Genomic DNA, 144,179 nt, shown 5'->3' with positions numbered 1-144,179 from the left:
ACATCAGTGTGAGGGAAAGTGAAGGTATTGTGTTATTTACTCTATTTCAATCTGAATATTTTATGAAAAAAGAAACTTAAATTGGTTCTTTGGAGTTTGTGAAACACAATTGCTGATTTCATTATAGAGGGGACTATACACCACATATTGCTCCTTACTATACTTACTATATCTTTGTTTTTCTCATTATGTATTTGCGCCCCATGTGGAGGAGTATGCCTTTTAACCCCCTATATGCCACTCTGCCTTCAGAAATGCTCTGCGGGGATCTGGATCTTAGTCTCATAGTCAGACCTCATTTGAGGCAACATAGATTATAAAACGAGGGGTAATTTTTAATAAATCTATTTAAACTATTTATATAATTAAAGCTATATAAAAATATGGAGTTTGCAGTTGCATGTAAATTATCACTTCCTAATTTTAGTTTTAACTATCATGATATAACATAATGGATGTAGGACAGTTTTTGCAGAATTTTTTTCCCCGAAGCAGGGGGGGGGGCAGCATTTCACACTTCGCCCCAGGCAGCACAATGTCTTGGGCCGGCCCTGAATATAACAATTGAATATAAAAGTGCATTTTACATTTAATTAATTATTTAGTGAACTGGACTAACTATATTAGTAAAAACTCGAAAATACTTGAAAAGCCTTTCTTCCAAGTCTTTTAGGGTAGTCAGTATATTACCCCCATCTAGTGGTGAATATTGCTAATTTGGTGAATATTTGTCCTTTCAATGAACAGTTAAATTTATATTTGCCTTACTGTTATTTGTTTAGTTGTTAAGTATTGTAAACAGCTTTTCTTCTAATTACAGCTTAAATATAATGCAAATAAATGCAACTGGTTAACTCATATAGGATTACACAATACATATTACCATAATACTTGTTCAACTCATGGTTATGTTAAATTTAAATAATTGCATATGAGATTACCATTCATGGTGTTGAAGACATTGCTGCATTTCAACATTGTTGTGTATTTTTGTTTAAATGAGCCATCTAGCCACTTTATTTTAAAAACAATATTGCAAACTCAAAATTTAATGAACAGACCACTTGAATATACTTCTGATATAATGCATCCAATGTTGCCCACACTTACAGGCTAACCAACCTGTTTCAAGATTTCTTTCTACAAGCATTAGGGATTCTTAAATTATCCTTTGCAAGAACAAAACATATGAAAGGACAGGATAATACTGCGCTATGCTTTTTTTCCTGCACATTTTCCTGCCTTAGTAATAAAAGGTGGGTGTCAACCATGGGCGTAGGAACCCCTAAAAATCTGGGGGGGAAAGCTTTTTTACTGGTAGGGTATACCTGACCATTTCACCAACAGGGACTTTTATGACATTGCATTCTAAATACATAGACATTAATATGTAGTTGGTCCCCCTTTGCAGCTATAACGGCTTCCACTCGTCTGGGAACGACTTCCACAAGATTTTGGCGTGTTTCTGTGGGGAATTTTTGCAAACCATGCCTTTATGGACCTTGTTTTGTACACTGGGGCACAGTCATGATGGAATAGAAAAGGACCTTCCCCAAAACTGTTCTCACAAAGTTAAAAGCATAGTGTTGTCTAAAATGTCTTGGTATATCACCTTCAGCTCATAAAATGTTCTACTAGATGAATGGGAGAGAATTCCCACAGAAACTCACAAAAAAAGAAAAATCTTACAACCACAGATGGACCCCACTGGACACGGCCACAGAGACTACTATGATGTACTGAAGGAACAATCTAAGACTCCTAACACGTCATGCACACAGGAACATATCCACACGCTTAAACACTTGAATAACATACACACACATGCACACACTAACATACACACACACAATGGGTTAAACATGTGTTACAGGGAATCATTATCTTCCCTTTAAGTATGACATGGCTGCTCATACACACATATGCACTGCTCTTACGCATGCCTGCCCACAAAAACACACATATACGCTGCAATTGCCTGCAGATACACACTTGCCAGTACTCACACAAATGCACTACCCTTATACACGCCTGCCCAAACATACATAAACTGCTCACACACACACGCCTCCCCATAAATATACACTGCCCTTGCACATACTTACACAGACGTATACACTATAAGACAAATACACTCCTTATATACACACATATACACTGCCCATACAGATGTACACGTATACAATGCCCATACAGACGTACATGTATACACTGCCCATACAGACGTACACGTATACACTGCCCATACAGACGTACACGTATACACTGCCCATACAGACGTACACGTATACACTGCCCATACAGACGTACACGTATGCACTGCCCATACAGACGTACACGTATGCACTGCCCATACAGACGTACACATATACACTGCCCATACAGACGTACACATATACACCGCCCATACAGACGTACACATATACACTGCCCATACAGACGTACACATATACACTGCCCATACACGCGTATGCACATACATGCACATATACACAGCTGCCCTATACACAAACACATATGCCTGCCCAAGTACCCATACACATGCCTCACCATATGTATATCCATTTACTCACAGAGTCCATTGCACACCATTCCAAATATTCCAAGCCCGGCGCTAGTAACCAGCAGTTTCCATACAAAACACTTTCAAAAAGATGGTCAGCACTCCAGGTCTTTAAATTGACAATTTCATTTTATTCAAAGTCAAGTCGACGTTTCAGTCATTACTGACTTTCATCAGGACATACCATATGTATATGCACACACAAATCTACCATCAGACCCCCCACCTTCGTTCTCCACATCAGACCCCCCCAAACCTTTGTTCTCCACATCAGACCCCCCCAAACCTTTGTTCTCCACATCAGACCCCCCTCCACAACCTTTGTTCTCCACATCAGACCCCCCACCCGTTTTCCACATCATACCCCCCCACCCACCTTCGTTTTCCACATCATAGCCCCCCACCCACCCACCTTCGTTTTCCACATCATACCCCTCCACCCACCCACCTTCGTTTTCCACATCATACCCAAGACACCCAAACCTTCCCACCCACCCACCTTCATTTTCCACATCATACCCACCCACCTTCGTTTTCCACATCATAACCCCCCACCCACCTTCGTTTTCCACATAATACCCCCCCACCCACCTACCTACCTACCTACCCACCTGACCCACCTTCGTTTTCCACATCATACCCCCCCACCTTCGTTTTCCACATCATACCCCCCACCTTCGTTTTCCACATCTCTTACCTTTCTCTTCCTCCTTTCTGCTTTCTCTTCCTCCTTTATGCTTTCGCTTCCTCCTTTCTGATTTCTCTTCTAACTTTCCTTTTTGCCGCTCACAGTCTGTGCAGTGCGGCTGCGCACAGCTGTTTATGCTGAGCGCCAGGGCTGGATATAAATGTCATATCCCATCGCCCCGGCGCTCAGTTACAGACAGCACGCTGGTGAGTGTGACCTTAATGCAGCTGCAGCCTGCAGGACTGGTTGGGGAGATCACGGATTTCCCTAACCAGTCCTGCAGGCTGCAGCTGCTGATCGGGCAGCTGTGAGTGCACTCGACTCACGTACAGCCCTGGGGGGGATTTCTATATTATCGGTCCCCCCCTTATGATTTCCTGGGGGGGATTCGTCCCCCCCATCCCCCCCGGTTCCTACGCTCGTGGTGTCAAACATTAGTAGTGGCTAAAAAATATAAAAATCTTTATTTTCTGACTTGGTCAGTAACTCACTGCCTAAAGTTGAAAAAAGTGAAATTTTTTTCACCATATTTTACTTTTGTGTACCTATATAATATATATATACGTCCCTTGATAGAACTTATACTTAGTTTGACACTCTGTACTGATGACTTATGCTAATCTTTGGAGTAATTAGGTTTGATTCAGTGCCAGAGACGGGTAATTGAATAACAGCCCGTACACAAACCGTGATTTTATTTGTGGGTTAATAAATATGAGCCAATATTTTTTAATTGCAATCTATACAAAAATTTCTGTTCAGTAATTGTGATCGATGTATCTCTGGCATTGAACTGATAGAACAGGGAGACCAGTGGGATGTGCCGGGTAAGTTGCAGCATTGGGGTTTTAAAAGTCTGTACGAGCGACTCTGTTGGTCGCTCATACAGACTTTTAAAACCGCAACGCTGCAACTTACCCGGCACATCCCACTGGTCTCCCTGTTCTATCAGTTTAATGTCCGTACGAGCGACCAATAAAGTCGTTCGTACGGACATTTAACTGATATCAATTGGTTGATGCCAGAGGAGGTCCCTGTAGGCGACCAATGGGCTCATTCGCACTGCCCTGTAACCTGTGACGGCGAACCTGCGGATTTCCACTTCCGTGAACTGCCGCGATGCCAAGGTAAGTTAGAAGGGGGGGAGAGTGGTAGACGAAGACGAAGATGATCACGAAGATCTTCGTGGTGTGTGTCTTCGTCTTTGCCTACTTTTTACCGCCGCTGTCTTCTCTTCGGGGTGTCTTCGGAACGAACATGAAAATGCACTCTTCGTGTTCGTTTTCATGTTTGCCCGAAGACGAATGCACAAGTCTAGTTATCACTGCACACAAAGCAACAACAATTCTTGAAGAGCAATGGAAAAATTTTGTTAAATGGACTCTTCTAATTATAATTCTGGTTGTACAATCTGGTTGTACAATCCATACAGGGAGACAATGTCAGGCAATTACTCTTGGGTAATGATTTAGAACAAAGTATACTCTATCTTTAATTGTGATATGAATTTGATAGTGGCTCATAAGCTAAAAGCTGTATCCATTCCAATTAATTGCACAGCAACACGTGCAATGTAATACAAACAGACAGGGTGGCTGTTTTGCAGCTAACATAGTTAGGTACAAAGGAATTTAAATAGCTATGGTTTACATAATGTGTCAATGGGGAAAATCTTTTTTTTATAAAGTCAAAGAATGGCATCACCATTCCTTGGTTTATCTTGGCCTGGATTAACCTGCCAGGTAAGAAAAACTTTCAATTCTTCTGTCTACGACATGCAACATGAAGTCAGGAGAAGAGGTACATAAGCGGTTACTTTGCTTGGGCAGAGAAATACAGGGTGAGAACTTCTAGTGCTGTGAAGTATTTGCCCTTTCACGCAGGGGCGGGCTGGGCCGGGGGGCGATTGCGGCGGCAACAAAAAAAGAAATCTCTGTGTCTGCATGTGTTCACAAGTTCAGCTCCCCAGTTTCACCTCTGTCCCCAATCAGCCTCTCCCAGTGTCACCTCTGTCCCCTTTCAGCCCCTCATGTCATTGCTGTTCCCATTCAGCTCCCCAGTGTCACCTCTGTCCCCAATCAGCCCCTCCCAGTGTCACCTCCGTCCCCTTTCAGCCCCCCATGTCACCTCTGTCCCCAATCAGCCCCTCCCAGTGTCACCTCTGTCCCCTTTCAGCCCCTCATGTCATTGCTGTTCCCATTCAGCTCCCCAGTGTCACCTCTGTCCCCAATCAGACCCTCCCAGTGTCACCTCTGTCCCCAATCAGACCCTCCCATGTCACTGCTGCCCCCATTCAGCTCTTCAGTGTCACCTCTGTCCCCTTTCAGCCCCCATGTCACCTCTGTTCCATTCAGCTCCCCAGTGTCACCTTTGTCCCCAATCAGCCCCTCCCAGTGTCACTTCTGTCCCCAATCAGACCCTCCCAGTGTCACCTCTGTCCCCATTCAGCCCCCATGTCATTGCTGCCCCCATTCAGCTCTTCAGTGTCAGGTCTGCCCCCAATCAGCCCACTTTAAGGTATGATCCTGGTAGGGTACTCATATTAGCCTTTACAATTTCCCTGCTTCTGTGTACTATACTTCCCATAATCCTCAGCCAGTATCATGGGGGACATTTAACTGGCTGAGTATCAGGGGGCATTAGGTTTTGCTTTTTTTTTAACCATCCTTTGTTGCTATTAAATGTACGTATGTTAAACCACATTTGAATCATATTTGTATTTTTATAATCAATATGCGTTAGAAAATCAGGAAAAGATGGGCTGATTCGGTGGCACAATGGGTCACTTGACTTGACTTGCCCCCCAGGCCTTAAGCTGCCAGCCCTCTCCTGCTTTCACAATTTCTTTTATCTTTGCATAATTGTCACAAGGAAATGTTTCAAATCATCAAATTAATTTTCATATTAGACAAAGATAACAGAGCAAACACAAAATGCAGGTTTTTAAAAAAAAACAAAAAACTATCCATCCCTCCCTAATAGTTACTGTATCAATTTCTCTAGACAAGCCCATGCATGATTACTGCCAAACGAGTTGAATCTAAACATCAATTGAGTAGAACCTGTTTTTTCAAAGTTTAGTAGTCTAAAAGGTCTCAAAAAGCAGCACATGATGCTGTGATTTACCACAGTGACAGCTATTATCTACATATGGAGAAAACTTGGAACAGTGGTGAAGCTTCTCAGGACTGACCAAAATTCTTCCAAGAATGCATTGATGAATTATGTAGGAGGTAACAAAAGAACCCAGACTAACATGTAATGAACCTCGGGCCTCAGTTGTCTCAGTTGAGGTTGAAAGACATGGCTGCCATTACATCTGAGGTAATGCTAACACAGCATTCTACAATAAGAACATCACACCAACAATCAAACACAGTGGTGGTAGTGTGATGGTCTGGGGCTGCTTTGCTGCTTCATGACCTGGGCGACTTGGTACTTCTGAGTGCTCAAAATAAATAAAGTGAAAGTTTTGGAGTGGCCTAGTCAAAGTCCTGGGAATGGGCCGTATGAGCAGTTTATTATCTTTCAAATTGCACATTTTAATCACCAAATTAATTATGCCTTTTCTGGACAATCAAACTGTTTTGAGTACTTTAAAATAATTGCTTACCCTTTTCAGGTCAAGCTGAAATGTTCATTTTCAAAAAAACATTACCATATCTTAATTCAACAATTATCTTTCTCATTTTTGGACATACTTTAGGACCTGTAACTACCAACCATAAAGTAAAAATTTGGAGTATTCCCTAAACGTAACAATTTACTATCAGGTTTTTTATGCTAAACATGTTCATATGTAAATGTCAGCCATCAGGCAAAGCTAATAGTGGAGCAATATAAAATATTGCAAGCATTCTCTCAGTCTCAATAACTGTCAGATCTTTAAGTTATAGGCAGCCCCGTCCTAGAGGTATGTTCGGGAAGGAGTTGGTGGAGTTGTGGGGGCCCAGCCTCCTTCCTCTTTTGATTGAGAGGAGAGAGGTCGGGTCTGGCACCAGTACCAGGTGTACTCCTCTGATGGTGGCCCTTGATGAGATAGATGGTTTAACCAAGTTAAGTCTTTATCCTATTGACACATGGGTTCTACAGAAACATAAGAGTGTCACGTTAACCAGACAAGATATACATATTACTGAGCACAACAGTGAACAAGACAAGGAATAAACATAACTAGACAAGATATACATAACACAGGGCACAACAGGGAACAAGACAGGACACCCCGCTGCCGGGGATACAGGACAGGACACCCCGCTGCCGGGGATACAGGACAGGCTGACACACATAAATACAGAAACTAGCCTAGGACTGTATGATAACTATTGGAGATTCCGTCACATCTTATGGCCATAGTATGCTTAGCCCACCACTACGCCAAAGTACTCCAATGACGGTGGGTCCTAACGCTAATCCCTGCTGACAGTGGTACGAAACAAACCAAACATGTAAACCAAACACATAGCACTGAGACATACCTTTAGACTGGAGACTGAGACAAACAGAACAAACGGGTGGGACACACTTTATAAAGGAAACAGAGCTGAAGCAAAGAGCAGAACTAGAAGCCAGGAATGAAAGATCAGAACTGAGCATACGAAATCCAGGAATGGATTAAAGCAAAACAGAAAAACTGAAGCAAGATCGATATGCAGCTCCGCAGCCTGGGTAAAACGTGACAAAGAGTACTGTCTGACATAAACAGGCGAATATTCGCGGAATACGAAGATTTTTGTCCCCCCGAAGACGGGTCTAATATAAATGTATTGTTTAAAAATGTTTTGCAGTATAATAGGCAGTGGCGTCGGCAGGGGGGGGCAAGAGGGGGCCATGGCCCCCCCTACATTATGCTGTGCCCCCCAGTGTGCCCCCCCAATTGACCCGGCTCACCGCCGGGAAATCGGGACATTTCCCGGTGTGCCGGCACATTCAGTTGAAATTGCAGCCGATGCGGCTGACAGTTTCAAAGCGGCTGTAAAACCGAAGCGGTTTTACAGCCGCTTTGAAACTGTCAGCCGCCGGCCGCTTAATGGCTTGCCGGCATGCCGATCATTGAGGCTCTTCGTCCCGCCCCTTTGAAGATGCTCAAGGGGCGGGCACTTACGGAACAGATGCTGTGACAGGGAGCACGCGGTAGAAGAGCAAGAGAGCAGCGGTGTTGAGGCGGAAAAATGAAGACCTTCAAAAAAGTAATTATTTAATTAAAAAAAATATTTGATAAGCAGAAGGGTCTTCAAATGTAATGTGTTATTAGAAGTAAGTACACCAGATCTCACTGGAGGAGGCACATTAATAAGGCGGGGGCTGCCTTGGGAAAATTAAATACAAAAAGATGGTGGCTGGCAGGCTGGGGACATAATTACCCATCAGGGGGGGGTTAATACACATTTGTATGGGGGCCATTATAATAACCATTACAAGGGGTTGGTGCATCAATACACAAGGGAGGGGGGCAGGCTGGGGGCATCAAATAAATCAATACACAAGGGAGGGGGGCTGGCTGGGGGCATCAAATAAATCAATACACAATGGAGGGGGGCTGGCGGGTGGCATCAAATAAATCAATACACAAGGGAGGGAGGCTGGCTGGGGGCATCAAATAAATCAATACACAAGGGAGGGAGGCTGGCTGGGGGCATCAAATAAATCAATACACAAGGGAGGGGGGCTGGCTGGGGGCATCAAATAAATCAATACACAAGGGAGGGGGGCTGGCTGGGGGCACCAAATAAATCAATACACAAGGGAGGGAGGCTGGCTGGGGGCATCAAATAAATCAATACACAAGGGAGGGGGGCTGGCTGGGGGCATCAAATAAATCAATACACAAGGGTGTATAGCAAAAATGCACAAAGGAGGGTGGCTGGGGGGGCACAAATACACAAGGGGCAATACACACAAACAATAGAGCAATGTGGAAAGCATTTTTATACTAGTAGTAGTAGTTTATAATTAATAATATTAGTAGGTTATCCCATCCTGATGTCCATGTGGCAGCAGAGCCTGTCCTGGTGTATGTGTTTGGGTGTCAGTGTGGCAAAGCCTGTCCTGATATGAGTTTGGTCATCTGTTTCCTGGCACTTTACTTGCTGTAGAGGGTTAAATAGAACTTTGTAATTTTTATTTATCCAGATTTTGTGGTCACTTCAGAGGACAAAACTTTCTAGGCCTAGAAATCAGAGGAAAAGTAAAGGTTTTGTGTTATTTCAATCTGAATATATTATTAAAAGTTAGATGTTGGTTCAGAGTTTGTGAAACTCAATTCTTGATTACAGTATACAGGACGCTATTCCCCTTTGGTTTCACAGGCCTTCACAGACCAAGTGGTACTCAGCTTAGTTATATGCAGCTGTATGCATTGTGTTATCTGTGATGAGGTGTTCATTTGGTGACGCAGCGCTAAGATGGTTGTGATGCATTAATGGCTAAAAGTTTTGTTGAAGTTTCCATTGTGTCTAATCTCCTTAATTTATTTGGGCCTTTTAACTTTTTTGATTTCTGGGATTTTCATAATGTGATAAAAAAGAATGATTTATAGTTGTTTGGATGTCAAATAGTGTGTCAAATTCTGTTGATCTGTATCTGCTATGTTTCCATACATTATTTATGTATACCTGCAAATACAGGTTTTTTTTTTTTATCTCATTCAGTTGCGTGTGCTGTTTCCATGTGTTGTTTATTTGATCTATACCTGAACTACAGGGTGTAAGTAAAAGAGCGGTATGGTTTAGTGAGTGAGGGGACAAAGGGACTCTGGGGATGATTACAGGGGAGAGGACCTCTCAATGTCACGGTGCAGTCAGAAGGAGGGAACACTGCACTGACTCTCACTGTCTTCCCCTGATCTGCAGTCAGTGTGGCAAATATATTGGCAGCAGGGTCTAATATTAATATATATTGGCTGCAGGGGCTCATATTAATATATATCGGAAGCTGGGACTAATATTTATATATATCGGCAGCAGGGGCTAATATTAATATATATTGGCTGCAGGGGCTAATATTTATATATATTGGCTGCAGGGACTAATAATATATATTGGCAGTAGGGGCTAATATTAATTTATGTTGGCAGCAGGGTATAATTTCTATGTATATCGGCAGCAGGGTATAATATAAGTATGTATCCGCCACAGGGACTAATATTAATATATATCCGCAGCAGGGGTTAATATTAATATATATCGGAAGCAGGGTGTAATATTTCTATATATCTGCAGCAGGGTCTAATATTTATATATATTGTCACCAGGGGCTAATATTAAAGAATGAAAAAGAACTGTCACTTTAGCTGTTATTTTGAAATCATATTTTAATCACAGTCTTTACTTCAAAGAGATAAGTGCATATTATGTAGTTAAAAATGCACGTCTAACGTGTGTGTGTATATATATATATATATATATATATATATATATATAGTGTATATGTACCGTTTTATAATTGGCCCCCCTACTTTGGTCCCTGGCCCCCCATGTGCCCCCCCTAAATATGAAAGCTGGAGACGCCACTGATAATAGGTAAATATGCGGCCCTATCAGATGGCCAGTCTGGGTCTGATGGGAAATCTAAAAACACGGTTAATGTGACTAAAATAGCTAGAAGAAGACAAGCAGGGTTACTGTGTGAGCTGAGATAATTCATCAAAAAAGGCACTTATAAGGACCAAATCCTGTCTTCACAGGTTGAGGCCCAGCCATGGTCAGACCTGGATCAAACATACACTGGCTCACCTTGCTATAGAAATAGCACAGATCATTCAAATCTAGGAATCTAGGTTGAAATGTACATTGTGTTAATGGTTTTACATTTGACTGTTTACCACGATTAGTCCCTCATTATTAGTCCTAGGTCTTTATTTATTTAAATTAAACTTGCTACCAAATTTCTAAAAGTACATGGGAGTTATAGTATGTTTGATATGTGTTGCTCTAACATAGCTCAAGTATATCAAAATAAAGCTTATGATTTAAATACTAGTATTTTTGGAATAAGGAAAGTGTAGAAAAAATAAAGTATTGTCATATGTAATTTAGGGTATTTCTAGAGTACTTTTTAGGAGTTTACAGTGTGTTTACCAGTGATAATTCTGTCTGTGATCATATGTAATATTCAATATTCATTTATTGCTGATATTATCATGGCTAGTACTAAGTGTACAGTGTACATTAATTTTTTTGCTAGAGCACGGTAATTGATTCAAGTAACATATTATGATCATAGTTTACCTCTAGAGGGCAGAAAAACCTTAAAAAAATTGTGGTTCTGTTACACAAAACCTTATAACTAAAATCTTAGGAAGCAAATTATTAGGTTCTAGATCCACAAATCAATGATTCAAAAAGATTCATACTGCATTAGAAGCAATCTGCTTTATACATATATCATAGGGTTGTTAAATAATGCATAATGGATAAGACCATAATTTCCAGTCAAGATAGTTTTACCATTCCTCATTTTATTTTAACATGGAAGGCATTGGTAGAGCTACTAAGTGTGGAAGCTGAATGTTATTATGTTTTATTATAAGTTATGCTTACAAATATGAAGTTAAAGTGTGAAAAAATACATATTTGTAAAATAACAGTGTCTAACATTTTCTTTCAATTGTTATAAAATGCAGATTATTTAACAGTTTTATTTAATGTTACAATGTAGAAATAAATATAGCTAATTTCCTTACTATAATTGCATGGTAATTAATCATTATAGCAAAGTCTGACAGCTTCCCTATGGAACTAGGTTGTAGAATGAAAGTGAACTCTGGGAGAAAGAGGAGGGGTAAAAATGGGAGCCTTCAGCCAAACAAAGCAAATAAAGAAAAATAAATTACTTTTATTATATGGAAAAAAAGGATGCATTATCTAAAAGACTTGTGCATTCAGATTTGTATGAAATGCAAATTTAACAACATTTGCTGATTTCTTTAATTAGTACGAATCTCTGAAGACAAGGGCAGACCCCCCCCATGAAACGGATGAAAACAAAGGAAAAAGCTACACATTTTCATCAGAAGTTCTCAAGCTCTTTCATTTCCACTCTCCCATGCTCTCTAAATGTCTCCCTACCTTCTCTGCCGACCACTTCTGCTTCCGTGACTCACAGCTCCACTTCTGTGTCTCACATCTTCTTGTTCTTCTCTCTCTTCTTTCTTCATCCACATCTCTATGGACAAAACTTCCCAGGGAAAACTGTGATTGAAGGGCCTGGGTAGAGGACGTCACCGATAGCTCTGCCATTTTGACCTAAGATAACCCTGTGTAAACTTCCCCCAAAATGGAGGAGCTTCTGGTGCCGTCTTCTCCCCTTGATTGGAGCACTGAATGAAAGTCAGAGAGAGTGAGTGAGAGTAAATGTGGGTGTGGAACAATAAATTAATTCCCAAACTCAAAATGACCTTCGATTTTTGTCAACAACGAATGGACAGTAAACTGAATCCGTTGTTCGAATCAATTGTATCTAATCAATTGGGCATTTTTGTTGTACAGACATATGTAAACATTGAACCCACACAACAAGTAGCCATCTGTTACAATCTGATGCAATTATTAATACCATTTTCTTTTGCATTTTTTTTTAAAGTTGGAGTGGCTCGTTTCCTCAAGCAAAACTGATAACGTAAAGCCTTTGTTGATTGTTGCTAGGTTTTAAACCAGAAGAATGCATTGGATTAACTTTATTCATCACTATCTGTGGGATTTAGACCTTTTGCAGTAGGTGGACATTCTTAATATAGCCATATTTTAGTGATGCTTATACTGTTAACCTCCTCCATCCAACCAGGGGATGGAGTAAGAGAGGTGTTATTGTGGGTCCATTCCCATCTTAAAGGGCTAATTCAGCATCAACACCCCCCCCCCGGCGCAATAAGCGGAGAATGGGACTCAATACCCCTGAATTTTTTTTTGAATATTCAATCCCCCTTATACCACTAGGTACAGGGTGGGGGCAAGGGGAAGTGTGCATATGGTCTGTAGGTTTTTGTTATTTATTTTACCCCAACATAGGTGGGCTCTATACCCCCATGGTTATTGTTTTAGTACCTCCCCACTCAATCATACAAATGGTAGTAGATAAACTTTTGTCTCATTTATAAGCTTTCTTTTTCATTTATTTTCTAGATAAATCAGTACATACAAAATGTAATTAGTAAATACAAAACATACAAATTATGTGTGGGTAGGTAGGATATTTGCTTAAACTTAAAATAAAACCATTAACCAAAGCCGTACAAACTGAATCTTAATAAATGACATTTAAATAACCAAATTGGCCAAATATTCTGTATTTTTTCATATGCCTTTCCTGTATTAGCAATGACATGGGTCACAAATTCAAACAAAATGATATATCTTATAACTCTAACAATGTAAGGGGTGTTACTAGTTGTTTCCAGTGTTGAGTAAATTGCTTTATCAGTTTTTAGTATTTAGAAGGTACATCATCTTTAAATACTCACTACTTATATTTTGGGGAAGTCTCACTATAAATGGTTTATGGAACCAAAACCTCCACACAATAACCAACAAAATTGGGAAATATTTGGCATCATTTTATTCCTACATTTCTAAATGATATAGACATCTGAAATTTTTGGCCAATTTGCATAAAGCCATGGAACAATGATACCCTCTAAATAAGTAACTCTAATTAGTAACTTTTAAATGATCTAGAGACTTTTATCATTAAAGCCATGGACCAAGTCCTTTTCCTTTAGAGGAGTACATTGTTTTTCCATGTAATAAAATTTTGGTGGTTTATCCGCTGAGTGAATTATAGCAGATGGTAATTGTTTTACTTCCACAAAGAGCTACTGAGCATAACTGTTCAATTGGATAAAACAGTTCCCCACTGTCTTTTAACAGCTCTGACTAAAAGCAAAGACAATGGTGAAATATTTATAAAAAATCATTCATGAGATTTTTCCATTAGTTACACAAATGACAAATTAAAATCTGTCAAATTAATGTTTAATATGCGCTATATCCATAATTTTTTGGCGTTTCAAGGAAATGCATGGAATAAACAGTTCTAATGCTCTGGTCGGTGCAACACAACACAACACAATAATGAGCATCTGCAAGTCTTGTAGTGAGTTTGCTTATCAGGAGCTGGTAACATAGCAGAAAGGTTAGACATTATTTTGATTAGAACCCAGAGTAGCCCTGCTATGGCATATGAATAAATATATGAATTTTCCATATCTCGCTAGGAACATGCCGTACAAAGCTATGCCACTTGTGCCAGCTTGAGGCCTGTCAATATTGTAGGAGGTCATGTAAGCCCATAGCCCTCCTAAAGACTGGCAAGCCTTTTCCATTACTTTAATATAGTGGGAGATATACATTTGAAACCCTTGAAGTATATGAGAGGGGATTTTGGTGGGCCAGCTCAAAATAATACAGTAATTAGACATGTGCAAATAGACCAAAAATGATTCAAGTCAATTATTAATTTCGATTTTGGTCCATTCATTTTCGGACAACAAATTTCCTGCCCTTTTAGTTTGGCTTTTTCCATTTGGAAACAAAATTTGGAGTCACTCACCCTCACTCAGACTGTCTCCCTACCTTCTCTTTTGTGTCCCTGTATAATTTTCCAGAGCTCTACTTTTTCTCTTGCCTCTTCTTGTTCTGTCTCCCTTTTTCTGTCTTGTTTCTTCATCCACTTCTCCCCAGTATCAACTCCTTTATCAAGGTTTGTCTGCAAAGGGCAGAGCCTCTGGGTGCACCCTCTCCCCTCATTGGAGGTATGGAGGAGAGGCTATCCCTGTGGTGTGTGCTGTTGCTCTGCTCTTTTGTGGAAGTACGCCAAAACCCATAATATTAAAGAGGGATTTGTGGGAAAGAGAGGTGCAGAAATGCTTCTCTGGGAGGCTTAGTTAATGTGCTGATACCAGAGAGAAGCAAATAAAGAAAGAAGATAGAGGAACAAGAAGAGGCAAGAGAAGATAGGGAGATATTGAAAGAGAACATGAGAGAGTGAATGAGAGTATGAGAGCAACTAAATGCAAATGAAAATTCAGAGATTTCTGCTTTGTTTTTATAATCCTCTAAGTATTTGTAATCAAAATGACAGTAACATTCTTGTGCATCAAATAGTCAGGTGTAAATTTTATGACTTTGGGGGATATTTTATGTGCCTAAAGAAATGCTAGTTACCCTATTAATATAAATAAATACTCAAGGAAATAGGTGCAAAAACTAAAAACTAAATACATAGTTCATGATCTCTGTCAATATCTGCTACAAAACTGATGATCATTTTGTTGGTGTACTGTTGTTTTACCACCCCATAAATCGGCACAGTGATTATTTCAGCTTTGTACAATATGTTACCTTTATTTAGCCCTGCCTTGTGTATTCTAGACATGGTCTGAAATGTACATGTCTATTTCATTAAATAATCTTGCCAACACTCTGCACATCCTATTAAATTTGTAGTAGCCACTTTTGTAGCTGTAATAGTAATCAGTATTCCAGGTTTAGTCACTGAGTTCAATTGAGGTGGCTTTATCCAAATATCAAAACACTGGTGTTGGCCATGTTGCTGTCGTTATAAATGATACACGTATCCTTAATGTATGCTCTGAGGTCAGGGTTCTTGTACTTAGCTTAAGAAATTTACTATTTGGTATGAGACAGTGGGGGGGAAAAGTGCGGCCTATATTCGAGCCAATATGGTATATACACTGTGTATATTAGACTTGTGAATTTGAAATCATGCAAATTTACATTTTAACAAAATTTGCCGATTTCATTACTTGCACGAAAACAAGAAGGGACCCTCGATGAAACAAATTAAAACAAGGCAGATAGCTCCAAATTTTTGTTTGCATTTTGTTGCTTTCATTGCTCTCAAGAAGGCCATAATGCTGCAGACAGATTTGAGGAGAAAGAGAAGAGTTTCTGCACCTCTCTTTCTCTGCTAAGCCACCTGCAATATCCAGCCTTCTTGGAGTACTTCCACAAAAGGAGGAGCCAAAGCACGCACCAAAAAGATATGTGTGTGCAGAAGCTTTTGCATACGTGCCTGGATAACGGAGGTGATACCAGGAAGAAGTGGATGACGAAAGAAGACAGAACAGAAAGAGGAGCTATGGAAAAGAAAACAGCGGAGAAGGTAGAGAGACATTGAGACACAGCTTCCGAGAGAGTAAATGAGAGTGTGAGAAAGCATAAGAGGGTGAGTGAGGGCACGAGAGCATGAGTGAGGATGAATAAGTGTAATTTCCGAATAGGAAAAGTCCTCTGAATTTTGTCTGAATCTGAAAGGGCAAGAAACAAAAAAACATAATCTGATGTTGTTCCTGGAATCTGTTGGAGCCACTTTCCCAGGTTAGGAGTCACAGCTGGTACTTCTCCAGCTTCTCATAATACTTCTTCCTGATGTGCCTGTCCCTTGGCACGGCTACATCTATGACCACAGCTGTCTTTCAGTCCTGCACTACCACCATAATGTCGGGGTGATTCTCTGTCTGGATTTGGAAGTCCCATAGAATCATAGCCATGCTAGTCTCTACAACCTTCTGTGGAATCTCCCATTTGGACTTGGGAGGGTTTAGCCCATACTCTGTGCAGATGTTCATCTACACAATTCTAGCTACTTGATTGTGCCGTTCAGTATACGTTGTTCCTGCAAGCATCTTACACCCCACCACTATGTGTTTGACTTTCTCTGAAGCCCGGTGTGTGTGTTTGGTTTGTCTGTGTTGCAGAGCCTGTCCTGGTGTGTGTATTTGGGTGTCAGTGTGGCAGAGCCTGTCCTGGTGTGTGTGTTTGGGTGTTGGTGTGGCAGAGCCTGTCCTGGTGTGTGTGTTTGGGTGTCAGTGTGGCAGAGCCTGTCCTGGTGTGTGTGTGTTTGGTCATCTGTTTCCTGGCACTGTACTTACAGTAGGAACTATTTCATTTTTACGTATTCAGAGATAAAATGCCCTCCTGAATTTGTAGTGACTTCAGGGGACAAAACTTTCAAGGCCCAGAAATCATTTTGTGGAAAAGTTACAGTATTGTGTTATTTATAATATTTATTTCAAGGATTAGTCGCACTAAATTGTGGCTTTAGGGTTCCCATGTTGAATGACCAAGTATTATGTTAGTCCAATGACATTGGTATGATTTAACGGTGGAAATTATTAATGCCCCCCCCCCCCGTGGTATCTAATGTGCTCCCCTGTATATTGTTTCTATAGTCGTCACTGACTTCTGGCAAGACTTGCCTACTAGTAACAGTGTTGGATCAGGGCCACACCTGACCTTGATCCACCCCTGATTTTATAGTCTATTTTAACCACAGTACAAGACGTTCAAAGAATTGTTTGACATACTTCATCTGCAGTGGCGTCGGCAGGGGGGGGGCAGAGGGGGCCATGGCCCCCCTACATCATGCTGTGCCCCCCGGGGGGCCCCCCCAATTGAAACGCCGTCTTTTTATTTTTTTTAATAGACCCGGAGGAGAGAGTGAGAGGCGCCGAGCGGTTGCTGAGGAATAAGTTCTCAGCAACCGTTCGGCGCCTCTCACTCTTCTCCGCGACCGCGAGGCCTCTTCCTGGTTCGCAGTGCCGGCATTTCAAGCCGAGCGCCGGTATATGTCTTCATATCCGGCGCCCAGCAGTGAAGCCGGCAGAACCAGGGATACAGAGACCTCGCGATCTCACCGCTGGACAAGCCCAAGGTAAGTGAACTTCAAAGGGGGGGGTTAGAAAGTTAGGAGGGGGTTAGAGAGTCAGAAGAGATAGATAGGAAGTGAGAAGGGGTAGATAAGGATAGATTGGGAGGGAGAGGGGGTAGATAGGATAGATTGGGAGGGAGAGGGGGGTAGATGGGATAGATTGGGAGGGAGAGGGGGTAGATTGGGAGGGAGATGGGGGTGGATGGGATACATTGGGAGAGAGAGGGGATAGTTAGGATTGATTGGGAGGGAGAGGGGGGTAGATAGGATAGATTGGGAGGGAGAGGGGGGTACATAGGATAGATTGGGAGGCAGATGTGGTAGATAGAGAGGCAGATGTGGTAGATAGGGAGGGAGAGGGGGTAGATAGGATAGATTGGGAGGGAGAGGGGGTAGATAGGATAGATTGGGAGGGAGAGGGGGTAGATAGGATAGATTGGGAGGGAGAGGTCTTTATGGGACAAAAACGGCGTACGTTCAGCTGTTTGGGGACAAAGTTGACATAATGTGTAACTTAGGTGCTGGTCAGGTTCTATGTGGGCAGTGTGGACACCAGGGCTGGCTTTGGGGTGTGTGACCAGTGATCTATGCCTGTAATTTAGGGGGTTTTATCTATACCTTTAATGCAGAGTTTATATGTAATTTCCAATTGATTTATATCTGCAAAGCTGGGTTTTGTGTCATTCTGTTCATCTGTATCGGCTATATTTCCATACATTATTAATGTTTACCTGCAAATATAGGATTTGCATGTCTTATTCAGTTGATCAATACCTGGAGTGCTGTTTCCATGTGTTGATTATTTGATCTAAACCTTCAGTGCTGAGTGTACATGTGATTTCCAGTTGATCTATACCTGCAATGCTGGGTTTGTGTGTTCTGTTGGTTTATACCAGCAATGCTATGTTTCCATACATTATTTATGTATACCTGCAAATACAAGTTTTTTTTTAATCTCATTCAGTTGCATGTGCTGTTTCCATGTGTTGTTTATTTGATCTATACCTGAACTACAGGGTGTAAGTAAAAGAGCGCTATGGTTTAGTGAATGAGGGGACAAAGGGACACTGGGTGCAGTCAGAAGGAGGGAACACTGCACTGACTCTCACTGTCTTCCCCTGATCTGCAGTCAGTGTGGCAAATATATTGGCAGCAGGGACTAATGTTTATATATATCGGCAGCAGGGGCTAATATTAATATATATTGGCTGCAGGGCCTATTATCAATAAATATTGGCTGCAGGGGCTAATATTTATATATATTGGCTGCAGGGACTAATACTATATATCGGCAGTAGGGGCTAATATTAATATATGTTGGCAGCAGGGTATAATTTCTATGTATATTGGCAGCAGGGTATAATATAAGTATGTATCCGCAGCAGGGGCTAATATTAATATATATCCGCAGCAGGGATTAATATTAATATATATCGGAAGCAGGGTGTAATATTTCTATATATCTGCAGCAGGGTCTAATATTTATATATATTTTCAGCAGGGGCTAATATTAAAGAATGAAAAATAACTGTCACTTTAGCTGTTATTTTGAAATCATATTTTAATCACAGTCTTTACTTCAAAGAGATAAGTGCATATTATGTAGTTAAAAATGCACGTCTAACGTGTGTGTGTGTATATATATATATACATATATATATATATAGTGTATATGTACCGTTTTATAATTGGCCCCCCTACTTTGGTCCCTGGCCCCCCATGTGCCCCCCCTAAATATGAAACCTGGAGACGCCACTGTTCATCTGTTCATTTACAAAGTCTAGATTTTCAGTGAAATAAATTTTAAATCAGTGTGACTAAACCTCCAATAAAATATATATTTTAAATATATAATATGATAACACAATGCTTATTTATGACTAGTTGGCAGTTTACATAAATCTTTTATTCAATCTTTCTAAATATACTACATATTTTTAGAAGTTCATCTCAGTTTTTTCTAGGATACATGAGTTTTAAATATGCAAAAAGCTTTTTCCCAAAGAGTAAACTTCAGACATTCAACAGACTGTGATTATTTGCATGCATTTTAAAGCTGTCATATGGCAGTGATTGTGCCTATGGCAAGGTGATAAAGGACAATAGTTATGTGCATGAACAAAGATTTGGGAAAACAAAGAAAAATAAAGAATATTATTATCAAGCATTAAGATATTATTGCTTCACTTATACAGCCCTGTTTATGATATATTTCCCCATTTCACTACTGATTTAAAATTATTATACAGCCCCTAATTAACACGTTTAAACAAACAGAAATAAATGTGTGGTCAGAAAGAATTGAAAATTCTATTGTGTATCTATGGTTTCCTTAGTATATAACTTTTTCATTGGCATGTTTGTCGTGGCTCTACAAAGTTCTGTTTCTCACTATTGTCACAGTTGTCACCTTGATCAGAAACTTGGGAAAATATTACAGATTTAAATTTAGATTCTCAGACCTCTAAATTATTAGTATATTTTCAATTTCTTTAATTTACTACCTTCAATCCAAGAACAAATATTATCCTTTGTCCAGAACAACACTGCAATAACAAACATTCTGAAGTGAGAAACAGGTAAAAAAAATGTCCTCACATATTACATCACTAGCATACCACTTCTGTTCAAATGATCTGTCCTTCCAAGTGATCCAACTAGCTTACAGTGAAGATATTAAATGTTGCAATTCTGCCTGCCCTCCCCTGATTATCACAGTGTTGGCTCGCCGTATGCATGACAATAATCTTCCTCCTATATCACAAAGGCACCAGTATCCGTGGAGTCACAGGAGCTGACTGGGCCCTCTAGAGTGGTGACCCCTGCGACTGTGGTTGTTATGGCACTATCTTCGCTTCTTGGTCTTCTCCCAGCTCTCTAAGCTGCTACCGGCTCTTCTGCAACAGGAGTTTGGGATGGGGTGCATAGAGCTCCCCCCTGTTGTGTAAGTACACAGAAGTGGCCCCTCTAAAGCAGGGGAGAGCCAAGAGTGGTGGAGAGACACGAGAAGGAGAGCAACAAGAAGAGGAGCTGCAGAGAAGGAGATGGAAAAGTGGAGATTCAAAAGTGGTTGTCAGGTATGGTAGGGAGACATTGAGACAGAGAAGAGAGAGAGTAAGAGAGTGTGAATGAGAGTGAGTAACAATTAATTTTGTTTCTGAATCAAAAAATCCCACCAAATTTCATACAAACCAATAGGGCAAGAAACTGTGTTGTCCAAAAAATAATAAAAGAGCACATAAATGAAACTGTTAGATAGCTGGCTGTGCCATACATGTTAAATTTATGATTTGAAGACGACTATGTTGAGTCTTAAAAATTAAGGTGATGGGCAAAGACAATACAAAATTAACTGGCTAACTCACATTATACATTTTACTTTTTCTTTTCAACATTTAATTAACTACAGGTCATATTACTTCATGAGGGGTTAGGGCAAATTATACAATTTTCATGAAAGTTCTGAAGTCAGCATTTGTTCAACACTAAGAAAGAAAAAAACATCTGAATATAGCTGACTAAATATAACTGACTAGTATTTGCATATAAATTTGTGCACCCATGTCGTAGAACCTTTCGGTCTAATTACTTTAATTGATCACACTGCATGACAATAGATATGAATTTAAACATGACCATATGGGGCTTTGGTAAACTGCAGTAGTCTTACAAACATTAGGATAAAAAACAAGTTGTAAACTGGAATAATAATAAAGGAAAAGGCTTCTGTGGTCCCCAAGTAACTTCTACTGGGAAGATGTTTTACACATCCACCACTCTCTCATTAAAGCAAATCTCTACATTAAGTAAAACTTTATCACATTAAACAAAAGTAGAAATCTCAGGAGCAGCATAATTATTATGCAAATTGTAATTAACCATTTCAGTGTCTGTAAGGAAAGCTGTGCATTAATTTACCTGTACAATCAGTCAAGGATTAGATTATAATTTAGAGCAGCTTCTATTGCAGGCACTGCATGTGTGCACTACACACTCTTCCCTTTCTTGTGCGTTTTTTCCTATGCAGCAGAACACTGTCTCACATACTGGCTCCCCGCTATCTGGCAGAATGGTCTCTGCATCTGCCAAGAAATCAGTGAATAAAAGAAAACGGAGAAGGTAAGTAGGCAGGGGAGGCACTACCTCTACCCTCTACCTCTACCCTCTAAATGCCACTGTGCCCCATGATATGCCTTTTGACCCCCTTTGTGCCACTCTGCCTCCAGAATTGCCTTATACCCGTATATGCCACTCTGGCATTTAGGGGGTTAAAAGGCATATTATGAGGCGCAGTGGCATATAGGGAGGTATAAGGCATTTCAGGAGGCAGAGTGGCGTATAGAGGGTTAAAAGGCATTTCTGGAGGCAAAGTGGCATTAAGTGGGTTAAAAGGCATTTCACAGAAATGCCTTATGTCCCCCATTTAACACTCCCTCACCCTCCCTCCTCCAAACTTACCGGAGCTTCTGAGTCCCCGGGCAGCGTGTAGAGCTCTACGCGATTCGCGTACACAACTTCCACTGCAGCCGGGAGGAGGTGCGGCTAGCAGCGGGGGTTGTCTGCGTCCATCGCGCAGACTTTCCCCGACTTTCAGAGATCAGAGTTCCCCTCACCGGGGCTGCCGGGGAGCTGTGACAGCCGGGGAAGGTCGGCGCCATGGACGCAGACAACCCCCGCTGCTAGCCGCACCTCCTCCCAGTTGCAGCAGAAGTTGTGTACGCGAATCACGCAGAGCTCTACATGCTGCCCGGACTAAGCACCAGGGACTCAGAAGTACCGGTAAGTGTGTGTGTGGGGGTGCTTAGTCCGGGCAGCGTGTAGAGCTCTACGCGAATCGCGCAGAGCTCTACACGCTGCCCGTACTAAGCACCGGGGACTCAGAAGTACCGGTAAGTGGGGGGGGGGACAGGAGGATCCAGGTCCCCTGCATCGCTGCGGGGGATCTGGATCTTAGTCTCATAGTCAGACCTAGTTGAGGTCTGATTATAAGACGACCCCCCCCGATTATATTGCTCTGGAAAGAACCTCGTCTTATAATCGAGCAAATACGGTAATATCTGGTGTTATAAACTTGAATACATTCATTCAAATTTTTTAGATTTTCAATTTCATCTCAATAAAACATATATATACACACACATACATACATACATGGCAGGCCTGATTCAGTGAGATTGTTTTTGTAACAAATCTGCATCTAAAAAATATTATTTTCCATTTAATGATACTAAATGTGTCTAAATAGATTGTGCAGCTCCTCAATCCAGACTATACCCACTAAAAACATGCTCACAGAAGCATATAGGAAATTAATTTGAAAAGTGATTTAATGGGCTCTTCTTTTTACTGACTCTAAAAACCTTTTTTATTCACCCACTGTCAGACACCAGCAAGTGTCTGTGTTAGCAAGGTAGAAGGAGCCCAGAATGCAGGACTACCGGAGGATATGAGGAACAGTCCAGAATAATAGTGGAGATAGGGCACGAGTAAATAAATCAGGTTCAGGAAGCAGACAAAAAGCGTAGTCAGGTCACAGGCAATGGTCAGGCAACAGATAGGGACAATCAGGATACAAATAGGGAAAGTAGCACAGTACTGGGAATGCTGTGTAGGGCACAGAGCGTCTCAGAATATCTGAGCGCCAACATAAGGGAACTTGGAGGTTTTATAGAGGTCTCAGACGTGACGTCTGACGTCACGTCTAGATCTCCACCCTCCGTTCCGCCCCCAACCACATCTTTCCTGAGAGACGGCACCAGAGGTGCCGCCCCTCCGGGGGAATACTCTACCCCCACTCCTCCCCCTCCCTCCTGCACACAGACAGCAGGAGGAGAAGGAATCAGAGCGGCGTGCTGAAGCGCCGCCCCCTTCATGGGGACCTGGACCGCGTCGCCAACGCGCTCCCCAGCTCCCCGCATGGACGTGGGGAGTGAAGAACACGCTGCCCAAGCTGGTGCCAGGGACCAGGAGCCTGCCACGAGCTGACGCGGTCTACCCCGGGAGGTACGTCCCGGACCTCGGACAGCGCGTACTGTACGCCGGACTGTACGTGCCTGACACCCACAGGCAGTGAGACCACAAATCAGCCAGACATTGTAAAGCTAAAGATAGTTGGTATAATGTCCTTTTCCAGGGGGTCTCAAATACCTGTTCCTCTGAGGCCAAGTTGCACAGAGTGGTTGTCTCAGACTCAGATAACCGCTCTGAGCAACTTGGCTTGGGAGGAACAGGAATTTGAGTCCCCCTGGCAAAGGGCAGGGCAAGGTACACCTCAGAGCAACTTGGCCCAGGGAGACCAATGGCTCCTCGGTGTCAGAAGGTAAAGATCTGTAAAAGCCACTCTATTGGTCACTGGCAGGGGGGTCCTCTGGCATCAACCAATGAAGGGCAGCTGACGTTCATTGTTTGATGCCAGAGGAGCTTCCCGTCAGCGGCCAATAGAGTACATTTTATGGACCTTTAACTCCTGGGAATCCGTAGGATCACACCAGGAGTTAAAGGTCCTTGTGGGTGAAAGGACTACGATGAGGGAAGACTGTGGAAAGTTGCCTTATCATGTGAGTAAAAGCAGCCACCTGGGATCAGCACTGGGCACAGTACTTTCCCACAATTTATTCTTTATTCAAGAAAGCCCCAGGCGAGAGCATGGAGCAAGAAGGGCGCATGACTGAGGGGACGACAGGCAGCCCTCTCCCCCTCCCGTTTTCCTGTTTTTAGTAAATTTGCTGAGTCAGCTATGGGGGCCGGCGGGCAATGTTGATTGACGGCCCTGAGCTGACGATTGATAGGTGTGCATCACCTTACTGTGCTTAGGGGTGGGGGTCACTATATATATATGGGAGCCCACCCCGTTTAGGTCACTTTTTCGATTGACCAGAAAAGCTTTCCCTCCCTCCCACCCCTCTCTTTTTTCTGTTTCTTGGCGGTTGGTTATCAAGCTGGCATAGCGCAAGGGTTAACCACCTTAGGTGTGGTTTGACCCGTGGTGCACAGGCCCTCAGCCTAAGTGCAGGACACTCCTTGGGCTTGTGCCTTGGTGAATCCTAGCCGTGACAATGGCTGCCGTGCAGGGGACGCCGGTGGTCTCTACGTTTTTACGGTTTTACGCCTGTGCCAGCCGGTTCGGTTGTTTACAATTTAGGGTTACGATTTGTAGCCTTTATATTTGGTTTACAATTGTTAGTTTTAAGGCTTGCACGTGTCATAGTAAGTCGGGTGGTGCGGCACGTGCATTGCTATATTATATACTATGTTATATGTGTTTACAAATAAAGTTCATTTTACTATGAATAAAGTTATTTATATCTGTGTCACGGTGTGGAAGGCGTAAAGCGGACTGCACCGTGGCCTTATTTTTCCATAGTTGACTATAATAAAGCATTATATTATTTACTTTGTGTTTGTGTATTTATTGTGGGAAGGGGGGTAAAGAGGGCGTCGCATTGGCGCTACCTCAGTCATGTAAAAATGAAATCTTCAGAAGAAAGAATAAAATGACAAATATTATTTGCTTAGCAAACTAATCAACGTTAATTATCTTATTGCCTAATAAATGTTTTGTGTAAGGGGACCTTTAAGAAATATACCTAGTGGTAAAGGACCACCTGCAAAATAGCAAATCTAGTCATGGATTTTTGGTGTACTAAATTTAATGTGAAAAAAAAGAGTCTTGCAGTATATAGATTCCATAAGCAGCCCTAGGAGGAGTTTGTCAACATAGCCTTTGTACAGATTAAGAAAACTTCATAGTAAATGAAACTTAATTTAATTCCTGATAAAGAAAATCAAAAACTGTCAGTGTGCTTGGTAAAATATACAAGGTTTATACAGAGAGTGAATTATTAGAAAACACTCTATGCAGACAGCTTTTGTTTAGTAGACACATTGTTCTCGAAAACAAAAATCTGCTGAACATGGAATTTCTAAAAGAGTAAATTGTGTTCATTTGTTCAAGAAATTATGAGATTCTTAACTGGTTGCTGTCTGGAATTTATAAAAAAAACTAACAAGCTGAAATCTGTTTTGTTAACACAAAAATGTGTAGTTCATACTGAAATTATACATCTCTAAATAACACATCTCTAAATGAGCATCAAAAACTACTGACATTTTATTCAACAATGCTGTTTAGGATGAGTTTTAGAAACACACAATTTAACAGCAGATAAGGACAATTTAGCCAATATAGTCTGCCAATTTTTTGGAGACATTTTTTGGGGGGGAGTGGTAGCTAGTGAGAAAGGGGGTAGTAATAATATTAAAATAAACAAAGAGTGAGAATGAGTGAGCGAATTAATGAATTAATGTTTAGATGAATTGTGTGAGAGAGAGAATTAATGAATTTTTGAGAATGCATTAATGAATATGTGTAAATGATTTGTGTGAATGAGTGAGAGAATAAATGATGTGAATGAAAGTGTTTGTGGGTATCATAGATGTATAATTGATTTGTAGAAAGGCAAAGATGGCACAAGCAGGGTGTTTTAGTCTTGGGGACCAAGATGGCACAGGCAGGGTGTTTATGGGACAAAGATGGCATAGGATGGGCTGTTTGGGGAAAAAGTTGACTCATGCTGTGCTGTTTGGGGACAAAGCTGGTAAGTCCTATGAGTATAATTTTGGTGCTGTCAGGTTCTATGTGGGCCCTTTATGGTGTGTAACCTGTGATCTATGCCTGTAATGTAGAGGGTTTTATCTATACTTCTGATGCTGAGTTTTTATGTGAATTCCAATTGATCTATGCCTGTAAAGCTTAGTTTCTGTGTTATTCTGTTGATTTATATCTGCAATGCTATGTTTCCATACACTATTTATGTATACCTGCCAATACAGGGTTTGTATGTCTTATTCAGGTGATCAATACCTGCAATGCTGTTTCCATGTGTTGTTAATTTGATCTGTACCTTCAGTGCTGAGTTAACATGTGATTTATAGTTGATCTATACCTGCAATGTTGCATTTTTGTGTTATTCTCTTGATCTATAACTGCTATGCTATACATACATTATTATTGTATACCTGCAAATACAGGATCTGTATGTCTGATTCTGTTTATTTGATCTATACCTTCAATTCTGAGTTCACGTGTGAATTTAAATTGATCTATACATGCAAAGCTGGGTTTACGTATTAATGTGTTGATTTATACCTGCTATGGTTCCATATATTATTTATGTATACCTGCAAATAAATGGTTTGTATGTCTTATTCAGTTGATCTATACATGCAAGTGCTTTTTTAGTTGTTGTTTACTTGAACTACTCTGGGGATGATTACGGGTGGTCACCCTAGTGGTACGCAACCAGGATAGTAGTGACTTAAGGCTACCTGCTTAAAATGACTTCACTCTTCTCCATGAACTTGGCTTCCCGGTAAAAAAAGCCATAGCCGAGAGAGTGTGCCCAGAGGCATAGCCATTTTTTTGGAAATTCACAGGGAGGTTAGAATATTGAAGACAGATTTGTGGGGAAAATGCACCAAGAGGCCAGAAAAGTGCAGATAGATTCAGGAAGAAAGACATGTAGAAATGGTTCTCTTTCTCCACGAATCTGTCGTCAATATGCTAACATCCCTGTGAATTTCCAAAAAAGGGCTAAGCCTCTGGGCACAGACTTTAAGGTAACACAGTTCATTATTAAAATCTACAGGCATGTTGTGCTTATTTGCATATAAACATGTGGCAGGATCAGCATTATTTAATCAATTTCTGTTCTTGATATTCTCACACATTTAAAAGGGGATTAAAAAGAGATTTTCTGGAATATACACAAATCCAAGATTCACCCAGCTGTCTCACATGTGCAGACAGAGCATGCAACCCCTAGTTCCAAACACATCAAAGAGGTGCCATGGCAACACAATCCCAGAGCAATACAGTTTTATTGTAAGGTATAAATCAACTGCAACAGCCCCACTTGAGCACCTGATCATAAGTGAAATTATTACCCTTCTCCTCACCCCACCTTTACAAAAGCTACCCGAAGTAAATAATTTAAGAATCAATTTAAACAATAGGACAGATACAAATAATTATAGAGGAAAAAACTAAAGTGAGTTGTAATACACATACTGTAATTATTTTAATCTAAATATGATTACATGTGTTTATTTAATTTCTAGAAATTTAAAATGCATGGTTTGGGAAAAGTGGCTGCTTTAAAGTGTCTCAATAACCAGAAAGAAAACCCATGGTTTTCATCTAATCTGCTCACAGTTGGAATTTGCCAGATTTTAATGAATTTCCATCTGACTGCCCCAAGAGTATAGAAAACTAATTTCTATCTATGATTAAAAGAAGAAAAATAATCATCTCAATATACTGTATGAGAACTTGCTGAAATGTGAAATGCAGCCATTTCATATAAAAATGTATGTGGGATTTTGTAAGATCAGCACTATCAATTGGAAGAACACTGCTGTTTTTAAAGCATTATTAACATGGCACAGAATTTGACTCCTAAGTATTAGGATCGTCGAGTGGTGGTATAACCCCCCACCACCATCACCCCACCCCCTGGTCTCAAAGGTGTTAGTGATTTTTAAGTGATTAGTTCAAATAAGCAGTAATATTTTTTGGGCATAATGATCAGAAATCTATCACTATTAGTAAACCATACAAAGATAAAAATATTAGTGACTCAAAGAGTATAAAATGATGATATAATGATGGTACAATTATTAAAAAAAAAAAATTAAGGTGCCTCTAACTACATAAACACAATTTTTTACACTTAGGTTTATAATTTAATAAGCTTTGTGCAATGACTGGTTTAATATATTGTTTTTTTTCTCTACATATTTATAGTGCTTATTAAATGTATTTTGACAATTACCGTATTTGCTCAATTATAAGACGACCCTGATTATAAAATGACTCCCCAAATCTGAATATTAATTTAGGAAAAAAAGAGAAAGCCTGAATATGCCTTTTAATCCCTTAATGACAAAGCCCGTATATGTACGGGCTCAAAATGCATTGTTTTCAATGGGTTTAGGGACCGCCCATTGTCCTTAAGGGGTTAACCCTCTAAATGCCACTTTGCCCCTTGATATACCTTTTAACCCTATATGCCACTGTGCCCCATGATATGCCTTTTGACCCCCTATGTGCCACTCTGCCTCCAGAAATGCCTTATACCCCTATATGTCACTCTGGCATTAAGGGGGTTAAAAGGCATATTATGGGGCAGAGTGGCATATAGGGAGGTTTAAGGCATTTCAGGAGGCAGAGTGGCGTATAGAGAGTTAAAAATTCATTTCTGGGGCAGAGTGGCATTAAGGGGGTTAAAAGGTATTTCATAGAACACTCTGCCTCCAAAAATGCCTTATGCCCCCCATTTAACACTACCTCCCCCTCCCTCCCTCCCTCCCTCCTCCAAACTTACTGGTGCTTCTGACTCCCCTGTCATGTAGCCGGGCCAGCGTGTAGATGTCTATGCGATTCGCGTAGACAACTTACGCTGCAGCCGGAAGCACGTGTGGCTAGCAGCGGGGGTTGTCTGCGTCCATCGCGCAGACCTTCCCCGACTGTCAGAGAGAATTCACCGGCACCTTTCCGGTGCGGGGAACTCTGATCTCTGACAGCCTGTAAAGACTCAAACCTTTATAAGGCATTGGTCAGATCTTAAATTCAGAGGCCTGGTCCCATGCATATTTAAATTCCCTTATTGAATTAGCGTCTATCACTTTTGATGTGAGGCTGTTTTAAATATCTAGTCTCAATAAAGTACACACTGATTATTATATTCATTGAGATTGTGTATTTCTCATGGAGCTGTTGCAGCATGTACAGTTTGGAAGTGCAGATAGGAACTTTCACTTTTAGCTGGTGAGTTGGCAGACAATTCTGAAAAGGAAAGCCACAGTCCATAAAGCCACCTAGCTTTACAATAGGCACAACACATTCCAGTAAGTAGAGTTCTCATGGCATCAGCCAAACTCAGATTCATCTATTAGACTTCCAGATAGAGAAGCATGATTCATCACTCTAAAGAACATGTTTCCACTGCTCCAGAGTCCTGTGGCGCTGCACTTTACATCACCTTAGCTGATGGTTGTAGCAGTAGAATCATGTGAAGGATGGGAGTAGGGAAGCTAAGCAGAGTACAGGAGAAACATCGCAAGCAAGGGGGACAGAGCAAGGAGCAGGGAGACCAAACAAAAATATAACCAGACAAGACATACATGGTACAGGGCACAACAGGAAACAAGACAAGGAATACTCAAGATCTGACATGAACAGGACAGGACACCCCTCTATCGGGGATTCAGGACAGGACACCCCTCTACCGGGGATACAGGTTATATCACAGACTGACACACATAAATATAGGAACTAGCCTAGGACTGTATGATAACTATTGGAGATTCCGTCACATCTTATGGCCATAGCCCACCACTACACCAAAGTACTCCAATGACGGTAGTCCTAACGCTAAACCCTGCTTACAGAGGTACTAAGCAAAGCAAACGTGAAATCTAAACACACAACAATGAGACATACCTTTAGACTGCAGACTGAGACAAACATAACATGTGGGGCACACCTTATAAAGGAAACAAAGCTGAAGCAAAGAGCAGAACTAGAAGCAAGGAATGGAAGATCAGAACAGAGTGGTGCAAGAGTGTTTACCTAAGGTATCATGATCTTGATCCTCCCTGAGTACCTGCCAATGGGGAGGTCTCAAATGACTTTTAGGATTGTTTTTAAAGTACTCAAACAATAATATTCTTTACCTTACACGATTTGGGATACAGATACTGCCATGATAATCACCACCACCGCCAACGGGGAGGTCTCAAATTACTTTTAGGATTGTTTTTAAAGTACTCAAACAATAATATTCTTTACCTTACACGATTTAGGATACAGATACTGCCATGATAATCACCACCACTGCAAATTATCAAATGATTTAGGATTGGCAGATTAAAACAGGTTTTGAAAGGTTAGGTAATTAACCAACGATAATTAATATGGAAAATAATTAATACCGTATTGGCTCGATTATAGGCCGCACCCTAAAATGTTAGGTGCTTTTTTAAAGAAAAATTTAGATTTTTAGTAAAAAAACAACTTTGTGGAATAGATATGCTGCCACTCTGCTCCCCCAGATATGCTGCCACTCTGCCCCCCGAGATATCCTGTCACTCTGCCCCCCCAAGATATGCTGCCACTCTGCCCCCCTGAGATATGCTGCCACTCTGTCCGCCCCCGATATATGCTGCTACTCTGCCCCCCCCGAGATATGCTGCCACTCTGCCCCTTAGATATGTCCCCCCCTAGACTTACCAATGCAGACTCCCGGGTGTCTAGTGGGGCCGGCGAGGGACATCTGCGCGATACGCGTAGACAACTTCTGGGGCTGGCACTTCCGGCGTGGGAGGTGCCAGCAAGGGCGATTGTTAAAGCGCATTGTGCAGACGTTCACTGGCTTCGGCGATGCGAGCGTAAACAGCCTCCGCTGCTGGCACGATGTGCTTTAACAATCTCCCTTTCTGGCACTCCCCCCATGAGAAGTCCCAGCAAGGGATATTGTTAAAGTACATTGAGCAGACGTGCCGGCAGCGAAGGTTTTTTACGCGCATCACCGCAGCTGGTGAACGTCTGCGCACTGTTGAAAGTGCTGGCAGGGGAGGCTGTCTCAGCGTCTTGGAGAGTAGGATGCAGGTCCCCTGCAACGCTGCGGGGAATCTGTATCCTAACCCTGCTGCCTGCCCGGCACCCGGAACTGCATGTCCCAGGCATCGGGCGATACGAATTGCACAATCCTGTGCTAAACCCCAATTATAGGCCGCACCCCCACTTTAAAGAAGTGCGGCCTATATTCGGGCAAATACGATATATATAGGGCTATCTCAATCCTTCACTCTTGAGAAACTTGGTAGTGTTGGCCCTTAATAAATTAAATTATAACTCTCCTGCCACTCCCTTTAGCAAATAAACCCCAAACTTTTAAATTATCCGTTTAACCATTATACTGATACATAATTAGGCACAAATGAAGTTAAAGCCAAGCTTTAGCTAAATTACCTTTGCTAAGTTACCTTAGCTGTGCTTTCTGTAGAATATCATATTGTGAACTCTATATGTCCAGAAGTAATTATTTTGCAAATTCAACCAAGCTGTATATCTGATTTATTATTTTTACAAGCCTTTCACAGTTGCCAGTTTGCTTCCTTCCCTTTACTTACACAGCAGAATTAATGAAGGATATTGGAATGTACTATACACACAGTAGTGTGAAAATCTGCCTACACACTGAATAATACATGAAAGGATAAAAGTATACCAGAGTGTTAAGAAATAAATATCACAACTAGGCACTCAGTCAATTCAGCGGTTTTCTTTTTTAAAGAGGTGTTCTGATATTAGTACTGTATAAATACATATACAGATCATTTTAAGCTTTTATCTTTCATTTTTTTTAAAAACAAAACAAAACTATTTTAACCTTTAGATTCCATGAATGTATTGGTTTGTCTTAGTCTGTCATAACATTTGAAAGTACTGTATGTACTGTATGAGGAGCAGCATAAATTATTGGCACTATATAAATGATAAAAAAAAAGATACAAATAAAATCCATAATGCAATCACTTGACAATGCTATGAAACATAATGTAAATGAATACATTGTGCATGTGTATCTATTCTAAAAGGAGAAACATGGTCCTTAGAGTTAGAGAATTAAATTCATTTAAACTACCTATAGCCTATTATTTCTGTTTTTGTTCAGTGTAATGATTTGACAACATATGGATTAAATGTAATGAATTTAATTACTAAATAGGGAAGAATGGTGATAACAAAACAGAAAGAGACGATCATGCAAATCATGTAAATTATGACAACATAGTCAAGTAAAGATGGCTTCCCACATGGTATACAAATGCAGTGGTTCTGAACAGGAACCACCATTATATAGGTCTAATATGTTCTGAATTGTAAACTGAAGCGCATGGAAAAATACCTGAGTCCTTTAACTTTCTGACAATTGTGTTTCCCTTTGTTCAGACAAAATTCAGAGGGCTTTTTTCCACTTGGAGACTTAATTCACCCTTACTCACGCTTTCTCACACTCATTCGCTCTCTCATGCTCTCTGACATTGTGTCATACTCTCTTACACTGTGTCATGCTCTCATTCACTCTCTTCTACCTTATCTGCCGACTGGTTCTGTGTCCCAGTCTCTTTATTTCACCTCTTGTCTGTCCTTGGTCTTCTGTTTCCTTTCTTTAGCCACTTCTCCCCAGTATCAGCTTCCAAAAAAAGGGCTGTGAATCTGTATACATTATTCTAGCCTCAGATCCCTGTACAATGGAACTTTAATGCATCAACAAAAAAACACAAACAAAATGAAAATAGACCCTTTTCAACAATTAGCATCCTATCTATAGTCAGGCAGCCACTTCCCCTTCAAAAAAGCACCAACAATTTCACCTTGTATATAAACTAGTAAATGGTATTTCCTGAAAGGTAAAATAGAGCACAGGCCAGCCCTATTTTCCTGCACTCCACCCCAACCATTGTTTAATTGTACATGCTGAAAGCTCCCCCAGTATTACACTGGCGCACAATATGAGGAATAAACTTTGTCATATGTAGCTTCCTTCAATCACACATCTATCTATAAACCCCTGCTTTCTGTCACATATAGAGACATAGAATATTTTGGCAGATAAAAACCATTTGGTCCATCTAGTCTGTCCAATTTCTGGATACTTTCCTTAGTCACTGGCCTTATGTTATATCTGGGATAGTCTTACACCGTATTAACCTCTACCGTTTCTTCTAGAAGGCTATTCTATGCAACACTACCCCTCAGTAAAGTAATATTTTCTGAGAAATCCCCCTTTTTGGTCTCTTCACCACAGCCTCATATGATCCCCCATCTTTACCCCTTGGCTGTTGTCACTGAACTTTTCTTATCCTTCATGTTGGTTATGTATCAAGAAGAGACACTGGCAGCTTGCGTGGATAAAACAGCAAAAACTTAGAACACATCAGGTACTTGAAACAGCAGCCAGCACAGGCTTCTTTCCTGTAAGTGTACCAAAAACCTTGGTTCCCTTGGTGGAGGGAATCAGCATGCTGAGGCGAGACAGGTGAACCAAGTGGCTGCTACTGGAGCTGGGATTTGACCTGGCACACTGCTGCCATTCAGAGCCTACAAGTAAGTAGGCCTGTAATGAGATCTAGTGCACTTGAGTCGCCACAGCCTGTTGTTTCAGGGCTCTCTGAGGACATCAGCGGTCTGGGCAGTATCTTCTGCACATGCTAGGCAGGAAGACATCGAAACAGCAGCAGCAGTTTTAGCTGACCTGTCAGGACCTGTGGCTGGCCGGAAGAGTGTGGTTTAGTCAGAGAAGAGTGGCCACAAATGTCTAATTCTTCCTGTCTCTTTTCTGTCAACCAGTCATTTTGAAACAGAGGTGGGTGGTATAAGGGTCCAAGACAGCAGGAATGAAATGCCTAATTATTTTTCTTGGGTGTTCCCTGGGCAGTGTCGAGGTAACAATCCTTTTCCATATTTTGGGCTGATGATGAGTATTGGTTGGGGGTTTCCACCTGAGCCACAGTTGTTCCCTGTTGTCCCGTCAGTGACAAGTGCCATGGCAGGGCAGATAGTTTTCCCAAGCACATATGATCTAAATGTGATGTAAGCACTACTCAGGCTATGGGCCCTTCAGTCAGTGTAGAACTAACTGCTCCAGCTTCTAGAGTTTGAAATCAAACAGTGGCTTTGACAGGAGTAGGGGATGCCGCTTTGGGGGAGGTTTATGTTTGCTTCGAGGGCCCTCTTAGTGCTCATTTGAAATCTGAAGTGAAATAAAACATATAGAAAAGGGAGAATGTTGAGGTTTTTTCCCTACTCCTCTTGGAGTGTTCTCATTTGTATAGTGGGTCCAAAACAGAAAAATGGAAGAAAAGGAGGAGCAGAAGTGCAGATATTGTTTGATATTTAGAACATTCTCCAATTGGTTGTTGGTATTTGCAATATTAGCTAGTATGTTAGGGAAAAACACCCAGAACATTGGTTCTGTGAATGGGGACCAAGTTGGCTACATTATGATTAGCAATTTAGCCGCAAATTTGATTGGCAGTTGAGCCGCAAATTTGTTGGGATCCTGTGGATATAGCTTTATGGCTTAGGGCAACAGCTTGGCAAAAAGCTAATACTTCGTCCTTTCAGGTAGGCTTGGGTGCTGGTGCATCCTCTTCTGCCAATGTTATCAGTTCAACGAGCATTAATGTAGATGGATCCCCAATTGTAAGTTTTGCCACAAATGTTTAGCGTGTAACGGTTCCAATGGGGGTTCGCGCCTTGCATTGTTAGCCCCGCCTGCCCGCTCGCTCCAGTCACTGGGGAGGGCGGGCAGACTAAGGGCTGGGAGGTGGGTGTGTTGGCTGGGATCAAATCACCCGGTGCTTTAAATGTAACCTAGGTTCTGGCAGCAATTGAGAAAATAGGGTCTTTCTTCTATCGCATGTGCGCTGCAGCAGTGCAATAGAAGAAAGAACTATGAACAGGCTGCCTGTTCATAGCTCTTTCTTGTACAGGGGACATCAGGGGACAGGAGGTTTCATATTTACTATATGTTTATTATAATATAGTGTATACATTATACATTTATTATTTCTATTTAATTTATATTTTGCGCTTGGGGGTTCACGTGTGCATGTGCTCCTGTGTGCTCCTAGGAGCCTCCACTGGTTGCTTGTATTCCTTGGATACGAATGGGTACATTTTTCACATACAATTCTCTCACAGTGGCGTCTACAGCTTTCATATTTGGGGGGGCATGGGGGACAGGGACCAAAGTAGGGGGGGCAATTATAAAATGCTACATATACACTATATATATATATGTATGTGTATGTATTGTAACAAGGTGCGGGGTGTTGTCGTGGAAGGGGTATACATTCCCCCTCGATTTTGCAGGGTTTTATACGACATATAGGGCAGGCTGGTGCTCCACCCCGCAGTTTACATGCACCTGGACTGACACGGGTTCCAGGCCGGGAGTTTAAGCTGACTCCAATGCACTGGTCAGCTGCAGGTAATTAGCTGCACTGACTGCAATATAACCTGACCTGTTGGACAGAGCGAGAGAGAGAGTTTGTTTGGAAGCAGCAGAGCTTGCTATGCACAAAAGAGACCATCAAAGAGGTTGGTGGGATTATGTTTTGTTTTAGTTTAGACCCTTAGTAGTGAGGGAGTTATATGTTAGTAAGCGCTCAGACGAGCTAGGCTTTTGTTTGTAGGGAATTTGTGTTCTATGTAATCCTGTAAATAACTTCATACGTGGACTACAAATAAATCGTGGGTGATTACCTAACTGAGATGTGGCGTTAATACCCTAGAGGACCGTGCAGTTTGGTACCCTGTGTGGGTGCAGGATCACAATATATATATTATACATATATATATATATATATATATATATGTGTATGTATATATATATATATTAGCCCCTGCTGCCAATATATATTAATATTAGCCCCTGTTGCCTACCCTGCTGAGTGTTACTCAGTGCTCGTTTTTAAGTCCACCGCTAGAGGTTGCCCGCCCCCGTGCATGGCGTCGGTGTGCGTTCCCCGCCTTTTCCACTCAGGAAGGAATAAGGAGAGGTGGGGGCACGTGTGCGTGTTCTCTAAGTTTGTTGCGAGAGCAGGCATTGTAGCAGCAGCGGAAATGGCGGTAAAAGTGGCGGCAGGGGAGCTGGTACCCGCAGTCAGCGGGTACTCCGGTGAGTTGCTGCGCTGTGGGTTTCGTCATGGACCCTGACAGATACACACAAACACTTTTACAGTCACTCACCAATTCACACTTTCATTCACACAATTCATTCACACAAATTATTTTCTCATATTCATTAATGCATTCTCACAAATTCATTAATTCTCTCACTCATTCACCAAATTCATCCATACTTTTACCCATTCACACAATTCAAGCCACCGTCTACCCTCTCCCTCCTTTGTAGTTCACTTACCGTATTTCCCTATGTATAAGACGCACCTTTTTTTGAAAAATTTGAGGTCTAAAAACTAGGTGCGTCTTATACAGTGGTTGTAGATTGCAGTTACTACTTCCCAGTCCCACCCTGCAGTCACACTGACAATTGGTCCCGCCCCTTTCTGACTCACTGTCGATTGGCTCCGCCCCTTTTCTTATAGCATCCACATGGTTCAGAAACTCATCTAACAATAAGTAAAAAATTAGATTTGGGCTGCTGAAAGTTAGGGGAGGTGGGTTAATTAAGGGCAGTTATGGTTGATGGGGTCTTAATTTAGGGGCAGTTAATGGATGGGCATGATGAGGATGATGAGTATGAATTTTATGATAAATAAAACTTGCGTTCAATAACTATGTAATACATTTTTTTTCAAATTTCGGGCCCCAAAATTAAGCTGTGTCTTATACATGGGAGCGTCTTATACATGGGGAAATACGGTACTTTGCAGACGTCTTGCGATGGAAGCGCGAGGCCTCTGTCTTGGTCACAGTGCGTACTGCTGAGCGCCGGATTATGACGTCATATTCCGGCACTCAGCATGAAATGGTGGCACCGTGCCAAAGACAAAGGCCTTGCGGAGGAGGTTGAGGGGCACTGAGCGGTTGCTGAAAACTTGGCGCCCCTCTCTCTCCTCCGCATCAATCACGGCGACAAAAAAAAAAAAGGGGGGGCACACGGTGGGCACATCCTGATGTAGGGGGGCCATTGCCCCCCTCCCGACGCCATTGTTCTCTCTTTAAGAACTTTTATCTAAAATACAAAACATTTTTTAATACATTTTAGAAAGTCGAACTAAACACCATGTAAATGTACATGGGCAGATGCAGAATGCTATGGCCAATTTAACCTTTCCCATGGTAACACACATCCTAAAATACAGCCACAACACAACTAGAAATATATTCTTTTTAAATCATGTATTTTTACTCTTTACTTCATTGTCAATTGTGGAAGCTATTCTCAGGTGTTTTTAATAAGGCTTCTTCATATACTGGGCTTTCTCATTCAAAAGTGTTGACTAGTTTAAAATTACTGGATTTGAGGCTTGGCTCTGATATCCAGAACCCTTGACATTTGCTTATGGCTGACCATTTGTATTATTGTAATACCTTTTGGATATTTATTTTATTTGCAATTTGAGTGCTCACGTATTCTGATTTTTTTGTTATGCCCCCTGTTTCTGTGACTGACCTCTGTTGATATAGCTATATATATATATATATATATATATATATATATATATATATATATATATATATATATATATATATATATATATATATATATATATATATATATAGATATTGACTAACTTGGACTCCTATCTTATTCCTATTATCGGTAGCTCCTATTACTAATACAGCATCCCAATATATTTTATTGCCCGTCTTAAGCACAAGTACTTATATTGGGTGTAACATACACAAATTAATCCCTTAAGGACATAATACGATTTTCTTGACATTATATAAATAGCCACCTAATCTCTCCTTCTATTTTCTGTTATAATTGCTGAATATTATTAAAATGTATGAGTAATATTATACACTTCAATGTAATTGAAATATTTATGCACATAATGTTTTTGCATATTCATTCACATGGGTTGGGAAAAAATGTTCCCTAGATTTACACATTTTGAGGAATCTTTGGCAATCAGTCTAAGAGATGAAATCACATCTTAAGCTGATGCAGCTATAATGTGTGTTGCCTGCAGCCTCAAGACTTCACAGTTCACAAGCTGTGCTGTTTCCTTTTGTCTTGACCCTGTTGAAAGTGCTGATGGGCTTGTAACAAAGTCATTTGTATTGAAATAGACTACAAAAGCTGCAGGGAAAGGAAACTCTGTCATGGCTGCCCTGGGGGACCCACTTTACAAAAATCTCATTAGTTAAGTAGAGGGAAATAGCAGTAGCATTTATTAGGATATATTGGTTCCTATGCAACTAAATATAACAATTAAATACCATTATGTTAAGCTGTCAAATGTGTTGGATGAGAATTGTCTCTTATACATACAGCTTTCCACAATTAAAACATTTAAACCAATGTGTTTGGCTCCTTGCTATTGGATAATTAAAATTTTTAATCCAAATGGTTTCAGTACAGTGTGGATATTGTTCCTATAGTAGTAAATATTCCTTAATTGTTAGACTTATGCATCCGCACCAACCAATTGCCCATGTGGTCGCTTGTACGGACCTTTAACTCCTGGAGCCGAGAGACCAGTGGGCTCCCCAGACCGAGTTTCGGCACCAGGATTTAAAAAATCTGTACCAGCGACTCTATTGGTTGCCAGCAGGGGGCTCCTCTGCCATCAACAGATGAAGTGCAGGTGCACTTCATTGGTTGATGGCAGAGGAGGCCCCTGCTGGCGACCAATAGTGTTGCTTGTACGGACCTTTAACCCCTTAAGGACCGGGCTCATTTTTTCTTTTTGTACCCTGTGGGACCGAGGCTGTTTTAATACTTTTGTGGTGCTTGTGTTCAGCTGTAATTTTCTCCTCACCCATTTAGTGTACCCACATAAGTTATATATTGTTTTTTTCAGGACAAGATGGGCTAAATACCATTATTTTGATCATATCATCTTATTTATTATAAAAAAAATAAAAAAAAATGGTTAAAAATTAAAAAAAAAACACATTTTATGACTTTTATTTGAAAAATCTTTAACTCACCTAAAAAAGCAAGTAAAAAAACTAGCTAAATAGATTCTACTACTTGTCCTGAGTTTAGAAATACCCATTTTTTTTGTAAGTTATAGGGCAATAAGTACAAGCAGCGTTTTATGATTTCCAAACCTTTTTTAACAAATCTGGTCAGTCTGCCTCCATCTCCTCTTTGGAACATCTTTGAAGCCGGTTAACTCAATTTAACCCATTCAAACCATATATTTTTGAAAACTAGACACCCCAGGGTATTTCAAATGCTGTTATTTTAACCCTTTCCATGCAACAGTTATACAACCACACTTTGTCAAACTTTGTAATAGTATTTTTTTTCATTTTTTTTTCACACAAATTGTACTTTAGTTATAGATATACAGGTTCTGGTATATGTCACTGTCAAACAACACCCTAATGTGTGGTCAGGAACATCTCCTGAGTACAGCGATACCCTACATGCATGGGTTTGTTAGATTGTTTGGCTGGTAAAAGGCTACTTTTGAGGCAACACAGGCTTTTAGCATCTGGTCATTCTGCCTCCATCTCCTCTTTGGAATATCTTTGAATCCGGTTAACTCAATTTAACCCTGTCAAACCATATATTTCTGAAAACTAGACACCCCAGGGTATTCCAAATGCTGTTATTTTAACCCTTTCAATGCACCAATTATACAACTACACCTTATCAAACTTTGTAATAGTAATTTTTTTTATTTTTTTTCACACAAATTGTACTTTAGTTATAGATATACAGGTGCTGGTATATGACATGCATGGGTTTGTCGTGTTGTTTGAGATTTAAAATGCCACATTTGGGAAGTGCGCTTTTTTTCTCCATTTTGGTCAGTCTGTACCTATGCCCTATCTTTGAGCTCGGCCACTCTAATTTACCCCATCAGCCATTTTTTTTTTATATTAGACACCCCTTGGGTATTTGAAGTGCTTTTATTTTAACTCTTTGTTGAGATTTTTGAGAAATTTTAGCACTTGCTCAAAATAATAAACTTAATTTTTTTATTTTATTTTTTTAATACTTTTTTAAAATATTTTTTTACACATTTTGCTGGTACTGGATGGTTCCTCTAGTGACATCACTGCATAATTATTTTTAAATGTTAGCACATTTTTTTTTATTATTTTTTGAATATTTTACTAATCACATTGTGATTAGAAAGCTGGGCTCCATTGACTTGCATGGTTAAATGCAGTACCTGTATTCAACCTGCAAGTGGAGCCAGAGTTCTCTAGAGGGTCTGGAGACCATCAAGCGAACTTTTAAAACTTGATTGTTTTTTTTACAGGGCGGCCGCCATCTTGCTGATGGTGAAGATCACCGGCAGCGGCGGCTGTCACCGCTCTCCAGAGCGGTCACAGTCCATCCTGTGTCGAGACATTCCAGCGACACCATTTAAGTTTAGGAGGTGATCGTTGATCGCCTCCTAAACACTAAACACTTTTTAAAACACATTTTAATACAATGTATGGCGGCTGCTGACGCCCCGGGGAGGGGCCAGACATGGCCCCCGATGCCGATCTTGGCGTTACTGAATGCCTCGACATTGAGGCATTACAGTAACGCCGTTTAAGCGAAGAAAGTGATCGTTGATCACTTTCTAAGCTTATTTAATTTTTTGACGGTTCAGGGCCGTCAAAGGTCATTAAGTGACCGTTTTTCCGTGACGGTCCTGAACCGGCAAAGGTCGTTAAGGAGTTAAAATCCTGGCGCCAAAGCTGCTACATAGAGAGTACCGCATTAACCCCGTATTAACCTCTTCTTAAAAAAATGGCAAAAAACGAACACGAACAATGTACATGAATATTTATCCAAATCGAACACAGGAACGGGCAAATATTCTTCGTGTTCCTTTTTTTTTTTCTACACGAAGATGAACATGATGACGTTGAACATGAAGAGTTGGCTGGCGCCCAAGTCTATTAATTACGGTCATAAGCCATTAAGAAAATATTGCCTGTGTTTTTAAAATGTGCAGTTGCTGTATTTTCAGTAGTTTAGGGTACATACATCATTGTATGTAATATAGTGTTGGAGGCAAGCTTGGATAAATATAAATAAGGGCTCTTTTAATATTTAAATTTTACATATTGCTGACCAGTCCAGATAAAATGTTGCCCTACAGTATGTGGGCTGTCTAGACTCATGGAAGAGAACCAATTAGTCAGTTATACATCCCACATACTGCAGGGCAGCATTTTATCTGGGCTGGTCAGCAATATATAAAAAGTATGTGTCCTGGAAAACATTGCCGATGAGATCACCCAGCTGTACATAAACCATAGCAAATACAGAACATACCGTGTTCTCCCAAATATAGGCCATACCCGATTATAGGCAGCAACCCTAAAGTTTGATGTTAATTTAAAGAAAATGTAATTAAAAAAAAAAAATGTTACTTTTGGAGGAACCGGGCAGGGGCTGTCCTTGTGACTCAGCTCTTTTTAGTACCCTTAGTACCCTAAGAAGCCACAATATTGCAGACAAATGGGGGAGCAGGTCTGCCGAGAAGCTCTGCCCTTTTGCAGAAGTGTGATGAGCGGAAGACAGAAGAAAGAAGGCAGAACAAGAAGATATAACAGAAGCAGAACCACATGAAAGGAGACAATGGCACTGGTCTATGGTCCAAGGTAGGAGGACATTGAAAATATCTAAACCTGAAATATAGGCCCGCACCCTTAATTTAAAGATTTATATCAGGGAGAAAGTGCAGCTTATACAGTATTTTTTAATACACAAAGCAAACAAACTTTTTTTTAATAATAATACTGCACAAAGACATATCTCTTCAATTTGACCCTAAAGATTCTTAGTCATGGATGTGACATATATGATTTGTGTAGAATATCTGAGGACAGTGTGGGGAGAGAAGTTATTTTTTTAAGCGAACTAGTGTGTGCTCTTATATGTTTTTTATGTCATGTCCAGCACTTTATTTTTCCGTTTACTGATATTTTTTTTTCCTTTAGTATATTCAAGTACTGTATATGCAACTTATATAATGCATGTATGTTATTGACTTTTATATATTAATATACTATTTACTGTAGTACACCTGTCGTTTTATTTTTCAGATATGTTAATCTGTAGCTTAATGAGCTTTTAATACCCACAACATAAGATAAACATGGAGATAATTAAGTAAATTATTATATATAACAGGGAAAAGAATACAACCTGGTATTTTTGTTTTTGTAGTGCTGAGACAGCATACTTTTACATTTGGAAAAAAATGCTTTGCAAAGGTTGTGCCTCTTTGGATTTATCAGTATCAGCATGTGGCAGTGTTTGGGCTTCCAGCTAGAAAATTCAAATGGAATTTTACAGTACTTGCTTTGGGGCTTTAGTGTAAAACTGCTCTCTTAGCAGCTTCAAAGTCTTCAGAAACTCGGTCACTGAATCTTTATCTTTTGTCACACCAGTGTACAATCTGAAACCAGACTTGTTGACTTATCACTTTTAATTTATTTTTTCTTGATTGTCAGGACTCGATCCTGACAAAACAATTCTCAAAAAGCTGATGAAAGTATTAAAGCATAATAATTCGATTTAGTATTAGCATGGCTCACTGTATACAGTACTAATTCTGCATCATTAAAGGATTTTAAATGTGTACCTATATTTTTAGTGTTATCCTCATACCTGGAAAGATTTGACCCTGACTCAATTTCTTAGGATAACACATTCTGGACTACCAACTGGTGCCTTTGCTCCCAGTTTGTTATGGTTTATTTCCCTGCTTGAACTCAAGGAAATAATAATAACAAGTCTAGGTTTCCACTAGGACCCGTATGAAACCCATTTGATTAAATTTAGAGACTCACTCCAGAAACTTTATGATGGGTTATAAAAGGGTTAGTATTTCAGGAGTCTCAGGGTCATCTTATTTAGAAACTTCCCAGGTATGGTTAGCCTGGAAAGAATAGAAAAATTATCATCATACTTGTGCTAGGTTCTAAAATATTATTCACTAGATGCAACATACATCCATAACTGTATTAATTTAATTATTACAATTTATGAATAGAGTGCTAGCAGCTCTGTAGCGCAATTACAATGAGAGGAGAATACAAATGATGAATAACTTAAACAAACTTGACAAATTGGATGAAAAAGAGGTGAGGGCATTGCTTGATGATATTCTAATCATAAATATTCAATTACAAAAGTTTACTCTTCCAGTGATTAGATATTGTCTTTATGTGAAAAAACATCAAGTAATAGTAATTTATGGCAGTTTGTCATTATGAAATAGATCTTGTTTTGCATTACCTGAAACGTCCAATCATTAAAATGTCTGGTCGGGCAAGGTTTTAAATTAGGTAATTTAGAATTTCCGTTTTTTGTTACTGTGTGAGGAGTAAGGGCGTTTTCTACGGAAAAAAAGAAATAACTGAACCAGTTTATACCTATTACCATGACAGGTAACAGACTAATTCAAGATTCTATTTAAATATATTAAATGTAAGATGTATGGAATATTGGTCTTTTGGTGAAGTAGCAGACACAGATAAGGCATGCTAAAGTCATTAGTTAGGAAAAAGTCTGAAGAACACACATCTGAGGTCCCAAAACCTTATCTAAAGCTACATATTTTTATGTTGGCTCCATAAAAGGTATCTGCTTTGACTGAAGGCGCCATATTCAATCACCAGTTATAGATTGTGCCCTAGCACTTTAAGGCAATCAGTTGATAAATTACGTACTGTGTATCCAGCAGACAGCACATGCTAAACTATTTTGCCACACAAGCATAGATATTCCCAGGTTGCACAATGGCCAATCCAGGTCTGTTTGTGATAGATTTATCTCTGACGTTGAATGCATTTTATGTCTGATTGCATGGACTTGTATAGTCATCTACTCAAAATGTCAATGCATTTGCAACTTGAAGACTTTAAGAAGCAGACTTTTGTATGGATTGGTGTTTGTGTTTCTGCTTGGGATGTGGGTATCAGGTTGAGAGTTTGTCCCTAAGAGACTGTTTTGATGAGCCCTCTTATGTATGTGCTTTAACAGATCTGCTGGAGCTATGTACAGCTCAGCCAAATAAAGGATAAAACAAAGAGAATGTGATATCTTCTTGTGGATTTATGTGTGAAGAACAGTTAATCCTGTCTCCAAAGCTGCCAATGACAAGTCTTCCCTGGGGAGAAATAGTGAAAGCAAAGAAAGGACAGCATCTTATTACTTTACATGTTGTGTGTATACAGGGCTTTAGTACAAAGAGATGACATTATAATTAAGTATACACCAAAATAAAGTCATGTTATATTGCTTGATTTGATAAAATGGTTAATGAATGCAGCAATGTGCAAGTAAAGTTCACAATGGGCACATGTTAAGTTTTCAATACTCATTGGGTTTGCACAATAGAGTGTAAGCTCACAAGAGCAAGACCCTCTTCTTCTGTACCAGTATGTTTTAATGTGTTAAAGCAATTGTCAGTTTTAATATTATTAATTTAATGTCATTTTTACTCTCCCACTGTTGTAATAGCATTACAGAATAACTCTAATGTAATAAATGATTTTAGAAGTTTAGAGGTTCTTTCAGTCCAGGAAAACATGTCCCGTGAGTTGTGAAACAGAACAGGGAAAAAAATAGTTATCCATATTATGCCAAACAATACACTGAAATAAAATTTTAAAGAAAATAGATCAAACTATAGAACTATTTCATACTGGTAACAGGCTCATAATGTTTGGAAGCAAATGTTCCCAATAATAAACATTTGCCATCAAAGTGCCTGGTTAATTGATAAATGTGTAGTGAAAAAAAGGCAAATAAGATTGAAAGGTAGAAGTGAGCTCAACAAAATTAAATTTGAAGTTTATATGTGTGTATTGTTTTCAAATGCATCTGTTCTACCACCCAAACTGTTGATATTCAGAAACAGTGTTTCTTCACATATTGTATTTCTATCATGTGACAAGATAAACAAAGAAAAATACAGAAACTAGGAAGAAACTAGAAATATTTTCTTCCTATTGGTTAGAAGGATCTAACATTTGTAATAACATTTTTCACAATTTTACAATACAGGAAGCATTACCATAAAGAATCATTCTGCAAAGACACTGGATATGAAAGTGAATATTGTTGAAGCTGGTGCAGAACTGTTGGGTAGGATACGTGTAGGTAAACAGATTAAGGATGTGGAAATTGTAGGCAGAAAGAAAACAAAAGAATTAACATAAATAGATAAGATAATCATATTAATTGAGACTATTATTAAATGGAGTGTTAAGATCATTTACCTTAATGGCTCCTTGGTGGTCTATTAATTTAAAGTCTGTAATAGGTATTTGACTAATTCCTAGGCAGCAAAGTCTCCAGTAACTTCCAGTTATTTAGTAAGCGATTTCCAGTGCCGTTTACAGGGCTCCTCACTTATTACCCCTGAAGCAAGTTTATTTCCTTGTTAGGGTATTTGAACCCTTTGCAAGGTACTCAGATGTGTGACTACCCTACCTGCTTTTTAGCCTTGCACCTGCTACTTTTCCATGCTCATTATCTTTTCTTGGTTCCTGCCAGCCTGCCTGAACCTAACTGACCCTTATGTTTCCTTTGACCTGGTTTATGTTTCGCACCCAGTTAACCGTACTCTGGTATTAGTGGCTCCTGACCTTGTCTTTGACCCTGCTCTTTGCTTAATTTTAGTTTGTTTTGTTAGAGTCCCTCCATGTTTTCAGACACACATACAAATTTTTAAAATTGGCAAATTTTGTTAAACTTTTAATTTATACAAATCCAAATGCACAAGTCTAGTAACTAAATATATATCATGGAAAAAATGATCAGGCAGTAGCTCAATATTAGGGGAATAACAATAATATATTGCTGGTCAGTTACTAAAATATGCCCATGCAGCCGATGCAGGCTATTAGGGTTACCTTTAAGCTTTGAGTCCCTGATCAGCATAATCACAACATAAATATTTGAAGATTTGTTTTGTAAGCGTCAAATTTGGACAAGAATAGTTTTTTACGTTTTGCTTATTGACTGGTAAGAGTTGAATGGCGAGTATTGAATTCAATGAGGATTCCAAGTTTTAACACTTGTGAGTTTCTGCGTGTGTGCTGTGAGCTTAGCATGAGCAAAAATAATCTTTAGTACATTAGGCACAAATCATTTTCAGACTATCATTTTGTTATGATGATCATATACAGTCTTTCTTGCTGTAATATGTCTTTTGTAAGTGCACTGGAATGTTGTGTTGGTAATATACCAATACAATTTGCATGCTTCCGTTTAAAAAAAAATTTTTTAAAAAATGCCCTTTTCAATGACATGATTACCCAGCATTTTTACAGTTTGAGAATTTAAACTGTTTTTGTTAATACCAGTCTTATAAATAACACAGTGAAAACTAGAATGCTCTTGGTAAACCTTCTGTTGTCCTACTCCCTATTTCCCTTTTAAATGAATAATGATTAGTCAGCATTTTTACAGTTTGAGAAGTTAAACTGTTTTTGTTATACTAGTCTCATAAATAAAACACTGATAACTAATATGCTGTTGGTGATATCCCTGTTTTCAGGTGGTCTTCTATTTTCCTACTTAGCAAAATCTCTAACTATATGTTATGTAACCTCACAGGATTGTTACCTACTTAAAGAAATAGGCAATGTATAAGTGTTTGACTCCATACGCAAAAGAACTGCACCAACAACCTATTCAACAGGATTCAACAAAATAAATTCAGATACATTTTTCATTTCATTTTTTTACAACAAATTTTGTTTCCTGACCTTTTTGGTTTGGAAGAAATTAGAGTTTTTTTCATTTCAAGTCCCTGCAACCTTCAGGAATCACATTTCAACTGGATTTACTTCAAGATGCAGAATTGTATCACTTAGGATGAGATCCTGACTAGATTTTTCACTACAGAACAAAAAAGTAGCAAACCAAAGGGTAGAGACATCCGGCAGCATGTCATTGTATTGAATTTCAACCTAAAATATTCAACTTATTGAAATTGATCCCTGTGAGCCAGGAAAGTGATAGAGCAACAGCAGCAGTAGGGCAATAGACAGGCAATGACAGAAAGACAAATCCAACCACATCCTCTAGATTGTAAGTTTGTAAGCAGGGCTGTCTTTACCTAATGTATTGGTTTCTCTTAGACTTTCAATTCAAGTTTTGTTATTCCCTGAGAATAAATGTATTGTAAGAAGTGCTGTGGAAGTTGTTGGCGCTATATAAATAAAAGATAACAATAGCATATGAAACTGAATTACTCCCAAAATTGGCCTATTTTTGTGAATAGATCCCCTAGGGAAAGAAAGGTGATAAAGCAACAGCCACAGTAGCCCAATGGACAGTCACTAGCAGAATGACACATCCAGCCACATGGCATATGGAACTGAATTTTCACAATTTTTATGAACTGAACAGCATAGCAGCAGTAGCGCAATGGACAGGTAGTTGCATGAAAGATGGAGGGGGGGGAGATAGTGGAATGGAGGAAGGCATAAAAAGAAGAAAAGGATATAGAGAAAAAAGCAAGATACATTGAGAAAGAGAAAAAATAGGGTAGAAAGAGGGAAATAAAAAAGAGGGAGAGAAAAAAGACTGCAAAAGAAAAAAGGGCACCTTACTTGTTATCTAGATCCCTTGTTAAGATGTTCTGAGGCAATTGTATTTCTGCCTCTTTTCTCTAGAGTTAGGGCTTCTGGCAGTATGAGTCCAAAAAATAAGACTTAATTGACTGTTGGATGACATCCTAGAAAATGTAAGAGGAGTATATTGACTTTCCTGGATGACATCCAAGAAAATCTAGGACAAGTTCCAAGGGATTATGTTAAGAAATAGAAGGGTGAGGTGAGTTTGTAATGGCACCACATCTGACAAATAAGGAAAGGAATGGATAACTAATATTTGGATGTTTGTTTTCTGGGGGGTCTTTCCCCATTTTTTGAGATTTGTACAAATGCACAAATTAGGTAAGATTTGTTAAGTGATGTTAATACAAATCTGAACTCTATTCTGTATTTTATTTGCAATATCATGGAATAATTTTTTTTTACTAACCCAAAAGGATTCTTTTACATTGTCAACTAATGAAAATTAACAACACCACTTACTTATCCTATAACTATATCAAGGTAATTTTAACATTTGTTTGTCCCATGTTTTGTTAATGCTTTCATGACCAGGATTATTCACACAATGAATCCCCATTTTCATGTTTTGTGTACCCACATAAATCATATTTAGTTTGTTCAAGGGAAGATAGGGCTTTTTTCCATACCATTTTTTACGCCTAGCAATTTTATTTAGGCTTTTTCCATCACTGTGGTCAATGGTATATTTTTTCTTTTGTTCTCCATTTGATACCCAGTGCAGCTGTTAAAATAGTAATATAGCTGATACAGCCATGCATTTCTCATCAGCAAACATGGAGGTCATCTTGATAGAATCTCTGCAGTCTCTACTTATCTTGTTGGTGATTTCAGAATCAGTCATAAATGATAGTTGAGACGTTACTGCTTTGATTAAATAACCCAGCCAAGCACCATTACTGACTGACTTTGACAGCAAATAGGAACCATTTAGCTTAATAACCCAGCACATTATTCCCGCTTTGAAGATTCAAACATTAATTGGACAGTTTAATATTCAGGATAGCCATGTGTCTATCCCATGCATGTTTAAATGTCCTTAATGTATTAGAATCTAACTCATCTGCCAGGCGACCCTTACACATATCTACCACTTTCTCTGCAAAAAAAATTTCCTTACAACACATCTCTAGTCTTAGATTATGACGCCTTGTTTTAACATTTCGCCTATTTTGAAATAAAGTCCCTCCTGTACTTTGTTAAAACACTTTTGTATTTAAATAATTCTATAACTCTCTCTCTCTTCCGAGCTATACATATTGATAATCTTTATTCTTTCCCGATTATTTTTATTCCCAGACAAAGCCAATAGTTCTGTAACGTACCTCCTCTGGGTCCCCCGCTCGGCAGCCACAACCACTGCGAAGAAGAGGGAGACCCCCCACCTCTGCCCAGCAGCCGCAGCCGCCACGAAGAAGGGGGAGACCCCCCGCCTCTGCACAGCAGCGGCAGCCGCCCCGAAGGCGAGGAAGTGACGTAACGGCACTTTGAATATTTGGTGAGAAAACTCTAATTAGAGCCAAAACTCCTGTGCCTATTTAAGAGTCTCTGAAACACTCAGTCTTTGCCTTCTGATGGTCGTGCCTATCCCGGTAGTGCCTATTCCTCAGTACGCGTTCCGTTTGCTCTCCTGTTGCTTACCTGGCTTGTTCCTGTTTACTCTGTCTTCTGGTATCCTGACTTCGGCTTATCCCACGACGTTCCTGTTCTCCGGTATCCTGACCTCAGCTTCCATTTCGACGTTCCTGATCTCTGGCTCCCTGACCTCGGCTTCCTGGACTATCCCTTACCAGTCCTACCTGACTTCGATGTCTCCTTCCTACGCTGTGTCGTGACAAGTTCTTGGTTAAACATGCACCATTACTTTTTTCTACTTACATTTTTAATGTATCTTAAGAACTTGACAATCAGTTAACTATGTTAACTGTGAGGATGAATATATCTATACTGAAAAAATTCACATTTAAGCAATCCTATGTGAGGTAAATTCATTTTATAGTAAAGCTGTAGAGCACAGCTAGTTACAACTAGCCTTGTGGGCTTATACAGCCTTTTGTTAAGTGACACAGAGAAATCAGTTTTGAAATATATTTTGATACAATTTTTCAAGCAGATACATTTCTCATTTGCACATTAATACTGTGTTGTAACATTTCTTCTACTTGATTTCTATTAAACATTAAGTTTTACATACTTTAGTTCATTTCAGATGTAATTTGGGATATAATTCCTACCTTGTTTTCTGGTAAATCCACAGGAAGTAGCACCTAGTGATTTGTCAACTATTTTAACATTCAAACCCATTGCAATTTATGAGTCTTTTGTGAGGGACAGTGTCAAATGTCCTACCGAAGTTTAGATATGTGATATCTACTGCTCCACTTTGATCTATTATATCAATTAGGTTCATTTGATAAGATCTCCTTACAAAAACCCCATGTTTTTTCTGATGTTTCAATACAATCCAAATATTTTATGTTTCCATTAATTAATGACCAACAAAAGACTTACTGGTCTGTAGTTGGCTGAGTCCTCCCTGCTACCTTCTTTGTGAAGTGGTACTGCAATTGCCAACGGCCCACTTTAACTAACTACTCCTGCCAACAGTGGTTACATTTTTACTAGAACCTGCCAAAGTTGCTTTAATAAGTGTTGATTTATCTGTTTTTACTTTGTAGAGTTTATAACTTTTTCCTCTGTAAGCATGCAAGTTTTCAATATCTTTTTTTTAAACTGAGGTCCTTCCTAAACAAAAGTATCTCTTGAGGCAGTCAGATAAAAAGTTACTCTCCTTTACATAACTCCCTTCTTTGTATTTGGATTCATTATTTATACTTTTCTCCTCTAATTTATATACCTCAAAATGTTTTATAACTTTTTTTGATTAACCAGGCAACTTAAGGCAGCAGAACATTACATTAAAATTGTCAGTAAGGCTTAAACAATAAGGAAACCACTGTGATGCACAAATGGCACATATATGAAAGGAGGAGAAGGTAGGATTTAGTAACTATAACTGATTCAGAATTAAAAAGATAAAAGAGAAAGCTACGCTTAAAGAGGCAAAATGTATTATTAGATGCGGCAAAGCACATTGTAATGTTCTGCTGCCTTTAGTAGAACATCTAAAGTAAATACAATTAATAATTACATTTCTCCCAGACTCCATTTAAAGAGGTCCCAGCCTTCAAAGACTCACTTATTGACATCTTAGCTATTTCCTCAGCTAGCAAATGATGAAGCTCCTATGCTTGTCCAGGGAACCTATATGACCAACTGTTTTATTTTCGAAAGTTACCCAAATTGTCTCTGTTCTCCTACTTAGCATGTATCAGATTAACATTTAAGCTATTTCTGACATAAAGAACAACTCTCCCTACATTCTCTAATCGTCCTATATAAAATGTACCCTGTAATAACACTATCCCAGTCATTTTTATTATACCTGCTCAATGCTGCAAATGTAAGCATATTATTTTGTAACCGTCAGGCACTTATTCAGACACTAAATCTACTGGGTTTTTTTCACCTATGTCACAGATATACCTTGTGTATAATCATCCATGTAATGGTGTGGAGTACATGTAGGCTTAGCCCCTCTCATAGTTAAAATACAATACATTTTTATACAGTTGCTTATTACAGCAAATAGTGTTGGCACCATTTCTATAAATTCAAATCTATAATTCACAGTATTGTACCATCCTGTGTCCCATAACTCTTCTGAAAAAGATACAGTGGATGCAACTTGATGCAGATCCTTACCTAGTGCACAAAAAATAGTCCCTAAGTGGCCTATTACATTTAACATTCCATTCTGTGTGGGCTCCTTAATTTTTAAAATGCATGTTTTGTGAGCTGTAGCACCAGGAAGTCACCTGACATGGCAATCCCCTTGACCTTCCTCTAAATCACACTCCTGATTAAGGATGAGTAAAGTGGTACAGACCCAGCGTCTTTGGGGTATCTTGATCATTAGCTAGATAGTGTATTGTGTCTCCCATGAGGGCCAGACTGTCTATGATCCCTGTGGGAATTACATAAATGTGCTAACAACCATGTGAATATTTCTAGTGTGAATATATTACTTATATTAATGAAAAGAAGATATGTTCAGAAATTTAATTGTGGGGGAGGACAAATGTAATAAAATCACGTTTATTTGGAGAGGAAAAAAACCTAATAAATCTTTATTATAAAAAAATCTATCTATTTTGGTAGACCAAATATAGAGGATTATTATAAGGCCAATTTAGTAAGTCATCCAGTACTACTGAATAGAGAAATCGGCAAAATAGAAGGATGGTATCAATTTGAAGCTAAAATAAGCTGACAGAAAGATTTCTCAAATATCTTATGGCTAAACCATAATAAAAATCAAATGAGAGTTTTGCTAATCTTGCAACATATTTTAGAGTCTTGGAATAAGTTTAAAAATGAAATTGGTGGGGAAAATATAATATAAAAGCAAATTATTATGCTTTCTATTCAAGATATTAATTTAACTAATTGGATAAATAATGGCATGTTACACATATATAATCTCTTTGATGGTGAATCAATTAAATCTTTGAGGCTCTGCAATTAGAGCTTGGACTAAATTCAAAAGAAATTTTCAATTATATAAGAGTTAAGGATTATCTAAATGAGAACTTTATTAAGAACAACGTTAAAAATATTTATAAATTATGTATTAAATAAACAAAAAATCTAACAGAGACACATTGTAAATAATCAACCTCATATATCCATGTACAGTTTCACCAGCTATATGTAAATGGAATAGAGAACTGAACTTGGAGATAAAGATAGAAGATTGCCTACATTTAATAGAGACTTATTACAAGGTATTAAACAGATGATATTTGCAGTAGTACTTACGACAGTTGCCAAAATATATCCTCATAGTTTGAATATTTGTTGGAGATGATGCATATTTCAAGGGACATATCTACATTTTTGGTGGCATTGTAAAAAGCTAAGATCAGTATATGCCTATAGGTTTTCTATATAGTAAAATAATGAACTATCCGTGAAGTAGAAGATACACCTATATCAATATTTTTATTATTATTAAATATATTTTTCACACGAAAATTTGGTAAATATTATTCACATTATACGAAGTACCTTGATAAATATCTCCATACTATGACATACTATCATTAACCTAAATATTAAAACTCAATTTATTTACCAATGGAAAATGGAAAAAATAAGATCTTCACAATGAGGACTGGAAAAGAGAAAACAAATTACTTGGAATTATTGGATACAACTAAATATTCTAAAATTAATATATATTTTTTTCTTACAATCATATATCTTTTTATTTTTAGTATATCTTTTTTGAAGCAATCTGAAATTAATTTGTAACAATCAAATGCCACAATCTTATCTAACTGTATATATTTGTGTACATGTATTTGTATTTATTTGCAAATATGTTGGGGTAGAGAACTGTAAATCCAGCCAGGAGTATCTTATATATGTTTATTTTATATTTTTTATTGTGTTGCGCTAAGAACTGTAATCGATACAGTGACCACAATCACAATTTAATTTTCTTTTGAAATATGTTTGATTTTTGCTTATAGGTTATTCTTTTATTATAAACTGAAATGGTCAAATATTTTGGCTGACTTAAAATAAAGTATATGAAATTCAAATTAAAAAAAAAAAAAGATCTTTTATAATCTTCCAATGATGGTCAGCAAAAAAAACATAAAATCCAAAAAAAGTGACACAACATAACATAGCACAACCTTTGTATATATATATATATATATATATATATATATATATATATATATATAATAGTAAAAGGATATAAAAAAAAAACACTCAGAAAATAGAGCAACGTATGCTCATATAAAATGTGCAGCAAGGGTTAATAGGATGGAACACTCCTACAGGTTGCAGATGCAAGAGTTGAGGCACATCAAGTAAAATCAATGTATTTACTATTCCAAATGAAAATATAATAACAAAATAGATGCTAACAGAATGGAATGTTGAACATACCTTTCAGAAAGTTACATAAAGTCTTGCAGTCTGTCCTGGTGTTCTCATTCGACCTCACTCCAAACTTAAAGGGGGGTAGCATCAAAGTGAATGTTTTGTTGCCGGAGCATCATTGGAAGTTTATAGAAAATCTCCTTTGCTTTTTCATGGAAAAAATCTTATTTTAATTAATATAGGTATAATATTTTATTTTGTGCACAATCACTGGTTGGTGGTATGTGGTGTTCTATTATTGCTTACCCTATATTGTTTTTGTCAAATAATGTGAGTTAACTGTTTTTAGGTTTGTTGCATTTTTACTATACAGTTGTCACGTACCGGGCAGGGAGATCCTCTGGTTCTCCTGGCCGGCATCCGCAGCCGCCGAGAGGTAGGGGGAGACCCCCCGCTTCGGCCCGGCAGCCGCAGCTGCCGCGAAGAAGAGGGAGACCCCTCGCTTCGGATCAGCAGCAGCAGCCGCCGCGAAGAAGGGGGAGACCCCCCGCCTCAGCACGGCAGCCACAGCCGCTACTGGGGAGAGGACTCCCTGCCTCCACACAGCAGCCGCAACCGCTGCAAAGAAGGGGGAGACCTCCCGCCTCTGCACAACAGACGCAGCCGCTGCAAAGAAGAGGTAGACCCCCCCGCCTCTGCACAGCAGAGGCAGCCACTGCCACGGCAAGGAAGACCTACCTCCTTCACGCTACGTTCCAAGCAGCTTCAGGACAGGTCCTGTTCTGGTGTCCGGACACGTTCTTCTTCACGCCACCTAGTGGCGCCTGCAGATACTACATCGACCTATATGGGGAGATTACGAAATCGCCAAACACAAGATGGCCGCGCAGGAAGTGACGTAACGGCACTTTGAATATTTGGCGGGAAATCTCCAATTAGTGCCTAAACTCCTGTGCCTATTTAAGAGACTTCCTGACTCAGAACGCGTTCCTGTTGTTTACCTGTTATTTGACCTCGGCTTATTCCACGACTATCCTGCTCTCCGGTATCCTGACCTCGGCTATTCCCACGACTATCCTGCTCTCTGGTATCCTGACCTCGGCTATTCCCACGACGTTCCTGCTCTCCGGTATCCTGACCGCTGCTCTCTGGACCATCCTTTGCCAGTCCTACCTGACTTCGGTGTCTCCTTGTACGCTGTGTCGTGACAACAGTGCTTCTTTTTTTCTTTGATTAAATACACTACTGATGTATCATCCTCACATTTAATGTATTTGTTATTGTCAACTTCTTGAGATAAATTAAATATTAGGATAGAAAAAGTTCTGGTGCATGTTTCACCAACAGCTCTTGGCTTTATCAGGACATAAACGTTATCAGGAAAGACTAAGGAGTCTTTATATTTATAGCTTGGAGGAAAGAAGAAAAAGTGGGAATGAGAGAGACAAAATTAAATACATAAAATTATTTAATAAAGCATAAAAAGGGATGTTAAAACGTACAAGGAGAAATGTTAGAACAAGAGGTAATAATCTAAAAACAGAAGGTCAGAGGCTTCAATGTAATCTAAGAAAGTTTTACTAAGATTTTGGTAGTTAAGTGGAACAACCTTCCAACTGAAATGGTAGAGGCTATTTCAGCAAGGACATTTTAACATGCATAAAATAAGCATAAAACTATTCTGAATCTAAGGTCTGAGTCTTTACATCAAGCTGAATGGCTCTTATCTGAGGTTTCCATCTTCTTGTACAGGTCAAGCAGGTACAAGCCAAAGAGCTCCCATAGAATTGCACTTAGTTTGTTTGGAAGACCCTCACTGCCCAGTGTTCTACCCTGAACAATTTGGTGACTCTACTGACTCATACTGTGTCAAGAGGGATCAATTGTGTTGGATATATCTGACAGCGGCTTATGACCAGCTGACAAATCTATGTCCTCGGAAGAGTAAAGATCTCTGTAGTAGTCGATGATCCCCTTACTGTTTTGTTCCTGCTCCTGTGTTACCACACCATGGCCAGATACTAACTAGCCTAGCTAACAGCTAAATAATTTGTATTCATGCAAGGCTACACACACTAGTTAACAATCAAATACCAACACCTGGTGCGCATTTCTTTTTATGAAAAAAAAGTACTTGTGCACGATATGCCTTCACAAGATTAGGTCATTAACCATTGATCAGAATATTTATTCGGGTAAATGCTGTTAAAAATAAATATTGTAAAATAAAATCTGTAAACGCAATCAGATCATTTATAAGTGAGAAGCTTAGGGCACCGACATTCATCAGTGGATCTGATCAATACTCGATGACCTAAAATGTCACTAATGAGTATTTAGATAGTAATCAGACTCCCTGATGGGAGGGGTCATCTTCTGCAGAGTGCAACCCACGGCAACTAATCTGGAAGCACCTTTGGGTTTCAGGTCACTGCTGTTGAAGGTTTTTTTTATATCTTTCAACGTTGAAAAATTGATAAATTGTGCTTATACCGGAGGTGCTGCACTTGGAAAAATGCTGTCCAGCTACATATTACATCCTGTGGCTGTTTGGAACAATTATTTTAGGATGATGCCCATGGGGGGGCCAGCATGGGCTATAGTGGGTCCTGACTGTTGTGCAGAGGAGGGGTAGGCTTTTTTGGTGGGAAATTTGGGGGTGGAGTTGGGGGTAGATTATTTAAGTGGCTGTTTCCCCGGGCTAAGGAACCATTCTTGTAGTCAGCTTACCTGGTTGCGTGCCCCACCCTCCCTCCATTTATATTTGTATTCTGGTTTGGGGTTTGTGTTGTTTTGTCACAGTCTGTGGGGTAGCAGCTTGCCAGGTATCAAGGGGGTTAATGTGGTGGTAAGTGAATTGTTGGTAACAACTGGTGGGAGGTTCTTGGCTGTCAGTGCTGGGAACCTCAGGTCAGGGTGGGGGCATCCGGGAATGTCCCTTCCTTAAGTGGTATTTGGTTATGGTACCTGGATTACTTGGCAAGCTTGGTGTGTTTATTGTATATATTTAGATGTTTGTGTTTTGAATCATTGTCCTTGTCAACACACCTATGTTTATTGTTTTGGGTTTTGGCATGATAATGACTCTAATAAATACACTTGGCTGTAGCCTTTTCTTATCCATATTCAATGGTGTGTGGTGTCATTATTGGGGTTAATGGGGGGTTAAGCCTAGCCCGGAAAATCGAGGCTTCAACAGTCATGTGATAGCCACACTCCATGAAATAACACTGTGCTGATTAGGTAATTTAAAATGTAAATGTTAGGAGTCATGTATTTCTCATAGAAACACAATGTTTTCCTACAGGACAGAGTGGGAATATAAATTGTGTTTGTATGTTAGCGTGTATCTGGGTATGTATGTTAGTGTCTGCCTGGGTATGCATGTTCGTATCTGCCTAGGTATGTTAGTTAGTGTCTATTTGGGTATATATGCTAGTGTATGCATGTGTGTCTGATTAGGTATCTAAGTGTGTGTCTGTGTGGGTATGTTAGTGTGTGTCCATGAATATTAGCATTTATACATCCAAATTGTGCTCCCCAAAATGCTGTAACTCCAGTATCCAGGAACAGCATACACCACCAGGAAAAGAAGGGTATGTTAGTGTGTCAACATGTGTCTTTGTTTGAGTATGTCAGGGTGTGTCTGGCTGTGTTTGTTTAAGTATATGGGTATGTTTGTGTGGGTGTCTGGGCAGATATGTTAGTGTGAGTTTGCATATGTGTTAGTGTTAAGTGTCTGTGTGTGCTAGTGACATCAACAAGGCATTTACGTCCACAAAACTGCTGCCCACTGGATATTTTCTCTTTTTTAAACCATTCTCTGTGAACTGTAGAGATGGTTGTGCGTAAAAATCCCAGTAGATCAGCAGTTTTCTGAAATACTCCCCTTTCTTCCCCATTCTGATGCTTGGTTTGAACTTCAGCAAGTTGTCTTGACGACATTTTCCTGCTTAAATGCATTTAATTGCTACCATGTGATTGGCTGGTTAGCCGTTTGTGTTAACAAGCAATTGAACAGGTGTACCTATTAAAGTGGCCAGTGAGTGTATATAACTGCTGAGACACAAAATATGGTTAATAACAGCCATTGCATTTATTCTAATAATACTAATAAATAATATTACATACAGTAAGAGGACCTTGCCAGAGAAAAGCTCCTATGTAGCGATGTACTACAATGAATATTTTCATTGTTTACAGCACCATGTGAGGGCAACACCATGCCCCATTGATTATTAGTCTCTAACCTGTGCCGTTCACACCTCCACATAGCAGATGTCATCTTCTTCTTAAACTGGTGCATCTTTCAAGATGGCTGCTAAAGTTTTTTATGCTTCTGTCACAGAACCTTTTATTGTTTATTGGACCTAATTTGTTTGCTGCCTGCCTTCAACTGTTGTTTGTGACTCAGTTTATTTTGTTTGCCACCAGCCCCATAATTCAGATTTGTTTTGATTACTCTTCTGCTTACCAGACCTGCATTCCTGGTTTTGGTCCAAGGGTTTTATCTGTTGTAAAACCAGTAGTGTTACACTCAGCCATCCATCCTGGCTTTGTTTTGTCACCATGAGAGACCATAAATAATTGTCATGATACAGCATTTGTCTAAACCAATCCACCACATAGAAGAGGTAGAAATTACCCTTTTATGTGTACAGTTACACATGCAGTCCACACATGGTACTTACACAGCACTCATACAGTATACAAGCTTTATACACACACAGAACACATATACACACAGTACACACACATACATAGTGCCTATGTGAAGCTGCTGTGAAGAGCATCACTCTTTTACAATACACTCGATTGGTTGCACTGTGATCCGTTGCTCTTGTTTGGGTGATTTACAGTGCTGTCTGCTCACTCACCATGTTGAGACAGATGAAGAATCTCCATTGCCTGAGTGCGAGGGAGGTCTGTGCTGCAGACTTCTGCACTAATACTTCCTCCATTGTCCCCCTGCTGCTTGGTTCTGAGGTACAACGTCATGCCTGGTACTCTCGAACCTGGTTGGCAGGCTTCTAGTGGAGACGTCTGTAAAGGACCCAAGGGATAACTAATATGGAGCCTTTAGTAGCCCCGAGCTACTGCCATTTTTTCCCCAACGTTAAAGATAGTCCTGCAGACACAGCCAGATTTAAGAGCCTACTAATTCTTAAAATACACATTCAAAATTATTAAAAAGGGTTTAATCAATGTTGCCTGAACCATAGCCAAGGGCGAAAGAGTCCAAGACAAGGGCTACTAACATTGCTGTTATGCAAAAAATACAAAAATTTATTTTTTTCAAAATAAAAAAAAAATTCTGACAAATCACTAAAAATTTATTAAAAATGTTTCAAATAAAAACTGTCCAAAATACCTTTTTATTTAATGAAAGGATATAAAAATATGTAAAAATGTTGTTGAAAACCTTGGGGAAATTGAACCTGCCAAGGACTATGAAATATTGCACCAGCTGCAAACAATTGTGACTAAACGCCTTGTGGGTGTTCATGAATTGTTCATTGTTATTAATTGCTACCTGTGCTAGTGAATGAAATGAATTAGTAAAAAGTCTTTCTTCTTTTAATCCTATATTGCACAGATCAAGTATTGTAATGAGTATAACAGATTATGTGAAATATAGCCGTATTACATAATACCTGCATAATACATTAAGTACAAATATTCTGCATGGATAAATGCTATATGAGTTTTGCACTGGTTTCTAAAAGATCTTTTGCTTGTTCCAGTGCCATTTCTGACACAAATGAAGACTAATGAATGAACCAATTAAAAAAATGTGTTCCTTTCTACCAGTCTCAGTGACATATCTTTTCTTCCCTTTTCCTTATAAAACTGATGACAAAATGCCTGTAGGTCAGTTTTTTGACTTTACCAAGTCATTATGGCAAAAAGATAAATTGGTGTATGAATTTCATGTGGCTGTGAAATTCTGTTTACAATGACCCTCATTTTGTATATTTGTCTTCATTTTGGATTGTGTTGTATTCTTGTACATTACTTTTCATGTCAAAAAATTTACTTTTTAAAAGCTAACATTTTATTAAAAAAATAACACATAAACATTTGATATTACCATACACTAATATGCAAACAAAATTCAACTTGTTTCTGTTGATTCGCATATAAAATGCACACATTTAATCTGTCCATTCTTTGTGCATTTTATGTTATTCAGAAATACATGATTTTCTCATGGTTATGTAAATGTGAGAAGAACATTTCAGAGATGATGCCTGTGTTTTATTACCTTTATTAAAAGTTCTTTTCACTCCCAATGCAGATTGTAAAATAAAATTAATGGCTGTCTAATCAAGAATAACCATTTCATGACAAGGACATTTCCCCACATTTCTTTCTTTTTTAACCATATGTTTGTTTATGTGTAATTCCCTTTACTTTGAGTTTAGTGTTCCTATATATATATTGTTTTACAATTTCACTTTTCTCATTTAACTTTTTTTTTAGTCTTCCATTCACAGGTTAGGTGTCACTGCTAGAAAACACCCTAATGTACAAGTATATTAATAATCCCGCCCATTGACATCAGCGAGAACAACCCTGACATCAGCAGGACCACCTACTCTCGTCAGCGGGACCATCCATTGATGTCATTGGGCAGTCCTGGCTGCGTACCATAAGGGTAGGCTCCGGGTATCCGCCCAAAGGTTCGCAGGTAGGATTGTAATCAGTACCCTTTATGAAATAATAGTTACATCTTTGAGGTCCATATATTTATTTTTTCATTTTTACTTTAGTAAAAAAAAAATTAAAATAGATATTTTTTCTCTTTTTTTGTTGAGGTGGGGCAGAGTTTCTTCCTCTCTCCTCACTACAATTTAGTGATCATTTTGTATATTTGTCTTCATTTTTGGATTGTGTTGTTAGCATTGACATAACTGGCAGAAAATGCCTAAATTGGATTAACGAAATTGGATTAACGAAAGCATTCAGCATTTTTGAACAATAAGTGGACCTTTCCAGTCTCCCAGGTACCAACAAATAATGCTCTTGGCATTGTGAAATTGGAGAGGCTACAATGTATTATAGCTTTTCATTAAACAGTAAACATGTATAAAATACAGGGTAAATCTCAGGGAAACAAAATCAGCCTAAAACCACCAAGCAGTCCAAACTTTTGCTTTTTCAAGTATGATATTTGGACATAATGAGAGTTGTTGACTCTTTCTACTGGGATTATTTCTTTGTTGTAAAATACCCTACTATAATATGTCTTTTGATATCAAAGCAGTGGAATGTATACAATCAGTTTTCCCCTCAAAACACTGAATGTGCTAGCTCACACTGGGAGTGCATTCCAATTGTAATCGTTAGAAAAAAATAACAATGAGTTCTGTTGATTCTCACTGTATAAAAATATGTTTCAAAGATGCAGTAAGAGCCATTAAAGTATCCTCCTAGCCATAGTCATTCTGAATCATGAGATAGAATCATGAGACAACTACTCAGATAAACTACTCAGATAAGGTTATCTTGCTGGTAATATGATTATATTCAATATTATTTTCTATTTATTTTTTTACTATTCTCAAACTCCCACTGCCTTTCTCCAATTCATGGAGGAGCGAGACTTGCAAAGACATAGCCTTTTTCAGTTTTCAAATAACCCGTTATGTGGTTGGCTCTAGGAAACTCCGAATCTAATTTTTGGACAAAGTGATTTGTCCTTCTTTGTTCCTGCAAAAATATTTTACCCTTCCTCATGTTTCTTTTGTGTATCTTCTCCAAAGACACACTCTCGAAATCTAAACCAGTCTTACGTATATACAACTTGTTTACTGGATTCATTACTTTGTAGGTTAAATGCTATAATGAATTCAATTAACAGAGAAGAAAAGCATTACTCTCCATAGGATTCAAGCTAAATTTACTGGTCTAATAAGTCTGTGAGACTCGGTAGATCAATGATAATTTAATTCAATTATGAATCAGCAGAATTGCTTTTAGTGGATGACCAAGCTGTACATTGTCCAATAAATGTACCAAAGAGAGAGGCAAATTGATTGGTTGAGAAGATATTTCCCATATGTCCTAAATGGTTAAAGATCAACTGTTTTTTTATTTGTGCAGTGACAATTTTTTTTCTATAATGTTAATAGGTCAGATATCTAATTTATGTAAAGGAACAATAATAACATCCATATATAGTATATAAGTATTTTATTCACTAGCCATTAAGGTCTGAACTCTGCTAGACAGGCTGTGGTGTGGCGCTTATCAAAGGTGGGAATACAGAATGCAAGAGAACTTAAAATAATGACATACAGTTTCTTTGTTAGATATGTATGATTATATTTTCCTAATTAACATTTCTTTAAAATGCATACATATTCAATTATATAACAGAATCACAAAACCTATCAAAACACAAACTTCTTGATATCAGAGAAACCCTGATATCAATAACATTGCTATTTATTTCAATAACTGTTTATGTTGCCAAAATAATCTATGTACTGTATTTTATTGGATGGTCTATAGTTTATCAGTCATAATGCTTAGGAAAATCTAGTTTACTCAGTTTCCTTATCTATGGAGCATGGATGCACTGGGGTGCTTTTTCTGAGGTTTTATAAAACATCAGTAATGTTATTCTATGAAAGCAAGAAACACCAGATATTCAAATAAATATTTTTATGGAAATAATTTGGGAAAACAGAAATCATTGTTTTTTCTGTTTTATTTGGTACCAAATTTTTCATAATCAGGTTTCATCTGATGCTTCCAAAATAGTATACATCTTACCACTCTCCAAAAACCACTAAAATGCCTTTCGCTTGCAACAATTAGAATGTACAACTCAAATAATTTCTATGGTATCTAATTGGACCTGAAATATTTCATAATATATGTTTTGTATAAATGTGACGGAATTGTAAGGTTTGAAAATAGAGCAGTTTTCTACTTCAAGAGAAGCAATATTCCTTAGAGCACTCTATTTATATGAGATTTCTGAAATAATATTACTGTATGTTTGACACACACAGATGATTAGTCAACCATCTGTTCTCCCGACAACCTAGATACATAAAAAGCATTGGAGTGTTTTCACTCTTTTCATAGAGAGGTGTATGCATTGCAATGTAATTTATTACAGACAGCATGGATGCTTGAAGGGTTAAAGCTGGAGTCATTGTTGAACCAACTGCTAATTTTAGATATGGACCGTAAATCCAGAAGTGATTTTATTATAACAACACATATGCTGTGTTGACTGGATTCTGTGCTTTTATTATACTGTGCAGATCAAATCTGTGTAATGGAAACATATAATAAACTTCTTTGCTGTAATATCATGAGAGACAAGCTTTTGGCTTAGGACTATTCCAAGCAACACATTACGCATAGTATATATTTTGCTCGGCTAGATGCTGATTTCGTTTAGGATATAGAAATGAGACTAGATTTAAATAGAGCGTAAAGAAATGTTTCAGAAAATATTATGTGAAAAATCTGCAGAATCATAAATCCAAATAAATTATATCTGAAATACAATGTGTTTGTTAATTAGATGTATGTAATTTAACAGAATTTCCTCTGTTTCTTGTGTCATAAAATAAAATCAATTCATAGTGATATGTTTTACTTCTAGAAAATACAAGCAATCCATGCTTCAGAAATTAAAATAGCCAAAGGCTTGTTTCATAACAGGAGTTTGTTGAAAGTGTGGATTAACCACTTTCAGTTCTGGGGATTGGGCACTTTTTTTTTTGTTTTACTATAATTATATATAAATATCCCTGATTTTATTCCTGCAAATCATTAACTCCATTAACCCTCCACTGAACTATCTAAAACATGTCAAAATGGTTATGGAGACGGTGGCATAAATGCCTACATCTTCCATCTACCAATGCCTCTAGTTATACAGCCCAGCACCCGCTTGTTTTTTTCCAATGCTTTATTGCATTGTCTGATTACTTTCAACTGCTCAGAATTAATTACTCCCAAGACTCTCTCTTCTGTTATCACTAACAGAACAGTGTCCCCATTCTGCCTTGGGATTTCTATGTCCCAAGTGCATTAGTTGACATTCATCATTCAACATTAGGCTGCAGCTGCCACACTCTAGATCATTTGTTTAATTTACTTAAATCACTTGCCATTTGGTTTGTTTCAACGGTGTGAGTCTACCCTGTTGAAGACCTTTGGATTATCTGCAAAAAAATACTAAAAACTATAGGTCCCAATACTGATCCTAGGGTACCATTGCCTTATCCATTCAACTATTTTAACATCCAAACACTGAAATTTATTTACTTTATTTATTTTCTTCTATGAGGGACAGTGTCAAGTGCCTTACTGTATTACTATTACTATTAGTAATAGTAATAGTGTTTCACTAGATGATAAAATCTTCAAATAAAAAAAATATATTTAAAAATATAAATATTAGAATACCCTTAGACAAGGATTTGCTTTGATCCACTGTAGTTCACTGCTCCTTGTGATGCCAGCATTGACACTGCATTAAGGGACCACCCACATGAATGATGTAGCGTCCAATTTTCTCCCCCCTAAATAACACTTCTTTATTTAACACTTTTATTAAATGTCAGCTCTGGATACATTTTTTTGTCCACGGTGCGGACCACATATTACAACAGCACCGCAAAACTCAACAAATTTTATTAATGTTTAATATAAATTGTTAACCTTAACCATTTATTTGCCAAACACATTTTGACACAGTATATAAACAGCTTTAATACCATTCTTTTTACAGTCACACTAACAATTATAACCAAGTAAGTTACCGTATGGGCGCATCCACCTATATCCCTGCTGGAACTGCTGCCGTCCCCTAGCACAGCAGCTACACAACCATACGATTCACAGGGGTGAATGCTCCTGGAGTGTCCTGCACTTACAACTTGTGCACCACGAGTAACCATATCTATAGATGGTTAACTCCTGCACCGTACCAGCCTCTAACCTGAGCACCAGGCTGATGCAGAACTTAAGGTAAGGGACGGGCAGGAAAATTTTCTTTTACAGATTAATTACCCCTGCCCCACTTGCCCCTTTATATACCCCCTCAGTGAGGCTAAGTTACCCCCTCCCATATCCGGCCTTGCTCGTGCTATGGGGTATTAACTCTTTCCTTGACTAAATTTTGCCTAGTCATACCTTAACCCATTATTCCAAACACTCTAGGGGGTACCTTGTCCTGCACTTCATTCATGGGGGCCCTCCATCCTATTCTTTCCCTCCAGGGCTGTACTTGAGAGTTTTGGCATTGACACTTTATACACTTTATACACCTAGAGCCAGCAATGATAGAATATAATTGTACATCATAAGGTCATGTAGGGGGTTAAACAGAAAATAATGTGAATACATGTAAACAATGTAAATGGTATTTTTTTTAAACCCTGAGGTCAGTGGTTCCACTGTGAAGAAAAAACAAAAAAGTTATTAGTGCCAAACGTGTCTTCCGGGCATAAGGCCTACAGGAGGGACAGATCTTCTTGGTCTCTCCCACCAAGAGTTGGGACCACTGGGGCAATTGATAGAGGAGGGGGGGCGCTCAAAAGAGCTACCTAACTCCCCTACTCACCAGAAAAAAATGACCTTTTAAGGGAACCCGGCTCCACCTTGGCTTTTTGCTGTCTTCGTCAAAATCCTTGCTTCTGTCCTCTTTATTGAAATTAAAATATTCAAAAATACAAAAAAACATGTGCAATCATTGAAATAAACTATAAACAAAGTGCTGGTGTTTTTGCGTGACATGCCTGGAACGTCACTGGTCATTAAGTTGTTAAACAAACACGGGAAAGACAAAGCTACACTAAACTTCAATTACTAATTAAGGCAGCCTTGGAGACATGTAGTTGTAATAGAAAAGTAGAGTCAAGTTGATACCTTTATTGGCTAACTACGTAGGTTTGGATTGCAAGCTTTTAAGATCTCTCAGGTCTCTTCCTCAGGCATATTATACCACATAGGTGGAAGGACAGCATGACAAGGTTAGCCAGCCAACTGCAGGACATTACTATTTTCAGGAGTGGTGGGCTTGAGGAAGCAAGAGAGGTCATCGGATCACAGGATCACAAGGCGGTATAAAGTGCAAGAGAGAAGATTCAGACTGAGTACATTGACGGCAGGTAACACTTACTCACCAGTGAACATGTCTGGGATTGAAGAGGTTCTGGCGAAGCCACCATAGGGTGGCTTCTAGTTACAGGGGTAGGTAATCAACCACGCAACCAATGTAACCTAAGGGTTGAGGCCCAAGGATCTAATGAGATAAAACCATTTGCAGCATCCAAATGGTTAATTAATTCCAAAATACAAAGCCAAAAAGGTCAAGGAAGCCAGAAGTTCACGTTATCCAGGAGAACAAGCACAGTTTGATATACGGAAAGGTCAAAGTAGAAAAACATCAGGAAGACCTGCTAACAGCTAAGCATAGCAGAGTCTTTTATTTCTGAATTTGGTACCATCTGATGACATCACTCCTCCACATTCAGGCCTTCTGAGAACCTGGCATCAGCTGTGCAAGGAAACTGGGCCGCATTACCATGGTAATTGTATTCCACTGCCGGAGAGGGGGAAGAAATGCAGGGGAAGGACAGACTGCAGCGGTGAGTATGACAGGCACAATGTCCTTTCAGAGACTGTGAGGCAGTCACGCTTGGAGAAAGGTCTTAAGATCCTGCTGGTTCACACTCAGGGTAATAACCTAAATCTGGTGTAGGCTGATTAAGGATATTAAACCTGATTTGCTAAGGTTATCGTAGTGCTTTCAGGGTTTGGTCATACTCTGCTTCAGCATATTAATGGTTAGGGACCTTTTGTAAAAGCTGTTACAGTGTCATGTAAGCCTGTAAGTGTCATGAAAGCCTCATTTTATCACATAATCTGTATTACCTTGTCCCAGAAAGCTTTAATCCCATGGCAAAACCACCAAATGTGGAGTTAACTGCCCACATTCTACCTGGCATCTACAACATGTCTCAGGCACTTGCTACAAAAGGTGGTAGCTCAGCTGGCATCTGTATCACCTTAAGAGGTACTTGGAAGAGACCTCCTGCATTTTACTGTACACATATGTCCAGTAATGAATATGCGTCATAGCCTTACACCATTGATCCTCACCGGGAGCCATATCCAGATCCCTCTCTCACTTAATAAAATATGGTAGGGAAAGGAACTGATCCTCTAACAATAGCGTATGAAGCAATGATAACAAATAAGGGGTTTCTGTTTCCGTCGAGCACCTCTCCTCAAACCCTTGTGGAATACTGTCACGCCTCCTAGACTGGACACAAAATGCTCTTTTTGATGATAACCCAAACCAAGTGAGGCCCAAATTGTCTCTGATCTTCCTAATTAAGGGGAGATACAGTGAAGGAATGGAAGTGTGCCTAATCTCAGCTTGTTACCTGTATAAAAGACACCTGTCCACAGAAGCAAGAATTAATGTGTGGATGAATTGTGTGAATGGGTGAGAGAATGAATGAATTAATGTGTATATGAATTGTGTGAATGAGTGAGAGAATGAATACATTAATGTATGGATGAATTGTGTGAATAAGTGAGATAATGAATGAATGTGTATATGAATTGCTTGAATGATTTGTTAGAATGCATTAATGAATATGTGTAAATGATTTGTGTGAATGAGTGAGAGAATAAATTATTGTGTGAATGAAAGTGTGAATTAGTGAGTGACTGTATAAGTGTTTGTGTGTATCAAAGATATATAACTGATTTGTGGAAAGGGACAAAGATGGCACAAGGAGGGCTGTTTGGGGACAAAGATGTGTTACGCTGGGCTGTTTGAGGACAAAGATGTCTTATGGTGGGCTGTTTGGGGACAGAGATGGCTCACACTGGGGTGTTTGGGGACAAAGATGGCAAGTTCTATGTGTTGGTCAGGTTCTATGTGGGCAATGTGGATGCCAGGGCTGGCCTTTGGGCTGTGCAACCTGTGATCTATTCCTGTAATTTAAGAGGTTTTAACTATACAGTTAATGTTGCGTTTAAATGTGATTTCAAGTTGATCTATACCTGCAAAGCTGGGTTTATGTGTTATTCTGTTGATCTATACTGCTATGCTATGATTCCATACGTTATGTATACATGCAAATATAGGGTTTGTATATCTTCAGTTGATCTTTACATGCAAGTGCTGTTTACATGTGTTGTTTATTTGATCTGTACCTGAACTACAGGGAGTAAGTAAAAAAGAGCTGTGGTTTACTGAATGAGTGGACAAAGGGACTCTGGGCATGATTACAGGGGAGAGGACCTCTCAATGTCATGGTAGGGTCAGAAGGAGGAAAGACTGTACTGACTCTCACAGTCTTCTCCTAATCTGCAGTCAGTGTGACAATTTTTTTTTTTCCGTGAGGAATCGAAGGGAGTGATTGCATGCTAGGGAGCATGGAGGGGTGCCCAAGGGAATGCTTGCCTAGAGTCAATTTTTCAATATAAAACATATATAAAGGATCTAATATTCATAAAAATTGTCAGCAGGGTCTATTATATATATATATATATATATATATATATATATATTGTCAACAGGGTCTAATATTTATATATATGAGCAGCAGAGTCTAATATTAATATATATTGGCAGCAGGGTCTAATAGTAAAGAATGAAAAATAACTGCCAGTTCAGCTGTTTTATTTATCATTATAAAATCAAATTTAAATTACGGTCTTTACATCAAAGAGATAAGTACATATTAAGAAGTTAAAAATGCATGTGTAACGCAGATATATATATATATATATATATATATATATATATATATATATATATATATATATGTATTGTATATGTAGCGTTTTATAATTTCCCCCCGCCTTTTTATTCCCTGTCCCCCTATGTGCCCCCTAAATATGAAAGCTGGAGATACCAATGATAAAGGATAGAGAGGATAATGGACACCCTTGCCTAGTTTGGTTCAACAGGTGGACTCGACCTGAGAACTAACGGTTGATTCTGATGTAAGTCATAGGATCATCATAGAGTGCTGTCACCCAACCCCCGGACAACAGGGCCAAAGCCCAAACTCTGCAGAACTTCAAATAGGTATGCCCATACAACCCTGTCGAACACCTTCTCCGGACTCCAGATGGGAGGGAGTTTTTTTGTCTTTTTACCCTTTTTATGTATCACTGAAATATGAGCAGTCTTTGCTCAACATAAGCAGAGTTCATCAGTGCACCCTACTATATCAATGAATTTCTTATAATATTGAACTGTGAAGCCATCAGGACCGGGACACTTCCCTTCTGGCATGGGCATGGTGTGCTGCGGAACTCCCCAAGGGAAAAAAGGCTCTGCAAGAGCAGCCACAGCCTTCGGAGGGAGTTGTGACAGATCCCGGTTTTCCACATAAAAGCCTTGTGGGTTGGGCAGTCAGCGTTTGGAGGGACATAATAAAGAGTTTGGTAATACTGTTAAAGGCATTCTGCAATAGTTTCCATAGTATGGTGCAGTTTATTATTGGAATCTCTAATCCTGGGAATTAAATTCTGCATCCATCTCTCTCTCTAAGGGCCTTGGCCAGAAGTTTGCCAGGTTAGTTCTCCAGCATGTAAAATGATTGTTGAATTCTATTAATTGGCCTTTTTAAGTTAGCATTGATGAGTTAAGCCAATCTGAACCATAATACGGTAAATCTCTGGAAGACAGTGTGGATTTATGCAAGGTTTCTAAGATTGTTATTTGAGCTACCAGCTTGGCTATATCAGCACTTAATTGTTGTTTAATTCTAGCTCCCAATTGGATCAAATGCCCTCTAATTATCACCTTGTGCACTTGCGGACCTGGAGATCTCGAGCCAATCATTTTCCCTAAAAAAGTTATGGAGATGACATGCCAGATCAGTGACGTGAGCAGTGGTATGCAAGAGATGCTCATTCAGCTTCCAAGCCCAGAGACCCCTAGGTGCTGAGAGGATATCCAAGTCCATAATACCAATATTTGTTTCCCGCAGCATTAGTAAATAATGAAGATGGTATCTATTCTTGTGTATCTATCTTGAACATTTGAATTAAACAAATAATCCCTGGACCATGGTTGTTTGAGAGAGAGAGAGCGTGAAGCATGCATGGAGAGCATGTTTCACTTTATCTGTTTTTTGAGTATGGGATATAGGAGCAGCAATCCACCCTGGGTCTAGTACCATGTAAAACTCAACACACATAACTGTAAATCCCTCCTGAGAGTCATCCAATTTTGAAGTATGAAGGTTGGTCTATTTCATGCATAGAGAGTAACAAGTGTGATCTTAACCTGACCTTTCGTACCCTTCAGAAATAAAGCTCTACCCTCAGCGCCCCACCAAACATCAGTCACAATTATAGGGACAGAATTTTCTACCAGAATTGCCACCCATTTAGTCTTTGAGGAGGGGGAGCAGGAGAGAAAATTTTTACCATGGAAATTGGGTTCTTTACCACTTTTATGGGAAATGGGTTTTCTGAATTAAAGCGACCTTACTGCCAAATGACCTTAGGTCCTGGAACAATTTAAACTGCTGTTCTGGTTTATTAGGACCTCTTACCTTCAGGGAGGTGAACTTCAGTAAAAAAGGAAAGGTCTTACCCTAGATCAGTAACAATAGTTAAATTATTATGCCACTTTAAACTCATTGAAGAGGAACTGTAATCCCTCGAAAGGCTGAAAAAACATATGATAATCCATATGAAATGCAGCCGGATTAGTCAAAAGGGCGGACTGACACCGAATGTTGAGTTTATGAATCTGCAAAAAAGTCAAGGATCACAGCACAGTCCTAACGAGGAAAGGGGTACTTGGCTCTCTGGGGTTTGTTACAGCCGTTATAAATGACAGGTAACTCCGACAAGCAAAAACCTACTACAACCCAACCACATCCTCAAATAAGAACTGCAATTCCATAACATAATGCCATAAAAAATATTGACAGTAAATTAGAGCATAAATGTACACTTTATAAAGCAGAGAATCAAATTCTCATCATTTAACTTTTATGAGAGTACAAGAGAATTAAATTATTGATTGTTAGAAATTTACATTGTTATTTTTATTTTAGCATTTAATAATAATTTTAATTTGTAAACAAAAATGGCATATAACATTCATTTATCAGGCACAGTATAAATAAAAGCAAATTAAACAAATTCAGGTTTTAACTGGTACTGTCAGAAAAAAGTATATGTTATGGTTTGTTGAAACCTTAAGAGACAGAAGGGATTGAGCCAATGTAAGATTAAGGTGTAGAAAAATTGTAAATTAAGTTTTGCTACATCAATATTTTCAGTGCATTCTTTTGATAAAAGATAAACTACTTTTCCATTTCAGTACGTCGAAACAAAATGTTCAATGTCTTTTTAACTGATTGTCTGTCTGCATGTAGTAAATGTGATTACTTCACTTAGCATTTAAATAATAAGCTACATGAACAGTTCATTAAAATGTTTCTAGAACGCAAATATTTTCTTATAAATGGATAAATACTTCTCAATATGCTTATCAATGCTGTTATTTAAAAAATAAAAGTCAATTATTTCATATAGTAGATTTACTAAAATAGTAATGTCATAATATCGTTTGCATACATTTCTCTAGGTTTCTAAATTAACTTTTTTGTACATTTTTTATGGTATTGTAAAGAATCCTGACCAATACCACAATATTGATTAAATATTTAATTTTAAATAGTAACTTTTGATTTTACATTTTATTTTGTATTTGAAAAAAATGCAGCTTTTGTAAAAACCCATTACACAGGCAAAACTCTACACAAAAACACATTTTTCAAAAATAATCATAGCATGGGTAATCGAGAATGTCAAACAGTCCAGTAGACACCTGATTCAATTACAGATTTGGTACATTTCCATTTTGCTTAGACTATTATACATAAATCTCTTTGTGTATCATCTGGCTTTTTAAATTGATAATGTAAGATGGTACATCGAATGATGAAAATAGATTAGGCCTTAAAGTGTGTTTTTAAAATGAAAAATTACATCTTAAGTGTACAAATAATATTTTCTGAATATACTATTCACTATTCTTCATTTTTTGCATCGATAAGTACTTTTCCCAACAACAGAAACAAATTGTTTAGTGGGAAGTAGCACAGTCTTTTGTGACCTGATTAGAACTAGTACTGTATTGGCTTTATGCAATATTTTAGTAAATATAGTATGAGTATGACCAAAATCAATCCAGACTAACTTTTTGTTCCTAATAACAAATTACATTTCCTGAACTCGTTTAAAACAAAATTTGGTGCAAGATTTTCACTGTGTGAGGTACTCACATTTCAACAATGTTTACTTCAAGCAGCAGCAGCAGTTTAGGGATTAGAGACCCAGACTGTCCGGATTTTGAATTGCAGAAACATCACCAGCAACATCAGCATTATGGGACAGCATTTCAACAAAATGACATCAATTATAGAACCTGAACCCATAGAGTAAGTAAGAGAGCGGCAACAACAGGACAGGAGAACCACTTGTAGAAAGACACATTGGACCATTTTTATAAATTGTGGTGCAAGGAATTGGGAATTGGACTTTAGGTTGGTGCTGCTGCCACAAGTTTCTATTTCCTTCTTCAGCATCTCTCCTTCACTGAGGATGAGACTTTCGGGCTTCATCTCATGCACTCTATCGACAAGCATGTCCCTCCAAGTTTTCAAATTATAATTTTTAATAGCCAACTTGCCCTTGGGTCACAGAGGGTGGCCAGTATTCAGGGGCATAAAAACCACAGGGCCCTGGTGCAAAAATTGCCCTGTGACCCCCCCAACCTCACTGAGCAACATAAGCAACATTTGCTACAGTACCACCTTTGCCATAAACGACTTGTGACTGCCACCTTTGCCCCAAAGAAGAGTGCCTTTCCTCCATCTTATCTGTACTGTCCTAACACCCAAACAACCTGTCTGTGTCATCTTTCTCCCAGCTTGTCAGTGCCTCCAAACAGTTTATCTGTGACATCTTTGCCCTCATAAAGGCAGGTATGTGCCATTACTGCCCCCAAACAACTTTTCTTTGCCTTCTTTGCCCCTTGTCACCCATTCCAACATACACTCACACATATGTAACACATTTACACAAATTACACACCCTTACTCACACTTACTAACACACACATTCATTTCAACACACATTCCATCTCACCCCACGTACACATCCATGCTCACACACAATTAAACATCCATGCTCACGCACACAATTACACATCCATGCTCACATACATACATAAATACATATACAAACATACATATACAAACATACATAAATATATAGCTTGCTTGCCCTCGCTTACCTCTCACCTCTCCTGCAACTTGCTGTGTGGCTGCTTGCTTTTACTGTGTGGTCACGTGACATAATGTGACCCCGATACATTCCTGTCTCCTTGTGCCATTTTAATTGGTCCTAAGGGCCCTTTTTAAACAATTATGAACCGGTACAAGGAGTTAAGTAATTCTGAAAGAAAAAATATTTTAAAAAAAGAAATTATAATTATTAGTAATGTCTACATTTCTATCCATATAATGGACATGTCACAGTGGGAATTCTTGGTCAGTCTGGATGGGCTCTTATAACACTGCAGTTCCAGGTCTAAGACTATTTATAATAATTGAGTTTGTATTGCTAAGTGTTGTAGGACTCATGGCGTGAGCGTGGAAGAGGATATTTCTTCTAAAGATGAAAAAAAAGTAAATACTGTTTTTCTTTTTGACTGAATATTTTTAAACTGTCTGACCTGATTTCCCCTGCACATATTTTAATAAGCTATAACCAATCTTTTCCTGTCTAACCCTTCACCTCTCCTCTTGCTCATCTAAGCATCAAGGTCTAGACTGGTCAGTGGCATCTAGCTGTCATTGCTTTTTGACAGAGGTCTCAAAATTCACTTTTCCACTAATTGGCTAGATAGTAAGAATATCCATGTTACAGTATGGCAACCAGTTCATTATGAGTGTACAAAAATGTTCAAGAAAAATATTCCTAAATTATTGCCTGTTAGTGACATTGTTAAGCACACTTGCTCAGCGATGCCCATAAACCATGTCTTTCCTGCACTCTTTACATTGTTTTTCTGCTATTTAATAATCAACTACATATATATGTATTTGGTCATTCTGGGCAATACTACTGGATAACAATTTCTGATTGTAATTGCTGTTTAGATAAAAAAATGTTTTTAATTGTTGAGGATAAACAAATCTATAATAATCAGTGGCGTCTCCAGCTTTGATATTTAGGGTGGGCACATGGGGGGCCAGGGACCAAAGTAGGGGGGCCAATTATAAAACGGTACATATAATATATATATATATATATATATATATATATGCGTTAGGCGTGCATTTTTAACTACATCATATGTACTTATCTCTTTGAAGTGATTGAAATATGATTTATATTTGAAATGTATATGAAATATATGCTGCAGATATATAGAAATATTACACCCTGCTTCCGATATATCTTAATATTAGCCCCTGCTGCGGATATATATTAATATTAGCTCCTGCTGCCGATATATACTTATATTATACCCTGTTGCCGATATATATTAATATTAGACCCTGCTGCCTATATATATAAATATTAAACCCTGCTGCCAATATATATAAATATTAGCCCCTGCTGCCAAAACATATATAAATATTTGCCCCTGCTGCCATTATATATATAAATATTTTCCTCTGCTGCCAATATATATATATATATATAAATATTAGACCCTGTTGCCAATATATTTTATAGTAAATAAAATAGGACCCAAGCATTTCCTTGGGCCCGCTCAATGCTCCCTTGCATGCAATCACACCAAGAAAAATATATTTGCCACACTGACTGCAGATCAGGGGAAGACAGTGAGAGTCAGTCCTTCTGACTGCACCGTGACATTGAGAGGTCCTCAGTGTAATCATCCCTTTGTCCCCTCATTCACTAAACCATACCGCTCTTTTACTTACACCCTGTAGTTCAGGTATAGATCAAATAAACAACACATGTAAACAGCACGTGCATGTATAGATCAACTGAATAAGAAATACAAACCCTGTATTTGCAGGTATACATAAATAATGTATGGAAGCATAGCATAGCAGATACAGATCAACAGAATAACACAAACCCAGCTTTGCAGGTACAGATCAACTGGAAATCACATAACAACTAAGCATTAACGGTATAGATAAAACCCCCTAAATTACAGGCATAGCTCACAGGATGCAGCTCACCAGCCCTGGTGCCCACACTGCCCACATAGAACCCGGCCAGCACCAAGATAACATTAACAAATTACAGTCGAGAGTGAGCCAACTTTGTCCCCAAACAGCCCAGCGTGAGCCAATTTTGTCCCCAAACAGCCTGCCCTGACACCGGTACAGGCTCTGCAACACCGACACCCAAACACACACCAGGACAGGCTCTGCCACACCTACCCCCAAACACACACACACCAGGACAGGCTCTGCCACACTGACACCCACATCCAAAATGCTTTCCACACTGGTTTGCTGTTTGTTTGTTTTCCCCCTTGTGTATTGATGCCCCAGCCAGCCCCCCTTTGGTTTTAATGTATCCCCCCCACCCTTGGGTATTGCCTCATGTGGATTTGTGCCCCAGCCAGCCCCCTTTGTGCATTATGCCCCAACACCCTTGTGTATTGATTTATGTGATGTCCCCAGCCAGCCTCCCTCCCTTGTGTATTGATGCCCCCCTTTGCATTGTTAATAACTGACCCATGTATATTGAACCCAGCCACCCACCTCCCACCTTTGTGTATTGATTTATGTGGTGCCCCAACCACCCTGTTGTGTACTTATACCCCCTAGCCACCCCCATTTTGTATTTAATTGTTGTCCCAATGCAGTCCCCCCCTTTGAATATGGCTCCCCTTCCTCCTATTACCCCAACTTTTTAATTTTTTTAATGCTTACGTTTTTGCTGCCATCCTTCATTGCTGCTGTCCTCCAACGTGCTCTTCTACCTGTCACGAGGAATTGTTCCGTGTGACTCCGCCCCCTTGAGCGGCCCATCACATTGACAATGTGACGTGCCGCTCAAGGGGGAGGAGTCACACGGAACAGGACACTGTGCGGCACTGTGCAGGCCGGCACACCGAGATGCCATTGCAGCCGATGTGACTGTAACTCTTGAAGAGGCGGTTAAACACGCTGGCCGCCTTAAAATCATTAAGCGGCCAGCGTGTCTAACCGCCCCTTCAAGAGTTACAGTCACATCGGCTGCAATGGCATCTTGGTGTGCCGGCCAGTTCGGCCGGCCCACCGCGGATGCTGCAGGCATTAAAGACGGCCATGAGGCTCCGCGCCTATAACAAAAACAAAAAGGACGGTGTTTCAATTGAGGGGGCACACGGGGGGCACAGCATGCTGTAGGGGGGGCCATGGCCCCCTCTGGCCCCCCCTGCTGACGCCACTGATAATAATAGATTTGAGGATAAATCTATAGTAATAGATTTTTATTTTGCCTAGCTCTGTTTAGCCCATTAACATCAAGAATTGAGATTACATTGTTATATTTGATGTTTATATATTAAAAATAATAATTGCTTACCAGTATGCAACAGTATAAGTCTGTAGCTCTATACTATACATATTGATATATTGATGTACCGAGTGATTTTTGCTATCAAATGTATTTTTTACTGGTTACTAGAAAGCTAGAATAAGCTTTACTAAGTTTGTTCTTAGTACTTAGATTTTTATCTTGAATAGTTTGAATTTTCTTCACGTTCATCAGTAATACAAATGTCCCAAAAACATTTTATTGAAATATTACAGTGTTCCCTTACCTTAAAAACATAAAAAATATTTATAAACATCCTAAAGTTTCAAAATCTGACTATTAAACATTATCTGATACACAATAGACGTGCACTATGAGCAACAAATCGTTTCGGACAAGATTTGTGTTTCGGCTTAGACGAAATTCGGGGGGATTTTTTTTTTTTAATCGGAATGAGATCTGGGTACCGTTCCCAAAGGAGGTCTCTGACACCTTCTGGACTCACATTTTCATTATAAAAAGCTTTCCCCAGAGTTAGGACGTCAAAGAGGTGCAGCAGCAGCAGTAGTAGTAGGGTACTGGGCCGGCAGACACTGGCAAATGATAGGCACATGCAGCCTCGTGTATAAAGACTGATTTTCCACCCAAATATTATAATTTTTTTCTTTTAAAAAAAGGTTCCCCTAGGGTAAGGATGGTCAAAGAGATGCAGCAGCAGCAGTAGTTGAGCACTGGGCCTGGGCAGGCAGACCCTGGCACATACAGGCCCGTGGAGCAGGATTGAATTTTCCCAATATTACATATTATACATATTATATTGTCACCAATATTTATTTATCAATGAAGAATAATAGATGATATGATAGGTTTGGCTAGTAGCATAAATCGCCAAGTTAAAATGGCATCAGCACATTTATATGTCTAATGCTTGTCCCTTCCCCTTGTAAATGCTGATTGGCCAGAGTGAAAAAAGTAAGGGTAAAACTCCCACTGGATGATGGACCCATTAATCACAGCCATTACCACCAATTAGAGCCCCCTCACTTGTTTTTTGGGCTACTTCTACCTATCAGTTATTGATATGTACCCTCCTATACCCAGTCATTTCAGCTTTACTTCATCAAGTGCCAAAACAGCTTGTCATGGCACCAAAATGGCTTGTAATGGTGGCATCTACACATGGCGATAAATGGACAAATTATATCAGAACGTTTGCAGTTAGTTTTTGTCATTTCATCGGATATTGTCTTCATTTTCGTTGATTTGTAGGAATGCACAAAACAGGCAATTTTCGTTAAAAATGAAGTTTAGAGGAAATCAATGCACAAGTCTTATACACAGTATATATATGCATAAGATATATTATAGAGTTAAACGTACATTTTCAATGGTTCAGTTCTTTACCAGATATCCAAAACTATATGAAAATAGTGTTTTTCACTTCACAACTTCATTACTTTTGATTTTTAGTTGTGTTATAAATAATGAAACAGTACATCATCTTTTAAATATTAAGATCTTTGCTCACAACCTTAAATTATACTAGTCAGTACAATCATTTGCATTTCATTCATCATGTAGGAATAATTTAGTGTTCTATATGTTTAAAAAAAACTGAAATTTGAAATGATTCAAGTGTATTAGACAATTCAAAAGAGAATTTCTCATGAAAACAGTTTTGCCTTGGGGCTTATTTAATAAACACACTAGATATTACACTGTGCAGCTAGTTAAAAGTGACTAAATATGAAGGATTTGAGAAATGATTACCAACTTCTAGCAGCAAGTAGACAAAATCTGTTTACCCCTCAAATACACTGACTGTTGTCCGTTTGTGAGAGAAGGTATTTCTCTTCCAAGTTTCCATAAGGTCAATATAGGTTACAAATGTATAAATAAATTGTATACATGACAAATTTAAAAAAATTGAACAAATTATACAAAAATGTCAACTTTATAAAAAAAAATTCACTTTGTTTTTATTGATTTCTGAGGCAAATTCCATTACATTTTAGGAAGCTGTAATGCACATATTTCCTTCAGTCTCATAAATTATATCTGATTTGGTATCTATGATAGAGAAATACTTTTAGTAACATTAATATAGAAGAAACAATTAACTAATTACCTTGCATGAACTAAATATTAGATGCCCTTTTCCCATACTTTAAAATGTAGAAACAATAAATGTGGAGGGGGGAATTTGGGAACAAGGTAAGAGGATCTAAGAAACATGTTCCATGCTTTAGAATCAATGGGGAACTATCCCAGTCATTTGAGGTCTTGACTGGGACATTCCAGGGTTGCCCACCATCTCCTGTCTCCGGCCCACGCATCCTGTCCCTTGATTGGAGGATCTGGGGAGAGGGTATTCTCAGAGGCTCCACCCCTTTTTCTCATCATAACCGTCTGTGAACTTCAGAGGGCATATCCTCTCTCCTGACCCTGTAATTGGGGCAGAGGATATGCCCCGGAAACCCTCCCATTTTGCACAAGTTCACCAGAAGGCCATGTCCCTGTCCATTGTTCCATTGAGAAAGAGTGTAAAAGAGCATGAATGAGAGAGTGTGTGAACAAGAGGGAAATAACCAATGAAATTTAAACTTAAATTCAGAGCTCTTTGATTTATTTTGGTTTGTTTTGTTGAGGGTGTCTCCTCGTTTTCAGGGATTTGTATGAATTGCTGAAGTATGCAAATTTTATTAAAACTGCAATTCATACAAATCCAAATGCACAAGTCTATTATGGTGGTTATTTGGTTCTGATGGGATGATCATCTATCCAGCCTGGTTAGAATTTCACCGTAGAATTTTTCCTCCTTACTTATTCTTAGCAAATTTGTATAGAGACATATGTCAGATATGTCTTTCATTAATGTACTATAATTTATTTTCCTTTGTTTAGTACTGCCTTTATTTTGTCAAAAGCTGAATAAAATTTAGATTTACAAAAAAGAAGACATGTTCCAATTATTTTTTATATACATACTTTCTTTGATACATTTCATATTTTATTTTGCAGTCACTATGCCTAATTATTTTCTCTGGCTTGCATGTAGTTATTCATGCTTGATATTTTGCCACATCATCAGTCATTGTCATTCTCTTTCCTCCTGTCAAAATTACCCTTGAGTTGAGAAAAATTCCCATTCAAGGCTGCACTTTAAGAAGTAAATCCACATTTAATAGTTTGTGTATCATCTCCAAGAGCTTACAAAGTACAGAGAAACTTTTTAGTTTTCTCTGTTTTATTTGTTTTATTAAATGGTATAAAAACTGCATTCTCTGTTATTCTAGTTAATTTATTTCCAGTTATAATCATATACTATTAATTAGAGATTAATACAGGTCATTCATGAGGATCTGATACTTGGCTCACCAAAAATTCATAAAGTAAATGGGATTTGCTCAAATCTCTCAAATCTTTCTGCCATACCTACAGCTATCCCCTTTCTAGTACTTGCTCCTCTACCTTACTACTATTGGTGTGCTTAGGGCTCACTTCAGGGGCCTCCATTCATCTCTGTCTAAGCCTCTCCTCTTGGACAACTAGTCTCTTATACTCGATTCTAGTACAACCCCTATGCCAATGGCACACAAATATACCTTTCCTGACGACTAACCTCCCCTTCTTACAATTACACTGTCTCTCTGAAATTGCATCTAGGACGGCTTCCCACTATCTGAACCATAAGGTCTCCAAGCCTAAGCTTCTGTGTATATGTCTTCTCATCTATTGATAATTCATTCATTATGTCTCCATTAGACTCAAGAACAATTGACATTTTTTTTGTCCCATTAGTTTTTGGACAATGAATTTCATTTTGGTTCAGATGAAATTTGGAGGGCTTTCTTTGGAAATACAATTTGTTGCTTTTTACTCATGTATATTTCCTTATTTCCTAGCTTTCCTTATGTATATTTGTATGCATGTGAACATTGTGTATGTTATCATGGATGTCTATGTATATGTGAGCATGAATGTCTATGTATATGTGAGCATGAATGTCTATGCATTAGTGTAGTTGATCATTAATGTCTATGAATAAGTGTATGTGAGCATGAATGTGTATGTGAAAGCATTTGTATGTATGAGCATGAATGTGTAAGTGTTTATGTGTTACCAGATGTGTGAACATAGATGTGTATGTGTAGGTATGTGAACATGTATGTGTAAATCGTGTGAGAGGGAGTGTTTAAAATGAGTGTGAATTGGTATAATAGTGAGAGGGACCCCGGGGCAATTTTTGCACTGAGGCTCTGTGGTTGATAGTTATGTCCCTGGGCCCAAAATCAAGGGAGTGGGAGGTCTGTTTAGACAGACCTCTGGATAACACTCACTTGTGATGAGCGCAGGCATCTAATGCTGTGTGCAGGGATTTAATGTCATATCCTGACACATACACCTGGCACTGAAGTCTCGATCACTGCTGGACCATAAGGCTATTCCTTAAAGAAGATAGAGAAGTAAGACAAAGAAGGCAAATAGGAAGCAAAGTAGACAAAGACACAAGACAAAAAGGTGGAGGAATAGAAAGCAGAACTGCAGAAGAGGACACAGAGACACAGGGAATGGAAGGAAACATTGTGAGAGTGTTAGAAAGCATGTGTGGGATATCTGTTATCTGTTATCTTTTTTAATACTACAAATACTAAAAAAGATATGAGGGAGGGGCTTAACAAGGAAGAGACATGGTCATGATAGGCTGTGGCTAAGGAAGGGAAATCACCGCGGGGGTCCATGACCTTTTGTTGCCTGGGACCCTGTATGTCTCAATCCTGATGCCTGCCTTTTTGACATCTGGAACCATGTACTACTCTTGCATTTTGACCTTCTATCCCAAGGACTTCACTAGCCAGCCCATTATATGACTTCCCCATCTCCGCTTCTTTGTTTCTCTGCTGCTCCAAATCTGATTTTGCTCCTCCTTCTCTGCTGCTCTCCCTTCACTTCTCTGTCTGCATTAATTTCTTCTCCTGCAACAGGGCTGATCCTCCCTGCATGCCACAGGAACACCTCTCCAATCAGTTTGCTGTGATATTCTGGGTAAGTTTTAGTGGATGTTGGGTATGAACCAAAAGGATGCATTTGTGAGAAAAATGTTCTCAATACAAACAAGCTTATTTCGACCAGTTTAGATTTAAAGATAAGAACTCTTTCAGAAAGCGGAATTAGACAAAGTTTGATTGAAAGTAAGCCGATACAATCAGTACCAACACTTTCAAATATGACTCACTCATATTTAATGGTTCATATTAACAGAAAAAAAACTATTAAACATAAATACAATAATACAAAAATACATCTTTTTTTATTGTGTTTGACATTGTTAGAGTTATGCAGGCATCACATTCTCACTTGAATTCATTGTCACCAAACAAGCATCCATATCTTTCAGCAAGGGATGACCAATTCCTGATATAACATTTAATAGATTATGTACTTTTTTTATCTACCTCCTAAGTTGATGGCACATTTAAAATGTATGGGTCATTTTAAATGTTTCTTTCATCAGTGTCTTGGCATTCTGTTGTTGAGTTTCCTAGTAATCATCCTTACACCCTTGTGCTTGGAAGAACAGTCAACTATTATGAAAGATTTTTGCTTTTTTCCTGTAACACCTTGTTTCTATAGAAACATTCTAATGTTTACACAAAAAAGTCATTTTAGAGAGGATATGATATTGTTATATAAATATATACAGGGATAATTTCAGCTGCTCTTTGATGACCTGTTTATAATAGGACTGTGCAAAGAAGAAGCGATCCATTCAGACTTAAATCTAAAAATAAAGACATGGAATTCACTACCTAAATATGGGCAAAGAAAATAAGGTGACATAATTGGTTGTAAGGACAGCATTAGTTATAGCTTGTTGATCCAGTGAAAAATCAAATGTGGAGTCAAGAAGGATTTTTCCCCTTTTTGAAGCATTTAATATGGGTTTTTTTGCTTTCTTCTGGATCCACAGTAGGGTAGGACATGATCTGTTTGTGTCTTTTTTTTAACCTAAACTACTCTGCTATTTACTAGCATAATAAGACTTGCTTGATAATGTTATTTTTATAAATTCTTTTTTTTTACTTTTTAAAATTACAGAAGAAGTTATGGATATTAGATTAATAGGGACAGAACGTTGATCCAGGGATTTATTCTGATTGCCATATTTGGAGTCGGGAAGGAATTTTCCCCCTGGTATGGGGCAATTGGCATCTGCTTCATAAGGGTTTTTTGCCTTCCTCTGGATCAACACAGTAGGGACACAATATGTATATAGGTTGAACTTGATGGACTTTGGTCTTTTTTCAACCTTATGAACTATGTTACTATGTTACTATAAAGAAAAAAAGTATAAATATGTATTTCTTTTAATATTGCTACTTGCCATGTAACAATTAAGATTGTGCCATCAGAGCATTAAGAAGGTTAAAATTCAAGTCCTGAATTTCAAACAACATAAAACAGCCATATAACAAATCATCTGACTTTTCTAATTACATATCTTTTATTATAGGCATTGTAATGATCACTTTAAGAAGTTCCAATATTTGACACAATTAGCATCCCGCAGTGAGTCGTGTGTTAGGTATTTAGCTACTGGCAAGCATCACCACATTTAGGCAGATGTCATTGCTTAATTGTTTCTGTTAATATATTCTGAATTCAAACAATCATCCTCCCCTATACAATAATGCCTTTCATGTTCATTATCACTCTGTAACTAGAACATGTTGTTAACAGAATATACTTTAGTAATATTGCTATTTCTCCTTATTTATTATGATAGAATAATTGTACATATCATTGATGAAATAATTATATTTTCCCAACTCTAGTGCCCTGCCAATCTTAAATCTTACACTGAATCAAACCCCAAATCAGTCAAATAAATTATGTATGAAAAAAATACCCCACAAATACCGTATTTGCTCGATTATAAGACAAGGTTTTTTTCAGCGCAAATGCTCTGAAAAATACCCCTCGTCTTATAATCGGGGTCGTCTTATAATCAGACCTCAAATAGGTCTGACTATGAGACGACTAAGATCCAGATCCCCCGCAGCTGCAGGGGACCTGGATCCTCCTGTCACCCCCCCCCGCCCCACTTACCGGTACTTCTGAGTCCCCGGTGTGTAGCTGGGGCAGCGTGTAGATGTCTACGCGATTCGCGTAGACAACTTCCGCTGCAGCAGGAAGGAGGTGTGGCTAGCAGCGGGGGGGAACTCTGATCTCTGACAGTCGGGGAAGGTCTGCGCGATGGACGCAGCCAACCCCCGCTGCTAGCCACGCCTCCTTCCGGCTGCAGCGTAAGTGCGTGGGATCTACACGCTGCCCCGGCTTCATGACAGGGAAGTTAGAAGCACCGGTAAGTTGGGGGGGGCGGTGTTAACTGGGGGGCATAAGGCATTTCTGGAGGCAGAGTGCTCTGTGAAATGCCTTTTAACCCCCTTAATGCCACTCTGCCTCCAGAAATGCCTTTTTAACCCTCTATACGCCACTCTGCCTCCTGAATGCCTTAAACCTCCCTATATGCCACTCTTCCCCATAATATGCCTTTTAACCCTCTAAATGCCAGAGTGGCATATAGGGGTATAAGGCATTTCTGGAGGCAGAGTGGCACATAGGTGGTCAAGAGGCATATCATGGGGCACAGTGGCATATAGGGTTAAAAGGCATATCATGGGGCACAGTGGCATTTAGAGGGTTAAAAGGCATATCATGGGGCACAGTGGCATATAGGGGGTATAAGGCATTTCTGGGGCAGATGTGCATAACTGGGGGGCAGGTTGGAAAATAGATGGAAATAAAACCAAAATATTTTTCTCAACCATAGCTTTTATTAAAAAAAAAAATAATTTAGATGAATTAACATTTTCTGGGAAAACTTTTTTCCTATAGGGTCGTCTTATATTCAGGCTTTCTCTTTTTTTTCCTAAATTATTATTCAGATTTGGGGGGTCGTCTTATAATCGAGCAAATACGGTATTACATTAATCAGATATAAAGTATTAAAGGCTGGTCACCTTCTCCATTAATGCATAGATCCACGTGCCATAACAATCACCTCACTTCTTCCTTACCACCGCCTCTACAGCACCTTCTTCTCTGAGTTTTCTTTACATCTATCTATCACTGTCTCACATCTCCTATGTAGCTTGCACTTTAGGGGTTAAATGCTTCTCTTCAAGAGTGTTAATGTAGAAAAAAACAATGTAAACAATTGTGCATTAGTAAAATGCATTGGTGTATAGGAACAAGAAGGCAGAGGTTCATTACAGTTAGAATTTTCACTCAGGTTACAGAAATAACTAATCTAACATCTCAAAGTCACTTGAAAGTCACTTGAAAAACATGTTGCCCATGCTGCATCAAGTTTACAGTTGCCAAGTTAAACTTGAATTGTCAAACTGGTCATCGATTTGTCGATCATGTTGGTCATTCTAATCAGTGGTAAAGTTGGCAGTTTTATTGAATTTAAGGTCCAACTTGCTTTCAACTGTTTGGTGGGAGTCCTTTTTCAAACTGGCTTAGTGACTGTGACCGTTAAAATTTAATAACATGCCATTACATGGAGTCAAGTTGCAAATGGTTTCAATAAACTGAAAAATTGTTCTGCTTCAGACAATTCTTAAAGAAAAGTTCTCAAAAAACCTTTGTTAGGCAGCAGTTTGACCTGTAAGATATCTTGTTTGCAGAATAAAATGTTGCTTTCTTTATTTTTTAAATTGTCTTTCACAATCATGTTGTGGGGGTACAATGCACTATTAGGACTCTCTTCTGGATCTTATTGTTTACTTTGTTTTTGTAGATTTTCATGCTTTTATTTTAGCTATCTGTATGAGCACATGACATTTATTCTCAATTACATTTTTCTTTCCTGTTCAAACATTTTTAGTTAAATTATTTTACTTACAAAATCACTGCAATGAAAATTTTGACCAATGAGCTAATAATTTATAATACTTCAATCAATTCCTTCAGCCTTACTGTTTTCATCAAATATCCAATGTAATTTTAACTTGTTCTACTTTTGACCTCATGTCTCAATATTATATTATGTTTCCTGATGACTTTTCAGATCACTGCTTGTGTTTTCTACTTTCTTTTCTAGTGTATTAAATTCAGTTGCCTTTGTGTAACTCCACTAGGAATACCTGCTTTATTGTATCGCTCATGTGGTCACTGGTGTCTACTCCTACTAGTAAACGCTATCAATCCGTCATCCTGACGATATGATTTACGCTTAGTGAAAGATAACAATTTTTTTTTAAAACTGCTAAAATGCATGCCCATGATTGTTTACGGTAATTACTTACAATTTCTTGAACACAATCATACTGATTGTATTATACACAGTGCAGGGTAGCCTCAGCTCTTCATAATGCATAATGGATTTGATAACATTAAATTATTGACTTAAAACAAACATTAACACCTTTAACACTGTATTACAGTGCTTAGAATATCTTATTTGCTATAAACTAATATAGTCAGAGCACGTTACATGATCAAACCACAAATGGTGTGAAAAATAAGTAATCTTTTGGTCTCTAATTTCACTGGAATGCTTTTTTCTCACAAGTTGATAAATGCATGCTTTATCAAAAACTATTCCTCCATGTTTAATTAAACTGTCATTGTAACAAGGATGCAGTGAAGCATAGTATAATTGTAGACAATAAAATACATTACAATTACTTTACCTTTCATGTCTTCAAATGCATGGTTATCACTTAACAATGTATAAGAGGAATTGCAATGGATGGAAACATGCTATATGTGCATTAAATTAAAGCATATAGAAATGTAATGAGTTTTCTGAAATTAATGAATTAAATTAGCAAGTAGACAGGGTCATGAGTAATAAGGGTTCAAAGTTTACTACAATTAACATATCAAAGTAGCTAAGTTTAATAATAATAATAGCAATAATAATTACATTTCTTATTTAATTTACAACTTTATTTCACTAAGTAAAAAATGTTACTAGGCAAACTAGTAGCGCATGGATCAATAATATGGCCTGCGTACTAAATTGATTTCAACTGTTGATGGGTTATTGTTTTGTAAGTGGGATAATAATTGTGCCACTTTATGTTGATTGATTTTATTGGTAAGAGCACTTAGGAATTTTATAGGAGTAATGCTCATTATTTTAGACAGCTCCTTAACAATTGAAATGAGCATATATAGCAAATCCCTGGACTTGCACCCAAGCACCCTAGAAATCCAGCTAATTACTAGACTTTTGGGGGAGAGCAAAAAAGTGTTTGAAAACATATTAAAATAGTAATAAACTGCTATTTATTTTCCAAAAAGTTATAATAATTTGAAATTGTTATAATAATTTAACTTGTCTAAATTAATAATAGCTTGCTGTTATGGTGTTCCTTTTCTTGGATTCCCACTTGTCTAGAGTATGCCCTAGAGTCGCTTTGTCGTCATGTGTGCTAAAAGATTGCAAATATTCACCTTTTTATATAGCCACTATCTGTTAAATAGTGGGGTATAAACTATGTTTCCTAGTAGACATGTGCAAACGAGCAAAAATGATTTAAACAAATTTTCAGTTAATTTGTAACCGATTCGTTTTCAGACATTGAATTTAGTTTCCTACCAATTCGTTTTGGATGAAAATCGGGGGCTTTTTAAAATCAGTAACGAAATTCACTCTCGATCACTCTCACACTATCACACTTTCATTCACTCTCTCTCACTCTCTCTGAATGTCTCCCTACCTTCTCCACTGGCCGCTTCTGTGTCTTCCAGCTCTGCTTTTCTCTAGCATTTTCTTCATCTCCTTGTTCTTCATCTGTTTGTTCTTCTCTCCTCTGTCTTCCATCTTATTTCTTCATCAGAATCCTTGCGGACATGACCTCCCGGTGAACTGGTGAAAAATGGTGAAGCTTCCATTGACATCCTCCAATCAGGGGCGAGGTTGTCACTGTAAACACCGTCATTTTTTGTGGAACTTAGGGAGAGTGTCATTCAGAGACCATGAGTAAATGAGAGAGTAAGAGTGAATGACTCCACGAAACTCAAACGAAAATTCTGAGCCTTTTCGATTTGTTTTCTTAAGGTTATTGCCGCACTTTCAGAGATTTGTAAGAATTTATGAAATACGCAATTTTTGGACACTTTAAAATTCATACTAATCCAAATGCTCAATTCTACTATAGCGTAGAGTGTAAAAAAAAGTTGTATTTATATAATGTTTCGAAATTAGCAGGAAATATTAGCTCCTTTGCTCTTATAATCATATAGCCAAACTAGGTGGCTGTCTAGATCACTGACTTGGTCTGACTGTCTGTGTCAGCAAACAATTGCATACAGGAAGATGAACTAGAAATCCTAGAGCTAGTTCTAAATCCTAGTTCTGGCCATAAACTGTGCAACCTTCATACATTTAAATGCAGGCCCTTTTCTGAAATTCACATCTCATTATGCTTACTATGCTCACTGATAAATTGCCATATTCAATATGATAATGGAAATAAATGTGAACATATTGGGGTGGATTCAGTGCCAGAAATGAATATATCAAATGTAATGTAATAGCAATCCTCCCCTGGAATGCAATGGAAAAAATAGATAAAAATGCTGACATTTATTGGCCCAGATTCATTAACTGAGGTAAAATGTATGAATGTTATTAATCTAATTTTTTACTCTGCAATATTTGCAACATTGTTTTTCAATAACCTATGACAGATTTATCTCTCTTGTACAGTCATTACCTCTTCCCACTCTCTTATTCAGGATTTCACACATGCTGTACCCCTTCTTTGAAATTCACTACCCTGCTCCATCAGATATTTTCAAACGGTCTCTGAAAACCCACCTTTTTTCCTACTAACACTCAGCCCGCATGCGAATGACCAAAAACCTCTATGGATCATCCTGACTCAACCAACTCATCCCTACAGGGGCGTAGGAAGGGTGAGGCGAGAGAGCCACTCGCCTCAGGCACAGCTGCGAGGGGGTGCATAGCCGCCCAATCAGCAGCTACAGCCTCCAGGACTGTTTGGGGGATCACACATCTCTATAACCAGCCCAACATTAAGGTTGCCATTCAAACACATTGGGCACACTGGGCAGTTCTAGGGGCACCAAGGTAAATCACATTGCTCCCAGCAATGTGATTCACCACGAACCCCCTAAAAAAACAGTAACATATCTATAGCGGCGGGGGCGAGCAGAGAGGCCACCTCCCCAGGAGTGCCATAGCAGCTACACGTTTGTGCTCTCCCCAACCAGCCCTGCTCATCGCGCACCACTGTGGGCAGTGCGTGCCCAATGAGCAGGGCTGGTTGGGGAGATCACAATCCCCCTCTAACCGGCCCAACATTAGAGAGCGCGAGGTCTGTCACTTCAGACATCGGCTTCCTGCTCCTTCATCACTACACGCTCTGCATCAATAGCCGGCACATAATGATGAAGGAGCACAGAAGCTGAGGTCTGAAGTGACAGACCTTGCGCTCCCATGACAGGATGGAAGATAGAAGATGATGGATGATTGAAGATGAGAAAAGTAAGATGGGCAGTGTGTTTGTAAGAGCAGTGTATGTGTAAAAAAAATAGTTGGGGGGCACAATTTTCCATTTTTGTCTCAGGCACCAAAAGACCTAGCTACGGCTTTGCATCCCTACCAAACAGCCCTGTTTCACTTTCATCTACCGATTAGATTGTAAGCTTGCAAGAGCAGGGCCCTCTTCTCCTTTTGTTCAAGTTTGTTATTGTTTGTGATTTTAAATAATTTTTACTGACTTGTATTGTGACAGTGCTATGGAATCCGCTGGCACTATATAAATGTAATGTCCAGAATGTAATTGTCCAGTTAACTGATAGTACGTTAAATTAACATTCATTTACAACTAAAGACACCCACGCACACATACACACACAAAGATAAATCATGTCAGAACTTTTTCCACCTTTAATGTGACCTATAACATGAACAATTTAATTGCAAAACAAACTAAAATCTTTGAGGGGGAAAAAAAACCTTTTGATTTTATTACAGCAATCAGTCTTTTGATTAGGAGTCTATTAGCATGGCACATCTTGACGTGGCAAACTTTGCCCACTCTTCTTTGCAAAAGCGCTCCAAGAAAGCGAGGTCATCTCCTGTGCACAGCCCTCTTCAGATCACCCCACAGATTGGATTCAGGTCTGGCCTCTGGCTGGGCCATTCCAAAACATTAATTGTCTTCAGGTGAAGCCATGCTTGTGGATTTGGATGTGTGCTTTGGGTTGTTGTCGTGCTGAAAAGTGAACTTCCTCTTCATCTTCTGCTTCCTAACGGATGCCTGAAGGTTTCATGCCAAAATTGTCTGGTATTTGTTGTTTTTGCTCCAAACTTACCTTTTGGAATTATGGTCAAAAAGTTCAACCTTGGGTTCATCTTGTTTCTTTAATGAATTTGTGATATGGATCATAAAATCCACAATGATAAGTAGGTAATTAGTTAGGATGCTCAAAGCGTAGTAGATTCAAAGAACTGAAAGTACATATTGTACTTATGTTACTGATGTACATAAAAATGTTAGTAATTTTAATGTAGCAGAAAGGACAATGTTTCTTTCACATCAGTTGATGTGTCATCAAACTAAAGGTCTATTTTGTAGTGGGTGTTAACAGTACATCTTTTCAAGAAGTTAAAAATATTTTTTTCTATGCAGTTTTTGTAATATGAGCCATTTTACCTTGCATAATCCACATAAGAAAACAAAACTAATTTATATATATCTGATATTATGCAGTTTTATTAATGTCATAAAATTAAACATAGTTTCTCTGTGGACCAGAGGATTTTTTATACAATATTGTTTACCACTGTTGTTTACCTACCATACCTGACATCATTATATCTCAAAGTCTGTACGAGCGACCAACAGAGTCGCTTGTGCAGACTTTTAAAACCCCAATGCTGCAACTTACCCGGCACATTCCCCTGGTCTCCCTCCCTGTTCAACAATTAGTTAAATGTCCGTACGAGCAACTTTATTGGTCGCTCGTACGGACATTTAACCCGGCACAGACTAACTAATTGAACAGGGAGGGAGACCAGTGGCATCTGCAGGGTAAGTTGCAGCATTGGGGTTTTAAAACCCCAATGCTGCAACTTACTCGGCACATCCCACTGGTCTCCCTCCCTGTTCAATTAGTTAAATGTCCGTACGAGCGACCAATAAAAATACCCTGCAGATGCCACTGGTCTCCCTCCCTGTTCAATTAGTTAAAGACCAGTGGCATCTGCAGGGTAAGTTGCAGCATTGGGGTTTTAAAACCCCAATGCTGCAACTTACCCGGCACATCCCACTGGTCTCCCTCGCTGTTCAAATAGTTAAATGTCCGTACGAGCGACCAATAAAGTCGCTCATACGGACATTTAACTAATTGAACAGGGAGGGAGACCAGTGGGATGAGCCTATTGGTCACCTGCAGGGTCTTCCAGAGGAGGTCCCTGTAGGCGACCAATAGGCTCATTCGCACTGCCCTATATCCTGTGACAGCGAACCTGTGGATTTCCACTTCCGGGAACTGCCGCGATGCCGGGATGCCGCGAAGAAAAGGTAAGTTAGAAGGGGAGGGGATGGTAGACGAAGACGATCACGAAGATCTTCGTGGTGTGTGTCTTCGTCTTCGCCTACGTTTTACCGCCGCTGTCTTCTCTTCGGCGTGTCTTCGGAACGAACACGAAAACGCACTCTTCGTGTTTGTTTTCATGTTTGCCCGAAGACGAATGCACAAGTCTAGTTATAAATATGTTTTCTTAAAGACTACAAAGAAAGCCAGGCATTATATAAAGTAGTTATGTAAATCAATCATATGCTGTAAACAAAATTCATTTACTAAAAATTGTGCCTGATGAAGAAATTATTTTGACATCCACAAGTCAAATACATTTTCAAATAAATGAATAGTTAATTCATTTTTAGATGTTAGAACTATATTTCAGACCTCAAATTCTAATAAAAAAAGATGACATTAATCCACTAAAAAGAGCTGAAGCTGTTTTTTATTTATTTCATTTATATCTCTGTAAGGAAAATTGCAGCTATTCTATAATCTACCTCTGATGTATTTTTACATTTTATGCATGAGGGTACATTTTATAACTGTACAACTGGAGCCTAATTATTGGATTAAAGTGCTAAATTCTTAATAGGTCCTGGTATATCAATATGGAATATGTTCTGTGAAATAGTCAAATATATAAACTGACATAGTTTAAATTAGATTTTTTAGCAGTTTATGAGAATACATGATTAAGATAATTACTTATTTTTATAATAAATGTACTACCAAGAAGGAGTGAATGTGCACTACAACATCAGTGTGTTTGTATAATGCTCTATGTAAATACACAAATTAACTAAAAAATTAAAGAGACAAAATTAAACATCAAAGGAAAAATTAAGAGCATAGAAAGGTTGACAATATATTCAAACGTGTAAAACAAAATATTTCCAAAACAAAAGTAAATATAAAAATTATTAAAAGAACTTGAAGGTCCGTAATTCATCCTGATATCAATGTTTCCACCTAAAAAATACAATGGGGATTGAATGGGCTAAACATATTACATGGCCCTTCTCCTAGAAGTTGGCCACAGGCCTCAAAGTCTGGAAAGGGGCATATGGGCAGCTAAGCCTGCGAGGGCGCAGTCACTTCTTCAATATTAACTTATGGGGTGGGCACCTTTCATTTGCAGATGCATTCAAAACTTCAAACACTGTAAATGATGCATAAAGTAAATTATGATTTTGTCAAGGAATATTAGCGACAGTCCAGACACAAAAAACACATATTTAGTTAAATTATTCATTTTACTGCCAGAGAGTTTTATGATTGTTCTTGTTTCTCTAATGAACTTGTGATATGGATCATAAAATCCACAATGGTAAGTAGGTAATGAGTCAGGATGCTCAAAGCAAAGTAAATTCAAAGAACTTAAACAACAATATTGAAAGTTACTGATGTACATAAAAATGTTAGTCATTTCAATGTAGCAGAAAGGACAATGATTCTTTCACATCAGTTGTGTCATCAAACGAAAGGTCTATTTTGTAGTGGGTGTTAACAGTACATCTTTTTGAGAAGTTAAAAATATTATTTTTTTCTATGCAATTTTTGTAATGAGCCATTTTACTTTGATATATATATATATATATATATATATATATATATATATATATATATATATATAATATTATGTAGTTTTTTTATTTTATTAATGTCATCAAATTAAACATGGTTTCTCTGTAGACCAGATGATTTCTTATACAATATTGTTTACCACTGTTGTTTACCTACCATACCTGACATCATTATATCTCAAAGTCTGATATTTTATTTGATGGAATTATGTGAATGAGCATTACAAAGCACAATGTTGATGTGATAATAATGTACCATCATTTAAATTATTTGCACAAATCTGTTCTGTCCTCTTTCTTGTTATTCATCTCCTCTTTCTCTTTCTCTCTCCTACCTCAGTCTCTTTTCTTCTTCTATCTCTTCTTATTTACTTTCTTTTCTTACTTTTCTATTCTTACTCTTTCTCTCTATCTCTCTCTCTACAAATTTGACCTCTGTGCATTGTATGAATCTCCTTGAATTGAATTGAATTGGACTATTTTAGCTGGCTTCCCCTTAGCTCTGCTTAGAACCTTGGCCCCAGGGAATCTGTCCAATAATTACCACCTGTTACATATCATTGGAGCCACACAATCTAATAAGCAGTAATTAACTGTTGGATCAATTGTGGAAGAGGACGTCACTGAAAGTACCATACTTTTTAGAACAACTGAACTGAGGGCAAATTGGTGATGTCCTCTCCCCCGATTGCAAGATTGGAGAGAGGACGTCACCACAAGTGCCACCATTTTGCCCTCAGTTCAAGTTATGGCAAAATGACTACAAATAGTTTTATCTTTTTAGGTAAGTAAGTTGACAAGTAAGAATTTGAACATAACCCAAAACGTTATACATAAATATGTTTTCTTAACCCCTTAATGACAATTGCCGCTTCTGGCATGTCCCGGAAAAACAAGTCGTTTACGACAATTGACGTGCCAGGACCGACATGTCTTTAAACGGGTGCAGAAAGCGATCTATGTTCGCTTTCTGCACCCAAACGGCGTTGCTGTAATGCCTCGGCCTCGAGGCATTCAGCAACGCCACGATCGGCACCAGGGGCCATGTCTGGCCCCTCCCTGGGGCGTCAACATCCGCCATACATTGTTTAGGAGGCATTTAGGAGGCGATCAACGATCATTCAGCGACACCAAATACTTACCCCAGGGCGGGCTGTGACCGCTCCGGAGAGAAGAACTCTGGCTCCACTTGCAGGTTGAATACAGGTACTGCATTCAACCATGCAAGTCAATGGAGCCCAGCTTTCTAATCACAGTGTGATTAGTAAAAATAAATAAAAAAATAAAATTAATAATAATTAGAAAAAAATAGTTAAAAAAAACAGTAAAATGTAAAAATAATTTCCCACTGGTGTCACTATCAGGGGAACCTTCAAGTTAAAAAAAATAACAAAAAAAGGAAAAAAAAATAAAATCTATATATAAAAATTTTTTGTGAGCAAGTCCTAAAATTAGCACATTAGCTTAAAACAATTCGCGCATGGAAAGAGTTAAAATACTGGCATATTTAATGCCCATGGGGTGTCTACTTTTAAAAAATTTATGATTTGATGGGGTAAATTGAATTGGCTGGGTTCAACAATGTCCCAATTAACACGGGGGGGAAGGATGGCCACACATCTAATTTCCAATTAGAAAAATGCACACGTACCAAATGTGGCCTTTTAGTTCCCCCAAAAAATGAAAAAATCATGCATGTGGGATATCACTGTACTCAGGAGATGTTGCTGAACACATATTGGGGTGTCGTGTGACAGCGGCATATACCAGGAGCTGTAAATTCATACATAAAGTAGGTGTGTGGGGGAAAAATACACACAAACAAATACTACTGCAAACTTTGAAAAAAATGCTGGTGGTAAAATGTATGCATGCAAAGAGTTAAAATACCAGCATTTAAAATACCCTGGGGTGTCTAGTTTTCAAAAATATATGGTTTTATTGGGCTCACTGAAATGGCCCAGCTCAAGGATGTACCAAATAGGGCATGGGCAGTGGATCCCCAAATGCCAAAGTTCAACATTGAAAAATGCGCATGCCCCAAATGTGGCCTTTTTGCCCCCAAACAGCCAGGCAAAATCATTCATGTGAGGTATCTCTGTACTCATGAGATGTTGCTGAACACATATTGGGGTGTTTTATGATAGGGACATATACCAGAACCTGTTTATTCATACCTGAAGTAAAATGTGTGTGACAAAACAAATGCAAAAAAATGACTACCACAAAGTTTGACAAAGACTGGTGGTAGATATGGTGCATGGAAAGAGTTTAAATACTAGCATTTGAAATACCCTGGGGTGTCTAGTTTTCAAAAATATATGGTTTTATTGGGCTCACTGAAATGGCCCAGCTCAAGGATGTACCAAATAGGGCACGGGCAGTGGATCCCCAAATGCCAAAGTTCAACATTGAAAAATGCGCATGCCCCAAATGTGGCCCTTTTGCCCCCAAACAGCCAGACAAAATCATTAATGTGAGGTATCGCTGTACTCAGGAGATGTTGCTGAACACATATTGGGATGTTTTATGATAGTGACATATACCAGAACCTTTTAATTCATGCAACCTTTTAATTCATACCTGAAGTAAAATGTGTGTGACAAAACAAATGCAAAAAAATGACTACCACAAAGTTTGACAAAGACTAGTGGTAGATATGGTGCATGGAAAGAGTTAAAATACTAGCATCTGAAATACCCTGGGCTGTCTAGTTTTCAAAAATATATGATTTGATGCGGTAAATTGCATTGGCCGGCTTCAAAGATACCCGAAATGGCACATAGGGGGAAGAATTACCAGATTTGGAAAAAATGGCTTTGAAATAGCAAAACGCTACCTGTACTTATTGCCCCATAACGTGTAGAAAAAAGCAAAAAAACATAAAAACATTGGGTATTTCTAAACTCAGGACAAATAGTAGAAAAAAAATTTCTACATTTTTCACCATATTTCATACTTTTTTTAATAGTAAATAATATGATACAATCAAAACAATGTCATCTAAAGAAAGCCCTTCTTGTCCTGAAAAAAACAATATATAACTTGTGTGGGTTCAGTAAACGGGAAAGAAGAAAATTACAGCTAAACACTAGCAGCGCAGAAATGTTAAAACGGCCATTGTTTTACAAAAAGTAAAATCAGCCTTTGTCACGAAGGGGTTAAAGACTACAAAGAAAGCCAGGCATTCTATAAAGTAGTTATGTAAATCATATTTAAATTCCCACAAAATGGGGACAAGGTTCCAAATGGCTATTAAGATAAGCAGAACAAAACATAAGCCAGGCAAAACAAATAATTAAAGCATTGTAGGTAAAGTAAGTTGTGTAATTTTTATGATCATTTGGTAGTGCAACTGTGTATAGCATAGTATGAATGTGTTTATTATTATTATTATTATTATCTTTTATTTATATAGCGCCAACAGTTTACGCAGCGCTTAATACAATACATAAATTCAAGGGATATGACAAGACAAGAATTGACAGACTAAGACAAACCGATACATTTGGTGGAGAGAGCCCTGCTCGCAAGCTTACAATCTAGAGGGAAAATGGGGTGATAAACATAAGGCATAGAGAAAGGGTGAGAGGTATTGTGGGGGTATCAATGACAAGGATGTTCTAGCAGCTAAGATGGTATGCTTCTCTGAAGAAGTGGGTTTTTAGATGTTTCTTGAATGTCGGGAGGGAGGGTGAATTCTGAAGGTTCCTTGGGAGCAGATTCCAGAGATATGGGGCAGCTCGAGTGAAATCTTGTAGACGGGAAAAGGAAGAGGTGATGAGTGAGGAGGAGAGCCTTAGCCCATGGGAGGAACGTAGGGATCGAGTAGGAGAGTATTTGCTAATGAGGTCAGAAATGTACGGAGGAGCGGTATTGTGGATGGCCTTATATGTCAGTACCAGGATCTTAAATTTAATTCTAAAGGTAATCGGAAGCCAGTGGAGGGTTTCACAGAGGGGGGAAGCAGAAGAGGAGCGACGTGCAAGGAAGATGAGCCTAGCAGCGGCATTAAGGATAGACTGTAGTGGAGAGAGTCGAGACAGTGGAATGCCAACCAGAAGAGTGTTGCAGTAGTCAAGACGGGAAATGATAAGTGAATGAACCAGAGTTTTTGTGGATTCTTGGGTGAGGAATGGGCGGATACGAGAGATGTTTTTTAGGTGCAGGCGGCAGGATCTGGCGAGGGACTGAATGTGAGGGATGAAGGAGAGGTTTGAGTCAAGGATGACCCCAAGGCATCGGGCCTGGTTAGTAGGAGAGATTGTTGTGTTGTTAATGGTGATAGAGAATTCAGGTAGTGGAGTGGAGATGGAGGGAGGGAAGATAATGAGTTCCGTTTTAGAAAGATTAAGTTTCAGGTAGTGTTGTGACATCCATGAAGAAATAGTAGACAAGCAGCTGGTGATCCGGGACATGAGAGATGGAGAGAGATCAGGAGAAGACAGGTAGATTTGGGTATCATCTGCATATAGATGATACTGGAGGCCAAATGAGTTGATTAGTTTGCCAAGAGAGGAAGTATAAAGAGAGAACAGCAGAGGGCCAAGGACTGAACCTTGGGGGACACCAACCGAAAGTGGAAGGGGCAAAGATGTGTTGCCTGAGAAGTTGACAGAGAAGGAACGGTTAGACAGATATGAGGAGATCCAGGAGAGAGCTGTATCTCGAATGCCCATAGAAGCAAGTGAGTCAAGAAGAAGGTGGTGATCAACAGTATCGAAAGCAGCAGAGAGATCCAGTAGAATTAGAATATAGTAGTGACCTTTAGCTTTGGCAGAGAGCAAGTCATTGGAGACTTTTGTTAGAGCTGTTTCAGTAGAGTGAAGAGGTTTGAAACCAGACTGTAGAGGGTCAAGGAGGGAATTAGAGGAGAGGAAGTTAGTGAGGCGATTGTACACAATCCGTTCAAGCAGCTTAGAGGTAAAAGGAAGCAGAGAGATAGGGCGGTAGTTAGTCAAACAGACGGGGTCTGAGGAAGGATTCTTTAGAATTGGTGTGATTAGCGCATGCTTGAAGGCAGATGGTACAGATCCAGATGATAGAGAAAGATTGAATAGGTGGGTGAGTGAGTTTAGGGGAGGGTCACCGTGTATTGCTTTGTATGTATGTGTGTAGGGTATTGTGCAGTTTGCATGTGTTTAGTGTAGTGTGACTGCATTATAAAGGAGAGAAATACTCACGCTCGATAATGCACAGCATTTTGTTTCCAAATGAAGGTCAGCAAACTTTGGAAAATTTGTTGTCTGAAAATGAATGAGCCAAAAACAGCTACTCAGCTATGCAACATAGAGTCCACTTAATCAGTACAGAATATTTGTGAAAAGTCCGTGAAAAGTCAGTTGTCTGCAATTTATGTAGTACCAGGTGCATCAACCTAATAGAAAATGACAATTTGTGAGTTTAGACTTGTGCAAATGGGCCAAGAGGGATTCGGTCAAATTTATTAGTTTTTTTTTTTTAGCCCATTCATTTTCAGACAACAAAATCCTTTTCCTGCCTTTCAGTTCCAACATTTTTTTAAATTCAGAAATGAAATTAGTTGAGTGACGCCCACACTCTCCCTTCCTTCTCTGCTGCCTACTTTTGCTAGCGTGTCTTGCAGCTCCACTTACTGGTCTTGTATCTTCTTGTTCTATATCTTCTCATTCTCTTCCCTTCTCTCTCTCTTTTCTCTCTTCTTTCTTCATCCACTAAAATGGTTGGGGAGAGAGTTAGAGGAGAGGATGTCACCCGAAGCTCTGCCATTTTGGTGAAAGTTCAAACAGGGTTATCTTGGGGCAAAATGGCTGAGCTTCTGGTAACGTCCTCTGCCCTGACCTTCCAATTGGGAGATATGGACATAGAAAGAAGAAAGAAAAGAGAAGAACAAGAAGATGAAGAACAAGAAGATGTGAAACATGGAAGCAGAGCTGCGAGACATGGAAGCGGAAGTGGCTGGCATAGAATGTAGGGAGACATTCAGACAGCTTGATAGAGTGAATGTGGAACAGAGTGTGAGTGTGTGGGCGTGAAAAAGCTTTTTGCTTTGTTTTCATCTGTTTTGTGGGCGGTCTAACCACATTTTCAGAGATCCGTACGAATTGATGAAATTGGAAATTTTGGTAAATTTGCAATTCATAAGAATCTGAACACACAAGTCTAGTGAGCTTGTTATCAAATAATTCTGTTAAAGCCAGGGGACATTTTCCAATGGGTCAAGAAGCAACATGATCCCTTTAAGCTATAAGTTCTGAATGTAAGGGAATATGTTATAAATTATACTTGGGCTGTCATTTCATAAAAAAACATACAGCCTGTGAATATGCCAGGCATAATAAAACTGATCAAAGCCATCCATTCCTAGTTCTGTATACAACTATGTATGTGGTTCAATATTAGCTATGTAAGTATGTGTATGGTAAGATTCTGTGTACTATATATATAGTAAGATTCCAAAATACAATACAAAAGCCTTTTGCATAGAGATGTTTAGCCATACAATTTTATTTTTTATTTATATTATACTTTTGAACAGAATTGTGTTTGAGTTTCCTTAGTGGCACGGCAATAGTTGCTCTGTTCTAACCTTGCAAAGTAAAACCTATATCAAGTGAATAATCAGCAACATTTTTAGATTAGCTAGTTATAGAAATGATATCTTTTCAGAGGCATGTTGATTACTAGAAATAAGAATGTATTGACGCACTTTGCTGCTGTCCCAGGTTATAATGCATTGGCCATCAATCTACAAACACTTTTTTGTTCAACGAGAAAATACTGCCATTATATTAGGTGTCAGCATGCATGGGTAGAAGACCAAAGAGACATATTGGTTAATTTGGAAATACATTTAAGCAGTAATACACTATTATGTTGCACACTATTCATGATAAAATAAACCATTAATCAATAAATCATTAATATATGGCTCTAAGTAAATCACTGCACAGGCAATTCATTAATACAGTAGTCAATGTTGTTCATCATGCTGCCGAACCAATAAACTCTTGTGAACAAGGATCACAAATCTTTCTTTGATTTTAAAGAATGCCTTTGTGAGTTTATCATGTGATTGTATTAACTGATATATTTGCATAATTAAAGAGCCAGTAAAACTTGGCAAGTTAATATTCATTTGATATAAGACTTTTCAGAAAATTAGGTGTACCTAATGAGATCAGCTGAGACATGGATGCCAGCAGAGCAATCTTCTCCCACAATTGTACTGGCATTTTAAAACATTAAATACTAATTCATGGTTATAAATTATATACAAAAAAGAAATGTAGAGTTAAATTCCAAAATTTGGTACCATATACATACAACATCCAATTTCATTAAAAAAAAATTAAACTTACAATGGGAGATTACTTATGTTTTAAAATGTATCTTTAATATATGTTCAATAAAAATAGGGAAATATAACTTACTTCATATTGGCTTTTTTGGCTACAGAATGTTTTAACGCAAACTCCTAGAGCATGTAAGGTCAAAATTATCCTCAAGGTGTTCTGCTTCTGAGCAAAATGTTTTCATACCTTTAGGACAGTTCCCAAAAGACAAATAGTGCGCATCCTCACCAGAACCATGATTTCCTTCACAATTAGAACAAAAAGCTGTGACATTGACATGCCATTAAAGACAATACAAAATAATTATATCTTTGTACAATTCTGTCTGTGAAGCTTTTGGGCACGACAATGTTTCCAATAATATTATATCTATATTATATTATTATATTTAATAAAAAGAAAAAATATATCTTTATATAGTTTTTCAGAATAATTTATCCTTCTGTTAATTGTCAATTGAACCATCAGTTTCAAAATCTGTCTACATCAGTTCAATTCTAATTATAAATCATTGATTTATTTTACATCTGTAAAATGTAAATTCAATGAAAGGTAATGTCCATTTGTTCAATCTACTCTGCTCATTGTTCTAGCTGCTGTAAGATCTTAAACTTGCCCTTGTGATATGTTTAGTACAGCCAAGTGCATTTGACTTTTTTTTAGCTTTTTGTAGCTTAGGGTAGCCTAAATATTGCTTTTGACTTGATAAATGGAGGTTGATACTAGACTTGCGCATTCGTCTTCGGGCGAACATGAAAACGAGCACGAAGAGGCAGTTTTTTTGTTCGTTCCGAAGGAACGTAGAACAGAATACAGTGCCGGCAAAACGTAGGCGAAGACGAAGACTCACAACCACGAAGAATCGAAGATTCTGTGTGAGACTGGTAAGCCTCAGCCTGCCATTTCTCACAGTGTACTCTTCCTCACTTCAGTTCTACTGAATTAATAATTTTATTAATTTAGTCATTTTTTTATTTAATTTTTTTCCAGTGCTTCTGTCATCAACTGTGTAGTGCTATAGAGTTGACAGTGCACCCAGTGCCTCAGTGGCACTGGGGTGCCCATGCCCTGGGCTGGCACTAGTGCCTATTGCCTGTCCTGTCTTCAGTTAGATAAATTAAATAATAGAATTTATAAATAATAATTTAATAGATTATATAATAATTTAATAGTACATTAATTTATAATATATATATTTGTCAGTCATATATATATTATATACTATAGTATACTAGTGTAGAGTGTACTGTAGACATTCAAGACATCTACTAGTGTCTGATCTAAAATCATTATATATATTGGTAATATATCATTCATTTTAGCTAGCTTAATAGTTAATTAGCTATAAATAAAATGAATAATTAATTACTACTAGCTTATAGTTCAGCTAATCTTATTAGTACTGGTGCTGCAGCTCTTTAGTTTTTGCTTTGTTTTAGCAACAGCAAGAGACCAAGTAAATTTTTCTTAATTAATAATATTTCATTTTATTTCATTTGTTTTGCTCACCTCAGTCCATCAGTGAAGTGAACTTGTTGGGCTAGTGAGTGCAGCTGTATAAGTGCTGTGTTCTTTTTTGATCAGCAAGCAGTAACGTTAACTGTTTTGCAAAGATTTTCTCATTCATTTTACATTTTATTTTAATTTTATTAAAAGTACCCTTAGTGTTTTGCTCACCTCAGTCCATCAGTGAAGTGAACTTGTTGGGCTAGTGAGTGCAGCCGCATAAGTGCTGTGTGTTTTTGTTCAGCAAGCAGTGAAGCTAACTGTTTTGCTCTTACATTTTATTTTCTATTCTAATTTCTTTTCAAGAAAGATTGACTGTGTGACGACAACAACTGTACTAAGCAAAGCTTCAAGGTACTAGCTGTAGTACTAAAACAATTCTAATCTTCTTTAATCTTAATCTATAATATATTATAAATATATAATATAATATAAATTGTAATTCATAATCTATAATATAAATAATTCTAATTCTAAATTCTAATTCCTAATCTATATTCTTCTATCTATAATCCATAATATAAGTAATTATTTCTAATCTATTAATATTATATAACTTAATATTAATTAATAAATCATATACTGAATCTGATTTAACCTCACTTTAGCTTAGTGGGCTTGAGAGCGTCTGCCTAGAGGTAGACTTATAGTAAGGAAATATAGCTTTAGCATAGTAGTAGGCTAAACTCTTAGGCCCGTGTAAATTCAAATTAAAAATAAAATACTGCTAGTTATATAAATAGTTAATCTTGAGTTAATAATTTAAATAACTTTAGCACTTTGGCAGATTGCACACAACAGCACAGTGCAGTTTTACTTTTTAAGCAGTAGGACTGAAGAGAACTTCCTCTAATTTTTTTGTCTTTAATTTGTTTTTCCTTTTTTTTTTTTATAGTTTTTTAAACACTACACTACACACACAACACAAAATTTGAAATGGATCCTCCTTTTGGGACTAAGGAGGGACAAGCTCCATCTACCACCACCACCACCACCAGCACCACCACCAGTTCTAAGATGCAGCCTTTGCGTCAGTCTAGTCGGCCAAGTAGGCCAAGCTCTCGCTTATCATTTGGGGAAGCATTGCTTGAAGGATCATCAAGTAAAGGAAAGGCACCACAAGCAGGCAGTAGTAGGGCTGCTAGGCCCACAAGCTCTATGTTTTTTTACGGAAAGCCTAAAGCACCAGAAGCACGTTCAAAGTTAAAGGGTAGCACAACTAGTACTTCTACTAGCCCAGTCAGTAAAAAGAAGTGCCTTTTGCCCCAAGCAGCATCTTCCCCATCCACGAGCAGCATGCAAGGTACCAAGCAGAGCCAAATTAGCAGCAAGACTAAGAGGGGTTTTCCCAAACCAAAGCGATCTCATTCCTTTGTAGGGAAAACCACCACCACCTCTACCCCCACTAGTGCTGCGCCTACTGTTCTCCCCAGTACCGCCACGCCATGTCCTCCTAGCACCTCTAGCAAGCCACCAAGTCCTTACAATATTTTTGTAAAGACAGTTAGAGAGATGGCTACACATAGTGGAACTCCAGCTAGCGAGGTAGCAGAGGAGCCTGAGACTGAGAGGCCAAGTGCAGAGTCTGTTCTTCCTGCTCGCACTACTACTAGTCACGATATCAGTCTTAGCTCCAGCCTAGCAGGAATTCCATTTGATCTGGCTAATGAAGAACTAGACTATGAGCCAGAGGAAGTAGAGGAGATGAGTGGTCAGGAATCAGATTCCTCAGGGAGCAGTGTCCAAATGACTAGTGCACAATTTTCCCCTGAGCCTCCACCTTCTCCGCTGCGATCATCACCACCACCAGCAGCAGCAAAACCTACCAAATCTGCTAGACTTAAAGCAATTAGCAGTCCCACTATGGCCAGTACTGGTAGTACCACCAGTGCCACCACCACTAGTTCTGCCGCTGTTCATCCACCCCGAGCAGTAGAAGCAGCACCTAAGGCACACCCCAAGGCTATGCGCGCCCCAATTTGGGAGCACTTTGAAAATGTTGAAGACGGGCGCTATGGAAAGTGCAAACATTGTGGGAAGCTAATAAGCAGAGGGAAAGTGTCTGGCCATTTTACCAGTGCTAGCATGAAGCATCACCTCAGCACTCAACACAACGCTGTGCTATTGGGGAAAGATGCAGAAGTAAAACGTAGTGCAGGCAGCATAGCTGGTGGCCGTGGTACTACAACAACAACTAGTACCATCTCCAGAGACAGTGGTAAAACCCCAACAGCTGCTTCTGAGCCAATAGCAGCAGCTAGTGCTGGCAGCCAGAGACTAAGGCAGGTTGGAGCACTGCATGCCCAGCCCACCCTGGAAGAATTTGGGGCATTCCACTCCAAGAGAACAATGCCCAAACAGCAGGCCAATAAAGTAACGCGACTTATTGGTCAGTTCATTGCTGTTGGAGGGGCATCCTTCTCCATGATTGAAGGGGAGCCTTTCAAACAATTGATGGCGGCTGTGGCTCCACAATACACAGTTCCGTCACGTTCCACTTTCAGTAGGAAAACTGTCCCTTCATTGTATCGGTCCCGTGTTTCAGCAATGAAAGCGGAGCTTTCCAAGGCTGTTGGTCAGTGTGTTCATTTCACAACAGATTTGTGGAGTGCACCTAGCAGCCAGCATGCCTTTCTTTCTTTGACAGCACACTGGTGGCAGCCCGGTGTGTCTAAGGAAGCTGCTGCAGCAGGCTACCGATCATTCCTTCTCCATGCAGAAGTGATGGATGAAAAGCACACTTCCGAAAATATTCTGCATGCAATGAGGAAAATGTTTAACCTTTGGGTGGGAGCAGAGGCGGGCACCAATGTTGAAGTTGGTTTTGTGGTAACTGATGGAGGTGCCAATATGGTGAAAGCGCTGCGAGATGGTCACATTGTTCGTGTGCGCTGTGCAGCCCACATCATCCATCTTGTAGTGAAGGCAGCAATGTCTGAAGGAACTAATGTAGCAGCAGTAGTTCTGTCCCGTTGCAGAAAGATCGCTGGGCACTTTCACCATAGTGTTAAGGCTAGCCAACTTTTGAGGGAAGAGCAAGAGAGGGCAGGTCTTCCCGTACACCGCCTACGACAGGATGTCAGTACGCGGTGGAACTCCACTTTGGAGATGCTCGAGAGGATTTTGGAGCAGCAGAGGGCAATCCATAATCTTGCCTCAGAGCATAATATTGGGATTACATCTCCATTGAATAGGGAGGATTGGACAGTCATCGCCCAGCTAGTGGCAGTCCTTAAACCATTCAGGGATGCCACTGAAAATTTAAGCTCAAACACTGCCAGTCTGGCCCAGGTAATCCCAGTGTTCTCCCATCTAGGCAGCAAGGTGGATGTGTTCCTTGAAAACCGTGAGGCTGTTCAAGGTGGCACTCTACATCCTGACGTAGCAGCCATAGTCAGGAAGCTGAAGGATCTGCTAAAAGTACGCCTTCGCAAACGTATGGAAGAAAGTCCTGAAATGATGCTAGCGTGCCTTTGCGATCCAAGGATTAAGGGAAAGCTAGCAATGAGTAACTAATGTGCAGGTCAGGGGACATCTAGGAAATAGTGATCACAATATGATGCATTATAACTTGTCCTTCAATAAGGGAACTCTTAGAGGAGCCACAAGAACTATGCACTTTAGGAGGGCAAAGTTTGATCAACTAAGAGAAGCCCTTAACACTGTAAATTGGGAAAATGTCCTCAAAAACAAGAGTACAGACGCTCAATGGGAGATTTTTAAGAATATCTTAAATTCTCACTGTGAAAGGTACATACCGTATGGGAATAAAAGAGTCAGGAACAAGAGAAAACCAATGTGGATAAATAAAAATGTAAAGGGGGCAATAAATGGCAAAAAAAAGGCATTTAAGCTACTAAAACAGGAAGGCAGTGAGGAAGCACTAAAAAGCTATCGGGAAAAAAATAAAATATGTAAAAATCAGATAAAAGCAGCAAAATTGGAGACAGAAAGACTCATTGCCAAAGAGAGTAAAACAAACCCCAAAATGTTCTTTAACTATATAAATAGTAAAAAGGTTAACAATGAAAGCGTTGGCCCCTTAAAAAGTAATGAGGGAGAAGTTATAGACGGGGATCAGGAAAAAGCTAATCTATTAAATATATTCTTCTCTGCTGTATTCACAGAGGAAAATGAAATGCCAGGTAATATACAGCAGGATGAGATAAATGCCCCAGTACATGTCGCCTGTCTAACCCAGGAAGAAGTGCAGTGCCGCCTAAAAAAAATCAAAATAGACAAATCACCAGGTCCAGATGGCATTCACCCCCGCGTTCTAAGGGAGTTAAGTAATGTAATAGACAGACCCCTATTTCTAATATTCAAGGACTCTATAGTGACAGGGTCTGTTCCCCAGGACTGGCGCATAGCAAATGTTGTGCCAATATTCAAAAAGGGGACAAAAAGTGACCCGGGGAATTATAGGCCTGTTAGTTTAACTTCTGTTGTGTGTAAACTGTTTGAGGGTTTCCTAAGAGATGCTATTTTGGAGTATCTCAATGAAAATAAGTGTATGACTCCATATCAGCATGGGTTTACAAGGGATCGGTCCTGTCAAACTAACCTGATCAGCTTTTATGAGGAGGTGAGCTCAAGACTGGATCGGGGTGAATCGCTGGATGTCGTATATCTTGATTTTTCCAAAGCATTTGATACGGTGCCACATAAAAGGCTCGTACATAAAATGAGAATGCTTGGGCTGGGGGAGAATGTGTGTATGTGGGTAAGTAACTGGCTCAGTGATAGGAAACAGAGGGTGGTTATTAATGGTACATACTCTGAGTGGGTGACTGTTGCTAGTGGGGTACCACAGGGGTCAGTTTTGGGTCCTATTCTTTTTAATATATTTATTAATGACCTTGTAGAGGGATTGCATAGTAAAGTATCAATCTTTGCAGACGATACTAAGCTCTGTAACGTGGTTAACACAATAGAGGACAGCGCACGATTACAAATGGATCTGCATAGGTTGGAGGCTTGGGCTGGGATGTGGCAGATGAGGTTCAACACAGATAAATGTAAGGTTATGCACATGGGGAAGAAAAATCCAGGCTGGGAATATGTATTAAATGGGAAAACACTGGGGACGACTGACATGGAAAAGGACTTAGGAGTTTTAGTTAACAGTAAATTTACCTGTAGCGACCAGTGTCAGGCAGCTGCTGCTAAGGCAAATAAAATCATGGGGTGCATCAAAAGGGGCATAGATGCCCACGACAAGGAAATAATTCTACCCCTGTACAAGTCACTAGTCAGACCACACATGGAATACTGTGTACAGTACTGGGCACCAGTGTACAAGAAAGATATAGTGGAGCTGGAGAGGGTTCAAAGACGGGCAACCAGAGTAATAAGGGGAATGGGAGGACTACAGTACCCAGAAAGATTATCAGAATTGGGGTTATTTAGTTTGGAAAAAAGACGGCTTAGGGGGGACTTAATAACTATGTATAAATATATAAGGGGACAGTACAGAGATCACTCCCAGGACCTATTTATACCCAGGACTGTATCTATAACAAGGGGACATCCTCTACGGCTGGAGGAAAGAAGGTTTCTACACCAGCACAGACGGGGGTTCTTTACAGTAAGAGCGGTGAGATTATGGAACTCTCTGCCAGAGGAAGTGGTGATGGTAAACTCAATAAAAGAGTTCAAAAGGAGCCTGGACGTGTTTCTTGAAAGCAATAATATTACAAGTTATGGATATTAGATTAATAGGGACAGAACGTTGATCCAGGGATTTATTCTGATTGCCATATTTGGAGTCGGGAAGGAATTTTCCCCCTGGTATGGGGCAATTGGCATCTGCTTCATAAGGGTTTTTTGCCTTCCTCTGGATCAACACAGTAGGGACACAATATGTATATAGGTTGAACTTGATGGACTTTGGTCTTTTTTCAACCTTATGAACTATGTTACTATGTTACTATGTAATGTTCTCAGTAGCTACCGGGAGCAATTGGTTAACAAGGTGCGTGACTTTTGGGAAGAGGCACTTGGGAGTATAGTTGGACCATCTGACGGAGCTAGCAGCAGAAAGGAGAGTAGTGCTGCTGAAATGGTCAAACTTTACCTCTGTGAAGTTACTTCTGCACCTAATGTTGATCCTCTTAGCTACTGGGATGAAAAGAAGAGTGTGTGGCCTGCACTCTCATGGGTTGCGCAGCAGCTACTATCATGTCCGCCAACCACTGTCCAAAGTGAGCGCGTGTTTTCTATGACTGAAAACATACTGAGTCCACAGCGCTCATGCAAGGTACCTCATCTGATGGAGCAGATTGCCTTTCTTAAATTCAATCTGCCCAAGTTGGGTTACCCAGCTCTTAGCTTGGAAAGTTAATTTTCCCTAATGGAAAGGGTAGTTTCTCCCCCTGGTTGCACTTGCTGCGGTGTGGCAACGCCTGCTACCTCCGCCGGTGTAGCCAATTTACGCTAGGGCCTTGTGTCTGAGCTCTGGAAGTCTGCTCCCAAACGTCTAGGACTGACAGTCTTTGGATGCTTTGCCGTGGGGTGAAACAGGTGAGCAGGTCATCAATTGCCCACTCATTCACCTTTTTCCGTTTCCAACGCTGCTGCTGGTGGTGGTGCCAGCATATTTTGCCAGTTCGCTTCCTGGCTGAAATCATGCCTCAAATGTCCCTAATGGTAAGGGTAGTTTCTCCCCCTGGTTGCACATGCTGCGGTGTGGCAACGCCTGCTACCTCCGCTGGTGTAGCCAATTTACGCTAGGGCCTAGTGTCTGAGCTCTGGAAGTCCGCTCCCAAATGCCTAGGACTGACAGTCTTTGAATGCTTTGCCCTGGGGTGAAACAGGTGAGCGGGTCGTCAATTGCCCACTCATTCACCTTTTTCCGTTTCCAACGCTGCTGCTGGTGGTGCCAGCATCTTTTGCCAGTTCGCTTAATGGCTGAAATCATGCCTCAAATGTCCCTAATGGTAAAGGTAGTTTCTCCCCCTGGTTGCACTTGCTGCGGTGTGGCAACGCCTGCTACCTCCGCTGGTGTAGCCAATTTACGCTAGGGCCTAGTGTCTGAGCTCTGGAAGTCCGCTCCTAAACGTCATGGACTGACAGTGTTTGGGTGCTTTGCCCTGGGTTGAAACTGGTGAGTGGGTTGCCAATTGCCCACTCATTCGCCTTTCCCAATGCTGCTGCTGCTGGTGGTGGTGCCAGCGTCTCTTCTCTGCCAGTTCGCTTCCTGGCTAGTGTCATACCTCAAATGTCCCTAATGGTAAGGGTAGTTTCTCCCCCTGGCTGCATCTGTTTGCGGTGTGGCAACGCCTGCTACCTCCGCCAGTGTAGCCAGCTTACGCTAGGGCCTTGTGTCTGAGCTCTGGAAGTCTGCTGCCAAACGTCTAAGACTGACAGTGTTTGGGTGCTTTGCCCTGGGTTGAAACTGGTGAGTGGGTTGCCAATTGCCCACTCATTCGCCTTTCCCAATGCTGCTGCTGCTGGTGGTGGTGCCAGCGTCTCTTCTCTGCCAGTTCGCTTCCTGGCTAGTGTCATACCTCAAATGTCCCTAATGGTAAGGGTAGTTTCTCCCCCTGGCTGCATCTGTTTGCGGTGTGGCAACGCCTGCTACCTCCGCCAGTGTAGCCAGCTTACGCTAGGGCCTTGTGTCTGAGCTCTGGAAGTCTGCTGCCAAACGTCTAAGACTGACAGTGTTTGGGTGCTTTGGCCTGGGTTGAAACAGGTGAGTGGGTCGCCAATTGCCCACTCATTCGCCTTTCTCAATGCTGCTCCTGGTGGTGGTGTCAGCATTTCTTCTCTGCCAGTTCGCTTCCTGGCTACAGTCATGCCCAAAATGTCCCTAATGGTAAGGGTAGTTTCTCCCCCCATGGCTGCCTCTGTTTGCGGTGTGGCAACGCCTGCTACCTCCACCGGAGTGGCCAGCTTACGCTAGGGCCTGGTGTCTGAGCTCTGGAAGTCTGCTGCCGAACGTCTAAGACTGACAGTGTTTGGGTGCTTTGCCCTGGGGTGAAACAGGTGAGTGGGTCGCCAACTGCCCACTCATTCGCCATTCCCATTTTTAAATGCTGGTGGTGGTGCCAGCATCTCTTCTCTGCCAGTTCGCTTCCTGGCTAGAGTCATGCCCAAAATGTCCCTAATGGTAAGGGTAGTTTCTCCCCCCCTGGCTGCCTCTGTTTGCAGTGTGGCAACGCCAATTGCCCACTCATTCGCCTTTTCCATTTCCTTTTCCATTTCCATTTCATTTTTTTCCGTCTGATACACAACCAACCAAACATAACACACACAATAACACAAATAACACAGTGACATAACACATAACACACACAACACACACACAACACATAACACAATAACACAGTGACATAACACACATAACACACACACGTACAATGCACAAATCACAAGGACCTTTCCTCCTGTTATTTGCCCTGGCCTTCACTTCACTTACAATTACATTAACGCTATAACTGACACTTCACCCTATAACATTTTTCCATCCACATACCTGCCAACAGACCCAACTTTTTCAGGGACTGCTTTTTTCCTGTCCCATCAAATTTAGCTAAACTAGGTATGCTAGTATAGGTATAGCTGGGTAGGGTAGCACTACAACATTAAATAAATATAATAAAGTAAATAATAAATATAACTTTAAAATAAAATTAAATAAACCCATTAAAATTAAAATTAAATTATTATTTAGACATAATACATCTTCAACCAAAACAGTGCACTGCTAATAATCTTAAACATAACCGTACATTAACCCTAAGCTATTTTTTAGTTCTTGTCCAACTTTTTTCCATTTGCATATCTGCCAACACACCCAACATTTTCGTGGACAGTCCTGCTTTTTTCCAGTCCTGTCCAGTAAAAGTTGTGTTGTTGCAAAGTATGCCATTATAAATTGGTAGCAAATGTTAGGCATGTATTAAAAGTGGTCCAAAATCAATTTAAAAATGTAAAATAATCCCTATTCTTTTATTAAACATCTATGGATGTGTGACTGTGTACGATAAAAAGGAGGCCAAGTTCCTTGGAGCATTTGTCTAGGTCTCAGACAAGACAACTGCTCGGAGGAACGTGGCCCTCAGTTTCGGGCAATGTGTATTGTGTACAGTACATCTCGGTATGTGTGTGCAACTCTATTGGTCGTTTCGGCAGGGGGCTCGCCTGCCATCAACGAATGAAGTGCATTCTGCAGTTCTGCAATTCATTCGTTGATGCCAGACCAGCCCCCTGCCGAAACGACCAATAGAGTTGCACACACGTACCTTCACGGCAGCTACTGCTGCTCCGATGTGTTCATAACCCCGTATTAACCCCTGCTAGGCAACCAGGAGGAAAACGAAGATGAAACGAGCACGAAGGGGCGAATATTCGCGGAATACAAAGATTTTTTTTCCCCGAAGACGAGCACGAAGACGAACACGAAGAGCCCCCTGGTGCCCAAGTCTAGTTGATACTATCAAAAGCATACCCTTTAAATGGAATTTTTGTCCAATAAAAAAGTATTATTTTATATAGCAATATTTAAAAAAAATAAAAGATAACTCTTATGTGCATCAAAAACGAATGATATCCCAACTGGGTAATCCCACCAAACTGTGCTTCTTTCTGCCGAGAAACCAGCCTTTTTTTCTTACCGAATGTGCCCTCTGATTGCCAAGGTAGTAGACCAACATTTCCAAACGTGAAAAATGGGATAGAGACTATAGGGACACCAGATAGCTCTATGACCATTTAAGGTTAATATTTTATTACCACCTCCTACCCAGCTGTAGAAAAAAACATCCATTTAATAAGCATAAATAGATACATATTTATTTATACAAACATGTATAGTAAACAAGCATGTATTTAGTATTTTACAGAAAGGTCAAGCTGAGGCAATTGCCCTTTGGCAGTGCAAGGCAACGACTGCACATCAAGAGACAGTAATGCCGGAGCAGCAGGACGCTCACAACGGATCGTCTGCTTGTACAAGCCGGAGACAGCCTGGGTGAGTCCGTTTGCACCACACAACAACACACCTCCGACTCGGCCCCTGACACATCAGAATCATCAGACAGCCACTCGGTAGACACCCCCGTGCTAAAATGTGTGTTAAGCAAGCAAGCAAAAGAAAAGGTAAAAGAAAGCGTAAAGCAATGTGGCCCAAAATAGCAGGGGCAGAGGACACATACGCATGCGCTATAACACCAATGCATGCGCATATAAAGGAGAGCATGAGACGTGCTGGCAAATAAATTAACGTCTTTGACCTGACCAAAGAGGCAGTGAAAGCTGAGGAAGTTGGCGAAGACAGTGGGGAAGTTAAAAGGGAGAGAAAAGGCATAAAAAAAACATATTCCACTGGATTAGGGGTTCAATGTGTACACTAGTGTATATATAGTGTATAGAACACAAGCCCCAAGAGTGTCTGAACCTTATAAAATACGCCCACTTGATAGTGGTACACGTCTTACGGGGGATTTATTTGGTATGAGTATGATAGGGAATTCAGAAAAAAGAAAGAAAGATCAAAATCCCTAAGCTTTGGACAAAAGGACATTGATTTGTGGACAAGGGTCGTGTCCCTGAGAAAAAGGCCAAGCATAGTGGGCAACAGGCTGAACCCAGAGGTTAGCTCCTTAAAACTGTTGGGCTTATAACGAGAAAAGATGTGGTAAAGGTTTGTGGGTCGACTACACAGATAGAGAAATGTCTGTTTTTTTACTTAATGGTTTTAAATGTGGTTTTAAAATTCCTATTGGAAATGTTGAAGTGCTTGGAGCAGTCCTTAGGAACCTTAAGGGTAGTTCAGTCAATGACGCCTTAGACAAGGAGGTATGCAGGCTGCATTACCAATCATTTGACAATGCCCTGGAAATAATCAGGGACATAGTACCAGGGGCCCTAATGGCCAAAGTTGACATTGAATCAGCGTTCAGGTTACTACCGTTGCATCCTGATTTTTAAGTATACGGGTAGTTATTTTCAAGGGAAGTTTTATGTCGATAAATGTCTACCCATGGGTTGCGCCATATTGTGTGCCTTTTTTAGTAGTTTAGCACCTTCAGGGGAGGGCTGGCAGCCTAAGGCCTGGGGGGCAAGTCTAGTCAACTGGCCCATTGCACCATCAAAGCGGCTGCGAGCGACATTGAAAGCGGCGGTCGTGCGGCAGTCACTCCACCAGCGCCTAATGAAATTAAAGTGGCCGGTGTGCACACACCGCATGCCTCAGCTCTTCATCACACCCATTTTAAGACGTGGGAAGAGGAGCTGAGGCATGGCCGTTGGGTCTGACAGCCGCATGATGCAGGGGCGTACCTAGAGTATTTGGCACCTGTGGCAGATCCTGTATGTGGCACCCCCCCCACACACACACTTTAAAACTGGATAGTTTCTATGGTTAGGCAAACATTGACAGGGGTACAGCAAAATTGTTATCATTATATACTTAGGGATTATGCGGTACCACCGTCAACGTGTGTCTATACATTGAGCCAGACACTGACAACCCCTATCACTATATACTAAGCCAAACATTGATATGGTGTAGGCTTACCACTTTAGTGACTGGCATAGTATATAGTAGGGATGCACCGAAATGAAAATTCTGGACTGAAACTGAAAATTCAGCATTCACTTGGCCAAAACTGAAAAAAAAACAAAAAAAAACTTTAAAATACTTTATTAAAAGTAACACCAAAATTAGACAAAAAAATCAATAACAATATTAACATATATATATATATATATATATATATATATATATATATATACACACACACACATATATAACAACAATCACGATCCTATCATGCCCAGGTTCTAGCATGTGCTGGCTGACTTAGCATGATAGGAGTGTAATTGCTGTCTGCAATTATATATATATATATATATATATATATATATTAATACTGTCATTGAAACACACCAAAGTTGGACCAAAAAATAATTTATAACAGCAATCACACTCCTATCATGCCTAGGCAGCCACTACATGCTGGAATCTGGGCATGAAAGGAATGTGATTATGGACTCCCTATGCCAAGCTATCCCCCAACACTTACACATCCATGCTATCTGAAACCCTCATTCACAAACATTCAGCATAACACCCATCACTCTCACACACTTACATTCAGCATAACACCCATCACTCTCACACACTTACTAATCCACTCTCCCTGAATCTTGTCCTACCTTTTCTTCTTTCACTCTCACTTTTCCTCCTCCTCCTCTTCTTCTTCTTCTTCTACTTCTTCTTCTTCTTTCTGTCCTTCTGTACTGAGCGCGGAAGACGGTGGGCGTGGCTTCAGTGTCAGTTGCCGAGCACATCGTTTCTGAAGGCGTGCCAGCACCCCTCAGATGAGCGGACCCCCCGCCCAGGTACGCTACTGGCATGACGGCCCCATTCAATCTTGCTCGCGGCCGCTTAGTTTTTAACTTTGCGGCTGCATTGAATGCTCGTCTGCCGGTCGTCCGTCCGGCCCACCGGCCCCCCGGCCCCCCGGCCCAGCCCGCCCCTGAGCACCTTGCTGCATTGGGCACTGCAGCAAAATTCAGGCTTGTCATCTATAGCACATTACCTTGATGATTTTCTGGTTATCGGCCCTCCAAGGGCCAAAGACTGCAGTTTTCTACTATCCGCTTTATTTGATTTGTTGGGAGTTGGGTGTTCCAGTAGCATCTGAGAAAACAGTATTTCCCTCCACTAGCCAGGCTGCTAGTTGCCCAAGCATTGAATAAAAACAAAATCTCACTCTGCAAGCACCAGTCCCTCCTGGGAGTGTTAAATTTTGCCTGCAAAGTGATTCCCATGGGTAGGATCTTTAATCAAAGACTGATGAGATAAATGGCAGGGATTGCAAAGAGCTTTTTTAAGATAAGATTAACTAAGCAACTAAGAGGAGTCCAGTCCAGATTTACAATTGTTTACAGCCGCTGCGGGTTCAGTGGGCTTTGGAGCATTCCTGGAGGGTGAGTGGTGCGCCGAGAAATGGCCAGGGGAATGGCACCATCAGGGGCTTACAAAGAATTTGACAATCATTGAACTGTTCCCTATCGTAGTAGCTTTGGAAATTTGGTGGACCAGCCTTGCCAACAAGCCTGTGGTATTCTGGACAGATAATCAGAGCGTTGTATACGCAATTAACAACTTGTCATCAACATCTATTCCAGTCATCAGGCTTATCATGCACTTGGTCTTATTATGCATAAGGCACAATATTCGATTTATAGCTAAGCATGAACCAGGAGTCAACAACACTATTGCTGTTGCCTTGTCCAGCAGTGAGCTAAGTAAATTCTTTAAAGTCGCCTCAAGGGCATGCCGCAAGGGTTTTATTTTTCCTACAAAAAAATAAATCTAAAAAGTCCTGGCAGACCTACAGACGCAAATGGAACAGGTGGGTAATCTTTGCACGAGGCGCAGCACAGTCAACTACTTTTACCTTAGAGAGATTGCTGCAAAATATTGCTTATATGAACGAAGAAGCGTTTTCAAGAGTCAGAGCCGAGTCAGCCTTAGCAGCTATATCATTCTTTAGCAAGTTTAAGGGTACTGCAGACTTTACTAAAACATTCATAGTCAAGAAAATTATGAAAGGTTGGTGGAGAGCACAAAAAGAAACACCTGACAAAAGACAGCCAATTGATATGGAGCGCATGGCACAGTTAGTTGTTGCATTAAAAAAGGTGTGCCTAAACACATATAAAAATGATCTATTCACTGCAGCTTTCTCACTTGCTTTCCATGGAGCCTTTAGGGTAAGTGAATTGGTAGCCCCCTCCAAGAAAGCAGCTGGGTCAAGGCTGTTATTAAAATGTATCCAAGTCTCAGACTCCTCTGTTAGATGCTGCATACATAGGTCTAAAACCAACCAAGAAGGGCAAGGCATATGGCTATCGATACATGGCTATCTATACATGCGTCAGCAGGTCCAGCATGCCCAGTACAGACAGTTAAGGCCTTTTTAGAAGTTCAGTCGAGGGCCTTCTAGTACATAGCAATGGTCTCCCTCTTACAATATTCCAATTGAAGTCAGTCCTAAACAAAGCTCTGGCAGAGGCAGGCTTGGATCACAGGCAATTCAGGACCCATTCTTTTAGAATAGACGCAGCAACATCAGCAGCCACAGAAGGTAGGTCCGCAGAATTCATACAAGGATTGGGCATATGGCGCTCCACCACTTAATTGAGATACATAAGACCAGTCGGGTAACAATGGGCTATCTCGATATGTTGTTGTCAAGATAATTGTGGTAACTTTTTTGCTGATCACCAGAGGTCAGCTGTCAGACCTTACGGGTGCCAACTGGGGATGCCGCGGGAGCACATGAATATTCACTGGCCCCGGAAGAAAGGAATGATGTTAAAGGAGCTTCCTCGCATGTTAGAACAAACGGAAAGGAACTTAAATTTACAAATCGATGCCAAGAAGCTACTGCTGAGGTGGCCCGAGGTTACTCTGGTTATGGCTGGGTGCAGGCATACCCCTCCACTGACGGTATCGGTCAATGACAAGCAATGACTTTGTGGTCAGGCGGTCATGGGCAAGCACTGGCTTTGTGGTCAGGTTTGTCTCTCAGGGCTGAATGGGGCTTTTGCCAGAGGCATGCCAGGGTGCGAATGGGGAGGGCCATTCTGACAATGCCCCGTGGATCCTCCACGATAGCAGTTGGGTGGGGTGGCCCAGCTTGCTATTTGTTTATCGGGGAGGGGTGTACGGCTAGTGGAGCTCCTAGCTTGCCCCTCGGACCCACGTGTCACATCAGATGTAGGTTGATCTGAATGCTAACTGGAGGCTGAGTGCATGGTAACTCAGCAGCTGTCCTCGGGGAGAGGGAATGCCACATTATACGGGGACTCCTTGTTTTATGTCTGTAATGAATAAAGAGACTTAATTAGCCACAACTCTCGTTGCCTTATAGTGTTTATTGTTTAAAGTTGAGAACCATGCAAGGTTACATGGTGGGGCATATGCACCTTAATACTCTTTGACCTTTCTGCAGCCTTTGACACAGTTGGCCACCCCCTCCTTCTACAAACCATTCATTCTCATGACAGATTTTTCCTGGTTCAAATCCTGCCTCTCTGACCATATCTTTAGCGTCTCCTTCACTGGAACTTGCTCCTCTGCACTACCCCTATTGTTGGCCTACTTTACGGCTCGGTTTTTTGGGCCACTACTCTTCACCATCTACACCGCTTTACTTGGACAATTTATACCTTCCTCTGGATTCCAATACCACCTATACACAGATTACACCCTAATCTATTTCTCCTCTCCCGACCCCTCACCTTCTCTTCTAACCTGCCTCACTGAATGTCTTTCAGGAATTGCATCATGGATGGCGTAGCATTACCTTAAGCTCAACATCGCAAAGACAGAGCTTATGGTTATCCCGCCATCTCCTACATCCCCAATTCTTGACATCTCTATCACTCCACCACCTAATAAATGAACCATGTTCGCTGCCTTGGTTTCCCATTTGACTCTGCTCTCTCTCCCAGTCTGCACCCATGTCCTTTTTTGGGACATCTTTAGACCTGGCCAATTCAACTTACCCCATCAAACTTATTGTACACACGACACCACATGGGTATTTCAAATGCTAGTATTTAACTATTCCCATGCTAGGATTTCTGGGAAGATATAATGCTAACTTATAACTTTAGCTCATATAAATAAACTTTTTTTATATATTTTTGTTTTACATTTTGTTCGAACTGAATGGTTTTATTTATTTTGTAATATTTTGCAAATTATTTGAAAGCTGGGCTCCATTGACTTGCATGGTTGAACTTCCAGAGTTCTCAGGAGGGCCTGGAGAGACCCTCTTCGTTTATTTTATAATGGGCAGCGGCATCTTGCAAGAGGCAAAATCTCTCGCAATGGTACTTGTGATTGCTCTCTAGTAGAACAATTAGTCAAAGGTAATACAACTTACAAAAAGCCTGTTTTAGCTGTAGATATGCCATATTGATCTAGTTTTTACAGGTTGCTGGTCAGCAGATATTAAGTACTCCTCTTCATTAGAATTATGTACAAAACTGATTAATAATAAATTTCCTTTGGCAATTTGTGTATCCTACATACTTAATGGAAGTATGTAGGTGGTGTTTAGCAACACGTAAAAATTAGATGTGTCTTGAGAAACATGGTTGACATTGTTTCCTTATCTAAATGTAACACATTAATTCAGGCTTATAAGGTGTTTTTGAAAGGGTATATTTTGTAGTGATAAGTTTATAAAATAAAATATTTAATAGTTTCTGTGAATACCGTGCTGATATGAATTCTAATGAAAAAAGGCTGGCAGAAGTTGCATTTTATTTTCTTTTATTTTCAAAATTCTAATTTTGACATTCACTTTATCACAAAATGTGATCCAGGTACCTTCCACATTTAAAAATGCTATAGAAAAACTATATAGGAAGTATGTTGTTCTAAAATCCCTGTTTTCATTTTTTTTAATGTGTTATCATTAAATACAACTATATGGGGGAAGGGGCTGAAGCCACAAATGTCAACTTCATAGCCAGGAATAAAGAGACTATGGGCCAATGTATGCTGCCATACCACTGTATGGTATATTAAAATGAACAGAAGCAAATCGATTACTTAATCAAGTTTATACATTTTTCATAACACAGGGAAGCACTTTATAGGTGGTGGTCAGCATAACAAATGATCGATATAGGAAAACTAGTTACAACATCAGGCAATACTGCCAGGACACATACAAGATGCACGCTTGGAAATGCGGACGAAGATAGAAGTTTGAAGATAGAACTGAGAAAAAAAGAGATAAGAATAGGGAGAAGAAAAAAGCTAGAAGATGAAAATGATTCAGAAGCAGAAGTCGTCAGTAGAAGCGTCTATAGAGAAGGTAGGGAAACGCTCAGCCAGCGGCAGTGAACAAGAGTGATAGAGTGTGAGGAAATGTGAGCCCACAAATTTCAGATGAAAATTTCATCTGATTTGTGGGGGGGGGGGGGGTCTGGTCTCATTTTGGTGGCTTTGTATGCAAATTTACCAAAATTCTGTAAGTTTGCAGTTTGTACAAATTCAACCGCACAGGTCTATTGTCCATACTTATGTAGCAATTGGTGCTTGGAGTGCTATCTATGTGGGATGCTTATTATGAATGTTGTTATACATACACTTTAATAATGTGAAAATAGCTTAGAATGGGAACGATGTATAGTGTTTCTAGTAAAAAACATATTTTCTAAAGCAATTTTTTCTCATATTCCAAAATATTCTTATATTAAAAAGAAAACATTGTATTTTTTATGTACTTATTTGACATAATGTTGTTTTTTTTATTTCAAATCCACATTTTTTAGATAACAAAAGGTCCTTTAGTGGTCTTGAACTTGTCTACATTGTCGAAATTATTATGAAAATTGTTTTTTTATGTGTACAGTAATTAGAGAATGAGAAGACTTTGCTTTCCAAGTTCAATGACAGCAATCCCTAGATTAAAAAAAGCAACCATCGCTTTCAAACTATTGTTTAATCCTAAAATACTTGTTGTTTTTCAATATGGGTTCTCTATTCAACTGATCTTGAAATGTGCCAGTTTTGCCTTCTGCAATTGCTATGATTATCTTTAAACAGTTTCTCTCTTTGAGAGCGAACCAATTGATCTTGTAGTAAACATTACCCCTTGCTGAGTTTGACCATGTCACAAGTGTCTTCAGTTTAATGCTTTATCCCTAGGAGCATAAGGCTCTCCATTCTAGCTTCCTTTCACAAATTAAATGGATCATCTGTTCTTTAGCAGATAAAAATCCAAAATATTAGCTTAATGTGTACCTGTCATTGAGAAAATGACAAATTGAGCACTTTTGAGGGTAACATTTCACATACAGTATACTGTAGCCTACTTACTAGCTATTATGTAGCTTAAAAGGTAATAGATAATAGACCTGTGCATTAGGATTTATACAAATTGCAAATTTACCAAATTTTGGTAAATCCAGTGATTTGTATGAAGCCAGAGATCGATGGGGGAATCTTAGCATTGGAGGGAGGGAAGATGAGGACTTCAGTTTTGGAGAGGTTAAGTTTCAAGAAACGTGCAAACATCCAGGAAGAGACAGATGCAAGGCAGTTAGTTACATGATCTAAGACAGAGGGAGAGAGATCAGGGGAGTATAGATAGATCTGGGTGTCATCAGCATACAGGTGGTATTGAAAGCCAAAGGATGAGATCAGTTTGCCAAGGGAGGAAGTGTAAAGAGAGAACAGAAGGGGTCCTAAAACTGAGCCTTGGGGTACCGCAACTAAGAGAGGGAGGGGAAGTGTTACTGGAGACAGAGACGCTGAAGGTACGATCAGAGAGGTAGGAAGTGAGCCAGGAGAGAGCAGTGTCATAGAGGCCAAGATCATAAAGCATTTGATGGAGAAGAGGGTGGTGCCAAAAGCAGCAGAAAAATCCAGCATGGAGTAGTGGCCCTTGGATTTAGCAGTGAGTAAGTCATTAGTAACTTTATTAAGTGTCGAGGGCAAAAACCCGATTGAAGAGGGTCAAGCAGAAAGCTGGAATCTAGAAACTTAGTTAATTGGATATAAACAATTATTTCAAGAAGCTTGGAGGTGAAAGGAAGCAGAGAGATGGGACAGTAATTGGAGAGATCAGTCGGGTCAAGGGAGGACTTTTTCAAGATAGGAGTAATGGTAGAATGCTTGAAGGAGGATGGGACAGATCCAGTAGTGAGGGAGAGGTTGAAGATATGAGTTAGAGTAGGAACAAGGATAGATGAAAAAGACTGGGTGAGATGAGAAGGGATGGGGTCAAGGGGGCAGGTGGTTGGACAAGAGGAAAGAAGAAGAGCATGTACATCCTCTTCAGTGGCAGGAGAGAAATTAGTTAATGTAGTGAAGGGAGAAGAGGTCAGTGGATAGGGGGCGCATAATCAGAGGGACAGTGAGGGCAGGGTGGTAACTGTGCAGATATGTCATCTCTGATAGTTTGAATTTTATTATTGAAGAATGTGGCAAAGTCAGATGCGTTAAGGTTGGTGGAAGGGGTAGTAGGGATCGGTCGAAGCAGGGAATTGAAAGTATTAAGTCGTTTAGGGTTGTAAGACAGGGAGAAGATGAGGGAGGTGAAGTAGGATTCTTTAGCAAGGTTGAGAGCAGAGTAGTAGAAATGTAGCATTAATTTATAGTGCAGAAAATCAGACACTGAATGAGACTTTCGCCAACTACGTTCAGCAGTGCGGGAACATCGTCATATGTGTCGGGGTTTAAATTACACCTGTAGCCTCGCTTATACATATGTTCTCTATATTTTATCAGACTATTTATTTATTTATTGAAAAGTATAATTATCTAGGGCCTTCTTCTATTCTGCCTGGTGATCACAGGGGTAAGGATCCATTTTGTTTAACCTTACCTGGTGGTGTTTGTCTTTCCCTGTCTATCTCTTGTTGTCTCTCTTGTATCCTTGGCTGTTTCTTGCTTCTGTTTCTTTTGTGTTCCTTTGCTGTCTGTTTCTCTCTTGTGTCCTGGCCTGTCTTTGTTTTTTGTGTCATTTTGTGTTTGGGTCTGTCTCTTGTTTCTGTGTTTTTTGTGTCTGAGTCTTTTCCTTTTTATCTGGGGCTCTTTTTTGTGTGCCTGTCTGTTCTTTCTTTGTTCCCCCTTTTTTCTCTTCCCTCTTCTCGTCCCCTGCAGGTGTCTGTATGGATTTGAGATTCTGCAGCAGCTGTTGGACCTCGTGGCTGCAGGAGCAACTAGGCCACATGCTGGATCCAGCTGGACTGTTCCTGAAGGCTGGCATGAGGACTGGAGCAGCGTTGGAGCATCGGAGCAGAGGCAGACCTGAAGAGGACGACTCAGATAGCCCAGGACGGGGCCTGGGAGTCAAAGCGACCCATTTGCGGGCCTTCAGAGGCATACTGGTTTGCAGTGCAACGGCATGGAGGAGGCTTCGGCCCTCGCAGCGTTCCATCACAGCGGGCCAGAAGGGCCCATGGGAAGGCAGTGATTTCAGATGGCCCAGCTGGGTGTCCTGTGGCTGCTGGCCGCTCCCCAGATGGAAAGGGGGCGCAGCGTGCAAGGAGTCGGCAGTTGCAGGAGGTGGTTCGGCCTGGTATAGGCCTCTGGGGCCTACCGTAGTGTTTCCCCAGATGTGGGTCCTCCGGGGGTCATCCAGGGAGGCCGAGAAGCTGGCAGGGCGGCCGGGTGCTGCCTGCACAGATGTCAAGGTAGGGAGACACCGGAGAGAGGCCTAGGCATTTACCTGGGGCAGCTGCCGTGGGGTTTGTTTAGGCATCCAGGCTAGGAGGTTTTGGCTGTGGAGCTGAGGGGCTGGGGAGGCCCCTCTTTTTTCCAAACTCCATCCTGAAGTGGCATATGGGGGGTTTCCGGCTGCAGCACCCCATCCCTCGCACAGACACACGCAGGCACACCCTAATTGATGCATCAGGATGGGATGAGTTGGTGGGAATCTGCACCCCAAGGAGGTGGTTTTGGTGCTGCCACTCCTGCGGTATTTCTCTGCGGCGGCACAGGATCATACGACCTTGCTGTACGGGACGGCCAAGGGGTCCATTATTAAGGTTTCTTTTTTGCGTGTTATTTACATCGGGTGCACATGTGTGGGTTGATGCTGAGATGTTTTTTTCGGGGGCTGTAGTGTGGTATCTATGGAGTGTATAGTGGGGAGTTTCCTGGGAAGTTTATAGATGTGCTGGGCTTGAGATTCTTTGCAGGTTACATTGCTGTTGTTTGTGTGGTTCTGGCAGGTTCCGTAGCAATGTTTTATTTGGAGGCAGTGGAATGGTTTTAGGTCACGGTTACTGACGGACCACTGCAGGGGGAAAGCATGGCTCTGCTCTTGAGAGCTGTCAGTCTAATCGGTGGTTGGAGGGAGGTGACACCTGGTAGACAGACGTGACGGGGGATATGATAGAAACGTTTAAATGCTTAAGGGGAATCAACAAGTTAAAGGGAGAGATTTTCTTTTAAAGTAAGTACTACCACTGCAAGAGGACATAGTCATAAGCTAGTGGGGCAATGGTTTAAAGGTAACATCAGGAAATATTACTTACTGAACAGGGTAGTGGATGCATGGCATAGCCTTCCAGCAGAAGTGGTAGATGTTAATACGGTGCAAACGTTTGGCCAGGCATGGGATAGGCATAGGACAGCGTTAGATATATGAAAAGGGCGGGTACTAAGGAAAGTACTCAGAGTTTGGGCAGACTGGATGGGCCTAATGGTTATTATCTGCTGTCTCTTTCTATGTTTTTATATGTTACGGTGTGTTGGAAATGTTTGTGTCCCCCCCCTTTATTGCCCCCTCCTGTAGCTGCTTCTTGAGTGGGTTGCACAGGCAGCTTTACACAGGGAACCCTTGCTTTGTTGTGGTGTGAAGCTGCATTTGTCCAGGTCGCTTGCAATCAAGTAGGGTCATACTGGGGTTTTGGGGTGAGGGGGTAAGGGTTATCTGTTGATGTGACAAATTGCATGGTTGAAGGGTTGCAGCAGGAAGGCGATGTTGATGGTTGTTTTTTCTGAGGTGGATTATGTCTCCTGAACGGTGTCCCCGGTTAGCCTGGGGGTCATGTTAAGATGGAGGAGGAGGACTAGAGGCATGAGGGAAATTGTTTCTGACTTTCTCTGGGAAGCATGGATGGGACGAGGTTAAGGAAAGGGGGCTACGGTACCGCGGTTTTCTGAAACTTCCGGTACTGGGTTCAGCATGACTGGGGTGAGATGTATTGGAGGGAGTCTCCTGACTAGGGATCCGCTCTGTTTGTCAGGTTTGTTGTATGGGGGTAACGTTTTTGGGGGGTCGCCATAGAGAGAGCTGTTTTGTTGGTGCCTAGGGGATAGCGGTGGGGGACCAAATGGTTCCGTCATGGGGTTTGAAGCTGATTCTGTTGGGATGGTTGATTCGCTTTGCTGGAAGAGTGCCTGTCAGCATTTCCCGGGGCCATGGGGTCTACGGTTTGTCCGAAGACTTCAAGCGGGCTGGGGCCGGGCTGCACAGGGATATACTGGGGTTGGAGGAGGGGTACGCCAGTGTTGTGGGCACGCAACTACTAGGGCTATACACTGTGGCGTGTGCGGTTGCTGTGTTTGTACACTGGGGGTTGTGCTGGGGTGGTATGTACTACATGGCCTAAGGTGATTTAGTGGGACTGCGGGGCGAGTCTCCTGTTTTGGGTGCCGCTGTCTGATTTTGATCTGCTTCTGGTACGTCTAAGAGGTCACCATCTTTGGGGAGGGGTGGTGGTGTTCAATGTCTTTTCTGGGTTCCTTCGGTTTTCGTGCACTTACTCTGAGCGATTGGAAACTTGCTGGTGCATAGGTTTGTTAAATTTCCCTGGTCTTGATTCGGTTTGGCTTTTCGGGAGCTGGAGGGCTCTGATTCGGGTAACTATGTGTGAGGTGGGGTGAAGCAGGTGCTGAGAGCTGACTTGCTGGTCAGTGAGCTCTTGCTCCAAAGGCTGCGGGGAAGTGTTTGGGACGATTGGTGATGGGGTTGTCCAGGGGGCCATTGGTTCATGTTAGTATGGCCTGAGGTCTGGGATATATACACCCTCTCCTTGTTTTCTTTGAACCGTTCTGCTTAGTGTGGCCCTGTTTTTGGGTAGTTGTCAGGGGTATTGGTAGGGTGGTTTTGATGGAGCTATATCGGAGGAAGGGCACTTTGGTTCTTATGGTTGGGGCTTTGGTGGATGTTTTTTGTGCTTGGGGGTGCATGTTTCGTTCGGGTGTTGCATAGAAGTATCGCTGATTCTTGTTCTTGCTTCATGGGAAGTGGCCTCGGCAGATGGAGTTGGGGGTACACCATTCGGGTGCTTGCCTTGCCTGGCAGTTTAGTGGACTCCCGAGGTCACAAATATTGGCATTGGTGGGATTGTTTGTGGTGGCAGTATATTCAGTGGGAGGCCCACGTAGCCATGTTCAGATGGTTCCTGGCAGAGGCGACCCTTTCCCAGGTCTATGGGTTAGGGCTGGGTGATGCGCTCCTTAGTTTGTGGATGTGGGATCAAGTGGTGGGCGTTCCTATCCCCCCCCCCATTGGGATTTGTGGGAGGCAGTTAATGAGGTTTCACTGTCTAATTTTGCTTTGGACGTTGATGTGCAATAGTGCTGGTGCGGTTATGGTCATAAATTACCGGATGTCTTGGTGGGCAGGTTTGGTTTGTCTACTGTGCCCGATGATGCCATGTGGATGGGCTTTTGGGGGTTATATCAGCGGATTGTGTTCTTCTGGGTACATCAGGATGGATGTTGGCTCGGTCTGCTTGGCCGCCTCACTATGCAAATGGTGTTTGAGGCTGGTGGTCGGGGGGGGGGGCTCGGGTTGCTTCTCCCCTCTGTGGGTTTTTTCTTCGGGCCTCTTTTGGTAGGCAGGTTATCAGCCATTCTCAAGAGTAATGACCCCGACGGGGACCGCAGTTAGGTATAGCGGTTTGCAGCTGGGTCTCCCAGTGGTTTTGGTGCTTGGTGATGGAGTTTTTGGTGGTGGTTTGGTTGCCATTACACAATTTTGGTTATGAGTATGATTGTGTTTGTTCTTCTTCTTGCTAGGGGGGTGCCGGTTTGTGGGGGTCACCTATCGGCATTCACTAGTTTTGGGGGTGTGGCGGAACTGTGGTTGGAGAACTGAGCCCGTCGGTGGGGGCCGCAGTTGGGCATAGCGCTTGTGCAGCTGGGTTACCCAGAGGGTTTGGTGCTTGTGGCATGGAAATTTTGGTGTGGGTTGTTGGACCTTGGTGGCTCAACATTACAAAACTTGTTCAGTTATGAGTTTGTTCATTTATGTTGCTGATGTGAGGGTTGGTCACCGTGAGACGGTTGATTTGGTTTGTACAGGTGCCGTGCCTGTTGTTAGCACCTTACGTGAGTTAGAGGGGTATTGAGCATTGCCTGGGCGTCATGGTTACGCTGATGGTGTGCTTTGTCCAGAGGCAGCAAAGGTGGATGGGCTGGTTTGTGGTGCTGGATAGGTTTTTGTAGGCATTTGGCACAAATTTCTTGATTCAGTGAGTGGCAGTGGGTTTTGAACGGGCCAAGCTTTCTTTTGTGGGGGGAGCCCATCCGGCTTGAGGTGTCAAGGGATGGGCTCATGGCGGTAGCTTGCCAGGTATCCAAGGGGTTAATGTGGTGGTATGATCATTGGTGGTCATAACCGGTGGGAGGTTCCTTGCAAGGAGTGGTGCTCGGAACCTCAGGTCCGGGTTGGGGCATCCTGGTATGTCCCCTCCCAAAATTGGTGTGTGGTTTGGTACCTGGATAACTTGGCAAGCTAGGTTGGTTTTGGTTACGTCATTGTCTCTGTTAACGCATCTATGTTTATTATTTCAGGTTTTACAGGACAATGACTGTTAAATAAAACGGCTGTGGCCTTTTCAAACCCATCTTGTGTGTTGGTGTTTTATTTAATTGAGCAGCTGAGCCGAGCCTGGCCCGTGAGTCGAAGCTACATCTGTCAAGTGTTTTTCTAATGACCTCAGATTTTGTTTTGGATCTATATGATCTTCAGACATAGTGATCTAATTTCCCTCCTCACTTCAATAGTGTCTGTTTGGAAATTCTGCAAACATTGTGAATAAACCAAATTATGATGTTTATGATAGAAGTAGAATAATAAACAACAGAAGAAAAAAAGAAAGAAAATACAAATAAAAAAAATAAAAACAGAGATATAAAGAATCTCATAAAATAGCATAGCAGATTAGTAGCACATAAATCCCCATATATTGTATAGCATTGCAGGGCATTAAAACATCTTATATATCAAAAAACAAAATCATACTACAGATCTAAGTTACTAACGTACTGTTGCCCTTATATATATCACCAAAGATATGATGTTCAATATAGTGCTACAGAAAGCAATACATGTGAAAATATTATAAAATTACTAAAAGAATAATAAAGATAATCTAAACTAGACTTGTGCATTCGAAGGGTGCGTTTTCGTTGTTCAGCACGAATACCGAACATACAAACATAGTGGCGGCAAAACGTATACGAAGACACACAACACAAAGAATCTTCGTCTTCGTTTACTAGTCTCCCTGCTCCCTTCCCCATCTAACCTACCTTATCTACGGAGCATCGCAGGGGTTAACGGGAGCGGAAATCCGTAGGTTCACTGTCAGGAGTTAGAGGGCCGTGCGAGCGACTTTATTGGTCGCCGGCAGCAGGGCCGGCCCAAGGCAAAATGCCGCCTGGGGCGAATTTTAAAAGACCGCCCCCCCCCTTATCTACCCTTCCTCTCCCTCCGTCCCTGCCGTCCCCCCCCTTATCTACCCTTCCTCCGTCCCTGCCGCCCCCCCTTGTACTTACCTTTCAGCAGTCCTGCGGCGAGTCTCCCTGTTCGGTCTCGGTGCCGGCTTGTAATGCTGAGCGCCGGAAATCTTCCGGCACTCAGCTTTAAAAAATAAAAAAAAAAAGGGCTTGGGGTGGCAAAGTGCCGCCTGGAGCGGTTGCCCCACTCGGCTCCATTGTTGGGCCGGCCCTGGCCGGCAGGGGCCTCTTCTGGCAGTGCCGGTGCACTTTATTGGTTGATGGCAGAGTTGCTCCTACGGACCTTTAAAATCCTGGTGCCAAAGCTGCTGCATAATGCGTACCGCGTTAACCCCGTATTAACCCCTTCTACAAAAAAAGTAGAAAAAAAACTAACACGAAGAAAGTACACGAATATTCACCAGAACCAAACACAGGAACGGGCGAATATTCGTGGAATACGAAGATTTTTTTCCCCAAGTCTAATCTAAACAGGCTGGGAAAATAAAAGTATAAGAAGTTAAATGATATGAACATCATAAATTACATATTTAATGTAACGCTGTTTTTGCTGCCTGCACTAGAGTTCCCTTTTCGTTGCATTAACAGTCTTATCAAAAAAACAAACACACTATACTAACTAGATGCTAACTAGATGCATCTGTTCAATGAACCAGTGACATAATGACAATGGCGGTTAGTAAAGGCTATAACAGAATGACTCATTATTTGCTTTCCCACAGAGTAAAAGAGTTGGCTATACTTTTACCATGCTGCTCTTTTCTTATTTTTATTCCATTTTAAAAGATTATTTGTATACACAGTTTTAAAAATGTGAAAGTCATTTCCATTCTTAAAATTATTTTTTATATAATGACACAAAGCATTTTACAGCTATGTATTCAATTTTAGCCCAATGGCGTTCCACGTTCATGATTGTAGTTAAACTGTAGTTAAAAATCTGGCCATTGCATCAAACCTTTAAAAAAAAAGAAAATTGACTATATGACATTAAGGGGAGCCGAAGCATATTTTATGACCTTTATTTTGGGAAGAAAGCAAACAGATTAGACAGTATCTTACCTCAGGTTGTTTCAAAGGGCAGAGGTAAAGACTGGATGAAACTGACAAGACAAAAACTAAAACGATCATTAATGCAAGAGAATCCTGCCATACATTTTCACTTCACATCTTTCTGCAAGGCAGGATATATACTTGGGTAGCTATCAAAAACAAGTCAAAATAAGGATGAGAACACAGTGACTTTTTGATCAATTTAATAGCTTTTTAGATATGCACTGTTAGGGGTTGGGGACTCCATTTAATACTTTGGAATGTGAAGCTGGCCATTTTCATTAATGTTTTGTAGCTATCTTCTCAAAAGACCTGTAACTAAGGTAGCGTCCGTTGATGTTTATGCATAAAGGATTCAGATGCTCATGGTAGTCCTATGACAGCTCTCATTTCTGTTTCCGTTAGCCATGCAGCCATTTACATGCTGACAGGATTTGACTGCCTCCAATATACTAGTAGGGTAGATGTTCTCAAGCAGCAACTGAACATGACCACAGGATAGCACATAAATTATGTACCCAAGGAATCTGGGAAAATATGTATTCAAAGCCAGTCCTGATCTTGAAACAGCCATAGTATTACAAGAGTAATCAAAATTAGCAAAGATTAGACCTAATGAGGGTACAGGACAAAAAAGCCAATCAGGTATCAGAAGTTGCCGCTATTTCTGAACAAGATGCGATACCACCACTTCAGATTGGTTACATTTGCCAGGTATTTTGGGCACAAAAACTTGACAAATATTTGAGTGAGTCTTGAGATGTATCTCTTTATATGGCCTATTTTTACACCTTTTCATTCATATATCTTCTTAGCATGACTGTCCCATTCAGAAATTATTTTCTCCCAAAGTGAAAGCAAAACATGACATGAAGTTCTCAACAGACTCTACAATGCATATCACATCAACACTCTTTACCCTACGTAATCCAAGGCTATGTGCTATACTGGTATGTCTGGGTGAATGATCAAAGCAACTATTCATAATTATTTTTTTTCATGATGAATCATTTAATAGTGGTTTATATACTGATAAGCACACTACAGAGAACTATTGTCAAATCCATGTTTATCTTTTTATGCTGATTAAATAACAGGATGCATATTTAGTAACATGTTTCTACCTTTAAGGATTAATATTAGAGGATGTTTTTTGAAGTAGTTTACTTTATGGCTATAATCCATTAGTAACTACGAAGCCATTGACATCAAAGATAGATAAAGAATGCCTACATGTTTGATTTCAAACCAATAATATTTAAACAAGGGAAATGATCTGCCAGAAAGACAGCAAGAGACCTTCTGGGAAACAGCACTAACAGATGGCAAAACAAGCAAAATCATAACAAATAAAGACACCCAACAGATGAAGTGGTAGAATAACATACATTATTTAAAATGAAATTGTTTTTTGGGAAGAATAAAGTCAACCCTTTGACATGAAAACAGATGAATTATTTTGCTTTTGACAGATTATAACTCAGCTGATGTTGGAGATCAGACAATACAACTGATTTATGACCTGATAAAGTATAGCATATATGTTGGACCACATTTCACAACACTATACATCACATGAAACTGCTGTAGCATTATTAAATATATAGTCATAGACATGTGCTTCACAAAAATATATAAAATGCAATTATAGTGAATTTGGAGCAATTATTTCAATATGCTTTCAGGAATGGAGGAAAAGCATCCACATGGCATGCACTAAAATGATTACATGATAACCTTTTAAAAATACAATACTGTTTTCATACAACAGTTGTGGTACAGGACAACATTGTTCATACAATAACACTGAAGCTTACTGAAAAACAGTTATGTCATTGAATGGATATAATTACCAACACGATTTTGTAATGGTACAAGCTTCACCATGCAAACCTGGGTTATACAATTTGAAGGATTAGGATTATTGGGTGAGAGCTCTTTGGCAATTTAAGTAAAAAGCAAGATTCATCATTGCTATTTTATTTAAACATTGGGTAATAAAAGAGTAATGTGAAGAAAAATGTTTATCATTCACTACATTGTTACTGTATCAAGCAATTATTCAGCTTGAACCGGATGCAAACAGTAGTATTAATATATATATCCTCTGATTGCATAGAAAGCTTGGCTTACACTACAATGACTTGTCAGATTTAATAGGACATTGTATGATTCCATATTTGTTTAATTTTTTGAAAATGCTGTTTCATTAAGCACACAAAATTTAAAGTCAATCGTGTAGAAATTTGAGCTTTTCAGAACAAACAATAAAAGTTTATTTTTAATCTTCAGCTGTTTGGGACATACAACATCTTTAAAATATAGCAAACTTATAATATGTTTGTCATGATTAAGAATAATTTATTTTGTACCCAAACTGCAATTGTACCTATTAGTTTTATCAATAGGTAGATAAATAACTATAGATATAGATATTTAATTAGGAATATGGCTAGAATTTTCTCATATCAAAATGCATTTGTTATCCATGTTTTTTTGTGCTTGGAATCACTAAAGAATACATTCAACCATTCATACAGAATATCCTTTTAATGCCAAAAGGACAAATTCCTTTGCCAGTCCTTTTATTCCTTGGAATAATACAACAGCAGAAACATCAACAGCCTATTTAGAGTATGATTTAACAAGATGGACTTTGAGCATAATGGCCCAATGGAACAAATGCAACCCAAGTCTTACTAAATAAAGAGATAAGTAGCATACTATGGCTGGAAAAGCTGTAGGCTAGATGTTCGAAGTGCATTCATTTCACTACCTCCCTTCAACATCTCCACCTTAAATTAATGGGAAAATGTGGATCTTTTGCCTTCCTCTGTATGTGGTAGAATGACAAAGGAAACACTTCGATGTGTCATTGCTTTTGACAGCAGCATCCTGAACTGCTTGGCATGCACACTAGCTGGAAGCTATGAAAGATCCTTTTAAAATCCAGCCAACATTTTAAGGCTTTCACAGCTTGAGAATCTTGAATCAGTCCAATGAGTAAAGCAGCTTTGTAAATAATTCGAAGACACCCAGAGGAAATGTAAAACATGAAACCATTTCATGTGAAAGCAAAGGAGCATACTTTCAGGAGATAACTAAAATCAGACATAACATAGAATATTTGAATTGAAATATCAATATTTTGTAACTATGCATAAATAAACTTTTGACAATAATTTGTTATCAAATACATTCTTTAAAATACAATACATAGTAGTTTCTAGTCTTCTGCATGGTGAGCAAAAAATGATTTTGCCAAATTTTTATTTCATTTTTGGCACTACGGACAACAAATTTTGTTTCCATGGGATGAAAATTCGAGGGTTTCTCTCTTTTTGCAAAATAAAGCAAGTATGGATAACAAATATTAAGAGGTTACTCATTGACTTTATCGGGAGATTTATACAAATGCAAAAATTAGACAAACTTTGTCATGCAAATCCGAATCTACAAGTCTAGTAATTTCTATACATTTTTAGCACACCTTCAAGGTTTTTGAAATTATATTTGCATATAACCATACTTATTGTCAATTAAAATGTACCTAACATATCAGAATACATGGCATGTTCTTTTGATTCTGTTGAAAAACAAAGATAAAGGCCTTTCCCAGTTAGAGGGGTTAAAATACGATTATTTTTCTCCTCCCTTTTCTAATGCTGTCAAAGCAAAATAAGGGCAAAGTCTCCACACACCCAGTAATGAAAACAAAAATTGAACAAAAGTTAGTCCATATCAACAGTTTGACCCTAACAAAGGGAGTCTTTACCAAAGAACATCATAATATAAGAACTCGGTGTGATGTGCATAACAGCTCATATCAGTTAAAGTGAGAATTCAGCTTGTTTTGAAAACATAGGAATTCTATTTAAAAACAAGGCGGGATGAAAGGGACATTACATAAAAATGGAATTTACCCAGAATTTAGTTTACATAAATGGGGAGGGGATTTGGAATGTTACTATATAGAGAGGATATATATAGAACTTCCAGTTAGGATTATATAAAGGGCCATCTCAAATGAATGACTGTTTAGATTTGTATTCCAATTTACGTCCAAAACCGTTGTCATATAAATCCTGGTATGTTGTTATCCATTGTGTAATTATATTTGTGTAACTTGTATAAGATTTTCTTCCGGTATATGAGAACTATCACTTCAAAATCACATCCCTGCTACAAATGTTTAAATACAAGTGTGTACAGTAGCTAAAAATCAGCTACAGTATTGGGTAGATTACAGATGAGTACGGGTAGTAAGTGAAGAGTATTTTGTGTAAAACAAATAAAGTAGAGAAAAGAGATCTTTAAGACATGTAAAATTATGAAACCTCAAATAGGAAACATTAAATGATCATATAGTCCTAATTCTTTAACAGGTCTAAGTCTAATTGACAGGGAACTTAAACAGTTTATAAATTTTAAGAACACTACATCAAATCACATGATATAACAGTACAAATGCAAAACATCCAATAAAATATATATATAATGTTCCTATATATATATATATATATATATATATATATATATATATACGCCAAATAGAATAACAATAACTGAAAACTAAATGTTTCTGAAAAGCCCAACACCGTAATAAATTTACCTAATGTACAAACTTGCACATTACATAATAAGCTTATGTAGGTGACAGTTCACACCATATAGCAAGTGAAGCATACATAATGTTGTTTATATGGCATAATTATAGCAAATAAACACACTATTACCACCTGAGGTGCCTGCTTTTGTTGGTTACAGAGACATATGCTCCTGAATGCTGACAACCTGATCTAGATGATCTAGCCAAACTAACTGCAAGTTCTTGGACCGGCTCTCTATACCCTGTAACCTCAAAATTAAAACATCCTTACTTTTAGACCCCATAACCACACTACACCACCTTATATTTCTGTTCTTTTCTCTAAATACTCTTCAAACTGACATCAGCAACCTTCCCACAACTTGCATCTCTTCTCAATTGTTATCACTTCTTCCCTATTCCATTCCAGATTTTACTCATGCTGCACCCATCTTCTGGAATCCCTTACCTCATTCCATCATACTCTCCCCTATATTAAGATCTATTCAATTAAGGCACAGTTGCTTTTAAAACTCCTTAACTTTGCTGTGCGTTATGAAGGCCTAACCTCAGTAAGCTTCTGCTGCAAGAAAAGCTTCACTAGCCCTGTATAATGCATAGTCAAATCAGTAAGACTTCTTCAAAGTCTCCTCACCCGTTGATCACTGCATTATACCTGCGGGACGGACTGAGACCATCCAGAGCCCCGGGCAACAAAAAGCCATGGGCCCCCTGTGATGATGCCCCTCCCTTAGATACACCCTATTTTATCCACACCCCTTCCCAATTAAGTCCCTCCCATGGTCACACACCCTTACATGCATTTTTCAGTATTTGTCGTAATGAAAAAAGATAACTTTTAAACAGTGTAAACATGTTTTAATTTGTGGGTTTCACATATCACATAACTATAATTATTAAATATATTACTATCATTATCTTTTTTTTACATAGTGTCAACAATTTACGCAGTGCTTAATGCAATACATATATTCAAGGGGTATGACAAGATGAGAATTGACAGACTAAGACAAACCGATACATTAGGTGGAGCTAGTCCTGCTCACAAGCTTACAATCTTGAGGGAATGGGGTGACAAACATAAGGGACAGAGAAAGGGTGAGAGGTAGTGTGGTGGTTGTATCAGTGACAAGTTCTAGTAGCTAAGATGGTATGCTTCTCTGAAGAAGTGAGTTTTGAGATGTTTCCTGAATGTTAGGAGGGAGGGTGAAGGCTGAAGGTTCGGTGGAAGTAGATTCCAGAGATACGGGGGTATAGGGAGTAGATAAGGAGAAGTGAGTAGATAGGGAGAAGGGAGTGAGAAGGGGTAGATAGGGCAGAAGGGGGTAGATAGGGCAGAAGGGAGTGAGAAGGGGGTAGATAGGGCAGAAGGGAGTGAGAAGTGGTAGATAGGGCAGAAGGGAGCAAGAAGGGATATACAGGGCAGAAGGGGATAGATAGGACAGAAGGGAGTGAGAAGGGGATAGATAGGGCAGAAGGGAGTGAGAAGGGGATAAATAGGGAGAAGGGAGTGAGAAGGGGATACATAAGGCAGAAGGGAGTAGATAGGGCAGAAGGGAGTGAGAAGGGGGTAGATAGGGCAGAAGGGAGTGAGAAGTGGTAGATAGGGCAGAAGGGAGCAAGAAGGGATATACAGGGCAGAAGGGGATAGATGGGACAGAAGGGAGTGAGAAGGGGATAGATAGGGCAGAAGGGAGTGAGAAGGGGATAAATAGGGAGAAGGGAGTGAGAAGGGGATACATAAGGCAGAAGGGAGTAGATAGGGCAGAAGGGAGTGAGAAGGGGGTAGATAGGGAAGAAGGGAGTGAGAAAGGGGATAGATAGCGCAGAAGGTAGTGAGAAGGGATAAATAGGGTAGAAGGGGATAGATAGGGCAGAAGGGAGTGAGAAGGGGGTAGATAGGGCAGAAGGGAGTGAGAAGGGGGTAGACAGGGCAGAAGGGAGTGAGAAGGGATAGATAAAGAGAAGGGAGGAAGAGGGGTAGATATGGAGAAGGGAGAGAGAGGGGATAGATAGGGAGATGGGTAGCAAGGAGAAGGGTAGCAAGAATATTGAAATAAAGAGTAAGAATGAGAGAGATTAATGGATTAATGTGTGGATGCATTGTGTGAATGAGTGAGAGAATAAATGAATTAATGTGTGGATGAATTGTGTGAATGAGTGAGAGAATTAATGAATTTGTGAGAATGCATCAATTAATATGTGTAAATAATTTGTGTGAAAGAATAAATGATTGTGTGAATGAATTGTGTGAATTAAAGCGAAATAGTGAGTGACTGTAAAAGTGTTTGTATAACTCATAGGTGTATAATTGATTTGTCAAAAAGGCAAATATTGTATAAGCAGGGTGTTTATGGGACAAAAATGGCACAGGCAGGGTGTTTATGGGACAAAGATGGCCCAGGTAGCGTGTTTATGGGACAAAGATGGCGTACACTCGGCTGTTTGGGGACAATGTTGACTCATGCAGGGCTGTTTGGGGGGAAAGATGGCACGTCCTATGTGTGTGTAATTTGGGTGCTGGTCAGGTTCTATGTGGGCAATGTGGACGCTGGCTTTGGGGTGTGCAACCTGTGATCTATGCCTGTAATTTAGGGTGTTTTATCTATAACTTTAATGCTGAGTTTTTATGTGAATTCCAATTGATCTATACATGCAAAGCTGGGTTTGTGTGTTAATATATTGGTCTATATCTGCTATGCTATGTTTCTATGCATTATTTATGTTTACCTGCAAATACAGGATTTGTATGTCTTATTCAGTTGATCAATTCCTGGAGTGCTGTTTCCATGTGTTGTTTATTTGATCGATACATTCAGTGCTGAGTTTACATGTGATTTCCAGTTGATCTATACCTGCAATGCTGGGTTTGTGTGTTCTGTTGATTTATACCTGCAATGCTATGTTTCCATACATTATTTATGTATACCTGCAAATACAGGATTTTAATGTCTTATTCAGTTGCACGTGCTGTTTCCATGTGTTGTTTATTTGATCTATACTTGAACTACAGGGAGTAAGTAAAAGAGTGTGGTTTAGTGAATGAGGGGACGAAGGGACTCTGGGGATGATTACGGGGAGAGGACCTCTCAATGTCACGGTGCAGTCAGAAGGGGGGAAGAATGCACCGACTCTCACAGTCTTCCCCTGATCTGCAGTCAGTGTGGCAAATATTTTTTTTGTGTGTGGTGTGTGGAGGGAGTGATTGCATGCTAGGGAGCATGGAGCGGGGCCCAAGAAAATGCTTGGGTTGGGCTAAATTTTTCACTATAAAATATATTGGCAACAGGGTCTAATATTTATGTATACATTGGCAGCAGGGGCAAATATATATATATATATATATATATATATATATATATATATTGGCTGCATGGGCTAATATTTATATATATATATATATATATATATCGGCAGCAGGGACGAATATTAATATATATCGGCAGCAGGGGCTAATATTTATATATATCGGCAACAGGGGTTAATATATATTGGCAGCAGGGACTAATATTAACATATATCGGCAGCAGGGGCTACTATTTATATATATATCGGCAGTAGGGTGTAATATTAGAATATATCGGCAGCAGGGTCTAATATTAATATATATCGTCAGCAGGGTATAATTTTTATATATATCGGCAGTGTTGTACCTACCGTCTCCGATGCAGTCCCTCGTCAGCTGGCCGCGAGTGGGCGGCTTTCTCGCGATGACGCACGCACGTCCTCTCCGTGCGTGTTGATACGGCAGGCTCACGGCGGTCGCATTACATTATGCGAACCGCCGTGAGCCGCCCACAACGCACCAACGTCCCTCCGCGAGATGCCGCAGCGTGTCAGCAGCACTCGCGGAGTTATAAGCCAGGTGCTGCAACACGTCCGCGACGCTCTGCTGCGGGAAGTGTGTGATAGACCCGCAGTACTCGCGGGTTTAGCACACATACTTCTCTAGTGTTTATCACACCAAAGTCATTCTATGGCGCCGGTCGCAATGATGTCACGTCCTCTCCGATTGGCCCATTGTCCGTGTTCCCGCCATTTTACTTTATTTAAACGTACACCCATTTGCCCACAGTGCCCGTTCAAAGAGTCACTGTTAGTTACTCTGGGTGCTTGTTCTCTACGTTAGTCTCCTGTTCGCCTATATTGTGTACCAGACCTCGGATTGTGTTTTGACCTCGCTCCTGTGCTGCCTGCCCCGACCCCGGAAACTACTGACCACGATAATCTGCCTCTGGCCCTGTATTGTTCGTCTGCCTTGGACTTTCTACAGGGGCGTAACTAGACGCCTCAGGGCCCGGGTACGAGAATCTGTTAAGGGCCCCCCCACCCCCTCACCCCCCCAAAAAAAACATGATTTTTACCCAACAATTTTTTTTCAACAAATTCAATTTACATATTGAATCATATCTGTAAAAAAATCTAAGAAAAAGGGGCGCATGTACAAAGGGCATAATCCAGCGGTGTCCAAGTTTTTTCTGCAGTGGGCCACTTCATCAGAATTGTATACGTGCGCGGGCCGCACTCATTTTTCACTGTGACAAAAAATATGGCCTTTAATAAAATATGCAGATTAAAATAAAGTAAAATGACACAAAACCTTTACTCTTCCTCTCACTGATTTCTGGGCCTTGAAAGTTTTGCGACTACAAATTCAGGATTCCCTAGATTTAGTCTAGGGATGAACTAAAATGAAAATTCTGGACCAAAACATTCAGGGTTCACTTAGCCAAAACCGAAAATGACCCCCACCTTTAAAAATAATAATAATAAAAACTCAAATGTTTAATAAAAGTAGGTAACACACAATTGGACAAAATTAGCAATATGACTTGGCATGATAGGAGTGTGATTGCTAACAGCAATCACACTCCTATCCTACCCAGGCAACCAGTAAATGCTGGTACCTAGGCATGATGGGACTGTGCTCGCTGTGATTGCTGTTAGCAATCACACTCCTATCATGGCAAGTCAGCCAGTACATGCTGGTACAGGGTGGCTGTAAGTGATGTGCAGACCCCATACTGCTGGCAGCATCAATACACAAGGGGGGCAGCTAGCCAGGTTTCAGAATGTACTGGCTGACTTGGCATGATAGGAGTGCGATTGCTAAAAGTAGTCACAGTCACATCATGCCTAGGTTCCAGCACTTACACATCCATCCAGTAAATGCTGGAACCTAGGCATGATGGGACTGTGATTGCTGTTAGCAATCACACTCCTATCATGCCAAGTCAGCCAATACACGCTGGTACAGGGTGGCTGTAAGTGATGTGCAGACCCCATACTGCTGGCAGCATCAATACACAAGGGGGGCAGCTAGCCAGGTTTCAGCATGTACTGGCTGACTTGGCATGATAGGAGTGTGATTGCTAACAGCAATCACAGTCCCATCATGCCTAGGTTCCAGCACTTACACATCCATCCAGTAAATGCTGGAACCTGGGCATTATGGGACTGTGATTGCTGTTAGCAATCACACTCCTATCATGCCAAGTCAGCCAGTACATGCTGGTACAGGGTGGCTGTAAGTGCAGACCCCATACTGCTGGCAGCATCACTACACAAGGGCGGCAGCTGGCCAGGTTTCAGCATGTACTGGCTGACTTGGCATGATAGGAGTGTGATTGCTAACAGCAATCACAGTCCCATCATGCCTAGGTTCCAGCACTTACACATCCATGCTATCACACACACATCACACACACTCATAATAATTCATTCACAGATTCATTCCCTCAATCACACACACTCATTCAAACACCCTCCCTACCCCCTTACCTGCACTGCAGCTCCTCGATGCCGCTCACAGACTTCAGCAGGGGGCGCGGCCTCCCTCTGCCTTCTCTGCTAAAGCACAGAGGAAGTAGGAGGTCACGTGAACTCCGCTTCCTCTGTGCAGTCCAGAAGACCTTCCCACAAGTAAGTAGTAGGACTTGAGGTGCGGCTCGCGTAAGATCGGTTGCCCTGGCTGCCGATCTTATGCGGGCCGCACCTCGAGGTCTCGCGGGCCGCATGTTGGACGCCCCTGCCTTATTTAAAAAAAAAAAAAAACCGGAAAAAAGATTTCGGGCGGCCCCTTGGCTTGGGCCCCCCTGCCGCCGGGGCCCGGTCGCAGTCGCGACCCCTGCGACCCCGGTAGTTCCGCCACTGACTTTCTGCCTATACTCGCCGTGCTGTGAATACGTCTCTGCATAGCGGGTACATTATCTGTGTTATCCAGGTCCCGACGTAACAGGCAGAAGGGTATAATATAAGTATATATCGGCAGCAGGGGCTAATATTAGTATATATTGGCAGCAGGGGCTAATATTAAAGAATGAACAATATCTGTACTTATCTCTTTGAAGTAAAGACTATGACTGAAATATGATTTCAAAATAACAGCTGAACTGGCAGTTTCTTTAATATTAGCCCCTGCTGTTGATATATATTAATATTAGACCCTACTGTCAATATATATAAATATTAGCCCCTGCTGCCAATATATAACTATTAGACCCTGCTGCCAATACACTTTATATTGAAAGAATTGGACCCTACGCAAGCATTTCCTTGGGCCCCCGCTCCACGCTCCCTATCATGCAATCACTCCCTCCACTCCCACACCAAAAAATAGGTATAGATTTGAATAAAAACTGAATAAGATCAACTGAATAAGACATACAAACCTTATTTTTGCAGGTATACAAAAATAATGTATGGAAACATAGCATAGCAGATATGGATCAACAGAACGTATCGATCAAATAAACAACACATGGAAACAGCACTCCAGGTATTGATCAACTGAATAAGACATACAAATCCTTTATTTGCAGGTAAACATAAATAATGTATAGAAACACAGCATAGCAGATATAGACCAACCAGGCCCGGACTGGGACAAAAAATAGGCCCGGGCATTTAAGCCTGAGCAGCCCATATTTATTTATTTATTTATTGTTAAAGCCCACCCTTCATGTACCATCTTTGCATTTAATCATTCACACAAATCATTAACACATTCATTAATGCAGTCTCACAAATCATTCAAGCAATTCATCCACACATGAATTCATTAATTGTCATACGCATTCACACAATTCATCCACACATTTATTCATTCATTCTCATACGCATTCACACTACCCCCTCTCATCATCTTATCTGCCCCTTCTCACTATGTTCCCCCTTTTCACTATGTAACCCCCTTCCCCACTTCTCAATAAGACTGGGCCTATATGGCCGCATTAAGGCAGAGCCCCTTAAGCCCGCCGCAACTGCAACAGGGTCCGCCACTCTAAGGCAGAGCCGGCCTTAGGTGTTCTGGCGCCCTGTGCGGACTACTCCTCTGGTGCCCCCATCCCAAAAAAAGAAAGGAATAAAAACTTGTAACAAAACTCCCCTTTCTCACTATCTATCCCCCTGTATCACTATCTACCACCTCTGCCTCTTCTCACTGTTATCATTATATGCTGAGGCAGACATTGACGGTGGTACAGCATAATACTTATCACTATATACCGAGGCAGAAATTGACGGTGGTACAGCATAACACCTACCACTATATACTGAGGCAGACAATGACGGTGGTACAGCATAACACCTATCACTATATACTGAGGCACACAATGACAGTGGTACAGCGTAATCCCTATCACTATACATTGAGCCAGACATTGACAATAGTGCAGCATAACCCCAATCACTATATACTACGCCAAACATTGTTGTGGTGTAGGCCTACCACTTCATTGTCTGGCTTAGTAGTAGGGATGCACCGAAACGAATTCTGGACTGAAACCGAAAATGCAGCATTTACCTGTCCGAAACCGAATATGACCTCCCCACACCATAAAAAAAACCTTTTTATTTAAAGTAAGTAACACACCAAAATAGGACAAAACAATTAAAAAACAATATTATATGTATATATATATGATTGTTAACAGCAATCACATTCCTATCATGCCCAGGCATACCCAGATTCCAGGATGTACTCGCAGACTTGGCATGATAGGAGTATGATTGCCCTATCTACCCCTTCTCACTCCCTTCTGCCCCATCTACCCCTTCGCACTCCCTTCTCCCCTATCTACCCTTTCCCCCTATCTACCCCCTTTCCCCCGTCTCACGCCCTTCTCCCTATCTACCCCCTCCTAACTATCTACCCTCTCCCTCTTTGAAGTTCACTTACCTTTCAGGAGTCCTGCGGTGAGGGTGCAAGGCCTCTGCCTCCCAGCTCTGCCACTGTATGGAACAGTATAGAGTGATGGGAGTTATGATGTACTTTTAGAGCATAATTAGATCATGAAAAAGACATTGGAAATGGTACAGCATAACACCCATCACTCTCACACACTTACCAATCCACACATATATACCAATCCACACATATATACCAATCCACACCTATACCAATCCACACCTATATACCAATCCACACATATATACCAATCCACACATATATACCAATCCACACGTATATACCAATCCACACGTATATACCAATCCACACATATATACCAATCCACACATATATACCAATCCACACATATATACCAATCCACACACATATATACCAATCCACACACATATATACCAATCCACACACATATATACCAATCCACACATATATACCAATCCACACATATATACCAATCCACACATATATACTAATCCACACATATATACCAATCCACACACATGTATACCAATCCACACACATATATACCAATCCACACACATATATACCAATCCACACATATATACCAATCCACACACATATATACCAATCCACACACATATATACCAATCCACACACATATATACCAATCCACACATATATACCAATCCACACACATATATACCAATCCACACACATATATACCAATCCACACACATATATACCAATCCACACATATATACTAATCCACTCTCACTGAATATTTTCCTACCTTTCCTCTTTTCTCCTTACAGCTCCTTTTCCTCCTCTTCGCTCCTCTTCTTCAGTTCTTCTGTCTTCTCTGTCTTCTTCCGGTTCAGAGGGCACGGACAGCGGTGGGCGCGGCTTCAGTGTTGTGCGCCGGGATCTAACAACAAACCCCGGCGCACAGCAGCTGTTGCCGCGCGGATCACAAGGGAGCGGTATCGGAGGTCTTTAGCAGACCTCCGGCTCCCTTGAGTGATTTTAAGCCGGGTTGAACCCGGCTTAAAATCACTCAAGGGAACCGGAGGTCTGTTAAAGACTTCCGATACCGCTCCCTTGCGAGCCTGCTCCTCCAGCGGCGGACATTACTGTCCGTCTCTGGAGGGGTTCCGGGTGCCGCAAGTTGGCACCCCCTGATGAGCGGCACCCGGTGCGGACCGCCCCCTAGAGTGTGACGCCCTGTGCGGTCGCACACCCCAAAGGCCGGTCCTGCTCTAAGGGGCCGGGAAGCCCCCACCAGGGCCGGCCTTAGGGGTTTGCGGCCGCACAGGGTTTAAATTAAAACATCAGGGGTTTTTTTCAACTTTATTTAACATCCTCCATGTTAAATAAAGTTAAAAAAAACTTTATTTAACATGGAGGATGTTAAATAAAGTTAAAAAAACCCCGATGTTTTAATTTAAACCCTGTGCGGCCGCAGGCCCGTAAGGTCGGCCTTGGTGGGGACTTCCCGGCCCCTTAGAGTGGCGGACCCGGTCGCAGTTGCGGCGGGCTTAAGGGGCAGGTGCCCCTTATGCCCTGCGTTAATGCGGCCGTAGGTAGGGTAGGGGCCTGGAGCTGCAGCTCCATCAGCCCCTAAGTCAATGCGGCCCTGCCGTGGCCCGGCCGATGGCCAGTCCGGGCCTGAGACCAACACATTAACACACAAACCCAGCTTTGCAGGTATAGATCAATTGGAATTCACTTCAAACTCAGCATTAAAGGTATAAATAAAACTCCCTAAATTACAGGCATAGATCCCAGGTTACACAACCCAAAGCTGCCCACATAGAACCTGACCATCACCCAGATAACACAAATAGGACTTGTCCTCTTTGTGTCCAAACAGCCCAGCATGAGTCAACTTTGTCCCCAAACAGCCCGTCCTATGCCATCTTTGTCCCATAAACACCCTGCCTGTGCCATCTTGGTCCCCAAGGCTCAAACACCCTGCTTGTGCCATCTTTGCCTTTCCACAAATCAATTATACATCTATGATACACACATACACTTTTACAGTCACTCACTAATTCACACTTTCAATCACATAATTCATTCACACAATCATTTATTCTCTCTCACTCATTCACACAAATCATTTACACATATTCATTAATGCATTCTAACAATCATTCAAGCAATTCATCCACACATTCATTCATTCTCTCACTTATTCACACAGTTCATCCATACATTAAATCATTCATTCTCTCACTCATTCACACAATTCATACGCACATTAAATCATTAATTCTCTCACTCATTCACACAATTCATACACACATTAATTCATACTCTCACTCATTCACACAATTCACCCTTTTATTCTCTCACTCATTCACACAATTCATCCACACATCCACAATTCATACATTTTCTCACTCATTCTCACTCATTATTTATTTCAATATTCTTACTACCCTCTTTCTCACAATCTATCCCCTCTCCCCCTTTTCTCACTATCTACCTCATCTCCCCCCTTTTTCACTATCTACCCGCACTCCCCCCTTTCTCACTATCTACCCCTCTCCCTTCTCACTATCTACGCCTGTCCTCCCCTTTCATTATCTACCCTCTCCCCCTTTTAAAGTTTACATACCTTCCAGAAGTCCTGTGGTGGGAGCACAAGGCCTTTGTCTCCCTTCTCTGCAACGGTGCGCGCTGCTTCACATGCATGGTGTCATAACCCATCCTCTTAATGCCCAACAATCTGCATTCTGGAAATAAACCATCTGCGCTTCCCAGCATCATAATATTCATACTAGATCATCTACCAGCATGCAGATAATTATTTTTGTTATGATGGAAACTGACTGAAACTGAACTAGGCTAGAAGTTTGCATAAACTACTGTAGTCCCTGTTCATAGGCAGAGATCTGTACATGTGGCGCTTTTGAACATAAGTCCAATGTGCACATTGGAACAACACTAGACCTCTGATGGAGCAGTTAGCAGTTCCACAACACTAAAGAATGGGGGCAGGTAGTGCTTAAAAACATATGAAATATGTGATTGGTCCAGTTTGCCAACCTCTTATGTCATACATGGTTTTAACTTTTAGGATTAAATTGTATACATCCATGTATTCGCTGTAAGAAAGACATCTGGGTTGAAAAGGTTCATTTAAATGTCAAATGGAAAAAATACTTGCTCCTGCAATAGCAAAACCTGGGCACAAAATAAATAATTCAATATTAGCATTTATGCATTTGCAAGACCAACTTCAAATATCTTTCAGTGTGTCAAAAACACAAAAAGATTATTTGTGGATGTTCAATTACAGAATTTACTAATTTTACTAATTTTCTATGCATGCAATAATTTGAAGAGAGGTGTTTCTTGC

This window comes from Sceloporus occidentalis, unplaced genomic scaffold, assembly GCF_023333645.1.
Source record: "Sceloporus occidentalis isolate IW3139 unplaced genomic scaffold, rSceOcc1.0.p SCAF_31, whole genome shotgun sequence".
NCBI classification, from domain to species: domain Eukaryota; kingdom Metazoa; phylum Chordata; class Lepidosauria; order Squamata; family Phrynosomatidae; genus Sceloporus; species Sceloporus occidentalis.
The sequence above is the reverse complement of the archived record's forward strand: the minus strand, read 5'-3'. Positions refer to the sequence as shown.